Here is a 134,169-nt window from a genome sequence, read left to right as displayed (position 1 = left end):
GGGACACAGAGATATCGGCTGACAGCGCTAACGGTATCGGCGCGCTAAAGGTACTTCGATCATCGCATTTTGCAAGGCTTGCACATTGCGTAGTTGCCTCAGACAGCGAGCGTGCGAAGGTGCTGCTGCTGCTGTTGCTGCTGCAAAAAGCCGCCGTTGGTGGAGCTGCTTGAAGCGAACAGGGTCGGTCGCGGTCTGGCCAATGGACTTGGAACCAATGGGGGATGCGCTCAATTGGAACAAGACGACGTATCAATTCGTACCGCCAAATTGCAGGGTTATTTATTTTTTAGTTTGTCAAGAACTGTCAAGAACAAGAACTGTAAGAAAATCTTATGAAAATTTAAGTTTTTAATGAACTCGGGGATCTACATCTACCAACTATGTCGATTCTGAAAAGACTTAGTTTTCAACACTTTGTGGCCGGAATCATCACTTGTCGGAATGTTTTATTTTTCAAATGCTCCAAAGGTTCCGTGCTTTGTAGAGAAGCATCAGCATTCAGCGTAGCCGTCTTCAAGAAAAAACGTCCAACGGACGGTGTCGCATGATCTTTTGGTGTCCAATTTGGACGTCACGCGAAAACGCGAAATCAGACGCACATCATACCAGACGTTTCTTATGGTCCTCCTTGTGATTTGAAAACTCTCTGGTTTCTTCCTTCTTCAACTGTACGTACATAGACTAACAGCAAAGGAAGAGGTCAATATGCTGCCCAACAAGAAGCGGGGGGGGATCAGCGTGCGTTGCGGCACCACGTGTCCACGTGTCCTGCAAACCGGAACGTGTTAGGCAAATCACGCTCACGCTCGCGTGATTCACGCGGCCGACTAGCGAGCGCATCCTGGCGTTCGCGGTGGACTGTGTTGTGTGCGTTCCAATTGTGCCGCCGCCGCCCGTCAATCGATTCCCCAAGCCCCCACCCCACGGATGATGAGGGTGGTGTGTGCTGCGATGTCGACAGAGTGTTCGCCGCGTTTCGCGCGGAGAGAGGATGCCCCGGCGGCGGCGGCGCAGAGTTCGCGCAAAAGTCGCGCTCGATAGAATTATCTATTAAACGGCAACGGCGACAGCAGGAGCGACGAAGGAGCCGACGAACTCTTGCGCGCCGCTCGCGTATATCCGTTTGTCTCAGGCGGCGCCCAGACTCTCGGATAGGCCGGACCACAGGAGGGAGCGAGACCTCCGGAGTCGGAGTCGGTTTCCGCATCCGCGCAGCTCCGTGGGCGCGAATGAGAGCGAGCGCCGAGAGCGAGAGAGCCACAGTTTCGCCTCAGCCTCGTCGGGTCTCTCGGGTCTTGGGCTCGGGACTTTCTGTGCCTGTGTTTTTCTCCTTCGGTTTTCTCGCAAGCGCAAGACGGTGGTGCGGCGCGCGCATGGGCCGCCGCTCGCGCGCTCGGTTCCTGAAATTCGGCGGGGTGAGATGATGAGCCGCACGCCGCACGCCGCACGCCGGACCGGACCCAGCAGAGCTTTCTCTCACGCGCCGCCGCTTTCCAGTCATATCTGCGGAGACACCCGTCCGAGCAAGACGTTCTCTTCGCGGCGCTCGTGCTCCGTGTCTCCTGTGCGTGTGTGTGGAGCGTGGAGTGTGGTGTGGTGCACGCACTTTGCAGCAGCCAGCCCCAGGAATATCCTTCGCCACCCATCGAACGGGTTAGAGTCAGACGGGGGGGGGAGCGCCCTAGAGTCTAAGTGTCCAAGTGTGTGTAGTGGTCGTGGTGGATCGCAGATCGCGGTGAGGTGTGTGTCTGATAGGGTTAAGCCGGACCGGATACAATCCACCCCAAGGATCCCGAGATCATCGTGTGTGTGTTTGTGTGTATGTGGGGGTGTGTGAACTACTAACTACTAGTATGACTTCTAAACTACAATCTGGACCTCTGGACTCTCTGTCGCGGAGAGCGCGACAGCAGAAATCACGGCTCCGTCCGGCAATCAAAAGTGAGGCCGCGGCCACCCCACAGTGTGTGTTTGTGTGTGTAAGAAAATTGGAGTGATTAGCTCTGATGGTGATCACCATCCCGCCTCGATGACTGTCTCTCCCGGACGTACCATTGAGAGATCGGTGGCGAGTCCCAGTCCTCAGTGTGTACTACACCTAGGTGTGGGTGTAGTACTTTAAATCCCACGAGCAAAGACCCGAGCAAAACCCCCCAGAAGGACCTGCCCCAACATCACCTGGTGATCGTGATCAGCCCCGCCAGCAGCGCGCCATTCAACAAACGTCAACAACAACACACAATCAAACACACACGGCCCTGAACCAGGAACCTCAGGGAACGGTCGGTGACCACGAGTGTGACGAAATCTTGTCGGCTAGTTCGGTTTGGTGGGGTGGTGTGGGGGTGCCCCAAACCACGGGCCCTGCAATCAACACTAAGTCTGCTGTGTCCAGTCCGGTCCAGTTCGGTCCGCACACGTCACCTTCTTCTTCACCAAGTGCTACAAAGTTGCACAAATAGCAGTGATTCGATTCGCAGGAAAAAATCGCAAAACCACCGTGCGACGGCTACCCGGAACCCCGAATTCCAAGTATCCTGTCTCGAAGTCGGTACATTCGCGTGTGTGTGGGGGCGTCGACGCGAGACACTCTTGAGGAGGAATCCCCTGCCGCACAACTCTATAGTGGCGAATCTTGAATGAAAACACTTTTTTATGCTTCCTGGCTGTCTACCCTTCCTTCGAGACTTTGTCCGACCTGCACAGCCTTATTTTCTCCTCTTTTTTCTTCCCCATTTTCCAGTGTGCGCGCCAATATCTTCTTGTGTGTGTGTGTGTGTGTGTGTGTGTGCCCCGCGTTGTATACTTTCACTGCAGAGACCCTCCGCCCCCGGGGCTCCAAAAAAGATACTCGCTATCCTCCGGTCTCAGTGCTGCCATCTAGTGGCGGGTGTCGCCGACTCGGCAAAGGAGGAGACCGATCCACCTGCTGCTGTTGTTGCTGTTGCCGCTCGCCCTGGCCAGCGCCCAAGAGAAACCTTCGACACACGCACACACACACACCCACAGCGAGTGCGTAGAAGGGGTGTGTGTGTGTTGTTGATGTGTAGTGTAGTGAAGTGAGGGTTGCTACAGAGCGTGTGGATTCTCTTCGATTACTAGCAGCGCGCACGCGATCGATCAATCTCGGCCGCGTGCGTGCGTGCGTGCGTCCGCGAGCGAGAGTTTCGCAGCACGGTGTGTGTGTGTGTGTGTGTGTGCAATACCACCTGCTGGTGCGATCACCACCTTCCCCCCCATATGTCTATGGCGGCGGCAGCAGCCCGCTACCCCCAAAAGAAGGTACGTTCTATATTTTGTTTTCCTTTTTTTTTTATTCTTTTTCTTGGGTGCGCAACCCCCCCGCAACACACGATCATTGGTTTTGGTCTGCGGACATCATTCAAGGATAAACAAGGGGGTGTGTGTTGTTACTCTATAGACCGTAGCTCTATTTTCCACGTTGGACGCTCTGCAAATGGCTCTCTCCGGTTGCTAGACGGATGTTGGATGAGAACAACCTTGAAGAACTGCAAGTCCTTTAGCATGGGTTTGCTTACACGACCCACCCCGACAGGTCCGACAGGGTGGGGCAATAATTTTGGAACATTTCCTAGCGTCCCAGTTCTGCACCTCGGTCGGTAGTTTGCCGTTTCCAGAGCGAAGTTTGACGTTTTTAAAGCTCGCCAGTAATTAGTGTAGCTCACAGAATCTAAATACTTGATCGTAGACGTGGATCGTAACAGGAACTTCCGTTGAAATTCCGATATCCCGATGTGCCGGGCCATGCCCCGATCTCTTCCAGCGATCTTCGGCTTGATCCAACTTGGGGTCAGCAAGCTGGCTGGCTGGGGAGGCTGGGGACTTACCTATGTGCCACTGGCGGTGTTGTTGTTGGTGGTGGTTCTAGATTTTCCACTATCCTCGCAAACTTCTGACTGTTTTGGTCCCGCGAGCAGCAGTGTTAACCCATCTGACTGTAGGTGCTACAACAAAACAGCTCTTGCTGCTTGCACCCCGGGCGAAGAGTCGCGGGTTTTTGGTTTGCTTGGATCGCGGATAATGTGAGGGCGGTGTGAGTTGTTGTTGGGGGAAAACGGAAAAAGGGAAAACCATCGACTGTGGAGAAGGCGGCGAGCCGTTCTCTGTCTCTCGGCCACGCGGCGACGGACGTGAAAAGGTCAAGCGACACTCAAATGCCAGCAAAAAAACACACACACAGGAAAGAGACAAGGCTCCTGCTGCTTGCGCTCGTAAGCATCTTCTTCGTTATTGTTGTTGTTGTTGTTGTTGTTGGTCGTGAGCCATCATCAGGCGCGCCTCGTAAGTGTTGTTGGGCTCGGATCGTGGGGTCGTGTTTTTCTAAAATGAGATTGTACGTTGACAATTGTGTGGCAGTGTACGTGCCGTGCGGCTCCACACAAGGTGCGTCATCATTCGATTTGAGTGGGCTCTTCTCCGCTCTTGTGCACGATTACTGCACATTAGTGCGAGCCATCGGTAGCCTGAGGTAAGCCGGATGACGCGTGGACACACAGTACGGCAAGCAAGTCCCGAGCCCCAGCTCGTTGGGACCCGCGAGCGCGCGGGGTCATAGTGATCTGTGTCAATATCGCCAATGATTATTATTTATTCATGAACATCTATTTTGGTCCCCTACAAAGTAATCCTCATCAGAGATATTATACACTTGTGCCAATAAGTTTTCTTTCCCCAATCCGGGAAGTACTCAGCAAAACATCTGTTTTTTTGTGATCTTGTTCAGATTCCCTCCAACCCTCCCCTCCCCTTTATGGAGAGGTGGAGAACTGAAACTTCTGTTACTAGTAAACTTAATACTACTTAATACACGCCGTCCACGGGTGCCGAACACGTTACCCTACATATCCCAACGTGCTAATACCCAGATATTGAGCTCCTGGGATTTACTTGCCGCACTTTTGCCGGTCCTGCGGTGCGGTGTGTTCCATATGGTGTGCAGCAGCAGCAGGGGGACACGGGGCGCCCAGGCGAGAAAGCGCGCGTCTCTCTTCGTCTAATGCGCTTTAGTGAGCGCGCCTGTCTCTCTCTGTCCAGTGTGTGTCAGCGGCGAGTATCTTGACTTTTTAATGACATTTTCAGTTTGTTATCGTCATTAATGACGGATGACGGCGGACGATTAATGGGAGTCAACGAGAGAGGGAGAGAGATGAAAAGACAGAGAGTGTGTGAGAAAGAAACAAATATATAGCCAGGAAGGAATGTTCTAAATTTGCAAATTAGGTGTTTTGGTCGCGCCTTATGCTGCGTGTGTCGTGTTGGTGGTGCCTATCGTTGGGTGATGTAGTATCACCACTTCATGCTGGCTGGGGGCAATTCTAGCTCCTTTCTCTCACACACACACACACACACACACACACACGCACGACTTGGGGTGGGACACACGGAACTCCGGTGGGTCGCGCGCTGCGCACTTTGGACTCGGTTGATGCAGAAACAACAACTCGTACACCTGCCACAAACCCTTACGCGCGCCCGCGCTAGAGAGAGAGAGAGAGAGAGCTAGAAGCCGGTGTAGAGAATGCTCTCTGGTGGATGTGATGTTTCTGGTTGGAGCTCTTGAGCTCTCTGCTGGAAGCCAAGCGATTAATAATAATGAAGGAAATTCATTTTATATCCCTCCCATGTTTTTCTCTGTCGCGCCTGCTGCCTTTTCACTTGCCTGTGCCTCTCTCCATCTCCACATCTGCCAGCACAGGTCCTGCCGCGGCCCCCTCGGTCCGCCAGGTTCCAGCTCCAGCACACAACACCGATTTGATCTTTTTCCCAATTTCCAGTTCTTCGCGCGTTCTTCCATTGTTTTTTACCGCGCCGCACACACACACACACGATTCGGTTGGAATGTTTTCCTCCGTCTTCCTTTTGGTTGTATTCTTCACCTCTCTCATTCGCTGGGTGTCTTTCGTTCTCGAAAACCGAAGATCTGCCCCTTCTTTGTGTCCGGCCACTGGCCAAAACATGGAAATCTCTGGACTCATGGAAATCTCATGGACACTTGATTGCATGCAGAGACCCTTGGGAGACCTGAGAATGCGCGCACCCTTTTTTTTGGGATCTATGATTCATCTTTCGTTTTATTTCTCATGGTTCTAGTTGCGGATTTGCGGAGATCTAAGTCCCAACAGAAGAGGAGGGTGTGTTAATGGTTGTTCTGGTCCGAGAGGCGTCTCTCTTTCTTCGCTTACGACGATTGCCAAGTCAAGCTCTTCCGCGCGCCATTTCCTCAGGCACAGCCGCCGTGTTTGCGGAACTCGCTGTTGGCATTTGCCCAGAGTTTTCACCCCCGCTAATGAAAGCAATTCCTCTGGCTGTCCCTGTGTCCTGAGGTAGAGTAATGAACGGGGTAGCAGGCAGCATCAGAATTTGCGTACATCGTGTTGGTTGACATTTGACAACTCGGAAGGGTGTGTTTTAAGGTGTGCAATTCAACAAAGGAAGCGTTTCTTGTTGGAGCGCCTCGAGTGGTCTCGTCTTTATGTGGGGGTTCTAGCTGGGTAACCATCCATGGTACGTGCCTTCGTTTGTTTTTTGAGGAACTCGAGGCCACGATCTCTTTCGCCCAGCAGAGATTGGCCATAGGAAAGCCTCGACTAAGTTTTATCCTCCAAACTATTGGAGAACTCGTCAGACATCAGGCCTGTGGATGTCCATTAACTATCTGTCCCGAGGCAAACAAAACAAGAGTTATCTATAGATGTTTATGAAAATAAGTTAAACAACTAACTCTTCTATAGTTCCACACAGCACAAACCCTTCTGGACACCGACCGACGTAATCGTAATGTGTGGAGGAAAGTGATTGGGCCCAAAAATGCATGCTCTCTACCCCTATACCCCCTGGTGTCTGGGGCTCCGAGGTATCCGACCTGTAGCAAGGGGGGAAGCAAGTGTGTGTGTGTGTTGCTCACGGGTGAGTGAGCACACAAGACGACCTGGCGGCGGTAGGAGAGGTTCCTGTTTTTCGGATGCAACTGACAAAAGTCGGGGAGCGCGCCAACGCCTTTCTCGAGCACACACAGAAACCGACATGGACATATAGACGTTGCTGCGTACAGCTGCCCCCCACCGTCGTACGCGCAAGGACTACCGTGGGTCGATTTTCCTTTTTCTCTCACACTTGGATGGAGCGAGCGAGCGAGAGAATGAGAGGTATACCTTTCCGGTCCGGTGTATGTTGGTGGGGAGTGGGGAAAGGGTTGGAGGTTGACGAAGTTAGAGGGAGGGAGCGTATGTATTATTCAACCGGAAACGCGATGAAACGCAAGGAGTAACAACGCGGGAAGTGCGGCCGGGTCTCCCAAGAGTTGGTGTGGTGCTGGCGGTGTAGAATTAAAATTGACCAGCAGCAGCGAGTGAGCGTGCGCACGCAGAGGGGAAGAAACACCGGAAGGGGAACGCGGGGGGGCGATACGTATCTCGCCAACTTCATCTCCGACCACCACCATCGCCACCATCAGTAGTTCCGCTCAAGAAAAGATGGCTCTCAACTCTACTGCACAGTGCCGCGCCTCCCAAGAGAGCTGTGAGCCAGAGCCCAGCGCTCTTGGAGCTGGGGGGATATTAATCAGGCATATGTCATATGGAGAAGGGGTGGTTCGGTCGTGCGATCGGCATCTGGTGCTGGTGTGCCTGCGTATTCCGGTGGGAAAACATCAACCAATCAGCGTAGCGTCCCGACTAGAGGGCGACTCGGACGAGGGCGAATGTGTTTTGTGGCGGCTATATTACAGGGGCGTCCAACTAGAGGGTCCCTAAAGTCCTAGGTTGCTTACTCTACGAGTTCGAGGACTCGCACCTCGCATCTACATGATGAAGTCCGGACCACGGGGACCTCAAAGTTGTAGCTCATTAAGTAACAGTTAACAACATCAACAACAGTAGTCTGGCCTGGGGCCTTCGCCTATTACCAACATATCTGCTTGGTGATGGCTGCCAATAGCAACACAACCTCTACTCTACGGAGGAAAACTGAGGTTCCGCAAAATGACAGCGCCGTCGCTTGCGCACAACAACACACACCGAGTGAGGTCTGTCGTTGTTGTATTCGTTTTTAAACGAACGGCGTTGGTCCCGATTGCTACTAGTAGTAGGCGGCAACTGGACTCTCTTCGGTACGGCCCTGGCAACAGTTATATGACGTTCGGTGGTGTGTCTAGCTCTAGCAACATTTTTCGATCTCATGGTAACCATCACTAGGGGCCGCCAGACCAAACCAGACCAGACCGTTGGAGCCCCGGCCTCTAGGTGCAGAGAAGGTATAACCCCTTCCGCCCGTCCGAGGTCCGTTGAGTCGACGAAAGGCGAGTGGTGGTTGGGGGTGGTGCTGTTGTGCTAATCGATCATTTTCCGATCACCAGTAACAACACCACCACCGACCGTTCTCCTCTATACTCGCGCGCTGGTGTTGTGTTGTTGTGGCGGAGAGACCTCGTGGGGAATTAAACTGAAAGGAAAAGTGACTGGCAAAAACACGACGTGCACTCGGGTGTGAAGAAGCTCCCCAACCACCACCACCACCACCATCGAGCGAGAGCCGCGTCCTCGTGTCCGTGTCCAGTCTTCTCTTCTGCACTGCGCGCACCCCACCGAAAGCGAGAGCCTCTTCTAGCACATGGGTTGAAAAGTCCTGAGTCTCTAAAGGCGCGTTTGGTTTTTTTTGTTCAAAATTGGCATCAACATCTCATCTCATCCTCAAGAACCGCTCCGACAATTCAATATCAACGATTGTCGAACGATTTACCTCAAAGTAGACTTCAGTTTCAGCGATAGGCTCTTCATTCGTGTGATATTTTAGCATTGCTTGGAGTCTGTGAAAAGCTACTAGTAGTCGCTGGGAGCCAAATTTGGCGAACTATTTGACATTTCGGCCTGTTGATGGTATTTTCGTTCTCAAGATAGTCGATGAATATTACACTCCACGCACATCCCAATCCGAGGCCAAAAGACCTTTCCAGCTGCCGGACTTGGGTTTTAGACGTAAGCAAACACTGCTCAGAATCATCAACACGTTCTTTTTCTTGCTCAACAGCCAGCCCCATTGAACAGAGCTTTCCCAAGAGTCAAATATACTCATCCAATATGCCAGCTTACTGACGCAACGTCCTTTTTCGATCATTCCAAACGATTTTGTAGATATTTTAAAGTTTTCCTGGTGTTTCGGACCTAATTTGGAAAAAGGCGGTGAATGCGCGGCAAGACTAGCGCCATCGACTAGCGTTAGACTCGGGACTTTTCAACCCATGTGCCCATCTGTCGCGCGCTTTTTTGTGCGCTTTTGTAAGTCGCGCGTCATAAAGTGAGCCTCTCCGTAGGTGGAGTGCCTGGTATATTGATTGTACCCCCGAGCGGCAAAAAGTCATCAGAGGGATAGTTGTGAACCCCCATGATCTACTAAAAGTTGTGTTGAATTCGACAGCTGCTGCTGCTGCTGCTGCCTGGTGATGTCCGTATCTTCATCTCCCCAGCTCTCTGGTCAGCAGCAGCACCTCCGAAAACCGTTTGCGTCGTATCTCCAGTGTGTCTTCGCTCAAGTGCGCGCTGAGTTAAGCCTATCTCTCTCTCTCTCTCCCTTTCTCTCTCGGAGTATCCTGTGCCTTCCATTCTCCATTATCTGCTGCTCCCCCACGCTTGTTTTGCTGCTTTTCGCGCGATTCGCTTCACTGAGCAACCGCCAACTGCCGCGCGGCGACGGCGTACGTGTATCTCTTGTTCGAACTTGACGTCGTCCGAAGAGGAGCCCTACAAGAGATGCTTGTGCCGCCGTCAGCAAGAGAAAGAGAGAGAGAACCGCGTGATGTTTTAGCCGTTTTTTTTGTAACGTCTTGTTAAACCCTGTCACACACACGCACGGAATAAGCTTGTCCCTAGCAGCAGCAGCTACACGGGCGAAGGGGTCGCCCGGTGGTGGCGGCGGCGGCGGCGGCTGACTACCCCCGGGAGCCGTATTTTTGAGGGGTGCTTTGGTCGCGGATCACGGCGCAGGAACTTCATTATTGCGCGCTGTGCCGTGTCTGTCTGTTGGGCTGTGGTGCTTCTGCGCGCACACGCGTTCTGCTGCTGCTGCTGCTGCTGCCTGCTCTGTGTGCTCATCTGAGGCACATCTTGTATGAGCAGACAGCTTTTCAGCTTTGCCGCAGCACGCCCGGAGGGACGGCCCGTTGTTTTGGGGGGATATCCGGCGAGAGAGTACGACGACCTGTGCTGCTGGTGCTGCTGCTGCTTCTGGTGACCCCCCTGCCTGGCAGCACCGAAGGAGAGGACAACAAGAGGAAGAACACGTTGGAGAAGCGTCGCGATCCCCGGGTCTCGGTGTAATAGCTCTGAGCAGCAGCAGCAGCAGCAGCCGCTAAAACCACCGTCCGGAAAGTTCCGACTGGACGCACGGGCGTGGGGGATGGAGCCAGAGAAACCGACCGAGACACAGATCTCACGGCCGCCGCCAGATCGGTAGAAAAATATAATTCTTCGCGGTTGCGGGGACTTGGGATGACTGACTATGGACGGGAGCCATCGCTCTTGCGCTGTGTTGGCGAATTTGAAGAATTGGCACGCCAGGTGTCCAGTGCGCGCGCGGACAAGACGCGGGCGAAGTATTGGAGGTTCTTGGGAAGGTCTCCTAACTGTGCAGAACGGCAAAGAAGGAACGAGCATCGTCGTCTATATGGACGAATAATTGAAGCGGGCAGCGCTTGTTGCAATATCTTAATAATGTCGATTCCAATCCAAGTAGAAAGGAGCTGAATGACTCCTAGAGGAGTGTGTCGAAGACCTGGTTCGACTCTGAAAGGGTCTTGTGGAACACAGCCACCCAGCTATTTTGAGGAAAAAGTCCTTGTTTTGGGAAGAGTACAAAGACTAGCACCCAAAGCTCCCCTCTCTAGCGCTATGTGGGAAATCCTTTTGTTGCTGTCGTCGGTGCGTCTAGCCCCAGACCCCCTCAGCCAGAAGAGCCAGACTCAGTGGCGCGCTCGTTTCCGGTGCCGGAAACACGCACGAACGCTCACGGCCCGAGGCGCGGAACCACTCCCATATTATCTCGCATCCGTCTGAATGTGTAACGTTCGCAGGGAGGAGAGAGACTGTGTGCCTACTCTGGTGCTGCTGCTGCTGCTGTCGCCGTGACGTCCATTCTCCCTTTGGTGTGTCCTGCGTGAATCTCTGCCCATGGGCGCGCCGCCATTGCAAAATCAGATGGCGTGTGTGAGTGTGTGGCTAAAGGTGGCTATCACCCGGGGGGTGGGGGAGATAATGTACATGATGTGCGTGCGCGTGTGTGTGTGTAGGGCGTCGCCATCGTGTGAGATTAGAAAGACCCCAAAGCAGGAAGCAGCGCCACGCAGTAGCAGCAGCAGCACCGTGTTTTGGGTGGAGGTTATCGATTTTATATGCCTCCACCACTCTGACGACGACACACAAAGGAGATGGGAGAGAAAATAGAGAGCGTGTGTAACATCCCTCCATCCGACGACGCAAACCATCATCATCCCTCCCTAGAGAAGCGCGGGTTCGAAAATTTCCAGAACCTCACTCGCACGGATTTCTCGGGAGAAATCCAATCTTTGGAGGAGCGCGCCGAGAGAGAGAGAGAGAGCAGAGCGTGCGCGCGCGCGAATGAGAAAAGCACAAGATGTGTCCCCGGACCGAGATGCCGAGGCCCTGCAAGCCCACTGATTGGCCGATTTGACACCCCCGGAGAGAGAGGCCGTCCCATGTAAGGAACGCGTGGATCAAAGATGGTGGACTCTAGCAGCAGCAGAGTACGTGCTGCTGCTGCCAACTGGGGCCAGCATTTAAATCTACCTTTTGTGACTCCGGAGTTGCGGAAAGACTATATGGTCTATGGCCCCGCGCTACTGTGTTCTCACAGCTCATAATGAATGATTCGTTTCGAATCCCATCCGAAACACACGACATTAACTTTGTTTTTTACTCACACAATGAAGTTTATAATGAAATGTTTCTTTTATCGTAATATCAGGTTCAGGATGACCGCGAATTTTGTAGTGATTTTATTTTGCACATTTCGGTTGATATGAGGGCCTCCAAAGTGGGCAAGAAAAAGTCCAACGACTGCTGTCATGTCGCGCATGATGTTTCGAGATGGCCAGATAGTAGATCTTCTCTCCAAAACTCCAAGAAATCCAGAATCCTCCGGAGTTGACGGACGGGTGTGGTCCTCCCTGCATCGTTGCGTTCTGCAAAAAGTAGGCTCCTATGACACACCGCTAGCCCAGAATGTGCCATACAATCACCGTTTGCGCTCGTCAATCGATTGAGACACGGTTTTTAGTTGGTTAGTTGGTTTGCGCCCTGGGCTTGGTTTACGTAGTGGCCAAGTAAAAAATATGCGCCGCATCCACCTCTCAAATTTGTCATCACTTTAACACACGTTGTTCTGTTGTTACATGATTCATCTTCTTAACATTCAACTAAAAGTTTAACTTGGGGGCCAGACGAAGCGTAAACACTCGATTTGACATCAATCTGAAATGTCAAATCGTTTGCGCTTATGTCAAAACGACTATGAGTCGGCGCTGCAAACGCTGTGTTTACAAACAGAGGATAATGTAAGTTCTTATTTGCAAGATCTTACAGCAACAAAATCTAAAAAAAAAGGAAAAAATTAATCAGAATTCAATTTACCACTTCGAGTTCTATTTTCTCGGGCGAACGTAACACGAACGTAAACACGTTTGACATTTCGGTGACCACGTTTTTATATAAACAAATAAATAAATAAATAAATAAAAGTTTGACACGCAGGTTGACAATGATATATGGGAAAACTGTAAAATGCCCCCACAGCTGTGTGATTTGGAAAGTACAAAATAGCCCTGTTTATATAGATGTTAGTTTAGAGAATAATCAGTTGACGGATGACGCCGCGCCGAGAGCGCACGAGGAATGAATCAATCATTCATTGATCCATTGATTGCGCTTCCGTTAGCTACGTGGTGCCCTCGGTCGCCGGATTTTGGCAGAGGCAAAATCCTATTCCGATCCCCCCCGGCCACAGGTCGCCACTACAATCTCTCTATCCCTCTCTTTCTCTTACCTTTTTGTTAGCTACAGTGGCGCCCCCTCATCATCATCGTTACCTTCTCGAATCTCGCAATCATCAACTACATATTTATCTTCTCTCTCTCGCTGTCTCTCTCTCTCTCTCTCTCTCTCTCACACTCTGGTCGTGTATGTGGGGGGGACGTAAAAAAGAGCGGGGCTTCACCCTTGGGGGTGGGGGGGTTGAGAAGGCCGCACCATTTCCGCGCTGCTACGTGGTGTTGTGTTATCGATTTTCGAGGATGCGTCGTCTGGCGTTTGCGTTTGCGTTTGCTGGGGAGTCGAAGGCAGCCGAGGAACCCTCTGGCGCGCGCAGGGGTCGTCTCTCCGGCCGCCTGTCAGGCGAGATATGATAGATAACCGTCCTTCTCGGCTTGCGCTCTGTGCCCTTTTCTGCCAGGCTAGGGTGCCTTCTACTGTTTGTGTGTGTGTGTTGGGTCCTCTCCCATTACCCGGGAGCTTCTCCACGGGCGCGTCTCTCACTCTATTTTTCGCTCCCCCACCCCTTTCCCTCTCTTTGTCTCTCTCTCATCAACAATTCAGCAGCACCCCATAAGGATCTAAGGATCTAGCTTGCGGGGAGAGCTGGTGCCGGGGGCTGTCGGAGGCGGTGCTGGCCGTATCCTCCGCATCCTGGCGCCCACCATTTCCTGGTTCGGTTTTTCTAATCGCGTGCCTGAATCTCTGCGGTTTCTCATTTCATTTGGTGGCTGTCCCAGGGGGAGCCCACATCAGGCAGGACACAGGTGCTGAGGAGTAGTGTCCTTTCAGATATAACAACGCACACAAATAAACACTCACACAGACATCTGATGCCACATGTGACGCATCCCATCTGAGGCGCGAGAGTTTTCTGCAGGCGTCTCTGATTGGAGATAGCCAAAGTCTGGACGAATGTGCGCGCGCGCGCGCTTCAGCTTTCAGACAAGGAAGAAGGAGGAAGGGGGGATTCCTTGTATGTGTTACCGAGCCGTCTTCCTCTCGGCGAGCCCACCATCTTGTGCGTGGATTCGTCGCCATTTTGTCGAGTGAGATCGAATTCTTTCTAAGGACGGAAGGGGTGACTGGTTCATTACCGCGTGTGGTGAAATGGCGGCAACTAGCGTCTAGTGTCTTCTACGTGTTCTCTCTAAGACTCTAACCGCACAAAAAGGAAAGTAGAGCCCCCAACAAATGCACCAACTACTACCAAACGCCGCGAAGGACACAGGTCTGGTGTGTGTCTGTGTGTGTGTGTGTTGTGAGGCGAAAGCGGCGAAGGCCTCGCGAAGTTCTTCTCTTCTGAGGCCAAATGTCCGGGGCCAGGCAGTTTACATCACCAGAGCCCCAGCCAGCCACCCACCCACCCAACAACCTGCCTTGAGCGTGGTGGTGGTGTGAGTTGCGTTGTGCCATACGATGATGCGCGTCTGTGCAACGTCTCTGTGAACGATCAGCACCTATACCGCCGCCGCCGCCAATCGATAAGTACGCAGTGGCTGCGTCCGGGATAATATAAACACCGGCAGGGAATGTCGCATAGACAGGAGGCGCGGGGGACGCTTACCCAGTTGCGTAGCCTTATCTCACACCGGTGTATGTGTGTGGGTCAGTAAGTCCGGATCAGTGCCGGTGACATTCGTGCGCCTCAGCAGGCGTTTCTTTCTCGACTTGGAGAAGTATCAGGTCTTCATCTCTGCACTGATTACTACTAAACTTCTCAGGGACTAGCCCCACTCAGGGGTCATAGCACCATCACTCTAGGGCTTAGCGTAGAAGATTTCGCCTTTACGTAATTCTAGCCGATCCTAATTTATCATGACGCCCCCAACAGCGTGTCTATTCTTTTGCCGGACCATGCCTAAGCTGTGTGTCACGGCCATGGGGCTACGCAGCTACATAGCGTGTATAGTCCCCCGCCCACTACTCTTTGATAGTTAATTGGATTCGCCGGAACCTCCTAGGTTGGTGTGTTCCTGAGTGGACGAACGCACTGTTGTTGTCAAATTCTTTGTGCCTTTGCCCATGACGTGTACGCGATGCGATGAGATCTTCGTGAATGCGAAAATCGATGCGGAACACTGGGCTTGGGTGGTGGGCAGATAATAAACTATTTTCAGCTCTTATATCAGTTCATGCGTCGCCCCCTTCTCTTGATGGTGTCGTACGTTCGAAATTGTTGACGTTTCAGAATTTCATTTGGGTCGCTGGAGGCAGCTCTATGTAGGAGACTGTTGTTTGCATCTGTTTGAGGTCTGAGAACGGCCAAGAATTTCGGTCTAATGGGTGTGTCTCTCGGGGATCTGTCTCTGATTCCGAAGATTTCGCTAGTGGCCGACCTTAAATACGTGTGCTGTCTTCGTCGCCTATTGATCCATGTATTACGACTGCGGCTCTCTAGTGCTCCTCTCTATCCTCTAGCTTTCGCTCCTTCCGCTCGCTCGTTCCAACTGTCCAAAACCATATTATATAACCACGCGAAATACCGTACACACAGAGATATCAGAGGATCCACCGCCGCCTCGCCGCACTGTGGGTGTAGAGTCTAGCGAGTGTGTTACTCTCCTACATTAGTGACACCTAGCCGAAACAGAAACCAAATGCATGTAATAGAGGCTACGTTGGATTCCTCCCCAGCAGCAGCAGCAGCAGCAGCAGCAGCAGGACCCCTAGTGTCCGATTTCTATAACCCTTTCTCGCTCTCTCTCTCTCTGCCCGTCGCTGTGCCATGATGAGTCCTTTTTTCCCAAAAGCTCTAGTCAGTGCCGAGCTCCACAACTTCTTCGAGCTCCCCGCTCCCACACTCCGTTCTCTGTGTTTCTTGCGCGCGCTCCCACAACGTGTCCCGATTCGTTTGCCAAATGGGCCCCGGCGGGGGAGCAACGAGCGCTATGAAGTCCCAACACACAGGAGCAGTAGCAGGAGCCGGGCCTCCGTTAGCGGTGTGTAGAACCCCCCCCACGGGGGGGGAGGAGGACTCGCTTCCAATTTCATCACGCGCGCGGGCTTCTTCCGTTCTCGACTCTCAGACGTCGCCGACTCTGTGGCGCCCCTCTCTGTGTATGTGCTTGTGTGTATGTGTGTGTGAGTGTGAGACACGGATTTGGTGTGTGAGGTGCGGTGCGGCGCGCGGTGTGTTCTGTGGTGGTCTTGGGTCGTTACCATGGAGAACCAGAACCTCAGATCGATACGACCGAGAGCGCGGGGCTTTTCCACTGTCGAAGAACACCGGCAGTGAGAGAGAGAGAGAGAGGGCGCGTTTCCTGGCATACAAGAGCTAAGGGAGCGAGGGAGAGAGACGCCGCTGCCTTTCCCCCGCCGACCCCACAGACCTTGTAGTGTGCGCGCTCCTGGGATTTGGGAGGCAATGGGATTTTCGGTTTCTCCCCACCGTTTGTGTTCTCCGTTTCGCAATAGAGGTGTGTGGAGCCCCCCCCCCCACCCACCCTCGTTCCCGCCCTCGTCCACGTTGCGTTTTGCATGCACACGCGTCGTTTCTAAGCACGCGTGGGGGGGGGGGAAGGTGTTTCGGTTCAGGTCCGAGGAGATCCCATAGGAGGTCTCTCGGCCCCCGGGAGTCGAGTAAAAAAGGACTCTCGCTCTTTCTCTCTCCCTCACTCTCCCTATTTACGATATTGCTTCTTCCTTCCTTGTTGGTTGGTGTGTCCCCTCTCGCGCGCGCGTTCCGCTTCGTTAATTTGCTTGCGCGCGGCGGAGGAGAGACCAAACACAACGTGAGTGTGTGTTGGGGTTTATTGATTACTGGTTTGTGGGACGGTGGCGGCGGGGGTGGGGTCAGAAGGAAGCAAGCCACACAGGAGAGAGACATATACACCGCCCCTCCACCCTCCCCCCCCGCACTGCGTTGTTGACGCAGGACACCCCGTTGGGGCGCGGGCGGATTGCGGACGACCAGATAATTGGTTGCTAAGGAAGCCTTCAAAACGCGGTGCGCGGGGGATGACTGAGGCGGTGAGTGGTCTGTGGTGTTAGAGGCCACAACAAAACAAAAAAAAGGAAGAAAAAAGAGCGAGAAAGAGATGGGTGGTGCGCGTCTTCATCGTCGTCGCCGTTGTTATTTATTATTTATTTGTTCGTCGTATCATTCTTCTCGTCTCCAATTTTAACCCAGCGCTTTATTTATCTAAGGCTCCTACTGTATCCGTTCGCTGCTCTCGGTGAAGAGGATGAACCTCGCCGCTTATCATCTCTGCTTTTTTTTGTGAATACCTCACATGGCCGAGGACATCGCAATCTCGGTTTCAGAAGGTGAGCGGTGGAAGAAAAAACCTTGAGCTATTACTACTACTACTGCTACTACTACTGCTGAGGGGGCCACAAATATTCCTTCAAGAGATATGGAGTCTTCGGTGGGGTGTCCCCCAAAAGAGTTGATGATCTTCTTTGTTCTCCGTTCCGTTTTCCCTGTAGTCTACGTCTGCTGGGCAAAGGTTGTGTTGTGTGTGTGTGTGTGGGTGGATTTGAGGAAGGATGCCACCGCCGTTGTGTGTGTGTGTGTTTGTTGTTGATTGGTTTCGGTCTGACTGGAGGTTGTTTTCTCCGTGGTGCGGGGTGACGTGCTGTGTTGTGTGACGATGGCATGGCGACAGGCATTTTCTTTGCTCTGCCTACATAGGGCTGCTAGAGAGGCACCCTATATATTGATTCTCCCTGAAGGAGGGACCAAAGAGACGAATGTTAGGCTATACAGCTCAAAGTCTCTATAATCGAATAGACACACACACTGAAGGAGGGACCAGTGCTGCTCCTGCCTGCTGCGGGGTTCTATGAGACAACGGGGCTGCGCTATATTATAGTCAGTCTCCTGAAGAGAGAGCAGCCATTCTTCTGAGGACGACCAACCCCCATCCGTATATTACCACGAGAGTCACCCTCATCGCTTGGTCCGGGTCAGGGTGCGTACTTCTTTCGGTATAGGCGGTTCACCCTTCTGCTGCTGCTGCTGCTGCTGCTGTGTCGCCATTGCAATGATGGGGTGCGCTCTCTGGTGGGATCTGGAGACCTCGGAGACCTGCGCGCAGCAGTGCTGCCAGAGGGAGACGAACCGAGTGACACTGCGTCACTGATTGGATGGGTTCTGCTGCTGCTGCTGCTGCGCGCGTATGTTCTTTCCGAGAGCGAGAGAGAGAATGGAATCTTAGAAAGAGCGAGCGTGGAGCGAGATAAATGGAGGTCTTGTAGACGTGCGTGTGCGAGAAGAGATCGCAAAACGCGGACGGGAGAGCGAGAACACACCACCACACACCTGGCAGGCTGGATGCGAGATGCGCGCGTGTGGTAGTGCCCCGTTGGGGGTGTTAGGTATAAGGACACACGAGAGGACACCCCGAGAGGAGCGTCTTCCGTCTGTGAGCAGAGCACAGAGGTCTTCGCCAGTTCCAGATCTCATAGTCCGAGGGCGCACTCTCTCTCTCTCTCGCTCGAAGGCTCCTCTCCCCAGTGTTTTTTGCTTTTTGGTCTGTTGGTGGCTGCGCAGCCCTGAACCGAGTTGGCGGCGTGTAACGTTGGTCAGTCGAGGGGACGCGCTACACTCGAGATAACGCGCGCGCGCCCTCTCTAGGTGCTCTCGCTGCTGCGTCACTTTCTCGTGTGTGTGTGTGCGTGTCCTACCCAGTAGACCCTGTGGAGTTCTGTGGGGAGGATAGATAGTTCTATAATCTCCTGCCCACCAGCCAGGTCCAAGACAGTCGAAGAAGTCGAAAGTCGCGCCAGTCCTGTGGAGCTACTAGACTCTATATCTAGAGAGAGGACTATCTCGCGGAGGCTCCATTCCATCGTCGGCAGGTGGCGGTCTTGGGTCAACCTTGTTCTTCGGCCGTACAGTGTGGTGCGTCAACAATTTGAGCGACAGAGAGCGAGATAGAAACATTCACTCTGGATAAGGCCAGGTGTCCATGGACTTCAATCAAAATCGATCAGAGAATGCTGGCGGCGGTGGCTGTGGTGGGTGGTGGTGCTGGGTGCGCGCTGTCGTATTATGAGTCACGATGGCGGCGGCGGCGCGGCGGTGGCCGGCAGCAGCAGCAGAATTGGTGATATGCAGCGCCAGCTGTGTGGATCTTGAGAGGTAAGCGGCTGGGGAGTAGTGAACTGATGAGAGTGAAGTGTTGTGTTGTGTGGTACACTTTGGTAGTGTGTTGATAGCTGTCATCGCAGGCAAGGGTTGCCACCTTCTACGCGTGTGTGGCTCTCCGCGGGTTGCCGCTCTCTGCAATCAATTACTTCACGTTCACTGCACCTCGGTCTCGGAGGAGGCGCGATGTCTTGCCAAGACGACGACGGAATCGGCATCAATCAACGGAGACGGCGCAAACAACCTAACAACTTCGCCGTGGGTCGCGTCGCTGGGTGTTGGTGGGCTGGTTTTTGTGTCCTTCGGAAATCCGCAAAACACTCACGGACGGCTATCCGTTTTGAAAGGTTTCCTTCTCGACGTCGAGGGACACACACTCTTGACCTGAGGGTCGGCGGACCTGGTGAACGACTTCTGCGCTCGCTGCTGCTGCTGCTGCAGGGGGAACGCGAAGCCCTAGAAGCTCGCCCCCGCCCCCGTCTGGGACTTCCGCCTGGGCTCTGGTGTCCCCAACCACTCCTGCTGGAGACGAGACCCCGGGGTTGTGGAGCGTGTTCTGGTTGACGGATGGGATTTGGTCGATACTGATCAGATCAGCGGAGCCTTCCTTCCGCGTCACCGTCCGGCTGGTGGCGACCTTACTCTTTTGGTCTTCCGTCGTTTTTGGTACAAGGAAAATGACAAACGGGAAATTGACGGCAGCCCGGCGGCGGGGTAGAGTAGAGTGTGCGTTGGTGTGGCTGCCGCGCGTTCCCGTTGTCGGCTCGCTCTCCGTGTACCTTCCGCCGTGTTGTTTGGGGAGTGGGGATGTGAGCGAAGCACTGCGCTGCAGCTGCCGGTGCATTGATCATGTATTTGACCAAGTAGATAATATCGATTTAAGTTTGGATGAAGAAGTAGACTAATAAGTATTCTATCAAACGTTTAAATAATAGTTCATGGGTTGCATACTTCGGATGGTAATAATTACTTGTTTCAAAAATCCCACAAACTCCTGTGAGTGTGTAAAGCTCCTTGAACAATTCATATCCTTTTTTACACTCTTAAGACATTCGATTCGTAACAGAAATTCGATATTTGCTTTTACGATTGTGCTTTAATGTTTTTGAAGTAATGCAGATTGCTTACTTAAGGCGTTTAAAAGCCGTAAAATAACGAAAACAGCTTATTTAATATACTTGAACGCGTGCATTACACATAAAAAGTTGAATTTAATCAAAACACATGCAAAGAAAACAAAAACGTTAAAAGAAGTCCATAGATTCCTCCTAAAAACACTTATGTCCGCCTTTCCCATACAAATTCCCTACTGTGCGGTGGTGGCAGCGCGACCGCGACCGGAAGAAGTTCGATACCAGTCCCCCCTTCCCACCGGCGTTTCTACCCCCACCAAAAAGAACGAGAGAAGCCATTGCGTGACGCTGATCCATTTCCATTTTGTGCACCTAGCAGCAGCAGCAGCAGCAGCAGCAGAAGCACCACCAACAGGACCCTTCGGACGTCGTGCAGGACCCGACCCACCGACAAACACACACACACACACACCCCTCCTCAACGGCGGCGACGGTATAACAGCCACCCCAAAATCAGGCATATGATGTGACACAAGCTCTCTCTAATGCTGCACGCCCCCACCACCCACACCTCCACTCTCTCTTTCTTTCTCCTGGTTCTCGATGTGTACGCATACACCACTACACACCACCACCATCAATTTGGGACACTAGGTCCCCGATTTTCCCATATCTTCTTCTAGTATAGAGGAAGAAGACCTGATGATCAAGAAGCAGACGATATACATATTTTTATATGTACACACTATATATATACGAGGTGTGTTCTGAGGGGCTACGTCTATCTGATTTTTGTGACGTTACGTTGCTACACATGTCAGTGACTTATGGTGAAAGTATTGGCAGATGACAGTATTGGTTATATGAAGTATTGGATTCACGGCAGGACTTTTCTCACTCATGTTGATGGCATAGTGCGAAACTATCGACGAGGTAAATTCCAGGGAAAAAAAGCTACCTCCCCCCTCAGATCTCAGATCTTCAACATGCAGCGCAGCCACTTGCCATGTCTTCATTGACATCTGAAGACCGCACGGTATGATAAACGCATAGAGAAAGTAAAATGTATGTGGACCATGGCTAGAGTTTTGGAATTGGCTTTGGAAGAGACCTCAGAGACCGCCATCTACTCTACAAGTCCAGTCCAGGATTCTGGCCTATACGTGCACAGGTGGATTGGTGGGCACAAACTGCGGGATAATATCGGTCTGCGGAGAACAAGAGCAAAATTTGTGATCAAAATCGTGTCGAGCTTCACCTGTCTCTAGACTCAAAGACTCTGGGATTGACAGTTCTTCAATCTAAAGAAGTGGCTTCACTTTCGTCTCGAACCCCTGTGGTGTTGCAGGAGTCTGCGATCTGTGTGTTTTCGTCTGATCTGACCTCTCTGACGCACAGTGGCAGGGGTCCATGAGAAACACCGAGGGGGGAGAAACACCGAGTTTCCGTAACACCGAGTCCCGTAGAGAGTTGGTGTATCCATTCTCAATGTTTGTTTCTTCGTCTTTTTCATGTTTCAGATTATCCGCTGACCCTAGTAGCAGCAACAACAACAAGAGGAACTAGTTAATGTCCGTCGTCCGTCCTACACTAAGTATTGGTCCCGACGTGTCTGTGGCAGAGAGAGCGAGAGAGAGAGCGAGCGCGGGCGACAAGTTCGCATGATTTGTGGTAAGAAGCTCCGACGACGATACAAGACGATACAAAATGGACGCTGTCGCGCCCGGCAGAGGAGCAGCGGCGGAAGTACTTGAAGCCGCCGCAGCACTACCAAAGGCTCAAAGAGATGATGGTATCGGCGGCGGCCCACCACCTTCATCATCGCTGCTCGGTCCAGTCAAGATGGAGGCAGCGGAAGCTACCACGGAGGAGGAGTTCCCGCCGCCACCCTTCGGCGAGCCAACGGTGGAAGAGAAGGCAAGCAAAAGCAGCGCCACGTCGGTGGTACCTGGTGCTACTACCACCACCGCCACCACCACCGCCACCGCCACAGAGCTAATACGCTTGGTGAAGGCAAAGGCCGAGTGCTGCGATATGGAGGAAGACGACGTAGCAGGTTGTGGTGGTGGTAGCGGCGGTGGAAGCAAAAGCCACCGAAGTAGCACCAGCAGCAGCAGCAGTAGCAGCAGTAGCAGCAGTAGCAGCAGTAGTAGTAGCGGTAGTAGCAGCAGAAGCACTAGCAACAGCAGCAGCATCGTCAGCAGTAACTGTTGCAATGGTGGAGGCAGCAACAACAACGATGGGGGAGGAAGTAAAGAGGGGACGACGTCGTCGTCGTCACCGTATCCGCCACAGCCCAGTAACCGGAACCGCAGCAGCAGCCACAGGCAGGCACTGGCGGGCAAGCAGCGCAGCGACAACCTACACCAACTGACGGACATGCTGCACCAGCGGAAGTATCTGAATAATGGCGGTGGCGGCGGTGGTGGTGGAGGTTCTCCGGCGGCGGCGGCAGCGGCAGCAGTTGCACTGCTGAACCCGAGCAACAACAACAACAACAACGTGAAGCAGCGAAACAACAACACCACCACCGCACCGGTGGAGGTAAACGAGCGCGAGGTGGTGAAGGAGGAGGAGGAGGAGGAGCGGGACGAGCAGATAACACCTCCTGCGGCCGAGGACGACGACGACGATCATCGGTTCCGGTGCCCGATCTGTGGCCAGGTATCGCGCACCAAGCACGATTTCACCGAGCACATCCGTTCGCACAACGCGGCGGCCGCCCGGGAGCCGACGACGGTCAGCTTCAGTTGCAAGGTATGCGCGAAGGTCCTGTCGTCTGCGTCCTCCCTCGACCGGCACGTGCTGGTACACACCGGGGAGCGCCCGTTCCACTGCAAGCACTGTGCGCTCACCTTCACCACCAACGGTAACATGCACCGGCACATGCGCACCCACAAGCAGCAGCAACAACAGCCCCACCCGGCATCACCCAGTCGGGACAGCGTCGAGAGCGGTGGTGGGGTGCTTCCCGGCGGTGGCGGTGGCGGTGGCGGCGCCGAGTCCGGTTCGTCGTCCGATGGTGGCGGCGGCAGCAGCAGCAGCGATGCTCCTCGTCGAACCCACCACGACGAGCAGCTGCTGGAGCACGAAGAGGAAGAGGAGGATGAGGAGGAAGCGCAGGAGGAGGAGCTGCCGATCCAAAACGGTCTGCAGCAGCAGCAGCAGCAGCAGAAGGTGGGCGGCAAACGACGGAAACCCAGCGATCCGAGCCGGAAGGTGATCCGGAAGGGTGTCGTGGTGCGTACGACGATCAACAACAACCACCTACTGGTGGAGCAGCACCAGCAGCAGCAGCAGCACCAGCAGCAACGCTACTGCTGCCCGGTGTGCGAGCGGATTGACTTCGTCAGCATGCCTCTGCTGGAGAGTCACCTCGATCGGGAGCACCCGTCGATACCGGCCAAGTGTCGGCACTGCGAAACCGTGTTCCGCAGCCACAAGGCCCTGAATGCGCACCGGTGCAGCAACAACAACTACCAGAACATCATGCCCGGCTTCAAGGACCTCACGTTCGTGGACTTCTCGAGCGAGAAGTTTCCGCTGATAGCGAAGAACCTGTGCGAGCAGAGCATCCGGACGCCGGTGACGAGCCAGAAGTACGAGTGTGGCCGCTGCTACCGGGCGTTCCCGTGCTCCAAGACCCTAACGATGCACGCGTCCGACTGTGGTGGTAGTGGCAGCGGAAAGAAGCGCAAGCGCACCCTCAGCAGCAGCGGTGGCGAGTCGTCGGCCACCGAGGAAGAATCGTCCAGGCGGCCGGCGGCAGCGAGGGCCATTTTGTTGGACGGGCTAGACGAAGACGTGCACCAGGAGCAGCAGCAGCAGCAGCAGCAGGGTCACCAGTACCATCAGCAGCAGCGTAAGCAGCAGCAGCAGCACCTGCTCCGTCGCGATGACTTCTTCGCTAACCTCGACCTACAGAATCGCTCGATCGGCGCACTGTCGGAGGCTCCGACGACGCCCTCGTCGCTCGACAAGTCATTCCCGTCGCCGGTCACGCCGCTCAACTTCAAGCAGGAACCGCTCGGCCTTGGGTCACCCTCATCCGGCGGCGGCACAGGGACCTCCGTGCCACTGTTCTACCATCATCATCCGGCTGGCGGCGATACAGCCGCCCTGTTTCAGCAGCAGCAGCAGCAGCAATATCACCACAGTCTGCAGGACGGCGGCAAAGATTTGGCCGACATTCAGTCCATCATCAACGTGGCGTCCTCCGGGGGTGGCATGTTTAGCCGGCAGCTAGATATGGGTGATGGCGGCGGCGTAGCTGGCGGAGGCGGCAGTCACACGCCGCTCTCTAGTCTACTCGATGGCGGCGGCTGTACGGCGGCTGACAGGGAAGCCGCCGCCTTGTATGCCAGCTCCGTGCGCGGTGGTAGCGGCGGCGCTGGCACTGGCGACGAGGAGGAGGCCCAGGATGCGTTTACGGCTGAGTTTCGGCGCATGAAGCTGCGCGGCCAGTTCCCGTGCCGGATCTGCACGGCCGTCTTTCCGAACCTGCGCGCCCTGAAGGGCCACAACCGGTCGCACGTGACGGAGGCGGGCCCGGGGCCGTACCACTGCAACATGTGCCCGTACGCGATCGGTGACAAGGCGACGCTGATCCGGCACATGCGCACGCACAACGGCGACCGGCCGTACGAGTGTGCGCTGTGTAACTACGCGTTCACGACGAAGGCGAACTGCGAGCGGCACCTGCGGAACCGGCACGGCCGGAGCACCCGGGACGAGGTGAAGCGCGCCATCATCTACCATCCGTCGGAGGACTCGTCGTGCGAGGACCCGATGAAGAAGCTGCAGCTGTTTAACACGCCGCCGATCGAGTACGAGCCGCCATCGCCGGCGGCTTCGTTGGTACGTCAACGGTTGGTCCACACGACGCTGCTGGCGGCTGGTGGCGGCGGCGCCTTGGACGAGCAGCTGAAGGACGAGCCCCAGCACCATCACCATCACCACCACCACCACCACCAGCAACGTAGCAGCACGCCCATCTCGGCGGCTCAGTTGCTGGAGAAGCCGTTGCCGCCGCCGCCTCCGCTTCGGTTTGGTACCAGTCTGCTCGAGGGAGGCGGCTTGTTGTTGCCAGCGGCCGCCGCATACACTGTCGGCGGCAGCCGAGCGGCGACGGCGGCGGCCGACGGTGACGATGGTTTGGGGTGTAGTACGCCCGTCGGTACGCCCGAGGCGTACGGGGCGGCGGCCATAGCCGCCAAGATACAGGTGAAGAGCTTGGAAAAGCTAAACCAACTGACGCCACCGCAGGACGACGAGCAGCAGGACTTTGACGAGATGCCGGAGGAGGAAGACGATCACCAGCAGCAGACTTCGTCATCGTACCGTTCGCGAAAGCAACACCAGCACAACCATCCACAGCCGCCCCCGAAGGTCGCAGACCACCACTCAGCCTCCGTGGCGGCGGCCGCGTCCAGTCAGCGGCCGATCGACCTGAGCATGGACGCACTCGACCTCAGCAAGAAGCCTGTCGTCCCACGAGCGGCGCCCACGTCGTTCGATGAGGAGGACGATGAGGAAGGCGAGGAGAGGCGGCTGACGGGAGGGGGGGTGTGCCATCCACAGTCAAGTCAAGCGACGACAGTCAAGAAGTGCAACGGCGGCGCCGAGCACGACGGAGAACTGGATGAAGAGCAGGTGGCTGCGGAGGAGGAAGAGGAGGAGGATGGCGAGGAAGGGGATGGGGATGGGGAGGACGACCGGGATGGGGAGACTGATGAAGGTAAACGGCGTCGGCGGCACCGGCAGCAGCAAGGACTCGAGGCGACAGATGACGATCTGCTGTATAGCAAGCTGTCCGGGTTGCAGGCGGCGGCTCACCATCAACAGCAGCAGCAGCAACAGCAGCAGACACAGCAGCAGCACCACCACCAGCAACAGCAGTTCCAGCTCCTTAACGAAGCGTTCTCGAAGCTGGACCAGGTGAACTTTCTGCAGCTGTACCAGCTCTGCACCCAGCTGAGCTCGCTGCAGCTTCCGGCGGCGTTTTCGGCGCCACTGCACGCCGCAGCCGCCGCCTCGCCGTTCCTACAGAACCCGCTGCTGGTGGCGGCCGCGGCCGGACCAGCGGCCACCGTTGCCGCGCTTGGCGAGCTGTTCGGCAGCGGCAGCAGCACTGAGTACGGCGGCGGCTTAAACCCGATCCCGAACCTGGCGGCTGTGGCTGCGGCAGCAGCAGCCGCCGCCGCCGCTGCTACTGCTGGCGGTGGCGGCGTTACTACCGGCGGTGGTGGTGCTGGTCATCCTCTGCTATCACTGAACCCCTTCCAATCGCCGTCCGAATCTCCATCGCGGGTCGGCGGCGCCATTGCCAAAACACCACCGTTGCACTCGCCGTCCGTTGTTGCTTCGCTGGGTTCGATTGGTGGTGGTGACATCAAGGGCAGTAGCCTTCACCAGCAGCAGCACCATCACCATCACCACCACCACGGTCACCTGACGGCTGCTCAGCACCACCGACACCACGCTGGCAGTGGTTTTGTCGGTGTCACGTCGGCGGCTAGCGGCAACCCGGCGGCTGCCGGTGGCGGCCCAGTCAAGATGGTCATCAAGAACGGGGTGCTCATGCCGAAGCAGAAGCAGCGACGCTACCGGACCGAGCGCCCCTTTGCCTGCGAGCACTGTTCCGCCCGCTTCACGCTCCGGTCCAACATGGAGCGTCACATCAAGCAGCAGCACCCTCAGTTCTGGTCCCAGCGGCAGCGCGGCGGCGGTGGTGGCCACTACCTGATGCGCCGCGGTAGCAGCGCCGGGGCTTCGCCTGCCTCGTCGGGCGGTCAGGTGCCGGCGGCGGCTCCTACAACAGTCGCAGCCGCCGTCGGTTCACTAGCCGCCGCCCTGCAAGGGGCAGTCTTTGGAAAGGCGGCCGTTGATCATCACGACGGTGACTCGACCAGTCCGCAGGCCAAGTACGCGGCCATGTTGGCGCAGCACTCCACCGCCAAGACGGCGGCTGATGGCGGCGGCCATCATCCACTGCTCAAGACCATGATCGCCCAGGGCAGCAACGACAATGGCGGAAGTGATCCAGCAGCAGCTGAAATCCATTGGATGTCCCTGGGCAAGGGCCACAGGAGCCACCGAACGCCAACACCGACTCCGGTGGCGTACCAACACCACCAACATCGCTCCCCAAATCGACGTCCGTTGCAGGCGACGAAAGCCGAGGAAGACCGGGCAGATCAGGGCGGCGAGCAGCTCTACGGCGATCGAACGCCACAGCAGCACCACAACCAGCGTGCGCAGCGATACCGCCGCCGGCGTCTACAGCCAGAGCTCGACCAGCTCGATCAAGATCCAGCCCGGAAGCTGCAACTTCCGGAAGAGGACCAGCTGGACCACCACCAGCAGCAACAGCAGCAGCAGCGCCTTCAGAAGGAGCCTCCGGAGACCGATCAAGACGAGGAAGACGAAGAAGACGACGTGCAGCTCGTGATCGACGAGGAGTTCGCTAGTAGTGGTGCGGACTTGAACTCGTCGGTCCCGTCGACAGCAGCGGCTGCTCCTGACGTCGCCTCAGCCGACTCTGATTCCGAGGAGCACGATCCTGGCACCATCAGCACGATCCTCAAGCAAAAGCTAGATACGCCACTGACAGTAGCCGCTTCCAACAGCGCACCGGTGGACGGCAGCGCAATCGGTGGTGGTGGTGGTGGTGTGGCCGACGAAAGCGGAAACGATCTGGTGCCGGTGGCTAAGCTGCTGGACGACATGAACCATCCATCGTTGGAGAACTACTTCAGGTAGGAAGAGAGACACAGAGAGAGAGAGAGAGAGAGAGAAGATGGTAGAGAGATGGTTCAATTGTTTCTCCCCTTTTTCTCTGCAGCAGACCGGAGGTGGTTCCGTTGGCGCAGGACCACAGCGACGAAGAGGGCCTGGTGGCATCCGGTTCGGCCTCGGAGAGCAACAACTCCGGCACGGACGACCCGAACCCGTCGGCAGTGGCCCTTTTGGAGCAGCAGAAGAAGAAGTCGGCCTACAGCCTGGCCCCTAACCGGGTCAGCTGCCCCTACTGCCAGCGGATGTTCCCGTGGTCGAGCTCGCTCCGGCGCCACATCCTCACCCACACCGGCCAGAAGCCGTTCAAGTGCTCCCAGTGCACGCTCCTGTTCACCACCAAGTCGAACTGCGACCGGCACCTGCTGCGCAAGCACGGTGACGTCGCCTCGGCCGTCTCGATTCCGGTGCCGATCGACGATCTGCTCGACCCGAAACCGGAACCGATACCGGTGGCCGTCGCCGAGGCCATGTGCAAGAAGACCAGTAGCGGGGGTAAAAGTGCCAGCAGCAGCCAGCCTTCTGCTTCGGAACCGGCCGAAGAGAAGAGCTCCCCGCCGTCACTGCGGAAGCGTGACCATACTGCTGTCACCAGCACGACGCCTACGACACCAACGACGCAGCAAAAGGCGGCACCAGTTGTGACCGAAAGTGAACCTAACAGCGAGACCTGGTCACAGCAACAACCGCTACCGGAAACCAGACGTCGTAGCAGCCTGCTCAAGCAAGTCGATGAGGAGGAACGAGCCTGGAATCATCAGCAGCAGAACGCCGCCACTGAGTTAGTCATGGGACGGCCAGAAAAGAAACGCTCGGCTGCCACCCTGGTGGGGGGCTCTGAAGTGGAGGCGAAAAGATGGCGCCTTCAGGATAAGGAGGGCGGCGATCGTGATCACCACCTACCGTCCGACGCACCCCTTACTGCTGGGGAACAACAGCAACCGCAGCAGCACGCCCCCCGGGGCATCATCAAGCAGGAACCGTCCGATCCGGAGGAAATGGATGACGATGATGACGACGACGATGACGATGACGAGGGCGGCGAGGAAAGTGATGAGGATGGTAGGCGGCGCAGGCTGCGGCACGAGCAGCAAGGGGTTGTGGATGACGACGGCGGTGGGGGGCCAATGGATCAGCTCGCGTTCAAGTGTCACCTGTGTGACAGTTCGGCCACCGATCGGGACGCGTGTCTCGAGCACATCAAACAGAGCCACCCGCACGACTTTACCGCGCTGATGATGAAGGCTTCGCCCGAGGTAGCATCGGCAGACAGTGAGGCAGCGGACGATGAAGAGAACGGTGGCGGTGGCGGTGGCGGCGGCGGCGGAGCCGGTGGACCCGTGTCCCGGCTCAACGACAATAACAACAGTAGCAGTAGCGGCAGCAACGGTGGTGGCAAGTATCCAGACTATGCCAACAGGAAGGTAGGTCTAAGGTCAGTTGGTCCCGCTGGTCCCCGATCCGCGGGTGTGTGTGTGTGTCGCGCTACGCAGCCACACCACATCCCCCCAACCGTACGTAGACGGAGCGCGCCCCGGGCTAACTCTTTGGTTATTCTGACACACACAGGTTGTCTGCGCATTCTGTTTGCGTCGCTTCTGGTCGACGGAAGACCTGAGACGGCACATGCGAACGCACACCGGCGAGCGGCCCTTCCGATGCGACGTCTGCAGCCGGCGGTTCACGCTCAAGCACAGCATGCTGCGACACCAGAAGAAGCACTACAACGCCCACGATGATGCTGATGGTGCTGATCGTTACAGCCCCAGCACCACTCCAGCGACCGCGACCATTTGCCATAGCTTGCTGGTGCGTCCACACAGCGCACTGCGACGGGTCGCGACCGCTGAATCCCGACGCCCATCGCCAACGGCGGCCAACAACGGAGGAGCTGGGTCGGAACTCAGCGATGAAGAGTACGCCTCGTCTAGGTCGCGGTCACCACCACCGACCACCACCACCACCACCACCAACAGTAGCATCAACGGTGGGGAGAAGCAGCAGCACGGCACCTCCGAGCTGATCGGCAACCTGCTGGGCATCAGCGACCAGGGCATCCTGAGCCGGGTGTTACAATCGTCAGCGTCCGAGGCAGCCAAGCTACTCGGTGTCAACAAGTGAGTAAGCGTGCGCGCCCTGTGCTCGGGACGACGTCTCTACAAGGAAGACACAGTAGTGAAGATGTGTGTGGCGTGGTGTACTCTACGCCTTCAGCTCGGACGAGAACTCTCTTAGCCAAAACGGCAAGAAAAACGGTAGTAGATTAGAAGTGTGTGTTCGTGTACGGGTGTGTGTGTGTATCGGCATATAGTTTACGGTGTTGTTTTTCTACCGCACACACACACACACACACACACACGCTCACTCACACAGAGTGCGTTCTGTGCGTTTTGTGCGTTCCGTTTTAGTATTAAGCATCCTTAGGACATCTCTCGTTTCACTTCTCCATCAGGGCGCGCGCGCCAGTTTCGCGCACTACTTGATCGCACTGGCTGAAGCATAATCAAAACTAATTTATAGATCTTTCCTTCTGATATTTACGTGTTAGTTAATGTACTCTCCCTGTACTCTGGTTAGGCCATTCATTTCCATTGAGAGTTATGTAGCGTGCGTCTGTGCTGCGTCCAGTTACTTTACCCACAAAGGCGCGCCTGGCGCACGTAAGTCTTAAGCGTCCACTGGTTTTACTGCGGCCACACGGTGTGCCAACAGGAGGGAGCTAATGATGGAGATGTAACGGTTGTACGTAGGTCGCTTATCTTCTCGCGACCGCTGACCGTGCCTGTTCCGTAGGGTCCGTTGCCTTGTGAAGCGCTCCAATGAGTCTCAGCTCCTCAAGGAACCTCCAACACCAATGCTTTTCATAGTGTACAGATAAACAAACACGGTGCTTGCATCATCTGATGGCGCGCAGATAACCAAACCTTTTTAAGGCACGCAAAGGATGATTACAGTACAGGAACTAGAGCGGAAATGCTGAACACACGTAGCTGTACACCTAAAAACTTAATTCCGTGCGTGCGTGCGCGGTGTGAAATAGGTAAAGGATCCTGTTTTCCGCCTTCTCTCTCCACGACGCATAAAGAGCGCACTATTTCGGTTCGGCTTAGAAACAAAGCAGTAGAGTTGTGAGGCGGCAGTAAGGCAACATAAGGCCCTGCCGCCCCTACGAGCATAATTAGAGATGAGCCGGGCCGGGCCCCGGACCGGAAGAAATCGAACTATATTATTATTGTATATAAATGGGTGCCACGCCATGATTGTGCGCCTTCTCCCGATATATGTAACAATGGGATCCGTACTTACTTAATAGGTTAATGTTAATGCTTGTATGTGTGCGTGTTTGTGTGTGTGTGTGTTTATGCGCGCGCGCGCCTGTGTAAAAGGACAGCGTGCACATTTAATTTTAATTGCGTTTGTTGATTTCAATTTTACCATATTATTTACTAGACATAATTTTTTTAACCTGGCCACGACGGGAACTGACCGAGAGAGAGGATATATTGTGTGTTGGTTGGTTTCTTTCATTTTTAACGCGCATACATATACCATATTGGCGGGCCTAAGACTGGTACCTAACATATTTAAATCGGTAGCAACAATGTGTTTGGAACGAGTCTTGGTTTTTTTTATTTTTGTTTTGAGCGAATGGCATCTGGAATGCGCAGCACGGCGAACCCTTAGTGAAAGAGGGCGGGAAGAGATGTAGGGGAGCGCATAATGATGCATGGTAGAATGGAACGTTTTCACAACATTGTCTCATACCTGACAGGCTTTTGATCCATAGTAGTAATAGCAAAACCACAGCGCCAGTACACGCCGCACGGTGCTTAGTGTTTAGTGAAGCGCTTTGGTTTGCGATCATATTTCGCTTTTACCTCGTACTAAATTTAGGATTTCATATGCGGTTTGTTTTCCTCGCGAGAAGAGCATCGAAGATGGAGCAACAAGTCTTGCTATACACACACACACCACACACACACACAACACAACGAGCTACCAAAGTTATATGAAGCAACAAAAAAACACAATAATTATAGAAACATCCTTCTCCAACCCCCCTACCTCCTCCTACATACCTGCCCGACATACATTACTCCTGTGTCATAATACTACATCTTGATTTAATTCAAACACTTGTGAACGCGTGAGACTTAAGAAACTATTACTTAGTTGGCCCGCGGCAGTAAAAACAAAAAATCATTCACAACAAACGGTGTGAAATTGAAGGCGAGGAGGGCGCGGCGTCGTGTAGCTTTAGTGCATAATAATATTAGCATATAACATAAGTGCAATTCGTGACCGATTTTTCGCTCATTTAACAAACCACCCTTTTCTGACACATTTAAATTTATCCTCGTGTTGCCTGTGTGTTTGTGTGTTTGTGTGTGTGTGTGTGTGTGTGGTGATCCGTAAGTCGCCCTTGCCCACCCCAAAAACCTTTCGGCAGCCTTAAACGCAGCAACGTGATCCTCTGGGGAACGCTCACTAGAGAAGTGCCATTAAACGCTGCTACCTTAGCGTTCAATCGGAGAAACGTCGGCTGGCGGAGAGGCCGGGCCAACAAAAAAGGCACCAAAGAGAGAGAGAAAGAGAGAGAGAGAGAGTGCGAGAGCAAAGTGTATGCTGTAAAAGGATCAACCTTCTAGAAAACGCTGGCTCAGAATGTAATATGTACGCGCGTAATACGTAGCAGCAGCAACACCGACTCTTTTCTGTGCTCATGGTGAGATCAGGATATGGAAAGGATATGTTAAAAAGTATAAGTTATTTACACTCTAATGTGGGTTTCATCGCCGGGCGGCAGGGCAATATTTCATGATTCGATTCGGTTTAACGATAAATACACACCTCCACACACAGACACATGTACCTATCCACCTACCTACCTATCTACCTACCTACATACATACGAACATACGAACATACATACATACATACATTCATACACAAAAACACACATACATACAATCTGCTCATAAACATAAATAGTGAAAAGACAAAGAAAGAGCGAGTGAGAGAGAGAAAATGAGAGAGGTTTGGGGAAAGATAGACCAGACCGCACACATACACATTATATAAGACTGGGGAAAAAGAAATCGACGTTTTTCACGATAGATGCCTTTAGTAATCGATATCTCGTGAAGTATCGAGGATCGGACAGTCTCAAGTTTAGGCTCGTTTTAACGCTGATACTTAACACTTCAAAAAATGCTTTAATTGTTTTTAATCGATAAAATCACAGAAATAATCAAAGTTGATCAGTATTTTAGTAATCTGAGCATCGACCAGGACCTGGACCTCGATGTGAAAAATTAAGATCAAGAAACGATTGTGCAAAAAAGAATTGCTCGATTTTTTCGACCAAGACTTCTACGAGGGAGGCATCATGAACCTACCCTTTGAAAAGACATTAAATTTTCCAACAAAACGATGCGTATTTGACGGGCAAATCGGACAATTGAAAGCATCTTAAATGAAGTTTTGAAATTAACGCAAAAAACGTCGATTACTTTCTACCCAGCCTGATATTATTATTGAGGCAGAGAGATAAAACGTAACGATGGTAGTAATGTTAACAAAAAGCACCCAATGCCTTATAAATAAACTGTGTTCAGAGCAATTAAATGCATACAGCAAAACAACAAAGCAAAACCAAAAATCCTAAAATAGTAGAAAAGAGAGCGCGAGATGTGCCCGGCGAGAGAAGACAGGCTTCTTCGAATTGGATGGCGTGGAAGTACGTACACACGGCAAAACGAAAGGCGTATTAGGCTTTTTGACTTAGTTTTACGGCGGCCAACCACAGCTACGAGAGAGAAATACAGTTAGTAACCCCCCCAACCGTACATCGTATTCGTAATAATATTTATGACCAAAACAAATCAACCGAATAAACCAATTGTAAAAAGTATCAAAGCGCCTTTACTTTCACCTCATGACGGAAGCAGAAGCATCTTGGAAGCATTTACATTAAGAAGACGGAAGACACGCGTTGCAGTTGGTTCCGGATATGGCAGGATAATTGCTACGTAACATTACCTACACGATGCTAACAACGATCTGTTTGGTCCAACTTTGAAGACCAGGGGTCGGGACAAAACAGTAGTGGCTGATGGGTGGATGCGCTGAAGGAAGCGGTTAAGATTCCGGAAGATCACATTTTGATCGTATTTTGATTGAATAAGGCAGATTGCATCAAAACTAGTGGGCAAAGAGCATACTTTATTTTACGTGCATTCGCATTCTATGTATTCTCGGTGACAGCGCCCCAAATGGCATACAGTACAAAGTACACTGCAGGCAGTTCACGATTCCCCTGGTACCTGGTCCGGCCACCGTGTTTCAGGCATCGTTGGTCGGTTCTTTGTCGGGTGTCGTAGTCAGTGGCACATCGTCTATGAACGTGACGGACCGAGCCCGTTGCAGATTGACAGCCGCCACGTTGGCTGCGGCGACGGCTGGTGCTTCCGGCGCGGACCGCGGTTCAGCATCGCCGACGACCCTCCCAGGTTCGCCCGCCGTTTCGCTGCCGCCGCCCTCACTGTCGGCGCCTTTGGCCGATGCTCCGTAGGGCAGGTCCTGACGGCGCTGGGCGCGCTTCTGGAGGAACGCCTGCAGATGCTCCCGGTTGTCGCGCATCTCCGTAAGCACCAGCTCGTGGCGGGCCCGGCCCTTCGACACGATGTTCGCGAAGCAGTGCAGCTCGAGCGGCAACTGGAAGTTGCCCAGCACCTCCTTCGCTTCGCCACTAACCCGCCGATAGTCCACCAGCTCCTCTCGAAACCGGTCCGCCATCGTATCGCCGGCCCCGGCCCCGTCATCGCCGCCCCCAGCTTCTTGGCCGCCACGGAATGATCCACCCTGGAGGGCCGTTTCCACCCGCCGGTAGCTGGCGGCGGCCGCCGCCAAGCTCTCGTCGATGGCGGCCCGCTTGTGCTGGTCGTAAAGGCGCCGTTCGCGCTCCGGTGCCATTTGATTGGCGAGCGCCGTCGGGCTGAGGTGGCGCCGGGCCATCACCGTGCGGATGAGGGCGAGGTAGTAGCGGGACCGCCACAAACCCTCCAACCGGCGGCTCAGGTCGATCCGTTTCGCCGCGTCCCGGACCGCCTTCTTCATCACCTCCTCGATGGCCTGGCGGCGCAGGAAGTCGTTGTGCTCCTGCTGTTCCACCTCCATCCGTTCGGCCAGCTCGCGGGCCTCCCGTTCCGCCCGCAGCTTCGTCTCGATCTGGGCCCGGTTCTGCTCGTAGTACCGCTGGACCCAGGCCGCTTGCTCGTGCTTGCGCGTCAGCTCCGTGCGGATTAGCTGCCGGAAGCGGCGCCGCTCGGCCGGCCGCTGTTCCGCGAACACGGTCGGCAGGCTCAGCAGCCGGATGATGCAGTTGCCGTCCGCCACCGCCAGATGGCGCTGCGATGTGCCACTTCCGTGAGGGTGCTGCGTGATGATCGAAAGCACGTTCGCACCCACCGTGAGGTTCACGCACGCCGACGAGATACGAACTAGAGCGAAAAGGGTGAGAGTGAGAGAGTGAGAGAGTGAGAGCGTGAGAGTGAGAGTGGTCGACAGAAAGCTCCACATACTTTGCAGATCCCAGATCTCCAGGTCACCGCTGGCCAGCCCGACGAAGAACACGGACGGGCGGTCCAGGCTCCAGGCGCAAGCCGTCACGGAACTTTGCTTCCGCCGACAGAAGATCGGTGACTGGCGGTGGCAAGTCGACCAGAGCGCCAGCACGGTGCCACCGGCCGTCAGCAGGACGCTCGCGATGAACGGATTGCGCGCGATCGCCACCACCGGCCCATCGTGGACGGGCGGAAACGGTTCCCGCCCGCGCAACGGTTCCTCGTTCACCGCCGTGCCCTGGTCGTACTCGTAGCCGTCCCACCGGCCCCAAAGAAGGCCACCGAGCGCGGTGCCCGCTATGAAGGACATTCGGCAGTCGGTCGTACCCGGTGCTCCCTGCTCTTCAGCAGCAGCAGCAGCAGCAGCATCGCCACCCGGCGTAGGAGTCCGGCTGTCGTTGAACGCGAGCTCTACTATCGGCTGCTCGCACCGTACCCGGAACAGCGGGTTAAGCGCGACGGCTCCATGCGCTGCGACCCCGGGTGCGGGGGCCATCTCGTCCAGGTTCCAGAAGCACACCGTTCCGTCCAGGGCCGCGGTCAGCAGAAAGCGGCCCGGCTTCTCGTCCGGCCCGTTCGGGCGCACCTGACCCGTGCTGGCGCACCGGTAGCCCGGCGGGAGCCACCGGATCACGGTGATCGGTCGACGCGCCGAACGCTCCAGCGTGCTAAGGGCCACCGGTTGCACGTGCCACGGTTGCGGCGGTGGTGCTCCGGCGTTGCCCGCCGCCGGCCCGACCCTAGCTCGACTGCTCGGTGGTGGCGGTGCTGTCGGTGGTGCGTTGGCGAGAATCGTTTTGATTTCGTTCCGGTACGAATGTGACCCGATGCTCGCCTGGTGATGGTGATGGTGGTGATGGTGGGGGTGGTGGTGGTGCGTTGGTTGCTGCTGACCCATTCGGGGCGGCACACTTCGGGAGCCGACAGCCGGACCGGTATGCTCCAGCTCGGCGTCCGTCAGTTCCCATACAATGAGCTGCCCGTTTGACAGGCCCCCCACCAGCACGCGCCCGTTGTACGGGCAGAAGGACAGCGCCGTTACCTCGCGCGGGGACTCCAGTCGCAGCCGCGGCACGAGCGACTCCTCGAAGTTCCACGCCAGCACGAGACACTTCTCGAACACCAACCGGGTACTGTGGTCATCCTGCGAATGGGCGGCGGCGGCGGCGGCGGGAGGCATCTTCGTCGCGACCGTGCTCGCCGTTTGGTGCTGTACGTAGGCCGCCACGAACGTTCCCGGTACGGTCGGGTGCCACTCGGTGGCCGACACGACACGGCGCCGGTTGGCGGTGGTCGCCTGGCTCATGAAACACATCACCTCCTCCACCAGCGGCACCTCGTACTTGGCGATGGACCTGCGGCGCCCGGCTATGACCGGGTAATCGTTCCGGTACATGTCGATCTGGCTGAACTCGAGCGTCTCGAACAGTTGCTCGACGTGCACGCTGGCGGTGCCGCTCCGGAGGTCGTCCGTTCCTGGCACATCGCTTCGGTCCGGTTCCGCTCGGGCATTCCTCGTCGTGCCCGATGCTTGATCCACCCGGCCGTCATCCCGGTTGTTGCCTATCTCGTATAGGTACTGCGACCAGGCGTTCGTCGGAAACGTTGGGTCGGTTTGTTGATGCTGGTGCAGCTTCTTTGGACGCAACTGCACCCCAAAGTCAACCGTCTTGCGCACGATGTTGTGGAACTTCGCTTTCGGTACCAGCTCGACGTAACCGTCCCGGGCGTCGGCTACCAGCCGCAGCTGGAACCGGCGGCGGGTGGCCGGACGTTGCGCCACGAAGATGCTCTCCGATTCGACGTTCACCACGTTCGTGCGGCGGTGCGTGAGGAAGCTCTCGACCTCTCGCTCGCTGCCCCCGGTAGCCCACCGACGGTGCTGCTTCCGCATGTCCGCCACCATCCGCAGCCGGTCGGTGAGCTCCAGGTGCCGGATCAGCTCCCGAGCGTCGCGCGTCTCGAGCGTGTCCGTGAAAACCAGAAACAGATCGTCATCCTCGTTGCCCTGGTCGGCCAGGTAGCCGACCAGGATGAGCTTTCCCGGTTCGACGTCCTTCAGGCGGTCCTTCAGTTGCCGCTGCACCGTCGTTTTGCCCGGCAGGTGGTCCTCCAGCACTTCCTTCTTGATTTCCTTCCACGGGTGCTCATGGCTGATGGTCGATCCAACCTCCAAACCGAGCTCCGCCTGTAAGTCGGGACTAAATGCACCGAATGAGCACCAGCCCCTCAGACAGACGATTCGCCCCCACCGTACCTGATCACTAATCGTAGCGACTTCGGAAAGCTGGCCAGCTTCTGTCGTGCTTCATTTTCGGCGAAATTTAAAATCATCGATATCTCTTCATCCTCCCCCCGGTGGTCGAAGCTCTTGGCGAGCGTCGGCGCATCGTTCCGGTCGGCTTTGGCATCGGTCGAAACGGTAGGCTTCATTTATGCCGTGTTTTAATTTGGCCACTCCAATCACAACGCATGTGAGCTGTGGTTTGCAAAATAATCAAACTCCACACAACCGTTACCATGGTGGTACATTTCGTTATTATAGCACCGTGCACCGGTACCGGTGTGTTGGGCGGTGTTCTAAGGTTTAGAACACGGTACGTTTCCGCAGGGCTCTGCTGTCACTTTCGGCGCTCTCGGAGGTTTTGTTTTGCTTTGCTTTTGTGCGAACGAACGATCGTAACTTTAAAAGGGAACGAAGCAAAACATGTATATTTTCGGAAGTAATCAATATTCTACACAACACCGTCTCGTATTCTGCCGTGGGGCTGCAACACAAATTTGCAACCATTTAACGCCTTAAAAGGTTCATTTTTTTTTCGAGACAAACCAATTGTGCGAACGTTCTGCATGATGGTGCTGCTCGAGTGTCTGTTGCAGTTAAGCTGGTTAAAGGTTATTCTAATTTCAAACGATAGCAGCATACGGAGTATGCTGAACAGCACCTTTTGGCTAAGCTGCTTTTTGGGTGTGGTGTTTATATATTTCAAGCACCTTTTCAAAGTGAGTATGTAGCCCTAGCCTGCCTGACTAAGGTTGCTTTTACTGAAGAGTTTAACTTGTACTTTATACAGCTACTGCTACGCGTGGGCCACGTACAAGGAAGACAATTTTCGCAAATTGTGCACTACCTATGGAACATCTGCTTCTACGCGGCAGCCGTCGTGTTTCTAACGCTGTACCACATGTTGCTAATCTGGCCCGAGCTGAGCAAAGGGAGCGGCAAGTACTTCCTCAAGACCGGCAGTGCACTATTCGCAACCGTTTGCGACGCCGGCACGTTTGAGCTCATCACCCTCGTACTGGTAGCGTTCGAGGTGTTTTGTGTGATTTCGAACTTCACCAAGTGTGACTATTCGGAAACCCTCGCCAACGCCTTGTACGGAGCGTTGCTGGTTTGCTGTTTTTCAATGCGCCTGGAAAACTACAGTTTACTGCTCAACTTCTACACCAGCGTATACCGCACGGTTCGCGAATCACTGCTACTGTGCGCTTCGCTAACGAATGCAACGCACCGCGCACGACTTACGATTTTGGCTCTGCTGATGTTCTGCACATGGCAAGTACACACCTATGACGACCGACAAAGTCCCCACGAGCAAGGCAGTGCGACCTATAACCGTGCTTTCTGGTATGGTCTGATACCTTTAGGTTCTACTTGTTTCTTAACCTGCTGCCTTTCGAATTTCTCATACCAACGTTGCACGCGCGCAAAGAAAACTTCGCGCTGAAACTGTGCTTCGGACTTTGGTACTGTGCGTGCATTTGGAACTCTCCGTTGTTGAAGTTGTTGTACCACAAAATCTATCACACGTACCCGAATGACTGTGTCGGCGAGGGATCGACCGTACGGTGCATTATGTCTGACGATTGGCAAAACGTTCGTCACTTTCGCACTCTCGAGCATGCCTTCTATGATTTAAAGCTGCATCAATCGTAAGCAACACCCTGTTTTCTTTCATCTGCCCATGTGTACTGAACCATTGTTAGTCACGATTGGTTTAGAACATGCTTCAAATAACCAAATATTTGTGTTATTTTGCAGTCACGAAAGCATTCAGTCGGATCAGCCAAGCGAAACTAGTACGGCTGCAGCGTTTCAAACCATAAAATGTGCGTGCGTCGGGCGATACAGTTGGTACAAGCACACGCTTGCAAACGTGCTCAACTATAAAAGTTTATACATATTTTTAGGTGTCATGGCGTTAAAACGTAAATTGAAACTACTGCGGGAACGTCGAGCGCAAGCAAGAATAGGCAGCCACACATAGCTACCGGCTACCAATTCAATGTATTCTTGAAAATCGATAAGATCGTCATGATAGGCAAGTACATTATGAATTTTACACTACTAAGGAGGATGGCAATCTTATCCATAGCAAACCACTTTAACGCGAAGCGAAATGATTTACATTAGTAATAAACCAAACGAAACTGACCGAAATGTGTTTTACTAACATTATATAACATAATATTATACGAACTGATGGCAACCACACAATAATGTAAATGATTTAATGAATGCGAACGAACGAATATAGAATACGTACATGCTGCATGTCAGCTGCAAAGAAAGCGTCAGCTTCTATTATAGTAGTACATTTTTTTTATTAATATTAGTTCTCAATAACACGACAAGTAGAGCGCATAAATTATGCTCAAGTAGTTGCTAGTAGCCGTTTGATTTTTTCACATTGGCAAATCACATATTCCTTTGCTGGGAAGAAGCACGATAAATAAATATGTTTTAAGCTGCACAGCATATTGCTAGTGTTTTTGTCACGAAGGTGCTCAAAAATATTTTTGATAAATCCTGTCTGACATTAATAGATAAGGGATGTTAATAAGCGTTTAGGTTATTATTTCTACCATCCCATAGATCGTTGATCGTTGAGTATCGTTGATGCAAAAATCCACCGCTCTCGGGCTGCCAAGGGAATTCATGACTGAGCGCTTCCCCGAGCACTGCTGACTGTTCAATAGTGCCGCACTGCGTTTCATATGAGTGGCGCGCTAGCGGCTAGCGACGTAAGAGACGTGTTTTGCGGCACCGGTGACTTTTTGTCCATCTCATCAAAATCATCCGTCTGGTTGATTTTCAGATCATACAGTACCGCGTTCAGCTTATTCCATTCATCCATGCGCGGATTCGCCAGATTGTCGGCCACATCGTACACGTAAATGCGACCATTTTCATCACCAACCGTCACGTGCAACCCAGACGGCGTCCACGATACCCTGTTCAGGGCCGGTTGGCCGTCAACAATCACCGACGCCGTCGGTACTTCTGTATCCTGGTTAAGGTTCCACAGATCGAGCCTCCCACTTCCATCCACGCCGGCGAACAAAGCAGGGTGGGTTGGTGACCAAGCCACATCCATCACGTAGTCCGCGTTGTCTTCGAAGGAGTACAATGGTCGGTTTTCCTTCATGCTCCACAGTTTGATCGTCCAGTCAATAGAGGAAGTTAGGAAGAGATGACCGAAATCGGGAGATGACTGGTTGTGGTGTGTCGAGATGCCAGTCACCGGACCGAGATGCTTTTCATAAGTTTCCCCAATGCCGGATCGATTACCATGGCGAATTGCTGAATAGACGTAGCCATCTTCGCTGCCCAGTACGAAGTTATTTACCTCGTTGTGTGGGAACGCCATACAAGTCACCGAAATTGCCTTGGACTGACGATGTTGCAATTCGAGCACGTCCTGTGGCTGAGAAAGCATGTCTAGACTCCACGAACAAAGCTTGCCGTCGGAGCTTATGGAGATGACGTTATGGGCGTTCTGCGTACCAACCATCGATAGACAATAAACCGGTTGCTGAGGAATGGAAAAATATAAAATTTTCAGTTTAAAACTTTGACCAACGATTATTTTGCAAGTGAAAAGCTTTTCATTTGTTACTGCTTATTACTGATATAATAAGTGCAATAGAAGCTTAACTTGAATTCCCAAACACAATACTAACATCAATCACATTGATCGCAAAATGAGCCACCGAGCACATTATAACCTACCGTATGAGCGTTGGCGCTAAGCGGCGTTCTTTGGATAGGCGTACGTTTCTGCACCCGGTTGTCCCACAGCACTATCTGTCCAGAGTAGGTGCCTCCAAGAATTAGATTAGGATGAAACTTCGCAAAGCAAGTCGATATCACGGCGCTCTGACAGTGGAACACTTCCTCGGGTGATTGTTTCTTGAACTTAGTGTTCCACACAGTCACCACGCCGTCTGGTTCGTTCGGACACTCCTCATTGCTGTGATATGAAGCGACCAGTAGCTCTGGATAGTGCGTTGACCAGTCGAATGAGGTGACGCACCGATTTTTTGACCAGCGATCACAGAAGAACGTACGGTTAAGAGACAGACGCGCTTGGGACTTTTCGTCGCTAGAAAGACAGTAAGCAAAAGAGGCAACGTTTTGTTTCCGATTTAAAAAAGTTAAAAGTTAATATTTTCTTTTGAAAAACGTAGCTTGAAGCGAACCAAACTTACTTAATATCGTCCGCATCACTTCCTCCGATATAGTCCGTATAGATGTCAGTCGTCTCGGACAGAGCTCGTTCCATAACTTTTCCTGCGCGCAGGATAAATCGTTGGAAATCCTCCGACAAGATAATCATTTGTTTTTGTTCGGTAGAAAGTTCTTTCACTATATGGACATGAAACAAACATATAGATATTATAAAAAGCGTTTTAAGCTTTTGCGCACGAGAATCGTCTGTGAAGCATTAGTGACTACATGGTGAAATTAATTCCTTACCTTCCTTTAGGTCTTCCTTCTTTTGCTCTTGGGGTGTTATGGCTGGGGCCACCTCCTTCACCGTTGGTAAACCGTGCGGCAGAATGCCAGGGGGCAGCTTCGAATGAAACCCATGGTCGATGTGAGTCAAGGAGTTTTCCTCATCATCACCTTGACCATCGCCAAAAGTAAGCACTGTATGAGTAAAACTATTTCTGGTCTAGTATGATCTTTGTTACGATAAGCTTAAAAAATCCCAAAAGCAACGGAATTTCGTTATCACAATTACACGCATTCTAGATTCGCTTCTGTACACATCTACTCTTGACTTTCACTCTTAGTCCTTCTTCTTTAATTTTTATCTATCACTCTTTTACTATTATATCTGCGGTTTCTGCTCTATGCAGCATTTTACAAACGTTCAAGCCAATAATTAGAATACTTAAATTGATAGTAATAGGATAATGTGTTGATTGTGTACATTGTACATACAAATAAAATATCAATGATGAGTTCTCAAGCAGCGTTCAGTAAACGATTACATTAAATAGTGATTGCAAGGAGCGCAGAGAGTATGGCGAGAGAGGAGAAATCATTAAAACATGGAAAGGTACAAAAGAAAATAGATCAACGTAGTAGTATAAGGACGAGGAAAACAGGAGGTGGTTATAGTTTTGTTAAAATACATTTTATCGCTTTCAGCAAACAATTTTTGTGGTCATATTGATTTTCTGTTTGTATTTCTCCACCCATTTTTGCTCATCAAAAGATTCGCAGTATTAGTTAACGAAAGCAAGCGCGTATATAAGTATTCGTAACATTTTTAACCATAGTGTTCCTGTTGTAAATCTGTTAATTACATGTAATATTTTCAATTTGTATAGCAAGACAGCTAAATAGTATTTATAGGGAAAAAGGCCTCATATACGAGTATGAAAGCACAGTGGAGCATGGTTTAATGCAGGGGAGGTTTCCCGATACAAAGTACTTAGGCTATGTTATTTGCACATTGTCAGCGATCATAACTTAATGTTGGTTTTTGTGTAATAAATATTTGTCAGGTATTTGCATCGTGTTGTAGCAACCACTACCGATATTGTATAAGTTATAGACGATAGATGAAAGTATAAATGTGCGCAACATAGAGCGTTGCGGTGAAACATAGAGAAAGAAAAAGCAAATGTTCAGACGAAAATAGGGAAGTCTTAGGTTTACGAAAGAAAGTTTATTTTTGCAACTGTAAACACAACACTCTAATTCAAATGCATGTCGTTAAACACAACCAAAACAATCAGTACGACTTATGCGACTTGTACGACGACGAGTACGACTTGTGCGACTAAAGAGAAACTGTTTTCCCGACACACTCTACACGAATAAAGCGAGTAATGCTTAATAAACATTTATGCGTGTAGTATTGCATGAATAGAGTACCAAACAGGATAAATCAGGAAAAATCTATTAACAATATGATTTTCTGTGTGGCGTATAAAAATCTAGTTAAAATTACGTAAAAAGCTATCTTGCAGTAAAACAATATTTGTTATAGCAAAAACCTACCTGTAAACTCATCCTCCCATTCTAAACCGGGGTTAAGATTGTATTCATCTTGAAACGGAAAAAAAATCTATCTTTATCTTTTTATATCTTTCAGGGAACCATTCAGCTTACAAAATTTATTTGTACCATATTTTGCCCTTCAAAAAGAAGGATAACCCGAAGCTTTTATATATGTATATATATTTATATATATATATTTTATATATATATAAATTTATATTTTCAATTAAATTAAAAGAATTAAAAGAAAAAAAACCGTCGACAATGAAATCATTAAAAATTAAAATTAATTCTTTTGTAATTTTTTTTAAATTATCACATTTTTCATTAAGCTCACTACTTGTTACTACTTTTTTACGTTTGGAACGTTTAAGTACAAGAACTTTTTTCCGAGAATATGAATCTTGAAAATAAGGTCATAATTTTCGGAAGGTAATTTCTGACACTATACAATGTTTGCTGTCGTGAGCTTAAAAATGGCATTCGTTAATAGATTTATTATTGCATAGGGATTATACGTATGAAGTTTGTGTAGCTAAGAGATATAGTCACCAGGTTTTACTAAAAATCTTCCACCATCTAACCTAAACTTGGGAAGCACTCTATAGGTTGTCACATCATATGATCTATTTACTTAACCAACAGTGTCGTCCTTACTCCTCGTTCACACCCATTTACCATTTTCTCTAATACAGACGACGAATTACTTTTGTCGTTGAGAAATTTAACAGGACATTTCAGAAACGCGCACACACATTGTCAATCGTCGAAAGCTTAGGCATTTTGAAAAAAGAACCAAGCTATGTGGCAATGCAATGTAATGAAAGCATCTACACACGAAACTGTCGGAATGTGATCCAACTTAGTGTTTATTAAACGATTTTTTGTTACTGCAAACGAGGAGTGTCAGTTCAATAACATTGATGTGTGACAAACACCATGGATACTTAAAATTTATCAAATTATGAATGTATCGCACTTGACAGTAGGTTTTTTATAAAATAAATCGTTTGCGAATACTATTATAACAAACTAAATGTAAATGTTTTTTATAAAACAAAAAAAAATAAGAAACTCACTAAATGGGTGGAGAAACTATAAGTATGTTTGTATTTCTACTTAAATACGTTCTCCTAAAACTCATCACTTTATGACGTGAAAAAGAGACTAACAAAAAGCGTCGCGAGAATGTAAATTAAGAAAAATATAGAAGAAAATAATAAATTAGATAAACCATTGGCATGTATTCGCATGTAGTACAAAAGAGTGAGAGGAAACAAAGAGGGAGAGAGTTTGAAAAAGAAGACAAAAATCAAACTTCGTACGAATGAAATACAATTATTGATACGGAAACATAAAAGAAAATTATCAACTATAATTTCATCATAGTAGGACGCATCAAACAAACAGCAATTCCGTTTCCAAATTTTGTTGCTTTGTTTAATCAGATATCAAATCACTTATCAAATAGAAAGATTCTTGAGTGGAAAAAACACGACATTCTTAAGCTGATTGAATGCAAACATATCGCTTGCGTAACTATGCGTCTTTGTCGAAAAGAAATTTTCCTTTCTACGCAAAACATAGGATAGAACCGAATAATGACAATCTTTTCATTATGAGACTCAAACAAACGCAAAGGTCGTGCTCAATTTGCTGAGATCTCAAATGTGCCCTAACGTAAGCACAAATCAAATATAAAAAAAATATTTGCTATAAGAACCTAATGAAATTTAGATTCGAAAACTCCGTTTGTATTTGTTACGCCAGCATACAATTTGAAGCATTGCTAAATTATTAGCTAAATATTGTGGAAGAATCTAATGATGTACACAATTTACAATTCTTAATTCAAACGGGTTACTCACCGTAGTAGTCTGTTGCATGAGCTGAAATAGCACGGAATAGGAAAGGATGATCAGCAAAGAGATATCCAACGAATAAAGGCATGAAAACACAGAAATAGGTCATATTAACGTACTTCGGCAGTAGCTGCAATAATCTTTTGGTTTTAATGAAATGTTTAAAACAGTAATCTATGAAAGTTAAAACAAATTACACAAGCTATAACAACCAGCACTATAAAGTGTTTTCGTAAGCTTGAGCAATAACGTAAACGCATTTGAAAAACCATGTACATTTTCTTCTGCCGATTTTTAGTGAATCTTCGGAAAATTTTAATTGTCAAAAGAAGTGAATGGAATGTATAGGTATTTGGTATTTTGGAAGCCTTTGACTAGCAAACACCTGGTAAACGGCACACATTGTTGTTGTTACTGTTTTTACTATAATACTTTTTGTTTTATTTGTGGGAGATTTTTGTTATGGGCCAACTTTTTACGAATAAAGGTACTAGTAACTTTACGATTGCCTACTGGGCATAGAAATAATGCTTTACCTTTGCGAGGTCTCCACCAATCCTCCATATATCCTGATAAAGGCGAGGAATGGCAAGAAAACACTATTATTGTTATATTATTTCAATAGATGTTCTTTAAAAAATAGAAGAAATTAGAAATAGGAGCATCTAAAATACTTTCAACACAGATACTTGTTTTTTCTTTCAAATAATGAAAAGAATACTTCAAGTATTTGTACGTAGAGCAATAGTTACTAAACAATAGAGAACTGAAGATTTCGATATATTCGCATCTGATGAGAGACTGTAATAACGGGTTTGCATGAAAACAAAAGAAAAAGGTTTGTACTCGTTGGTAGCACCATGAGACTTTTACCACGAAAAGATTTACTTTCAGTGCACTCCATGCACCATTAACTGAAATTAGCTTTGATTAATCTGCCGTAAAAGCAATATAACTTACCGTCGCGCTCATGGCCGCCCGAGCTGTTGGTTTGCGTTTGTTTGGAGTAAACAACTGTCTCTTTTGGTGGAATGTTAGTAGCTTGTACCGACACCAGACACAGGCTAACCGGCTTCTTTCTGTAACTGAAAGACAATGCAAATCGATGAAAAGCTCTAACAGCTATCCTTAAATATCCTTGCCTATAACCATTGACACTGGGTTGCAGGCTCGTGTCGGGAGTGTGTGTTGTAGAATGGTCAGAAGTGGCAGAATTCACTGAAGATAAAGATGAAAGGACTTCCGATACCGGTGCAACACCAAGTGATGAAAGCATTTCATCCAAATCTCTGTAAACGAGTGAGGTATACGTTCAAATGCAAAATTTCAGATATCTGCTGTTTGGCTCTTAATCGAGACAAACGTACTTTCTTGCGTTGGTTTCTGTAAAACCCAATTTTCCAGACGTTTCCTCGAGGTCTTTTTGCTCTTTCTCCCTTCGTCTTCGATCTTTTTCCTCTCGAAGAGCCTGAAGTTTGGCCTTTTTCCGTTCTAGCTCCGCTTTTCGATCCATCTTTGAAAGTTTCGCAAACTGCTCTAGTTTCTCCAGCTTTCAAAACTGTTAAGCCAAAAAAGAGTACTGGTTAGCCACAAGAATCATGCCTGACATAGGTGATCACGATCTCAACTAGAATCTATAGCTATAAGAAAATTATAAACAGTGTTACTATGCCGGATGACGTCATTGAGCACCAGGGCTACCTCTATCAAAGAAACACGCTAAGCAACTGTGAAATTAAACAAGGCGAAAGCGAAAATGTTAGCATGTTTGTAAAACTCACGTTTTTATTACCACAAATGGAAGATAAAGATATTTCACGGTTTAGTACGGGGCAAGGCGTTAATTGTCTATATTTTGGATATCTTTATCAAACGAATTCTTCAATTACTCTGTGAAATATAAGATCGTCGTTTTCCGCCAATCAATAAAACCAATGGACACGGGAGAGGTCATAAAATTACTTGAAGTTACAACTTGAGGGTTACCTTTAAACAAACAAACAGAGACTATAAAAGCCCAGGCGGTAGATGTATGAAAATATCGACAAGAGAAAGCCACGGTACTAAATTGTAGATGCGATTTTAAGCGAATCAATGACACGTTATGGTTTTGGTTTCGATGGTTTGTTAGTTGCCAAAGACTTAAGTTATGTCCCGTTCGTTGGGACAAGAGAGCTTGGTTAACTGCAGTATTGGAATCTTTTTACGAAGGTTTTGTGAAAATAACTCGCCTCTCTACGCACAATACACCCACGCAACAAAGCAACCAACTGATTTCTACTGCTTGAAAATAGATGAATCAATACTGTGACGATCCATATCCTCACATTTTCAAAGCAATCAAACTACACTTGCATTTGACAGCATCATCTGTCTGTGTACAGTTTTATTTACTTTTACTGGGATCTCTTTATAACACCATGTCGGTTGCTTAAACGGTCTTGTTTAAATATTGTTAATGGTTGTTCCAATGTAAAAAGTTTTCAACCATCGTTAAAATTTAGATAGGATGTTCCATTTGAAAGGTAACAATGTAACAAATGTAAATTAAAACCGTCCAAATGTATCAAAAACGCTGCCCCTTGATTGTTATAACCATCGAGCTATTATAGCATGTACGTTGCTATAAACGGATGACAATCGGAAACTGACACACTATAAATTAATACTGTATAGCACGCGAGATAGCAAAAGATCGTGCGCAGGAAACCACAGCAAAAAACACGAATATCGGAACGTGCTGCTCATATTTTGGCTCTTTCTACATAGGGGGCTTTTACGGGCCAGCACTATTTGCTTATTTTAATTTTGCTTTAATGCTTTGCAGAAGTGCAGCAGTAAAATATTTAAGTGGCGGTTTCACAACAAGTAAGTTGCAATATCTTGCATCGCGTACGATGGCGAAAGTTACGCTGGATGGTGTGATTGCAAAGCTCAATGAATTTGCACCTGAAAGTCTTTGCGAAAAGTGGGATAATGTTGGATTGTTGGTGGAACCATATACAAGAAGGTAATATTAGTGAACTAATAATGTACAATGTACGTGTTAAGTTTTAACAGTAATCCTACATTTTTTGTACTGTTCTTTTTTCTACGGCAGATACATTTCTAGTATTCTTCTCACCAATGATCTGACGGAGTTGGTTATGGCCGAGGCAGTTAGTTTGAAAATGGATTTAATAATTTCTTATCATCCACCCATATTTACTCCCCTGAAACGAATCACACAAAAGTCGTGGAAAGAGAGAATCCTTACATTGTGCCTACAAGAGGGAATAGCCATCTACTCGCCGCATACTTGCTGGGACAATGTGACAAATGGAGTAAATGATTGGCTCGCCGCTGCCTTGCCACTGGCGAGTTCTCAGCCTATTCAAGAAAACCTATCAAATCCTTCTTACGGCTCGGGACGAATATGTGTGGTGCAAGGGCAATTGACTTTATATACTGCCATTGAACGAATTAAAAACTATACCAAGCTAGACACCATACAGGTTGCACGTGCCCAAACTATGCACTCTCAGAGCGATTCGCAAATAATAAGAACGTTTGCGGTATGTGCCGGATCAGGGGCCAGTGTGCTCAAAGGGGTAAAAGCAGACTTATACATAACTGGCGAAATGTCCCACCACGAGGTGCTTGATTTTACTCATCAAAACATCCATGTCGTGCTGCTAGGTCATAGCAATTCGGAGCGAGGCTACTTGCCGATTTTTCAAAAAATATTAACTAGTCTACTGAAGGATTATGAGGACGTAAATGTTCAGGTTTCCAAATTCGATGTGGATGTTCTTGTGAGCAAGTAAATTGTTTCTTAAGCTTCTGGTACTATCTATAAATATCGGCGAAATAGAATGAGTGAAGGAAACCACGGCTTTTTCTACAATAAAAACTTATGCAAGTATTTAATTTTATGTCTTCGTTTATCCGAAAACTTATATTGTGAGCGCATTGTGTCAGTATTGAAATGCAATGAAATTGAATTTAGGCTTAAAATGTATAAACTTTATTTCTCTGTTGATTATTGTTGTACAAGTTAAATGCATGAAAAAAGGAGTGTAGGAGGATTCGCGCAAGCTCGGCGATTCCTACCACCACAACATCATGCGTCCCACTCCCTCCTCCAGCATGTCTAAAAACTTTTGACAAACAGTGTCAGTACGGTTTGGCAATACTAGAGTGACAAGCACCACTCGGGATCCACTGTGGCATTAGAGCTGGGAGCGCCTCGAACGTCTAAATTAAATGATTGGAAGCAGTTTTTGTCAATTAGTCACGCGTAGACCAGCGCCTCATAAAATAAAGATATTCTGTTAAGGAAGTAGTGTACGTTCCGATCTCCGTTGTGTATTTTTCCAGTCTTTAAAAGCATTTACTTGCATCGAACATTTCGTTGCAATCCTTGTTAGCCAAAAATAGCATTTAATAAGCTTCAGGGTAAAAGGGAGAGTTTATGATGGACAGCAAAGGCAGACATGTAATCGTTTGTGACAACGGTACCGGGGTGAGTAATTCCCTGTCCGGAAAACAGTTGCAGTCTACAGAAACAGATAACGAATAACTCGAAGCAAAGATAAAACACCGATGCCCGATTCGCCTTTTACTTCTCTTTACAGTTCGTCAAGTGTGGCTATGCCGGTAGCAATTTTCCAGCGCACATATTTCCATCGATGGTGGGAAGGCCCATCATTCGGGCTGTCAACAAAATAGGCGAGATCGAAGTGAAGGTGAATATGGAAAACATGCAATCCATTATTAGGGTTTCTTGACTGAAAAGTTGTAAATCATGCGGTGATAGTTCAACTAACGAAAATATTACGGTGTCTGGAAGAAAGTTTATGTGGGAATTTCCGAAAGGATTTATTAATTTTATTCATTCTGGTTTTTTGCAGGATTTACACGTTGATGTAAGTCATGTAATGTATATTAGTTAATCATACTGAGCCGCGAAAGCGGGTTTGTGTGATGCGGTTGTCTTTGTTTTGGTTGTTTTGTTATTTGTTGCGTTTTATATCGATTGTTTCGCCCCTAATCAACGACAGATACTTGCAACGATTTGCTTTTTGTTCCACTGATCGCACCTTGTAGTTTCATTGATTGTTTGCTAACTTGAAAAGGCATACATTCCCTACGCCAGGGTGTTCTGGAGATCAGTTCCGTGGACAGCGTTAAAAATAAAGGTACTGGTGGTAATTGAGTTAGCTTATCACTAACATTCTGTATTTCAGTTTCCACTTCGTTTTCACAAATGCACCACCACCATTTCCGATTAAATTCATTTTTGTTATAATAATGGTCCAAATAACCACTTTGTCTCCTGCGCTGGACAGCAGGATGCACATCTTCACTTTCTTCATTATCATGGATCTTTCTTTCTCTCTCTCTCTTTCTCTGCCTTTCTTGTCTCATTTCATCATATTATGCAAAACATTGTTTCAATATCGCATAAATCGTGTCGTATCTTAAAAACCATATTTACGTAAACATAAGGAATTTGAAGCTACTAGCACATTGTCAGTAAGTATAATGCTCTCGAAGCATAATGAAAACAAACATTTGTTTGCCTAGTAGTTCTTCATATGCACTACTGGCTACAATTGTAGAGAAAAGTAGACAACGTAGTACTTTTTACCTAGTTCAAACATAGTTTTCGTTAAAATAATAATTTGGTTTCATTTTAAAAACCATACTTATCTTCAATGCAACTGTCTACTGGCCTTTATCAGCGCATTCACGCCGTTTTCATCACACCGCAAACGTTTTTTATATGTTACGCTTATGTGTATTTCTCTATCTCGTTTTGAGTGTTGTGCGAAGTGGAATTCGTTAACAATCTTAACAGATAGTTGAGAAGCTTAATCTTGAGTGTTGTTGCTGTGTTGTTCCATGTATATTTTGTTTTTGTTTCAAGTGCGCCTGTATGTAGTTTTTTTTTATTACAACAAATTTTTTATATGTTTGTGTTGTCCGCTGATTGTAGTAACATTACTAACAAGTCAGCCGCTTCATCATACGATGTATCTACTTACACAGTTGTCTTCTTTTCACTGCCATATAGGATCTCATGGTGGGCGATGAAGCGTCCCAACTCCGATCGCTGCTGGAAGTGTCTTATCCAATGGAAAACGGTGTGGTGCGCAATTGGGAGGATATGTGCCACGTGTGGGACTACACGTTCGGAGCGAAAAAGATGAACATCGAGCCGCCAAATACGAAAATATTGCTAACGGAACCGCCGATGAATCCAACCAAAAACCGAGAGAAAATGATCGAGGTGATGTTCGAGAAATACGGATTCGATTCGGCATACATCGCTATCCAGGCGGTGCTTACTCTTTACGCGCAGGGCCTGATCAGTGGTGTGGTGATTGATTCCGGTGACGGTGTTACACACATCTGTCCGGTGTATGAAGAATTTGCGTTGCCTCATTTGACGCGGCGACTCGACATTGCTGGGCGTGATATTACGCGGTACTTGATTAAGCTGTTGTTACTACGAGGCTATGCTTTTAATCATTCAGCAGACTTTGAAACAGTGCGGATGATGAAAGAGAAGCTGTGTTACATAGGATACGACATCGAAATGGAACAGCGGCTCGCCCTTGAAACGACGGTGTTGGTAGAGTCGTACACGGTAGGTGTGCTCTTAAGAAGCTGCGACGGTTTGATGGGCTCTGACTTTTCGGTTCCTTTGTTTTCCCCTTAGTTGCCTGACGGACGAATGATAAAGGTTGGCGGAGAAAGGTTCGAAGCGCCGGAAGCCCTCTTTCAGCCACACCTGATCAATGTCGAAGGGCAAGGCATTGCTGAATTGGTTTTCTCAACGATCCAGGCTGCCGACATCGATATGCGATCAGAGCTCTATAAACACATTGTCTTATCGGGAGGTTCCACCATGTATCCCGGACTACCAAGCAGGCTTGAACGCGAAATCAAGCAGCTATATCTCGAGCGGGTTCTTAGGAACGACATCGACAAATTATCAAAGTTCAAGATTCGCATCGAAGATCCGCCCAGGCGAAAAGATATGGTTTTCATTGGTATGCTAGCATCAAAAGGCGTGGTTGCTTTCGTTTTATCCTCTTATTGATTGTGCATAATTTTTACCTTCACCAATGGCAGGTGGTGCTGTGCTGGCTGAAGTAACCAAGGACCGGGATGCCTTCTGGATGTCAAATGCCGAGTACCAAGAGCAAGGTCTAAATGTGCTCAAAAAGCTGAGTGCTCGGACCAGCAATTGAAGTGATGCAGATTAAGCTCGAAAGAGTTTAAACGAGAGAAAGCGAACCGAGAAAAAGAAAAGTTGCAACTAGAGAATAACGCGGAGCGAGGTAGAACTAAAAGTAATACTAATCGCGCATATAACAATTGTTCTATCCAAAATTTTGGGCATCCTTAGTGACATTAAGTAGACCTTTTTTAATCTGTTTCATGATTATCCCATCTGTTTCAATGATGCGCCTCCTTATGCTGTGGAAATTAGGTATTATCCTGGGTGGGCTTATAAGATGTTTCAAGTACTGTTTATTTTTTGTTTTTCCGATTATGCTTTTCTTTCTTATGCTTTTTATGATTACGGTCGTCAATGCGTAAAACGGTCGGAGGCTTTTGTTCTGCATTATTTTACTTTATGTTACTAAGTTCGAGGCACAGTTCGTTTAATAAGAGTTTGTATTTTTTGTATTTTTTTGTATCGATCAAAACGTTTTATGACTGAAATGTCACTTTTACTAAGTATTGTTCCAACAGCTTTGTGGAATTTAACCATGTGTTTAATGTAGAGTTATACAAAACTCAAGACAAATAGCAACATAATAGAAGGTCAAAGAAAACGATGCAAATGAATTATGTACGATCATGTATTTAGTTAGAACTTCCAAATAGCGAAACAAATGCAAAATGTTACAATGAAAATTAATTTAGATTAAACAACTTAGTGTATACGTAACATTTTGGAAGAAAAGTACATTGTGTGTCGTGATGATGCCACGAAAAATTGAAATCAGTAAGTACATAGATTGGAATTTATCGACCAACAACAAATGGGTAGGTAAAGGACGAAGAGTATCATTGCAGGGTTAACATGCTGATTTGTAAAGTGCAAGGAACATTGTTCGTTAGTGGCGGCAAGCATACGGTACGTCTTCCGGATCTTCGCAGGTCATTGATTTTTCGTCCAACACCTTCCCTTCGCCGCAGGTTATCAGGCGCGGGTGGCCGTCAACGCACGTAATCAACCGGTGGCAATCGTTCGGTACCGGGTATCGCGGGAACGGCCAGAAGCGAGCGGCTGCTGTTCCAGGCTGTGCGGATTGCGGGCATGTGAAGCCCACTACTGCCTCCGGATTGCATACTTCAAGCAGCAGGTCGGGCCAGTTGCATCCGTGGATGCGATGGTCATACACTAGGCCTGGCTCGCACCCCTCCTGGTGCACTTCGCCGAAAGCACACTTGTGGTAGCTGGTGGAGCATTCGCTCGAGTCGGGATAGATACCGAACAGGTACTCGCAGCCAGGTGTGGACAGCGGTGTCTGGTCACTGGCGAACTTACGGCTACCGCACTCGACTGCCCAGTTGTAGTTGCAATGGTTGTGAACGGCACCCTTACCATCGAACAGCAACCCGTTCTCGCACGTTTCGAGCGTCAGCGTGCCGTTAGTGCAGAGGAAAAACTGGTCACAATGATCCGGATGAAGATAGGCCTGCTCCCCGAGCGGTTCCGGACAACTTGGAGCAGCTGCTTTCGACCCTGCATGGGGATGAAACAAGGATGCAATGAAGACGACGAAAATATAAGCATTGTATCACGAGCTCCACTGTGGTTCACTGGGTTTCATGCTTATGGGTGGTACCCATAAGAACGAAACATTGGTACACATTCGCAGTGCGGTGTGGTAATATTGTAGAAAGTCACCTACTCCTAGAGAAAGTTACACAACTTGCCCAATTCCTCGTAGCAACTGGTCGAAGGTAAACTGCTGTCGGTAGCGGTAGCGTCTGGTGCGCTATTCCCACGAAACTGCTATCCCGTCTTATCGCGAAACAGGAGCCATAAGAATATGACAATAAGTGAAAGTGAAAGGCTGCCGACCTGCACTTACACCCCAGACCCCAGCCTAGTGTGCCACAGAGTGCCTCCATCTAGACTCGAAACACCGGCTTCTGAAGTGACGGCTGTTTCGTGCTGAGCTGTATTGTTTCTCAGCCAAGCCCCGTTCTCTGCTATTATACCGTTCAAGGCGAAAGCTTCAAAAGGGCGTAGATATGCAACATTGATTTATCGTAGAACGTACAACCAAAAAACAGCCATTACGCAGGCGGTTTCCAAGTCGAGGTGGAAGATTACGGAATCTTTAATTAAAGAGCTTGTAAGCGCCCTTTTTTCAAGCTTACCAATCATCGTTCACGTGCTTAACGTTTATGCCCAGTTCTGTGCGCATGTTCTTGTGGATCAGGGGAACAAAACCACTCCGTAGCGATCGTTCACTAATCATTAAATGACAAACCACTGTGACCTTGAGGTGGTTATTCGAAAGGGTACCCACTCAAAGGCCAGCACCTAAAGGTCTCTGCGTTGCAGGTTTTGGCTGACTACTTCGGCCCCATCTAACTAAACCCTTCCAACACCCTTGCAGCGGGTGGGCAAGCTGCCTTTCGATGCATACACTTAGATACGCACGCTTTTCTTTGTGCGGCGGCCACCGTCTGGGACCAACCGTCTCATTCAACGCGCAGTTGCATAGACATTGTGTAATCATAGATCGGTGTAGAGGCAGCTTTCTGTTGCGTCCCAGGCGTTGGCACTGACCGATTGGTAGGTAATGGAAGTGCGAATCCGATCTCTGGCTGGTAGGCTGATCAGTGCCGCAAGATGCAAAACAACACGACAATAAAAGCATACTCCAAATGAAACGGAGCTTAGAGAGTCAGACAGAGAGTGATCAAGAAAGCAGCTCGAGCATCGAAAACGAGAGTGGGAATGGCACCGGGCAAGGCCGAGCGAGACGGATGGTGGTGCGAGTGAGCGCGCGCTGGACGCTTCAGGTCGACTTAGGGAGGACTTAGAGGATAACAACGTGCTTCGTAGATTTCCCTTCATAGCACCAAGAACCTAGCACCGTACAGTGGGACCGTTGCAAAAGCCGTACCGTAGTTTTGTACACTAAATAGGATTCGGACTTGGGCCTGTGAAACCAGTGAAAGTGACTGCGGGATGAGTTGCGAGAGACTTACCGTGCGCCAGCAGCGCCAGACAGACGATCGTTCCGAATACGCCCAAATGCTTCATGTTGGCTGCCCAAAAGAGAATCGCTCAGGCGGCTGTGACTTTACCCCTTTCCACCGATTGATTGTTGAACGAACTGAGCGCGTTGACGAACACACACACACCCACACACACACACACGAATACTAGTAGTCTTCGACTACTTTCGAACGGCTTGCCCGGTTGATCACCGCCAATCAGCTGTGGGACGGATTTGGGCGGAATGGGCCGCGGAGACCGCTACCGAGTCCGGGTTTCGTGAAAGTGTGGCACGGAAACCGAGGTTCCGAGGTGGAGGTTCACCTAAGCGCCGCTGTCGAAAACACTGCAGGAGGCGAGACTCGGCCCGAAAGCGTGGTACCAGCGTGGCTCGACTCCGGTCAACGAATGGCGGACGATGGTCGCACTCGGCACGAGCAGAGCGTTGAGTGTGTGGCGTTGCGCGAATCGCGCGAACCTTTCGTAGCTCGTAAACGAAACAATCGCCGCATTGGATCACCGACCGGCGACGGCGGCGGCGAAACACCTTCACCCTGGGTGGTGGTGGTCCCCCCGGCCCCGGGTGTTCGGCATCCTTTTGCGCTGAACCAGATCCGACCGAACCGAGCCTCCCCACCGACCCCGAGTTGAGCTATTACCGACGACGACGACGACGGTGAGGAGGCGGCGGCCAGGCAGATTTCGCTACGGAAGGTGGTGGGAGCAGCACCAAATGACCTGTGCCATGGGTCTGGCCGGTCCGCGATGCAAAGGGGGGGCTGGCACCCAGAGTGGGGGGCGCTCGCCCCCGCCGCGACCCCGTTCAATGTAGACACTGCGCCCCCGAACGGGTTCGCTAATTGGTAGCTTTTTAGTGGAACTTTGCCTGCCTGCAACCTCCGAAAGGAGTGGTGATGGAAAAAGGGTGGGGGGGGGGGCGGGTTAGGTGTATGTGTTGCACGGTTCGATGTTGCACTCCCGTGGCAACGCATGGCTCGCCAATCTATCGTTCTACAATATTGGACATACTCTAGCCCATTGTTTGTGTCGGGTTTTCAGCCTTTGTTTTTTGTTCTGTTCGTTCACTCCCTCCCACTGCCAGCTGGCGATAGAGGAGCAGCAGATCCCAAAGATCCCAATCGCTATAGCACCCGTCTCCCCCCCACTGCAACACAGAGCGGGGGCAAGCAGTGCGTTGCTGGGGCTTCTTGTCTTTTTCCAAAATCTCTGCCATAACCCCCCCAATACGATCAGGTGGAGGAAGAGGCTGAGGCGGACCTCTTGGTCGGTCGGTCGGTCGGTCGGTTCCATTTCTTTGCTAAACGGGCCCCAAAGTCGAGAAAGATCAAACTACACGCGCGTGTGTGGTGGTGGATTTGTACTAGTGACATTTTACTTGACATTTCACGTTAGCCGCTGGCCAGCGTCTGGCCTGGCTCATTTGTGGTCCGCATGGTTGCTTGTACGCCAGAAAGAAGCTCCCAGCCATTTGGTGGTTAGACTGCATCTCCTGCTGCTGCTGCTGCTGCTGCGGGATCGCTGCTATACCAGTCCTCGCTGTGGAAAGTCACAAGTATGTGGAGGCTCTCATATATGTGGAGGCCGGTGGCCGGCTGTCCGGGCAGTATGCTCACCATCCGGGCACGTTTTCCGGCTCGTCACAACGCTGCAGGTCCTCGTTGTACACCGTGCCCTCTTCGCACGTGCCCTTGCGTGGCTCGATCCCGTTCAGACAGATGTAGAACTGCTGGCAGTCGTCCGGATGCGGGTAGTTCGGGTGCGTCACTGTTTGCCCGTTCTTGTCCGCCTTCGGCCCATCCTTCGGACACTGGAAGCCGTCGCTCAGTTTTTCTGACTCAGAGAAATAGGGAGAGGTTAGTAGCGGGCTTAGACGGTCGCAACCTCCGTTCTCGGAAGGCTCACTGTTGGCGTTACTGCCGCATCCTTGCCGGTTGGCCATGTCCGGCCAAACGCAGGTTCCGGTCGGCTGGTAGAAGTGTAGCCCGGCCACACACGTCATCTCCAGTTCGCGCCCATGGATGCAGTTGTAGAAGATGTTGCAGATTGACGGATCCGGATGCGGGAAGAATCCGTTCTGCCGCGGACACACTCCCACGGGCTTCGGAGGTTCTGGGTGGGGTGGGTGGTAGGAACACACAGGTAGGTAACACACGGGGACGGACCACGGATCCGGGCGGGGGGGCGCAGGACTTACGCAACTCTTTCCGCTCGTGGCAGGGCACGTTGAACACCTGGTCGCACTTGTTGACCAGCTTGCTGTCCGGGTTGAAGACGAGCCCGTCCGGGCAGAGGCGCTCGGTGACGCGCCCCTCGTCACACTCGTAGTACCGGTCGCACTGGTACGGATCCGGAAACTGGCCGTCCGGCTTCGGGCAGGTGAACTCAAAGTAATCGTCAGACTCGTCGTCGGCACCGGCGGGCACCGCTGTCGAAGAAAACGGCACAGGTGTGAACGGGCGGAAGCGGTCGTGAAGGAGATGGCGGGGGCACATTACCAGCGACGAAGGCTAGAACGCAAGGCAACAACAGCGCCAACCGTAGGCGACCCATTGCTTTTAGCACCTTTTGGGATGCTGGGAACCTGAAAGCCCTTCTTGCTAGCTGCCTCACGCCTCTGTTCCTGGTGTCTCCCGATGATCCGAACGTGAGCAGCGCAAACCGTCAACTAGGCTGCGGCGGTGATGAGACTCACACCTTTAACCACTTCGGTTGCCGCGCCCAGATGCCCAGATGCCGTCCGTCCGTCCGTCCGTCCGTGTCTGGTGTCCAGCGCTGTGTCCAGCCTGTCTTCCACCGCTACGCAACTCTCCATTCTCCTCTCAGCTCCGTATCCGGACCTCCGCGAAGTGAATGGTGGTAGTATTGCGGGGACTACTATATGCATTTCATCGTCCAGCCATCGTCCGCCGTGTCAGAGCCCGCTGCGGGGCCCTCACATAACACGCACCTCGGGCTCACCGGGGGGTCACTGGAACAGAGAGAGCGCCGTCTTACTTAATCGGTCGCGCGGAGCCCCTAGACGGGGGGAGCCCACGACCACTTACCCACCACCGATCGGCGCTAATGGCACCGTCGATGTGGCCCCGTCAAATGTGGGAAAAGCTCCGACAGTCCGTTTGGGCGCACAATTATGCAAACACAGCCGGGCGGCGGCTTGAGTGATTTGGCGACCGCTACGTTGCGCCGGAATCGAACACTCGGCCGGCCATTATCGCCTGCTCGCCGCCGTTGCTCGCCTTTCTCGATCCGCGATTTCGCGTGTTCGCCCATTCGCCATTCATGCGCAGAGAGATTTATGCAATCTCAGTGTGTGCTCAGTGGCTTCAGTGTGATGTCATCCACAAGTAGGCTCCACTCCTCTTGTGTGTGTGTGTGGATCGCATGATGTCCGCCTCTGGTGAGTCATGAAAGGGTTACGACATCCGGCTCACGACACACGACATTACGAAAGCTCCCCACCTCCCCCATGAATCGGAGCGGAGATTCTGGTCCGGATCGCTCCCGCGTCTGGCACTCGGGGGGCCCGGGCGTATACGTCCTGTAAAAAGGCGCCTAACCGGTTCGCAGGCGAATCAACCCGCCGTCAGATCGTGACCCGTTACTTCGCCCCTTACGGGCGAGTTACTATATCTGCCTGTATTGCCCATGTATGGATTGAATAAGTGAAACTTCATGGCCATGGTTACGCGTTTTGTTTTTATTTGCGCCCCGTGTGCCCCGCCGTGACTGTGGTGCGCCTCTCCACGCACATTCCGACTTTAGTGGTCTTTTTTCTTGGTCTTTCGAAAATATATAATTTGGCCCCAAATACCTGGAACGGAACGGTGGCTGGACACGCCCGAAGAGTTTGATGCGGTACCAATCCGGTTTCCAAGTGTTGTCAGTGAGCTGACGGGTTTGATGGCGGGTCTGCAGGGCAGGCATATAGCCAAGCCGGGTTGATGGGTGGTGATGGTGGAAACAATAGAGCCATGGCATCCGGCCAGCCATAATAGTCGCCACTGGCGGCTTACGGAATCATAATTTACGGCCAGCCGACGACTCCTAGACGTGCCGCCGTGGATGGCCGATGAGTAATGGCCCAGCATGCACCGGTCACGTACTGCTACTACTGTTGTTGCTGTTTTCGTGGAGGGTCTCGCAAGATCGGGGATGCGGAGCTACGGGCAACGCCGGCCGCCGGCCGCCGGCTAGTGGTTGTTCGCGCTGTCCTCCTCCTTGTACCAGTCTTTGCTGTAGTTGGCCGGAAAAAAGGCCGGAGCGGGAGAGAAAGAGTGCCTGTTAGCAAGAGCGAAAGAGCGTCCGTCGGTCAGCGGCAACAACGTACCATTCTGGAACATTGTCCGGCTGATCGCACCGCTGCAGGTCCTCGTTGTAGACGAGCTTTGCGTCACACTGGCCGAGGCGAGGCTCGACACCGCTCAGGCAGTAGTAGAACCGGCTGCAGTCGGTCGGGTGCGGGTAGTTGGGGTGCGTGATGACCTGACCGTTCTTGTCGTAGCGCGTTTCCTTCGGACACTGGAACCCGTCGTTCAGTTTCTCTGCGAAACGAAATAAGAAAAATTAGAAGAGCCGTTGACGAACCAGGTGGAGATGTGGGCTGAACACTTACTGTTGGCGTTGCTACCGCAACCCTCCCGCCCGGCCACGTCCGGCCAGACGCAGGTGCCCGATTTCTCGTCGAAGTGCAACCCAGCGGTGCAGCTCATCTCCAGCTCTTCACCGTTGATGCAGCTGTAGAACACGTTGCAGATCGCCGGGTCCGGATGGGCGAAGAACCCGTTCTTGCGCGGACAGGTCTCACTCGTACTCTGGGCCGGCTCTGGGTCGGTGGAAAAGGAAACGAAAGGGAAAGGGTCGCCATTACGCCCAGATACACACTGTGGCCGCGCACCTGCAACACTTACGCAACTCGAAACGCTCGCCACAGTCCACGTTGAATGGTTGGTCGCACTTGTTGATCAGCTTGGTCGTCGGATCGAACACTAGCCCGTCCGGGCAGAGCTTCTCCGTGGCCTCGCCTTCATCGCACACGTAGTACTTGTCGCACTGGACCGCATCCTCGAACTGTCCCCGGCTCTTCGGACACTGGAACTGTGCGTCTGTCAGTGGCAGCAGCGCGACCAGCAACCATGGCAGGCTGCTCACTAGTGGCCGGAGCAGCTCACAACTGACCATCTCGCCCGGTACGGTACTATCCGATCCCCTTTCTCTAGTCCAGCGGGTCTGCTACTGTGCTCTTGTTGGCCCGGCTCCGGTGGCTGCGTACTGGCTGCGGTCCAGGTATGTCCAAACGTGGCCGGAGTTACCAATAAAATACGCGACAGCTTTGATGAGACTCTCACTTTTGTGTGTTGCCCGGCGTCGTGTGTCGTGTCGTAAAAGGCCACGCGGCAGCGACGATGTCCCCACTTTGCGCGCGCCCGCCCGCCTGCTACGAAGGCATATGGGGTGTGTGTGGTCGTCGACCGACATGGGGGTGTGTGTTGAGTGCCCGGTGACGGAAGACATGGAGGCGGAAAAGTTGGCGTCGGGCTACCATCTTGATTGAGCTTGCTCGTTCTCCCGCACGCTATTCCACTCTATCCCCCCCGGGCGTTTCTTGCAGGTGGACCGCGGCGACCTGCTTGGTAGGCACCAGGGGTGGAGAAGGCATTTTGCGGAAGGGGGGGGGGGGGGGCAAGCCGAAGGTGTTCCGCCTGTTAGCAGAACGCCGGAATGCGCGGTGACTTTCTCTTTCTGTTGGTTGTTGTCTCCAACAAGGAACCGAATCGCTCCACAGGCCGTTGCTGTACCGATTGCCGTTCGATCGCCACCTCTCCCTACCCCACCTCGGCCACCTTTTTTCTCTCTTTCGTTCATTATCCTTCTTCTCGTTCGGTGAGGTCGGTTCGGTTATCCCGCCATTCGGCTCGGATCGGAGCCGCCGCTTTCTGGAGGGCCCCCTCCTATTCCACCCAACGAAATGTCTCGTTCAGCCAGGCCAACAATGCAGGTGGACCATGGCCACGATGGCGACGAACTGGTCCCTATATAGCGGAGTGTGTAAGGTAAAACAGAAAGCTCGTGACGTAGCGAGGCAATATTCGCTACGACGAAGTTCACGTTGCGTCACTCACAAATCTTTGAATATACCGGACACTATACTACCCGACCCCGCCTGCTGACCGTGGTGGTGGAACATTTTGAGCTCCACTGGTTCGAGGAAGTTATTGGCCCACTTCTGTTTCCAACGTTACCCTGTGTGGCCTCCTATCATCTGCGGCCTTGGATGGGCGTTCGTTCGAAAAGTTCACATCTGATGTACCGCAGAGCACTTGCCGGACGTCGTGTCAGATCTGAGTAACCGAACGACACGTCACAATGAACTGAACTGAACAGCCCAGCAAGCCTCTAGTTGGCGTAGTAATGGCGTGTTTCCGCCTTTCTTTCCGCGTTTCTGAATTAGAAGGCCAAATCACGCCGCTCCGCGCCGCGGGAGATCACCGCGAGGCCAGCCGGCCCCCGATTACTTCCTTCTTTCAGATCATAACGCGCGGTTCAGAGCGTAAGTGATCGCCACTAGCGCCACTGGGTGCTTTTTTTGTGCCCCAGAAAATTGTCCTCCGGATTGCTGAGGCTGCTCCAGGAGTGAGACTTCCAGTTAGTCATTGCGTAGCTCATGAGATGAGATGAGATTTCCAAACCTGCGCTTGCTCTTCTTGGCTGCCACCCTGATTGGTAGCCCTGGTTGATCTTCCTGATCTTTTGGCATACTACTTCACCCCCCAGCCGGTAATTACATGGAAGATAGACCACCTTTCTTAGCAGCATACGCGCCTGGAACTGGTTATAAAATACCGGCCGTGGCACAGATTATCACAGAGGCGACGTGTGTTCCAGTTTCGAAACCTCTGGCTCTTTTCGACATACGCACATCGATCGTACAAAATCGAGCAAAGCAGAACCTTTTGGCACGAGCAACCCCCACCCACCGAGCGACGAGCAGTCGCGACGCGCAAGGACACCGCCTAATGGGCGGGTTACGCCCCCCGATGCCCGACCGATAACCACCTTCATGCGGACCCGTTCTCCTTTGGAAAGCGAATGGAAAGGCGTACGGTGTCAGGCGTGCGACCGTAGCGTACCTTTCCCTTCCCCGATTCTGATCTAGGGTCGGTTTGAGCCCGCTCGAGTTTCATGGCCGGCATGGCGTGTCGCGTGGTGGTGTTGCATGTCTGCTGCTGCTGGCGTGGCACCAGCGGCACCCAGCATCACAATGGGCACCGCTACACGGTTGGGCCAATAATTTGTGGCCCGACCCGACTTACCTCGCCTCGAAGATGGGCTCGAATATGCCTTGTGGCAGCAGCAGCAGCAGCAGTGGCGGAACTTACCTATGCTATTGTGAGCCACAAGCTCCTAAGATCAAGACAAACGGCGCTTTGTTTGAGTACTTTATTCGCGAAGTTCGCTTCGGCTGATACACAGCAGATATTAAAATATATGCGTGCAATTTCACGCATACAGCGAAATGAGTCTTTATAGTGTGGCCCTAAGCCAAAGCCTGCGGCTGGGGCGCACGTCGACCAAACACGTCGGCGGGGCAGCGGCAGGCGCTTCAGTTCTTCTTTTCCTCGCTCTCCTTGTACCAGTCTTCGCTGTTGGGAAGATACGAAAAGGGGTGGGGAGTTCAGTAGCCGGTAGAGACGAGTAGAGGTTGCAGCAGCATAGTACCATCCGGGAACGTTCTCCGGGGCGTCACACCGTTCCGTTTCTTCGTTGTACACCTCGCCGACCTGGCATCCAAGGTCGCGCGGCTCGACACCGTTCAGGCAGACGTAGAACCGCTGGCAGTCGGTCGGATGGGCGAACTTCGGGTGCGCCACGGCCTGCCCGGCCTCGTCCGTCTTCTGGTCCTTCGGGCAGGTGAAGCCATCCTTTAGCTTCTCTGTAACACACACACACACGCACACGCAGACGCAAGAGTTATGTAAGAGTAGTCGAGAGTAATTGGAGAGGAGCTTTTTTAGCAGAGACTCACTGTTAGCTCCCGGGTTGCACCCCTGACGGCCGGCATCGTTCGGCCACACGCAGGTACCGGTGTACTCGTCAAAGTGCAGCCCCGCGGTGCAGGTGATCTCGGTCGCGTCGCCCTCGATGCAGTTGTAGAACACATTGCAGACGGCCTGGTCCGGATGGGCGAAGAACCCGTTTCGCCGCGGGCACAGATTATTCCCGCGCGGTGGTTCTAGAACAAGATGCGCACGGGGGCGGGGTCGGGTCAAAAGGTGGGTTCGGAATCACGCCGAGAGGGGGGTTTTTCCCTAAGGTAAAACTTACGCAGCTCCAGACGGTCGCCACAGTCGGCGTTGAACGGTTGGTCGCACTTGTTGATCTTCCGAATGGTCGGATCGAAGACAAGCCCGTCCGGGCAGAGCTTCTCCGTGGCCCGGCCATCCACGCACTCGTAATACTTGTCGCACTGTAACGAGTCCTCGTACTGGCCGTCCTTCACCGGACACTTGAAGCTCTGTGCGTCTGCGCACACCGGGCCGCGGACAAGAGAGAAAGCGTGTAATTAGCATCTACAAAAAATGGCACACGCCGGTGTGGAGTGTGTGGATTTTCGTCTTCTTCTTCGTCGAGCGCCCGATACAGAGTGGGAGCAATGCACTCTGGGCACATCCGCCCGGTAAATGGCCCCCACCCCCCAAAAATGGCACTCAACCAATTATGGCAGCAGCTATTATGGACGCGGAGTGTATGCGGAAGCAGCACGCGAAAGTAGCACGTGGAGCTACTGTGTCCAATCGCAGCAACCTGCGCGGTGTTTCACCACAGAGGTCGGGTAGGATGCCCCCCAGCTATTGTTCGGCACCGAGAGCAATTGCATAGCGCAGCACGAGAGTAGCCACGTAGAACCCACGTTCTTCTCCAGTAGGCAGGCAGTGCCGAATGCAAATCCAAAGAAAAGAAGAATCAAGAATTGTAGGCCTGGTGAAGACTGCTACCGTCAGTAACGCCCACAGCCACCTTCGGGTGTCGGCCATTTCGGATGTCGATTACTTTGTCGAAAGTCACACCGAAATGCCGGTTACTACCTTGCCTTGGTGCCTTGCATCGTCGTAGTTCAAGTCTACCCAGGTATCTGGACCGTTCCGTTCCCAAACACTATATAGACCGTGACGCGCTATAGCGCTGTAGATGGAAGCCACAGCAACGTAGCCCCAACAGTTCCCGATTTCCAGTTTTTGATCCAGCTGGGTGGGTGAGGTAAGCCAGAAAAAGCAAAGTCCACTCCAGCAACCCAACGCCCAAACAGGTTTGCCTTGAACGGCCGAACGTTATTGGGGCCGTGCCTGTCCTTTCACGATCGGGTGGCTGTTTTGGGTATGCCTGTTGACAATATATCACACAAGCGACGAAAACAAACATCCAAACTATTTTTCTGTTGGGGAAGATCAAACGTTCACCAGCCGTCTTGCATCCTGCAGCAGACACGGTGTTCGATAACAAACGCGCCGCGCCGGACACGCGATTGACAACCGGTCAGGCCCAAAACCGGTTCCCCGGTCGACGGTGCCCGCTATCTTTCGCTCTTCTTCTCTTCTTCGACACCAACCTGGGAACCAAGCATCCTGTAGAACGTTTTCGGTCGAGCACCCAGGTTTTTCCCAAGGTAAACTGCAATTTGGAGCATGGAAAGTGAAAAGGAACTGCAGAGACCGCGCAGCACTGTTATGCAACTCGCCTCGCCTCGCCTCGCCTCGCCTCAGACGGTTATCGGTGTTCGCTTACGGAACCCGCTTACATAGCCGGTTCGCCCGTTCGCAGGGTGGGTGTCGGTGATGTTGATGTAACGCGGTGGGTCTGTCTCCCTTATTTAATCATTCTCATCCGGTGTTACGTCCGATCGCACTTCGATCGCCCAACAGCTGAAGCTCTCTAGTGATGCGTGGTGCACATAAATGAAGGAGACACCGAAAGTCCCAAAAAGACGAGACAAGACATTCTCCAGATCCACGTTCGTGGGAACCATCAAAACCAAAGGTGCCCTGCCTGTTGTCCTGTAGACTCAAGCAGCCACATCGGCTGGATTGGATCTGGACATGCAGACCGCATTGGATTTGGATTTGGGGGGGGAGCAAAGCTTAGAAGAGGTGACGTAGCCATGAATATACGGACCCATTGACATTCACGTGGCAGTTTTGTGGCGGGTGGATCAGACCCGGCTCTACTTACAGATGCTGGCGGTGACGGCCGTTAGTATGACAACGGTGCAGCGCATCCTGTTCATGGTGAGATCAACGATTGAGTGACGATCGGATTGATGGACGCCGCCGGTGGCGATGTGGAGACCCAGCTAATCAGTGTTGGTAATCCCAAACACACACACACCCACATACACACACACACACGAGCACTCTCTCTCAAATGCGTATAGGACACCTACACACACCACTAGTTTGGGGGGCTAGTTTCAGAGGTCAATCAATCAACCTCAATACGGACGGACGGTTGCAAAAGCTCTGACGGCTGCTGCTGCTGCTGCTGCTGACTTGCTAGGCACTTCCGAGCACTTCAGTAGATTTGGATGAACTACCGAGCGGCGGGTGATAATACCGTTTATTATTTATCCTTTCCCCGTTCGTGGCCCGTGGCGTGTGGTTCGTGGGGCCGCCGCCGCCGCAGCACCTCAATGAGAGCTAGTTCCGACGCCGATCATGCGGCAGGCAGGCAGGCAGGGTGGTGGAACAAGTTTCTGCCCTCTTCTCGCTGCCTATTTTCCCCAATTTCCCCCCTCTGAGCCTATCTCGCTTTTGTTTTGTCTCTTTACTTCTCTCTTTGAGTCTCTCGCTTCTTGTCTCTTTCACACCATCACCACACACGCATGCACAACACACACACACACACATACACACACACACACACACCCATACGCAGTTATTTTCTTGACAGCGTGCGCGGACTGTATTCGGAGAACCTCTTCCACTTCCAATTTCGAAGCGCAAAAGTGCGCACAGCACAGCGCAGACGGAACGTGCTTTAAGCTGTCGGTTTCGTGGCGACTAATGAGTGAGCGAGTGATAGCTTACTTTCCTAACAACAGTAGTTGTATGTGGAGCTTTTGGGCAGTCGTGAGTTTAATCCTAGAATTAAACAATAGGACGCGGAGATAGGGGACGACGAGACCTTTGTGAGATTAGCGCCATCCCCCCTTTAACCCAATTATAAATGCGTTGCGAATCCAACAAAATAATATAGGGTAAAACTCGCGCAAACCTTCTCCGAGAGCGGGCCGATAAATTATCACATCGCGAAATGTATTTCACAAACAAAAACTTACACAACCAAAACAGGTACACAACAAAGCTTGGAACAAAAAAAAAACCGGAACGGGTTATTTCTCATAACCGAGAGAGAGAGAGAGAGTAACCTATACATTGTGGTGAAAGGTTGTTGCGCATTCTTGTGTTGCACTAGTTGCCACAGGGTCCCGGATCCCGCGGACTACCCGCCGTAGCGGGATGGGAGGGAACTGACACCTCGTGGCAAGGACGTGTGATGACTAGCAAAGAGAGTTTCATGGAGAATTATACTGCTCCATGGTGCACCCAAGCGAAGAAAGGAAACGGCATCAATAAAATTAGCTGGGCAGAGAGAGTATTCTTTAGAAAACTTGAGACCTTCTACCTGGAAAGCAATCCATCAACTGTTTATTCAAATATACCAATCTAACAAGAGGCCATCAGTACCAGCAGGAGAATCGCCAGAGATTTCATGTTGTATGTTGCTGGGAGGAGTTAGGATTTCCTCGATGCTTTGCTCGATGTCGGTCGGTCGATGTGTGCTTGCGCTCTGGTGTGCCAGATGATTTCTACAATGTGCACGCCAAATACGCAGACGCATTTGTGTTTTTTTATCTCATATATCGTTGAGTTGAGCAAGAAACCGAAAAAAGTATTACGAATCGTCCAAGTCCAAGTAAACTACTGCGACCGGAGCTAACCGCTTTGCCGCGTACGCGTCTCGATTTGGCGATGACCGCTCTGGAACCGCTGGTCCGATCGGATCTGATATACATATGTACCCGTGTGCTAGAGGAAACTTCTAAAATGATCTACTTTTGTCGTGGTGGTCTGCTAAAACCGGGTGAGCCGTAAACTACCCCCGAAAACTATGGCACCGTGTTACATGTTTACTGTTTTCCCACCTGCCACTCTCTCTCTCTCTGCTTCGTCCTCTCAACCCTTTTCCTGTTCATCCGCTAATTATGTGTTCATCATTTGCACCTTGGTTTCTGCTTGTATTTTGTCAATATCTGAATATCTGTTTGCCTTTTGTTGCGGAGAAGGAGAAGTTAAAAAGTTCTTCGATAGTTAAAAACTGCTGGAGATGATAAATGCGCCGCCGGGCGTTGGGCGTATCGCGATTTCCTGGCTCCGGTTGTGTTCCGGCGGGTCTGCTAATTCTGCGAGGAAGTGAAGACTTCGAACCGAAACGCAATTGGAGTACGTATTTTGAGCAAAAATCGGAGCGAGCGCCTTTGTTGGTTACCATAAATCGCTATCGTTTTAGAATACAATATGTTAATGCATGCGGGCCCACCAACAACTAAGCGTTGCGTTATCCGTCGGCTATCCGTGCATGGATTTATGATATTTGTTTATCAGTATGTATCTGTGTTCTGTTCGCTTAACTAGTTAGTTGCCTATTATTTGTTTTATTTTTCTGCTAATTGACAAACGCGAGGTCGGGGACGGGGACGGGGGGTTGTAGGGGGACGTAAAACAGCACCCTGGTCGACCGTCCGTCCGTCCCGAAAAAACCCGTGCGTGATAATTTAAGATCAAACGAATTTAAATGCGGCGTAATGCGACGTCAGGCACTGTGCCACGTGTGCGCGTCCACAACAGCGTACAGCCTACGGCAATTACAGGAGTTTTCGTTTTTGTTTCATACTGTTGTCAAAAAAATGCAGACAGTGGTCGAAAACCAGTGGTCCGAAATTTAGTGAAACCTGTCTGGAGTTTCTGGACAAGCGTGTGAATCAAACAGCAGCAACAGTCCCTGTTCCTGGCTGTGGTCTCGTCTGAGCCAAGTGTTGCTGACAACCCTTCCCTGGTAGAGACTTTCCGTATCGATTCGTGATCGTATCCACTGTGCAGGTTTAGGGAAACCAATGGAACGGTAAATGTTGTGCTGTGCTACTCGTCGCCAATGCGTGAACGCATGGTTTCGATTCCCGATGGGGGGTTGACGTGGGACCAACAACCCCGCCCGTAAAAAACGCACCGTTACAGAGAGCATCCGAGATTAACATTGTCTCTGGTGCTAAGACCGCTCAGCGGTTGCGGTTGTCCAACAAGAAGAAGAAGAAGAAGATGAAGTTAAAACTTAGGTACTGGAGGAAATATCAATTTGGCAACGATTTTTATAACAATGCAGAAGTGAAGTATAGTATTTAACCGTAGTTTCTAGCCACCACTCGTACCGTAGGAGCCGTGTGTGTCGTAGTGTATGACTATATGGCGCAATACTGACGTAGGAACGTAGGAATGACGTTGAGCAATACATGGTGTTACATCGCGTACAAGTATCTCATTCGTGCGCTACTGGCCTTCAATTGTTATTGTGCATCTCGCGTCTTGCACCTATTGTTAAAAGTATCTCTCTTTCTTCGGTGTGTGCTCCTCTTTTCTGTAACTTCTTGTTAGGGCTCCAAACCGCACACCTTTCTTTGGCGGTGCATGTTTCGTTTTGCGTCGTTGCGTCGTTGTTTGTAAATTTGTAGAAAATAATCCTAAAGTTTCATGCCCTAATGCTCCTGCTCCTGGGATCCACCAGAAGAACACGTGTGAACACAAAATTGTGTGTGTGTGTGTGTGTGTGTGGCACCACCGCGACCTTTACAGCACCGGTTTGGCGATGTACGGCTTCGCTGTCGTTGTGGCAATTTCCGACATTTTGATGTCGATCGGTACGCGCGTATCGTACAGGGTTGGCGCTTGCAGTATGATACCGGCTGTCCCGAACACCACCGCGATGGTGAAGATCCACAGGAACAGCCGATCGAGAACCATCGCCACGAACTTCCAGTCCTCTTTAACCTGCGCGAAATGGAGTAAAAACCACGTTACAATAAGCAGGCTAAAAACACAACGTTACAGCAAGCAGCAGCGATTAACTTTTCTCGCCGTTGCAGGCCAAGACCGCTCGGAGGACAGGACATTCTGTGTCGCGTCCATCCATACTTACCCTCGAGCTTTCCTCCTCTTTGCGCGTGTGGTCCGCAATGTACGTCACCCCGTCCATAGCCTTGGTCAGCTCCGGACACTCGAGCCACCGGTTGCGGTTCGCTTTGTCCGCCTTCGCGGTGGCCGCGTTCCCATCGCCACCATCGCTGGTGGTGGTGGTGTTGATGATCAGCCCGCTCGGAATGGTCACCCCCGGTAGATTGTTGTTGAGCGGCAAGCTGACCCCCGCGTTGCTCATCAGCAGATCAACGGTCGCACCGCCCACGATGACGGAGCCGGTGGTTGCTTGGCGCAGGTCGTTCAGGAAGAGACTGTTGCAGCAGGGCAACTGCGAGTGCGAGTTGGCCGAACCAGCTGCCGTGACGCTGTTGACGATCAGGCTCGGCGCACTCTTGGTGTCCGCATTCGCCGCCGTCAGGCTCTTGTGGAAGTTGCTGTTCGGATCGAGCAGACTGGCCGCGCTGGCCCCGACCAGCTGCGTGCGGTTCGGTACGGCCGTGCTCGCTGCGCCCAGCAGGTTCAGGTTGATCGGTGACATCGGCGAGTTGTGGTGGTTGTGATCGTGGTAGTCTAGCGGCATGTCATCAATCAGGTCCATGTCCCGCATCAGCCCGTGATCCCGCATCAGGTGATGCCCGAGCCGTCCGTCTCCGGCCCGGTGCGGATGGTTGTACAGATGATGGGTCGGGCTGCCGTGCAACCGGCAGGTGTTGAGACTGGATCGCGAGAGAGAAAAGGCCCGCAGGCGGTCAGGTTTGTCGGGTGTCACGAGCGAGCCGCAAGTGAGCTCTGCGAGTCAACTTCGTTCGGTTCGAACGTCATTCACGAAAAAACGGTTCAATCCAAAACCACACAAAAGTTAACACACATTTATTACTAGCAACGCATCACCGTGACCGCCGAACAATCGTGTGTGAGTGTGTGTGTTTGTGGCTAGCTGTTTACAACACAAAAAAGGACGAAAAAGGCACACCACAGAAAACGAAGTGACGAAACGAAACTATAAAAGCAACACATATGCACATATATGGCAATGGGTCAACAATTCGCAGCTAATCATGCACGTTCAAAAAAACGGATCGTGAGACGCGGTCGGTCTTAGTCACACACTCCAGGGAAGTTGATTTACATGAGTCACGGTCAAGGTATTCAAAAAATCATTATTATACGCTTATAAACTCATTGCATGCGTCGAATGTGGCAGCTCAGCTCTACCGCGTAGACCAGAAACCTTCCGAACCTCCGACAGACAGGCGCACGGGCGCTAGTGTCATCAAACACTATGGAGCGCCCTGGAGCGTGTCCCTGTTATCGAATAGTTTTCTCCATTCAACCCGCTGGGAACTGTTACTTGGCTCTACTACTTGGAACTATGGTTCTACACGGAGCTACCCGGCGTTTGTAGCCGGATAAGAAGAAGAAGCTGAAGCAAAACATATGATGGAAGCCTTCAGGGCAGGCGACACTACCAATCCTAGGTCCTAAGGTTGCGCACTAAACCCTCCCCTGGCTGACTGTTGACTACACAAAGGGTTGTGAAGGGGAAGGGCGCGATGAACGCAAACACGACACATACACCCACACACACACCCACACACACACACACACGCATACATACACACACAAACACACGTAAAACGAGCAGTGTACGCGGTTTGTCGGGTGCTGTTAGAACGAAGCGCCAGACCTACCTGTCGTTGGAATCAAGCAAATGGTGATCTAGCAGTTCCGTTGGATCGAATGCAATTGTTGGCGGCAGGGGTGGAATGATATCGCCCAGACCATTGCACGACCGTAACATAAATCGCTGCGAAGCAGCACTGGCATGCGTTCGAACCCATCGTTCACGCAGGCGCATAGTGTATATTTGCGAAATGGCCAAGAATTTTGGAATAGCGTTTACCCAGAACGAAACAGAATGGATTGCTACAGTAATGGATCTGATGGTGACAACGACAGGCTTTAATGAAGACGGTGCTGGTACCAGGTCTGTCGTGGCAATGAAAGCCAGGCAAAAAAACTGCCGTCCAGCTGGTTCCAAGGATCTCTCAAAATTATTAACTAACTTCTCCGAACATTGACTCATTAATGAACCAGTACGTATAATTCTAATTTCGATTATCTCCATGGGGATCTGTTATCCTCGTGGGCTTCTACTCACACGAACTGTAAGTGGGAACTCAATCAGCAATTGTAGGAATTCCGACACGTTTCCAAAGGTCTGATCTTGGTGACCTTTTATAGAACACTCCATTGTACCCAGCGGACGCTACTTAGAAAGTCCACTTACCTGAAATGATGCAGCGGTTGGTAGATTGGGCGGCGCATAACTAGCAACTTTGGCAGATGGTTGATGAAGATGGTTCGGACCCATGGTGCCATCGTGTGCGTTTGAGGTGATCGGAAATGTATATTCAGCACTATCACTGTCACACATATACTGCAAAGAAACGTATAAACACCGTAGTAAAGCTTCAACCCGTAGGTGGTCTGGATTCGGTGCAGGATAACGTTTAGGTCTAGAATACCATGGACCAACGCAGTAACATTCTGTTAGCCCAGTTTACGAGAACTACATCTGACAACACCGACCTGAAGGTATCCAATATCATCGTGAAGAGAACAAACTTTCCTAGCAGCGGCACCACGAGCGAGGTCGGAGGAATAATTTCCGCCAGTAGCAGGAAGAACACGGTTAGGGACAGCAATATAGATATGCTCAACGATACCTGGTTGTAGGAGAACAATTAGAACCGGGGCGTCATAGCGGCAGGTCATGTTTCAGGTCAGTAGGCCAAAAACACGATTACCATTTAGCAATAAATACCTTTTCTCCACTGTCCGATGGCAAGTAGAATACGAGTATTGTAAGAAAGCTAATGCCCATGCAGGGAATGATCAGATTCACGGTATAAAACAATGTTTTCCGACGCATGGTGATGTTGAACGTGATGTCTAGGTATGGTTCGTCGCAACAGGTGTAAAATTTTTCATTTCTAAAACAGATAATGGAATAGGGGAGAAGGTTGATTTACATTATACTAACCAATACTTGTTTGACAACGGGTAGGGCACACCACGTCATTGATATACGCACCTAACTGCTGGCACCTCGAGGATATCCCATTCGACGGAAGTATAGAACTCCGATAAATCGACACCCACCTCTACAACATTCGTTTCGTTCACTTCGTCAATGTGGCGAAGATCCACCTGGAGATAGAAACAGGTTTAATAGAACCATTCTCGTCCAGGTAAGCGTCCAAGAACAAACCTGGAATCCGTCGTACGTCCAACTGCCAAACTTCATCACGCACGTCTGTTCGTCGAACGGAAAGTACTCCACGTCTATTTCACAGGAACTTTTGTAAATGGCTGGAGGACGCCACTCCACCCGCCCAGTATAGTTTAGAGTTGCTTTCGTGGCCAGTGTTACCTCGAAGTTGCCGTCGGCATTGTTGTACAGTACGATGTCCGGCCGCCAAATGTGATCTGACGGCACGTGTAACATTTCCACACCGCCATACTCTTTCGGTTCCCATTTCAGCTTGTAGTCGTACCATGTCTGCTCGACCCACAGGTTTGTGGTCATGATTTGATTTTTAAGGTTCTTCAAATAAATTAAACGTGATAGAGTATAACCACTGGCCACGTTCACTACCAGATATAAGATAAAATTTGTCTACGTACCACGTCAATCAGTTGCGACAACTTCAGTTTGATTTTTACCGTGAGCGCATCGGTAACGTTCACCACAGGTCGTACCAGCTTATTGTAGTTACTGAGCAAGTCATCGTAGAGGCGTTTGGCATCGGGATTGCCACCACAAACTATAGATGGATAACAACACTATTAGTTCTATCTATGGGTAGTTTCCAGCACAGAATACGGAACTGCTTTGTAGCTTACCGGATACGACGGCGAAAATGACGAAGTATACACCGTGTAGCAGCCTCATTGCATTTCTTGTTGCCCTGAACCCTAAGTGACCTTAATTCGCTTAATCGCTTTGTAGTTAACTAGTTTTAAAATACTAAGAAAAAATATCCTTCGTTTACAACTTCATCTCAACATCCTTGCCGATTTTTATATTATCAGGGTAAATTTGTTTTTAGGATAAAGATTCTACCTAAAATACTACTTATGAATCCACTCGGCAAAGCTTCTGTCCGCCCATTTTTTTTTTCATTTTCTGACAAGTAGATTCATTTTTGCAAACCGTTCTTCTCTCCAATTCGTTCGAATTTCTAACTGTGTTTCAATATCTCACACCCAATATGACGAAAGGGCTAGTAACGTTTATTTGTTGTTTCGTATTGTTTCTCAGTCCGTGGTCAGAAAATGAACATACTATCTGTAAAAAAATGCAGAAATAGCGACATTGGGATATTAGCATTTCATTGAATATCTACTGAGAGGATAAAATGGAGCAAAAAAGGAACTAAAAAAATTAACAATCAGTAAGAAAGGGAGCAGGGAAGTAGTTTCTCACGTAGTTACATGTCTAACTAACATGTTACATGCTTAACTTGTTCATTTTTGTGGGTAAACTATGGTCATTTCAAATATTTACTTTGGCCCTAGCCAATTCTACATTCTACCACAGAGATAATGATGTTTTAATATTTTTTGGCAATACACAACGTCAGCGTGAATATATTAAATTAAGGGCAATATACACATTATATACACAGTGCTATGTATTTTAAACTATGCACCATGCCTACCATGACATTACATGGTATTGATACTTTCCGATATAGTATTTGGAACGTTCGCCAGCAGTCGCACGTATTTCGAACACGATACATGATATACATTCTACTAATAAGATATTTTGATTAATGTTGCGAAACGATAACAGTATTGACTTTTGGTTTAATCTATTATAAGTTCTTTTAATCGTTAATACTGTATGCAGATAGCGTACTTAGTGAAGTTGATTAAAATATCTTTGACTGAAATTAGAATCTGATAACGCTAGTAGGAAGACTACTTAGCAATACAAGGTGTTTTTAATATGTACTATCTATACTAGGTTCATATCGTTTTACATCAAACCTTGCTCGCACAATCAGTAGCTAGCTGAAATCGTTTGTTCGTCCAACTTACAATATTAATAAAGAATAGAATGAGGTAATAGGAAATCACTTTTCTTTACAATTATAAGCGACTCACAATGATTGAACTTCGCGTTTAGAAGCATAACGATAGAAAAACATAAAAATGCTCATGAAATCGCCCCTCCATGAATTGCGCATGTGCATCATCCACGGTGTCAAAAAGCATAGTGAAAAAATATAAAATTCAGTGTAAATACTGATAACATATAAGGAGAGAAATCTCCATTGAGGGACATAACCGGTTGATTCTGGCATGTAAATGCGCTTTTCTGTGATAGTGCATCGCATTCTTATAGAGATAAGTTGAATTCTTCAACATTACCTTATGACTACAGGGTGAACATGGAACACGACCCATACTATTGAAATGTTAAATAACTCTACCATTTTTCCGTCGATTTTCTTCGATTCAGTCGGAACTTTTTTGTCAGCCCTTGTATAAGACGAATTTTTTACTGGATTAATTCATCACAGACGATTTTCTTTTTGTTTCGTCCATAACGATTGCATATTTATTCACCAAAATTCGTGCTGAAAACGTAGAATTCAGAAATAAAATGCAGTAAAGTTTGACAAGAGTTCAAAAATGGTGACAGTACTCCGAAAATTTTGACAAGAGTCCTCGACAGGACCCCAAAACACAAAGGTAAAGCCTGTACGTTTGTACCATTACCAGTGCCCCATCAACATGATGGTGAAGTGAAGCATGGTGAAGGTTTTAAATCCAATAGAACTTTTGTCTATGCATGCTTCGGTGTCTATCCGTTTGTTACATTAGATGGTGTCATTTATTGTTTCTGTGATGGAGTGACGGGTTTTCTAACTTAATTTCATCGAAGCAAAATTGTACATCATAACTCAATGAATAGAGCCGAAACGAACGATCAAGAACATCAAGAACGACACAAATGAAAGATAGAGAAGTGAACTAAACGCACCATCACGTCGATTGTGTTGCAGGTTAAATCATTTTTTCAATCAATTTTATAACAATAGCTTGTCTGTTCGTGAAATCTATCAACATTGATCCCGACTTTCAACCAACAACGGATAAAAAAAAACCCTGTCCTTTATACATACCGTACCTCATATTCTGGCGTACTGCGTACTTTGCGCACTTCCGTGATTTGTCTTTCAGACTGGCTGCATGTTTTTCAATTCAGCTGCATACTTTCGAAATGCGTACTACATAATCTGGTTGCATATTTTTAAGTGTCGGTTGAATGGCTACGAAGTGGCTCATTAGTAGTCAAATTAAACCATCTGCATAACATTCTTTCATAATGGTTAACTATCGGTGCAGATCTTCATCGATTTTTTGTCGAGCACTCTTCCTCATATCGTCATAAACTGAGCACAAAGTTTGGCAACAATGTCCAACCATGCAAACAAGTGGTGCGCCAAGCTCCGATTCGGATGTGTTCAACTAATTGCTCTCGTATATCTATGTTATCACGTAGTCTACTCTATATCGCAGAAAGGCATACATGACTTTGATTTTAATAAATTTGATCAATTATATTTTATTGACATACTGATGAGTGTAATAAGCATATAAGGGGGAACCAAATCAATGGAAAACGGTGTTAATAAAAAATTAGCTGACACTGCTTTTACTAATCCCATGAGCCACCCTTTCGAAAAAGTTGAAAATCGGCACTTATTCCTACGTGTATACATTTAAGTGTATTCTTACACTTATTTTCATTATTTCCAATATTTGTTTCTTTGTGTCACCAGTCAGATAGTACCTACCATATGCACTATCTTATGCGAACTTAGAACTTCATTCTAATAAATTTGTTAATTTTAAAATATGCTTCTGTTCTCCTTTGAACATAAATACACAAGTTTTTAGGTATTTGGCTCACATTGTTTTGGTTCACACTTTCAACACAGCAATTTTACTGGGGTTTACTTGTAGATAACACATCTATTCCGTGGTATTTTGGTATTTTATGCTGGTTTGTAATGAAGATTATCTTTTCAATTAAAAATGCAGTGTAGGGTTACACAAAATAAAAACTTTATACGTCAACCTTATACGTTGTCTGGTGGATCCATTGCGCATATGATCGTTTTCATGACAGCAGCTGCGGCGAGTGAGGCATGGTTTTGCCACTTCTTCGAAGTCGTCCCGTCCTTGTAGTCTGAGATACCTTTCACAAGAATGAAACTATCACGGCAGTTGCCAACAATGCTATCTAACACCGAGTTCATCTCAATATCAGTCGCCAACAAGTTATATGCTTGAGCGTAATGCGAGCGAGCACTGTCCGATCGAATGAGGTCGTATCCGCATCCGATCGGACCAGTGTGAAGCCGGGTCTGCGGTGGGCTGCTCACGCTTGTATCAGTTTCGTCCTGAGGTGTTGGCATTGGATGTGCAACCTCGATTACGTCCTTGTTACCTATGTTCATGTACAATTTGTCCGTGTTTGAAGCGGGTCTTGAAAAATCTGATTCATTTCGTTCGCTCAGTTGCTGCTGACCCTGCCTAATGTACTCTACCCAAGGCTTCTTCTTGTCGTTGCTACTCACAAGCGTCCGAGCGATAGTTTGCAGCGTATCGATCTGCGGGTTGTACTTTTTGACTTCATCCAATGTGCTGTAAACGTAGCAGTATGGTTTGTGATACTGCTGGGCGTTGTGTTTGCCCTCTAATGCAGAACAGGCGATTACTACATCACCCAGGCGAACATGCTTTCGGTAGTCCGTATAGTGAGGTATTCCACCCGCCACACCAACAATGAACACATAGTCAACCTTTTGGAAAGTACCCAAAAGTCGGGTTGTTGTGTTACCTGCAGCAGTCATCGCTTCCCTGGTGCTACCAACAGAGGGAAGTTTAGTACTAACGATGCGATGCGCACCAATATTACCAAGAGTATAAACGTTTGATTCGCCTGGAAAATAAATGAAACAGTTAAAAAATATAAACAAACAAAACAAAATAAATGCGCACCAAACATAAAAATGATCGCACGAAAACGAAAAGTTCTATATTGCGTGTACTCATGTAATTCAACCCTTCACCAGAAAAAATTTGCAAAGCTTCTCAAAGTATGTGTACGAATAACCTGAGCAGTGCGTCAGTAAGCATACGTGTACAGCAACGTAGTTATTTGTTGACTATATTTGAACATTGTTGTAGTATTTAAGTTTATATTAGCTATAATTTGATAACACACATACAACCTTTTCAATAACAAAAATAATGAAAAGAAGCAGGTGAAAAACACAGAAAACCAACACAGAAGCCAGTGAACAACTCAACGGTTCAAAAGACAATTAGAGCCAATCGAACAACTATCATAACGTTGAATGATTTGATTTCATTATCGAACTTCTTTAGCTTACCAAACCGATTCTTCTTTCGCCTTTGTTGATCTGGAACGTCAACGTTTTTTTCGCGACTATTGCCTAATTTACGTTAGATAAAGGAAGTCATTAGATAAAAGACAATAAATCATAAATTAAATTATCATAAGAATGTACAAATTAAGAAGTATGTGAATCGTCGGTAGCTTGTCGTTAGTTTGAACCCTGGCTGTTTTATTATATGCAACAATTTAGGTTGGTGAAAACACGAGTGGTCTTTAAAACGACAAAAATGAAAAGCTGAAGAAATAGACCAGAAAATATATATGTATATGTATGTTATTAGAATGCTATAACGACCGATTTAGTTTTTGTTGGTTTGATGTTTTCTCTAACTCTTTACTTACCAACAGTAGTGTAACGAACGAATGTCTCCTTGTTTTCTAGCATCACATCGACGGCCACCTTTTCACAATATTGTGCCGTGACGATTGCAATCGTCGGCTGCTTACTCGAGGAAATCGTCGGCATTTGTTTTACGATTTTAATTTCCTGGTCGCCATGGTGAATGCGAGTAAACGAATTATACTCCATCGATTTAATCAGCCCTCGTTCCTTGAGAACGAGCATGACCGCGAGCACATCCGCCTCCATCCATCCGTAGTCCCTGGCGACGTAAAAGAAAAGTAACAACAGTTTGATTGAAGTTTTGTGACGTCAACAGAGCTTCGTAAGACACTGTCGCTATCTGTTATTTGGCCTACTACGTGAAACAAATGAACAGTATTTAATTAGTGTAGAAAGAGATATATAAAACTTACTTCGCTAAATCTTCGGGTGTGATAGGGTTCGGAAAGGCTTGCTCGATAAGCTCCAGAATCTTCTCCGGTGTTAGTGGTACAAATTCAAATTGCGTATCTTCGAAAGACACTAAAATTAGATAAAGAATATAAGTTAATTGAAAACGACGAAAAGAAGAAAAATAATTTATCATCATTTTACGACTAACTGCACTGCGGGAAATATAAGTATCGATCGTTATTTTAAACCATCAAGTATAATAAAACACAAACTTAATTAAGCAAACTTCTTCGAAATTTGCTATACACATACACGTTACCCAAAATTCTGCATCCAGGTAAACTTTATTAACAACTATTTCTATCGAATCCAATGATTGATTTTACTGTTTATAGTATAAGCTTTGAGAGCATCTGAGAGAAATCTCAACATATTTGCTACAGAAATTATTACAGGGGTAACAGCCCAGCATATGTGATTCAAATATACAATTTGTAACATGTTTTTTGTTAATACTCTTTGTTGAATCAATGAAACTAAACAAAGAAAATCAACACGCGAAATGTGGCAAAAAGATTTTGTGAGTCGTTTTTATATAAAGAAAAATTGAAAAATTATGTCAAGTAATAACACCTTAGCGACCGGCCAAAAATGTGCTATGTTTGTGGGAAACACCTATCTCCATTGCGACGCGTCATTAGGTCGCGATTGTAATTGTCGATCCAAAATCGTTTCATCAACGTTTCTCCGCTAACAAAAGCATTACTTCTTTCGGTTTCAACATTTCCATTTCCTTGTTGCTGTTGCTGTTGACCAAATGTTGTTGAAAGATGTGGATTGTTGGCGAGTTGACCATTATTTCCAACGACGACATCTTTATTCCGATCCTGTTTTTCAGTGTTTCTATCGTCTTTGACATATTTCCCAAAGCAAATAGTTACAAAGCCGGGACGAGCTTCATTCCAAGTAATATTAATAAATTATGTTATAAAAACCACGCGATAAACTGAGACACACAAGAAAGTTGGAAAGGAGCATGGTGGGTGGTGAAATAAACTGAAGGGTAAAGTTAAACTTACGCGGTCTCGATGGCGGAGTAGACATTTCTTCGAGGATTCGCAACTCTATTTGAAGAGCCTGAACCTCATTGTAGCCTTTTTGCAGTAGCTTCATGATTTTTTTAATAAATCCAACATAGTCTGAAAAGCATTCAAGGTCATATCATGGAGGAAAGGGATTATTCATTTCTTGAATGGAAGTGGCTTTAACATTTAAAAATTAGTTAAAAAAAGATTGACACATCTTTAGGGCTTACCTCGTGGAAATTCTTTCGGACTGACAAGGTCACGGAAAAATTCCTGGGCCACTTTTGCCTGGACATCGTCAGAGGTGAGCCACGGGCGGAACCAAAACTTGATGTGTCGCGATTCTTGCGAATGTTGACCTGTGTTGGCGCTGACAAGAAAGACGCGAAACTCCAAATTCAACTGCGGGGGGTCACGCTGCTCACCAGCTTGTCCTTTGGGAAACGTTAAGGTTATCGAGAAGCCAAAGATATCCAAAAAATATATATCTCTCAAAAGATCTTTTACAAAATCAACGTAACGCACCTCCAGCCATCTTGTCCTTGTTGACAATGATTCCAAGATGATCGCCGCCGGCTACATGCGTTCTTTTGTCGACGGATTGTACTAACTTGCGCTCGATAATCAACACCGTAGAGGTATTCGTTTTTCCTAGCGGTGTCATCACTACCTGCTCTTCGTCCAATGTCTGCGGCAGTACTGTGGCCGTACTGTTGTCCATTGCAATGTTTTGCTTAGATTCCTGTATGTCATTTGGGCCCTTCGTTTCTGAATTGTTTGATATCCAGGTTGTCGCTGACGGTTGACCTAACATTGTCTCAGGCGGTTGATTGTGTAGAGGTAGGTCACCGTTGTTTTATCTATAATATCTACACAATGAAAACCAGGCTATAAGAACTATTAGGCAAAAGGAGGGAATGGGATAAACGTCACTGATTGGTTGCTTTGCTACGGTGTGGTGACCGTGGTATACGTGGCTATACCAATGGCCCATAATCTTGAACCTATCAAAAAGTAGTATTGTGAACAGTTCAGTCAGAGGCTATGAGTTTTCCACATCATACTGAAGAAATTCTTCGAGTAGTTTACACCTCTCACGTATTTTACACAAATCGATCACAGTCCTATGTCGCAGTTTACCAGTATATCCGTTGTTTCTATGATCACGCACAAAGTACAATTAATATAACGCACTCAATTGAGTATCAAATAAGTTAAAAGTGACTAAAGGTTTTACATTGTAAGTTGCAAATACTGAACTAAAATAACCGGAGATATGGGACCTTCAATTGTTTGTTATTATAGTTTATAATCGTTGTATTATTAAGTATAAAAATAACTTTCAATGGCAACTGTTTCTATGTTTTTTTTTGCTTAGAGAAAAGGATTGGCCGTATTTATTGAATTTACTTTATAGCTAAGTTTTTATGCTTGTTTAGGAAAAAACATTGGGGAATTTATCCCTTCCAGTGTTTTATATTATTTTTCACTAAAACACAAATTTGAAATCTTGCACAACCTGCGTAACTGGAATAATCTTCGAATGTCTCGATCAAGTTAATGCACTACTTCTGTTGCGCAGATTAGTCGCAGAATCCAACCTACTAAAATGTTGCTAATGGTTACCGTTAGTCTAATGATGATTATGTGATAGACAGAGCACACGAAAGAAGCAGAAATGGACGCTTCCAGTCGTATGATATCAGAACTATTGTGTGGTTCTGGTGACATGACTCATCTTGCAAAACGTACAGCGCACGAAAACAAGATAAGAGCTTTGAATTGCTCATGTATTCCACTGTTCGCATGACTCACTCACTCGATCATCTTTCACTTCAATATGGGTTTTATCGAAAGGCACTATTAGATTGTAATGGAATAGCTTGTTTCTCCAGTACTTAATGGAAATAAAAACTAGGGCATTATTTTCTGCTGGTGTATGAAATACTTTTACCTATTTGTGTAAAGATGAGCGTTATTGTTTTCTGTTGATAAAATCACTTTGACGTTTCATTTGCTGTCATTCGATCTATTAATACTTCTACAACATTGTACTTGGAAAAATCTCTATAATGTAAGATGCTTTATAACGTATAAATTATTCAACATATTAGAACTCAATATTTTTCACCAATTCGGATGCTCATGTAAACAAAATGCCCCAGTTAACCAAGTAGCACGTTCCTTCATTCTTTATCAATCTATCATATTACAGTTTTTCTGAACTGAAACGATAAAACTGTCGTTCTTCGTGTCGTTAATTTATTTTTAACGAATCTGGTATCCCTCGGTCAGAAATTATTGTACTTATAAACGGGAATCATGGTGTTGCGGAGATCATTGTAGTATAACGTAACGTATCAATGTAACATCTGCTCAAGCCGGTTTTGACGTATAATTTGGCATTCGTTTCACCTCTAACGGCGTTACGGCGGTACGGATAGCCACAGTTCATTCACGCTCTCGGCACACCGCCGACGTAAATTTCGGAACGTAGCGTACAACGCGTAAAAACACATAGCCTAACATTCGTTTCTAAGTAAAAGTAACTAATGTAATTTTGAATACAAAAACAGTGTATAATTTGGAAAAAATTCTAGTTTATATTACATGTACAAAGGTTTTTTAGAAATACAAGATGTGAATGTGAATAAAAATATTTTAAGGTTCTTATGATAATTATCGGTTTGTTCCGTCGAAAAAACAATGTAAATTGAACTTATGCGCCTCGTCATCTTGGCCGAACTATCGCGCCGTACATCCGTAGCCGAAGCTAAAATCTCTAGTCCCCTGTTGTGTCGGAAAGGCGGTAAAACCTTTTGTTCTGCGTTGCCACATAAACATTATAAGGTGTTCTATACCTTAGTCCTTGATGGTTTTCTTATCCTTTTTCTTGCGCTTGCGCTGCCGCTCGTCTACCTGTGGGTCCTGCTTCTTGCCTATACAAACGCGACAATACCAATCCTCGTTATCTTCAGGCGGCACCAGAATCCCTACACATACCCAGTGATACCAGGCATCGCAACCGTCGCATCCAATCATTGGTGTACCATCATCTACGCGGCCACACGCCGGGCAGATCCACACAGTGTTACCATCAACGTCAGTCATTTGAGCGGGTGCACTGCTTACTGAGCTCGTCGCCACCGTTTGCTGCTGGTGATGTGTGGTGGTGGCGATCACCTTGCTGACCTTTGATTCTTTATGCACCTTTTTAGATCCTTCAGTAACCAGGCTAGCGCCTTTACTATGCGCTAGCTCACCAACGCCTAACGGATGAAGGCGTTGAGTAGATTTGCTACGATTCGGCGGATTTGTAGCACAGCCCATCGATACACCAATGCTACTGCTACGAGAAGGAACGTTACCATCACCATAATTGCTGGCTACGGGAGAAGTTCTTCCACTAGTGGAGGAGTTGGTGGTTCCGGACAAATGCTTAGTGGTGCCGAGAGTTGGCAAAGAATCATCGCTCTCGTCCATGTTCTGCAGCAATTTTGCGCCATCGCCCCCCGGTGTTAGTGTCACTCCCGACGCGGCTTTTGTTGGTGAATCCTCTTTTCGATTCTTTCCACTGCTAATTCCTACGCTAGCACCGGATATCTTTAGCTTCGGTGGACGGGTAACAAGTGCCGAAATACGAGCGAGTTCAGGAGAACCATCGCGATTCGCCTCATCACCCAGCATCGCTGCCAACGTTGCTGTAGCCGAATGTCCGTGCTCTGCGAGTAGGTGCCCTTTTTCATGCGTATCAGGTTGCGGCGAAGCTGTGGCTATTGAGCCGCCAATTTTTAGCATCAGCTTAGGGACGGATACGCTAGCTGCGCCACTTGAAGTCAATACGTTGGCACTTTGCGATGTCAATGGACCGCTGCCTCCTCCAACATCGGTCGTAACCAGCAAACGTTCCCGCTCCTTGCGTTTCTCTTTCTTGGCCTTGTCTTTGCGCTTTTCTTTTTTCTCTTTGCGTTCCTTACGCAGCTGCACGTGCAGCGCTTCTTCTGCACCAATCATACCCATAGTCATCATACCAGATGATGTTGCTGTTCCAACAGTCTGCTCTTCCAGCTGCTCCCGTTCGCGTTCCTTTCCCTTGCTCTTGTCTTTTTTATCCTTTTTCTTTTTTAGCTTACCCTCTTTTAATTTGCGATCTTTTTTATGTTCCTTAAACTTCCGTTTGCCATCCTTGCTGGTGGTCGCTGTAGACTGACTGCCGTCTGAATCTTCGATGTCAATCACAAGCATCTTTGAACGCTGAGGAGGGCTTGCACCTGGAAGCACACTGGCCGCGGGCAAAATTACCACTTGATCCTCCTTGTGGGCTCGGCTATTCTGAGGAGTAGCAATTACATCCGGCTTAGATTGCATCTCGTACTCGCCTCCCCTCGGGGTGTCCCTCATTAAAGGTTCCCGCTGAGAAGCAGATTGCTCTGATTTGCTAGTCATCGAAGCGGTAATGAGTTTCTGGTTAGTGGACAAATTGAGCGATTCGTCGTCGACTCCGCTACAAGCATCAGTATTTGTTGAAGGAAAGAGCTGGAGCGATGGCGGCACTAACGGCGCCACGTTGCACGTGGACTTTTGCAGATCCAGTGGTGTTTGAGCAAGTTTTGTTTCTGGGTCGAGTGGTTCATCGTACAGGTCAGGTTGTAGATGGCCCGCGCCACCCATCGCAGGTCCCCGTCCAATAATCGGCCGCGTCAGGCGCAGAAGGTTCATCTCGTTGAAACGATTCATGGCAGAGAGACCGAAATGGTTGGGCGGCATCGGAAATCCAGGAGCTCCCGGATGCGTTCCAAAGGCGGTGGAGAACAGCGGAGTGTCCGGTATCAGACCAGGCCCAGAAGGAAGTGGAAAGATGCCAAACGGCATGGGAGCACGCAGGCCGGTGACGGCCTGTAGTGATTGGTTCAGATACTTGCCGTAGCTGGTCGGATCCGGATAAGGTCGACTGCTTCCCTGAACATTTGGACCTGGGAACATGGCGAATGGATTTCTCGGCTGTTGTGCGTTAGACATTGGAAGCGCCTGTTGCATCGGAGCCGACTGCTGCTGCTCCTTCAACCGCTTAGCCTCGCCGTGCTTCGCTGGTTTGTGTCTGGGGCGCTTTTGTTTCTTGCCAGTGGCACTCGGTATCGGGACGCTTCCTTCGGGGACAACGCCCACTAATGGAACAGACGTTAATGGTGTAGACAATTCGGCAAATAAGTTTCCCTTACTTTTGCCCGGTGCGATGTGTCCCGCGTCGCTGATCCACGATGACGTCGATGGAGATGGCGAAGAGTGAAGCTTTATTTCTGGTGTTTTTGGTACTGCTGATGGTGTCTTCGGAGGTGAGTAATCGATATATTTTAGTTGTGACGTCGTCGTCATTTCTCCCGGCACACTGTACTCGGTACCATCGCCATAAGCAACCGACAAATCGCTACTACTGATCGGCGGTTTGCGTTGCTTTTTATCGCCACCATAATCACCTGTGGAAGAATGCGAAGTTAACAGAGCAGGCGAATGGGAAAGCGATCGGTCGTCGTCGATCACGATGACTTCACGATCCTTCGAGGAAGAAATTGGCACTTTCGAATGCATACTCTTTGTCTTGCTGCTCTTCCGAGAAGAACCAGGTGTCCTTGGTATTGTCGGTGTTGCTGTAATCTCTAAGCTAGGATGCATCATTTGCAACAGGTTTAGCTGTCCGACCTGGTCAAGAGTTTGTGTTTGCTGGTAAGGCTGCTCCGGTTCGGCTGATGATGTTTGTGGTTTGATGGCAGTTGATGATCCACTTTTCTGTGCTGCAACAGAAAACGAAGACGGCGCAGATCCTCTCAAAGGTGCTGCAAGAGTGACATTTGCAGACGGAGAACTGAACGTTGGGGGAGGTGCGACAAGCAACGGTCCCGGAGCCGAAGCGCCACTTAACCCTAAAGGTCCAATCAACGGAGGAGGCACTGCTGGCGTGGCTGCCGCTGCCTCCAGAAAACTTTCGTCCTTAACCCGCTGAGCCAAATTTTTTTTCGACATTTTAGATCGACGTTTGGCCGCTTTCTCTTTCGGTTGGACGTTTCCCAACCCTATTGTCAAAGGCGCAGTCACCTGAGCGCTTGTTCTTTTAGTTGGCGACTGCATCTGCTTGGTCGTTTTTCGTTTTTTCGATGTTTTCTCTTTAGTTGCCTTCGGTAAAGTAGAAGGCGTAAGCTGCGCTTCAGAAATAGACGATTCTGGCACTGTCGTTTTCAAATAGGTAAGCGCTTTGGTTTCAGTCGCTGTGTTTAACGCACCACATCCGTGTGCCAGTTCTCCATAGTCTGCAAATTCTGAAGGCGCTGCTGTGGGTTTCAATGCTGTGACAGTGTCATTCTTCTTTCCAGTAAAATGTGGCTGTGACGATCCTGTTGGTTGGGATGCAACAGTCGTCGCCTTTTTTAAAGATTTCTTCCGCTGCTTATCGATTGGTTTTTTTCGAGCTTTTCTGCCTGCGGCATAATGCTGTGTGACGCTAGACACTCCATCCGCCGTTGCTGAATTGTTCGTGTCGCCGTAAATAGCAGTCCCAACAGGCGGAACGGGAAGCATGGCTGTCACAGCAGTGCTAGTAGAACTAGAGACAGATAAGGCTGCGCCCGACGATGGTTTTGGAGGCCTCTCTTCTCGTATGAATGGTATACACGACTCCGGCAGCTTACCTGCGCGGGCCGGCGATATGAAACCAGACGTTGTCATTATGACGCTGCTTATCTCGCGTGTTGGCCGTCCTTCTGCAGCAAACGGCGCGTTGATGGTGTTTTTAACAACCGACTCCTTCTCCTGACCAGGGGCTACGGTGTTACTCACTGTTGCTGGCACCGTCTCGGTTTCCAAGACGTTGAAGCTTGATGCCATGTCCGGCGGGTTGCCAGTAGGGTTGTCATAAGAGGAGTGAGCTACACTATCCGTCCGAGCTGTCAATGCAGTCGGATCTTTAGTTTCAATAGTTTGCATAGGGATTTCGATTTCTGCATTGACCTGCGAGTCCACCAGCATTGTGGCCTCTTCAGTCAACATCGGAGCATTACCGCACTGCTGCCTGTCGTCCAGCTTCACCATGTTGGGAGCGCCTATAGCAAGGGCAGCCCCAACGGCAGCCGCTTCACTCGACTGGAAAGTCCCGTAAGTCTCCGCATCACCGATCAGTTTCTCTCCGTTTATGAGTGCTCCGGGCCCAGGATCGTCATTCTCAACCTCTAGAAAAATCGGAGGCATATGCTCGGGAATATGAACCGGACGCGTTAGCACCTCTTTGCTGCCCGGTTTCATAAAACTCAATTGCGAATCTTTCGGAATTGGGAATCGCCGCACTGCAAGGGCCAGCGGGATTGGGTCCACAAATTGAATATACTCCATCACCTCCTGCAGGTTGATACCCATGTCCTTGTAAGCCATTGCCAGATCGTCAAGGTTGGGTTCCGTGCGGTTGTACAGCTCAGTGTACCGGTGCATGATGCGCGATATTTCACGCAGAAAGTGTTGCGTTACATCGACAAGCAGCTCCATCGTAGTTGAATGTGCGGAGTGCCAGCCGATGGTCTGGCAAATTTGCGCCACGGCCACCTTAAGCACATGCAGTGCATGGGCGTTCGACATGTTTCTATAAAGTAATAAAGAGATACATTGTAGCAGCAATTATCCAAATAAAGAATGTTACAGAACAAACAACACATACTAAATAACATATTTTGCATTATTATCAATATCTTTTTCCCACTGTTGAGAGATTGCATTCGGTTTTCGAGTAATATCTACCAATTGTGCGAAACAGGAATCAATCTATTTTTCAATTTTTTCAAGTGAATGCGAGTCATTTCTGCAAAGAACTGCAGGGACAAGGTTGAAAATCTGATCAGTAACCAGCCCGATGTCCTCTTGCGATGGACTCAGCATATTGGTGAACCAATCAATCAACATTGCTCGGTAGCGAACGCTATCGACGGTTAGGGCAGCTCCTTCTTCATTCATTCATACAACCAGACCAACATCTGCACCAAACAGTCAGTCGTTTAGGGTGTGTTGGCTTCCTTTGCACGACTTGTGCAAGAGATTAATAACTATATAACGCTATCGAATACTACTTACAAAATGCTCTCCCTCGTAATGCAGGAACGAAAAGTCCACTAAATCAGCACTAATAACATAACGGATGCCAGGACTGCTCAGTGCTTGTATCTATCGGATAAGAAGGTTTATAATGTACATTCACATCCATGTTGTTATTATAAAAAGCTAGATTTTTTATCCTAAACAAAAAGCGTCTGCAACTGTTGTATAATTTTAGAAAATAAAGAATAGATCCAGAAAAAGAAACTACATTTAATTATGCTGTGTTTGTACCTTTTAGTTGTTATTTATATTATGCACAATACGATTAAAATTTTGCTTCACCGTCACTCTGTCGACCTCTTGCAACGTACTGACAGCTGCCGTGCTGCCGGGTTAACTACCAACCGCTTCGTCGCATGGTTTCCAGCAAATTTTTTCATGCTTAACTGTTTACGTCATATTTTTTTACTTTAAGTTAAGAAACTAAAACGAAACTAAGAATCAATTTAAGCAGCATGAGAAAGGTTCTCAAATTGTAAATGCAAAAGAGCATGTTCATATGGAAGCTCTACAGTAAGTGAGCATGAAGCAGGGCGGATGTAGCGTCATCCAATCTGCGGTGCCAGACGGCACATAACTGTTACGCGCAACACGTAACTTGGTGTCAAATCTGTTTCGTGCCGTGTGGCAGGTCTGAAATATGACAGCAACAGAAACAACTAGTAAGAGAAATGTCAAACTTGTTTACATTCGTGTTTTTGGCCCGAGAAAATAGAAATCGGAGAGGTAAGTTGATTTCTTAATAATCTTTTCGCTTTTTTTAGATATTGTTGCTGTACCAGCAAGATGGGATTGAACAAAGTGACAAAAGGCCAATCGTCCGGCACCAGGACCGCACATCCAGGATCATTGCTAGCAAAACAGAGCTGATGAAAGAGATGACCATTACGGCGAACAGGATTATGAAGGCGATAGATGTAGAGTTTACGAAAAAGCCACACTAATTCACGTTATTTCCCGAACATCCGGATTCATATAATACTGGGAGTGATCACGAAGAAATAAATGCTTGGTGCCATGCTTGGAATTATGCTGGTTTATTCTCTGCTAAGATTGTTTTGTACAGGAATCTGTAAGCTTGTGTTTCCAGCTATGCCTCGGGAAAATCCCGGACGGCGTCTGGCGTGCAGCTTGTTACTCGTCGCGAAGGGATGGGCGACGCCGAGTCCGTCGGTGAATGGTTTGTAGGTAAAAACCGCAGGTAGGAGCGAGAGATGGTTCCATGGATAACATACGCGTCATTATTCATGCTGAAGTCGAAAGAAGCACTTGCTGTTGGTTTCAGTTTAGAGTTTCAGTTACTACGATTGTGGAACTTCATTCTCTTCGTCTCGCTACGTTAAAGGTTGGTGCTGTTGTTCTATAGTTAGGTAGTTCGGCAACAGTGTTTTAAAGTGAATTTGATTTAAAAATTTTTGTTAGTAGAAATGGCACTGATTGTTAACGATCCGGAGTGGATTCATAATTTACGGATCATCATCAACAATGTGCAGAGGCGTCGAGATGAGCGGAGACGCGGTCGACGAACATGGTGGGTGCGACTAATCTTCTTTCATCGGAAAGAAGACGGCAACGTTCTGCTCCACCGCATACAACAAGAGCAGATCAACGACACAATAACCATCTTTTTTGCTCCGGTTTGCTATCCATTTTATTGCTGAAATGGAGATAAACTTATAGTTAAAATTCAAAATAACATCACAAATAAAAATCTTTGCTTGTTAACAAACCTCTGTTTTCGTCTGTTGACGTCGTGTTATGCGCCCTGTTATAGGGTCTGCTGACCCACAACGCTTTTGACACCTACTGATCGCTTTACTGTCAAAATTGTCGCGGTAGGAGGCTGTTATATCCGTTGTTATGTGTCGTGTGGCACCGCAGTAAGAAGCAAGGAAAAATGAGTTTGATTTAACAATGACGAACGAAGTTCTGTTGTAAGTTGCTGTTGAAGTACTGTTGCTGTTTATTTACTTACAGGTTTTTTCACATCACAAAAAGACAAGCACTTAATAAACAACTTAATTTCTATTCACAAATAGAAACTAAATATTTCTACACAGGTCGTTTGTGTGCAATCCGTATGGAGATTGTTCCGAACAGTTCAATTTAGCACAAATCCTTCGTTGATCTGTTAATCGTTTTCTCCGGGCAAAACATCCGCGCTGGGGTTTCGGTTTTACATCGTTCGTACTTTCATGATCAGCGGGTGAGCTAGGCTGAAAAAGTTGAATAGGTAATAGTTTTTTCTTGTGCATATTTTCACGAACATCAGGTATATGGTTGTATGTACGTTGAAAATATTATGAATGCATTGCTGCTTCATTCTTCCGGTGTTGGAGTGTTTGTGGTGCTATATGAAGCGTTCCAGAAGTAGCAAATCGATTTCGATGTGCAATGTGCGATGCTGATTGTTGACCGATGTATGTAGATCGTTCCAGTCCCGTTGACGGAGTTGTCATGCCAGGATTGCAAGAATCGGCTTCTTTCGAATGATGAAAAGAAGATGTGATTTCAGACATTCACGTCCAAAATTCATGGCACCTTGCTAAACACTATAACACCATAAAATACCGAAAAAGCACTTTTTTAATGCGGCACAGTAGCAGAGTACGTTTTATTTCTAATGGGATATGTCTTCAATAGACCCAATTATGAAAAAACACCGTGTACACCATTAAAGTCAGTTGCCTACTGTTACCGACGAACGTTGTCTGCATAAAGTCTGGGTAGTAGATGTTCGCGGTAGCTAAAGTAACTATACACCAAATAAATATTCAAAAAAACTGCTGCCGGATGCGGTGGGCCCGCCGTTACCAGGAAGACGAAGAGGAGTCACACCACCGCGCCCGGCACCACGGCACCAGCTTCGCCGGTGGAGGATGCACCTGTTCGACCCGGAGGTGTTCGCGGTCTCGCTGCGGGCACACAACTTCGGTGAAGTCGAACCATCGGTGGCTGCCGTCACGAGGCTGCTGGAGAGAGCCTGCGATGAGACCATGCCGCGCAGCGGTCGAGGACCAGGACGGAACCGGCGTGCCGTTTACTGGTGGACGTCGGAGATCGCGGAGAAGCGCACCATCTGTGGGCTAGCCCGACGACGCCTGCGAAAAACGGGGGACGCCAGCGACCGTGCTTACCGAGCCGTCGAGTACATGCAGACGAAGCGCATGCTCGACAGCGCCATCCGGGAAAGCAAGCGGCGTTGCTCCCGAGAACTCGCAGATTCGGTGGAGGACGACCCCTGGGGTAACGGCTACCGAACAGCAGTGGGCTGGCTCACAGGCGGACGCCTGCGGCAGGAGGATGACCACGAAGTGCTGGGACGCATCGTGGACGAGCTGTTCCCACAACAGCCACCGATGGACTGGCCCGACACAGCGCGACCAGAGACGGCTACTGGGGCGATCCGCGGGGTAACGGAGGAAGAGCTGATGGCCATTGCCAGCAGCCTCAGCCCCCGCAAGGCCCCTGGACCCGACGGCATCCCGAACGCTGCCGCTACCGTTGCCCTGCGATCATACCCTGCTGTGTTCTGCAGCCTATTCGGACGGCTCCTCGAAACAGGCTCCTTCCCAGAGGAGTGGAAGCAGCAAAAACTAGTGCTGATCCCGAAGCCGGGGAAGCCAGCGGGGCTGGCGACGTCGCAGAGGCCGCTGTGCATGCTCAACGTCCTGGGGAAGATCTACGAGCGCATCCTGCTCACCAGGCTCAATGACCAGCTGGAGGGCAGCGAGGAACCGCACCTCTCCTCGAACCAGCACGGCTTCCGCCGGCAGCGATGTACCCTGGACGCTGCCCGGATGATCGTCGAGGAAGGAGCGGATGCGATGCGCCATGGTCGCACGAAACCAAACACACCACGCATCTGCATGGTGGTGTCACTCGACGTGCGCAACGCGTTCAACTGCGCCAACTGGACGTCGATAGGTGCTGCGCTTCGTCGGATGCAGGTACACCCGGAGCTACTGCGTATCCTCGGCAACTACTTCACCGGGCGCAGGCTGTTATACGAAACCAACCGAGGACTGAAGGTCCGCGACATCACGGCGGGCGTTCCACAGGGCTCAATCCTCGGACCGACCTTGTGGAACGTCATGTATGACGGTATCCTGAAGCTTCCACTAGGAACGGGCGTGAAGAGCGTCGCGTTCGCCGACGACTTGGCGCTGATCATACGGGCCGACGACGTGGACGCAGCTAGAGAAGCCGCGGAGACGTCCGTGCAACTGGTACAGCGGTGGCTGGAAAAACACTCCCTCTCTCTGGCTCGCGAGAAGACGGAGGTGCTCGTCATCAGCAGCCACAGAGGAGGGCGGCAGCACACGAGCGTCGATGTTGGCGGCGGAATTATCTGCCAGTCGAAGCAGACAATCCGCTATCTGGGAATTCAACTGCACGACCACCTGCGTTGGCGACCGCACATAGAATACTTGGTGGAACGAGCCAACCGGGTAACGCGAGTACTGCGGTCCCTGATGCCCAACCGCCGTGGAGCAACGAGCGACCGACGCAGACTGATCGCGAACGCGGTGATCTCGATCGCCCGGTATGGAGCCCGCTATGGGTGCAGCGACCCTCCGGCTCGAAATACTGAGCAACCAGCGGCGCCTGAACGGGATGCAGCGTACACTGGCGCAGGGTGTAGCGAGCACGTTTCGCAGTGTTTCCTACAGTGTGGCCACGGTCCTCGCCAGCATGCCGCCCATCGTACTGCTGCTGCAGGAGGACGAACGCTGCATAGGGCGACGATGGCCAGCGATTGGGCAGCCAACGGAGGACACCCATCCCCCTCCGCACGCGACGGCCCTGCGCAAGAGAGAGCGTCTGCGCACCATCAGCCAGTGGCAAGAGCAGTGGACGGCCGAGGGACTTACACCAGACGCTAGCCGGTACCAGCGCTGGACTCGCCGAGTCATCCCGGACGTTACGCGCTGGGTCAGCAGGAAACATGGAAGTGTGGACTTCCATCTGTCCCAGGTGCTCTCGGGACACGGCTTCTTCCGAGAGTATCTGCACATGAAGACGTTCGCACGATCCCCTGACTGCACCTGGTGCCCTGGTGCCGCGGAGTCAGCGGAGCATGCTATGTTCCACTGCCCGCGGTTCCAGCGGGAGAGAGCGGAGCTGCTGGCGGATGACGGCCACACCCCCCTCACGCCGGACAACCTGGCGAGCGAGATGCTGCGGAGCCCGGAGTGCTGGCAGCGCTTTGCCCGGGCTTGCCGAGCCGTAACGCAGCAACTTCAACAGGCGTGGCGCGTAGAGCAACGCTGGAAGCTGAAGCCGAAGCTGCAGCCGCAGCTGCTGCTGCTGCTGCAACTGCGACAGGATAAGTTGGCCACGTTGCACAACTCACGGCGAACACTCGTTAACCGTTTGTGTTAACCTTGTGATACCACGGTTTGTTCCTTATTAACCGGCTGTGCAGAGCAAGAGCGGAATAGTGACAGCTCCTTGTAGCGGAGCTGAGGCTGTTTACACGCCTATATCCGCGGCTTGCGAACGTACCTTGTATTAGTGTAGAACTATATGTAAATATGTACTATGTAAATATGTAATAAAGGGCGATGATACATCGCGCTCCTGCCCCTCCACATTGCCAGATAGGCCCCTGGTGGGGGGGAGAAACAGGATGTTTCCCACATCGGGAAAATAATAAAAAAAAAAAAAAAAAAAAAAGAGGAGTCACACTTAACAATAAAAAACAATTGTTTCCCCAATCAGGAATATAAAAAAGTGTTCGATGAAATTAAACCAAAATGGAAGCTCACTCCTGTTTGTGACCCCTCGACAGGGGCCTATCTGGCCGGGCAGACGGGCCTTTATTTAGTATTTTTTTACATATAGCACATATTTACATATAGATTCGTGTGGCCTTCCAGTAAAATAAATTTTTAATGTCAAATCGTTTACGCTTATGTTAAAAAATGTATGTGTCCACGGAGACGTAAAAACAAGCGTAAAACCTAGCGTAAACACTGTTTGCATTCACTTTGTTTACAAACAGAGGATAATGTAAGTTCTTATTTGCTGGTACAGCAACAAAATCTAAGAAATACAGAACAAATTATTCAGAAATCAACTTACCTCTTCGATTTCTATTTTCTCGGGCCATTAATACGAATGTAAACATGTTTCACATTTCGGTGACCAACGCAAACGATTTGACATAATAAATTAACTTTACGCTGTTATTTACGGTTCGTCTGGCCCCCTAATAACAGTAAGCCGGGAAATAAGTAGTTGTTGTTCTTTTACTATGTGTCTCAATATATATTTTTAAAGCAAGAAGTGGCGAAGATGAAGCCTGGCAGCCAGTCAATATGTCCAAGTAAATGCAGTGAAAGTGTTTTGCGGAAGCTTGCGTCTCTTTTACCAATAGTGCATGAAAAAATTAAACGCATCAAAGAGATACACGCTAAAAGTTTTCTACAGTACGAAGACCTTAGCAAGTAAGCAATAACATTTATTTGATGATCAAACTGATAGCCTTCGGTTTTATTGTCCTTATCGTACAATATTGTTTTACAAATAACCCCCATGGGTAATGCATATCTTTTTACTTTCATCACTCCAGCTCCGATGCAACCAAGTGTTCATCAGATATCAAAAGTGTTTTGGCGACAGCATTATACTGTGAAGAATCGCTTAAAATGTTTGAATGTACCGAAGCCGTGTAAGCCATTTTATCAAAAAAAAATTTTGAATGGTTAAAGTATTGTTTATTTTTCTTTCTACGTTACAGTAGAGACATCAATTGCCATATCAACCCTTTGTTGGACGATTATAAATACATTCAAGCTAGATGCTCATTCCCGTTGGATGAGGCCTCGAAGGAAGGCACATGTGTTGTAGATCTATCAGCTCAACTAGCTGACCTGGAGCAAGGCATTAGTCTGTTGTTTTCGGTGCAGCAAGAACTGAGCGAGCTAATGTTGACATTTAACGCTTTGTACATATACAATCGCTATTCGGGACATCAAGCTAAAACGAAAGATTTAGAGGAAGCAATCGCGCATTTCAGTAGCACTGTATCCAGCACCAGATAATCTTTGAAAGAAAAAATCTTTGGTTAAGAACTTTTACCAAAGCACATGGCGACTTGAAGGTCGATGTTGAACAGAAATCAGCAAAGGACATGTCTCAGCTGCGGGCAACGACTACTAGGCGTTTGAAGCTGCCGGATAATAATAATCGTAAAACACTTAATTTTATTCATCTTCGCATTCTATCGCATCTCTATCTTCGCATTCGCATGAATCACACCGAACGATAACTGTCAAAATTGCCTATATTTCGCGTTACGTTCGTACGTTCGCTTTACGAGTTATCCTTGTTCAGTGCTGGTCTTTGCACCGAAACACGAAGGGATCCTCCATCATTTTTAACGAACTTAAATTTGTTTTCTGAAACAAAAATTTACAAATCTGCATTTAAACGAAGCATCCGTGCGGACAATATAACCGATACGGTTCCCAACTCGTCCGTCATCAGCCAAAAGGAAACAATAGCATCAACAGCGCAATGGACCATAGAGAATTAGTAACAAATCTACAATAGAATACGACCAGTTTTCTAAATCCGATAAACACAGCGTTAGCGTATTTATTTTTAAAATGATTATATATCCTATGTACGCGCGACATCGCGCCATACGAAAACAAACGACCAGAGCTGTCAAAGAAAATTCCCGGTCAGGAAACTGTCAATATTCCCGCTTCGAAGCATCAGCATATTTGTTTTATGTTATGGTTGCAAGTTTTGTTTTAGGAGTTCGAAAGATCGTTCTCGACCTCAGAAAACGCTGTGCTCGGTTCCGGTGCGGCAATTCCGTTTATATCCACAGAAAGAGTATCCCTATGGAACAGAGCAATAAAACGATAAAGCCAATTGTAGTCATCCTCGGTATAACTTACGACAACAGGAGCTTCACCCAGTTCACGCATAGCTGGATCCAGGCTAATTTTTGGCACTGAAGCATCCAGTCCGATCAGCCACTGCGTAGCAGTAAGTTCACTTTTAAATCCGTTAGTGTCGGGATACAAATCGTTGTGAAAATCACGGTAGCTCTGTCAAATAATGAAACAAAATGTAATTAACCTTGCATTAACTAACCTACCATAGTGCACGTCTACCACGTACCTTTCTTGGGACTTGGTACATTATTGGAATGACCGAGTTTGATGTCAGTTGAATGATGCGGTTTACCTCCCCTTCCATTACTTTGAGCGCTCGTTTAGGAACTAAACAAGCTCCTTTGGTTTGCTCGCCGGAATGGCGAATACCTTCAATTAGAAATGGATCTTTGTCGATGATCTCTAGATAATTGATGGTAGTGTCGCCTTTTCCAGCTAAAAAGAGCATGTTGGTGTCGGGATCGAACAATGGCATAAGAACGCCTGTTGAGCAGTCGAGTTCAAGCAGTTTTTCGGGTGTGGAAAAATTGCGCAGATCACGTATAAAAACCTGACGCACACGTGATGCATCGAAACCAGTTGTAAGAATACGATCTTGGTCGCCCAACCAGACGATTCGCGAATCCTTTATGCTTTGATGGCTTTCCGTCGCCATTACGATAGGCGAGGGAGCACGGGGGTCCAAGACACGCACCATTTTGTCCTTGCAGCTGGTAGCACACGTCTTCCCATCAAGTTTCCAGCTAAGCGATTGTATCACGTCAGGATGGTCGTTGTTAGCTGTGAAGTAAGGAAACATTGAACGAAAACGAGAGCCGCATTAGCTACTTCAGACTTAGTGACATGGGTAAGTGTGTTAGGATATTGTTTCTTACTGAAAGCTTCCTTTTGACATGTTAAGTCCCACAGGCTAACGCAGCCTATTGCGGTAGCGAAGAGCAAGCAGTCTGCAGTTGGGTGAAAACCGACGGTTTCCACTCGTCTTTGTTTGGTGGAGAATGAACACTCGGGATTCGAAATCGACTGTTCCAGTCCTTTCTCGGGAACGTGCCACACTTTCACCAGACAATCTTGCGATCCGGTCGCTAAGAGACCATCATGGAACGGCGAGAAATCGAGGTAGGTTACCGTATCCGAATGTGCGTGCAAAAGAGGCATAGCCTTGCCTTTGCGGCCACAATCGTCGATTGGCAACACTGCCAGACTTGAGCCTACATGCTCCCAGTTGAACGCGATGAACGCAGCAGACGCGGCAACGTTATTGCCATAGGTTTGATACGAACCTACGCATATGTCCCTTATGCACGCCTCTGGCTTTGGAACGATTGGTGTCGCATTCTTGTACTTTGATGCCTTAAATCTCCATGCCATGTTGAATCCGATTCCTGCACGTCCCACAATTTTCCTTTCTCACTCGATGTATCAGATCACTGATGGTGCTCCTTACTACGAACTCCTCTTTCTTCGATTTCTGCTACTTGCTTAAGCTACGTATGCGGTTTGAATTCTGCGCGGTGTAAATGAGTACAGTTTTCGAGGTAGATTTGAATGGTCCGTCCTGAAATTGAAATGACAAAATTACGGTTCAACTGCCGCACAAATGGCTACATTCTTGGCGTTTGGCACTGAGACAACAGCTATTAAGAGCACATTATTTGTGTTTATAAATTTTTCTGTGTAAAATAGAAACAACACTTGCTACAAGCACTTCTGTTTCAGGTATTTTCATGTACTTCTCCATCGACCGACAGAGCTTACTGTGATCAGTTGCAATAGGCGTGAAATTCGCTGCAGAAGTTTCCTCTTCATCTCGATTGAAGGGGAAAATTCACTGTTCCTTGCCATGCACGTACAGGTACACATCATAGCAAACATGCGCGCTGCATGCATCTGTGGGCCGGGTGGCAAAGTATAGCCGCCGCTATGCTTCTCCGCTTACCCTTTAAGAACGTCGTTAACACACTGTAGGAAGATGGAAAACACACACACGGTCCATAGAACAAAGCCGTCTGTGATAGATGGTAGTGGAAACCGAACAAATCAGCGAATTACGAAAAGTTCAGTGCATTGAACGAAAACATTAATTTCGTTTTGCAGGAAATAATGCCGTCTCGAGATCGTTGAAGCCATTTAAATGTTACAAATATTCGAATATTCAATCGTCGAGGACGGCCCGGTCTAGTCTGATTCACTTCTGCCGCAACACAGTTTCTTATTTAAACTAAATGCAAAGACAAAAAGCCGGTGAAGCACCCGCCTACTGGCATCCATTAATGGGTATCAGGTAGCAGGATAAACCATACTCAATACTTACTCGACTATGAGCGTTGAAGCAATAGCTGTTTCAACTGGAATGCAAGCTACGGCTTTTCACTATGGTACCGTACCTAATGCAACCATTCAATTGCTGCGGCTACAATGGATCCCACTAAAGATATTCTCTTGATTGTTGCAGGCAATAGACCGTTTCATTGAGAGTTTATTCGCTACTTAGAATCACTACTGCTTCACTTCGCATGCGAACGAAAAGACGGTCCCAGCAACCGCCTGATCCTGACGAAGACTGTTTTGGTTATGCGCCTTTCGGAACCATTCATTCGGCAAGCTTCGCGTGCATGTGGTGGTGTGCTGAGAAAAGCCGACTCGCTCACGGAATACGCACCCACCGACTCACTTCTCCAACCCTTCCAGTGGTCCAGTGGTGCGTACCATTACCAACACAATGATATTTGCGATACGTTCATGACCAAGCATTGAATAAGCCTGGTGCCTGATGTGGGTATTATAGAGACTTTGAGCGTCGTTCTTCTCTTTGATTGAATGAGCTAAAAAAATAAACGCACAATAATCTTCTCTCTCTGGTATCGTATCTTTTGTACGTCGCCCTTTTACACCCATACTAGAAAAAAATAAAATAGAATATGTTTTCTTTGTTAGCTGCTAAGATTGAACATTATGGTGCAAAATATATTTCTCAAACAACATTGAAACAATCCACATGACTTAATGCCCACAACTAGGGATTTTAAAACATGAGACTATAATGCATAAATGCATTTTAATATACAATATTGATATTTTTCTAGTTGCACTGATAAATTTATCATTTGTAGTAAATTCCATAACTGTACTGTACTCTAGTATGTTGACAATAACTTGGGCGGTTACTATTTCGGATACAGATGTGTTAGATGTGAAATTGCAACCATTGTTACCAGTATAGTGCGTAATTTTTATTCATGCTTAACATCGATATGAACATCATTATTCGTTTTTGGATGCTTTGGCGTTAATCGTTTCGCTTTTTTCATATGCATTATCCTGCCTCTCAACAGCGTTTAGTTTTCGTTTAGCAAAACTGCAGATTCCGTCTTTGCAATCAAGCTGAATCGAAGACGAATCGGATTCTGGTCCATCCTTCTTCGCCCATGGATTCCAATATTTCAGAAGAATCGGTTGTATAAATTTATGCCAAATATACAGCAAAACAGGAACAATGAAACACGGCACACAAACCATTGCTCACTGTGACGGTAGTGCGGTTATATTTTGCGGTGCGGTTGCAGCAAAAGGAACCGTTTCGCACTGAATATGGAGATCAAATTTAGCTTATTTCACAAAATACAAGCTTCGAGGGTATGCTAATCAAATAACCAGGGAATTTTTCAAGGGCTGCAGCCGCGTGTACAACGCTGTACCCGTTAGAATTGTTCTGTTCTATTGGTTTTCATTTATTGCTTTGGTGCTGCTGTCACTTTTTTTTAGCTCTTTGTCAATTTGACAGTACAATGTTGTTGACGGAGATGTGCATATAAAATAGCTGTATTATCAGGTAATGGTAATGCCGGTAGTTTTTATTTCGTGGATCAGGTTCTTCAATGGAATTCTAAGAACTGTTTCCATTCTCAACAACATAGCTGCGTGGTGGGCTGTACACGCAGTCATTTTGTGGAGCGTACAAAAATCAATCGGCGTTACCTGATAATACAGTTACCTTAATAATGCAGGTTGAACCAAGAGCTCACTTAACCTAAGGGAGCTTAGGCCAGGCTTGTTAAAATACCATTAACCAATCTCACGAACTGCCTCGAGATGTAAGCAAATGTTTCCGTCATTATTTTGGTCCGCGTTGTTTCGAGTAGATTGAAAGCGTTTTTATAAATATCTGGGCTGGTAAAGGCAATAAATAACTAAAATACGTTATTAATTAAATGACATCCGAAAATAATGGTTATGTTTCATCAGAGCAATGAATAAGCCACATCATGAGGAGATAGAACTAAACCTACACACAGAACCGCCTTTTTGCAACTAAAGCCCCATTGGCTCTACTAAATGACAGCACGTGTATTACTGACACCAGCCAGTTACGTTGGTGAAGAGAGAAACATATTTTTGGAATTTCGCTAACAAACCTGGCCCAAGCCAGAAATCTCTTGCTTCATCCTGCATTAGAGTAATCTTGCATACAGCGAGCGGTCATAGATTTCAATCGCAGCACACTGAACGCTGAACGCAATCGTTATGAAATTCTGAAAAGCATCAATTTGGTTCTGGAGTACTCAAAGCAAAAGTGGTGACTGCAGCAAATAACATTCCGCCAGTAAGTGCGTCAGTGTTGGCTGTCGTATCGGTCATCGTTTGCCAGGAGCACTTCCCAAAATTGCACTTCTTTCCGTCGCATCGCAGCGTTGCCGATATTTCTAATAGTATTTGTTTATTGTAAGATCACTGAAGCCAGTGTCTGAAAAAATGGGAGGTTCCGTTAGCGCTATGCCTTTCTTGGCCACTGCATCAGAAGTTGAAGAACCTAGACCAACTCCAATCAAAGAGAAACCAAAATGTAAAGCATGTTGCGCTTGCCCGGAGACGAAAAAGGCGCGTGATGCATGGTAAATGTCTTATTTAATATTACGTAACCAAACATTATTTTTACTATTTATTTTCTTGTTTGTAGCATCATGGAGAACGGCGAGGAAAATTGCAGTGAATTCATAGAACGACACAAGCAGTGTATGCGAGACATGGGCTTTAACATTTAACTTAAAAACATGGAACTGAGCGTGTTGCCTGGAGGTTCTATTGCGAGAAAGCATGCTGTTGTAATTAGATTATTTCTGTAATTTATACTTTGAACAACAATGGGTAACAACATGCTCCTGTAGTTCTACTGCAGTTTGTGTTATACTGTTGAACGTGAAGGATCTTCGGTTTTCGATTCGGGATTCATAGAGATAAATATGTGTGCTATAGGGTACCTAAAGAATGACAGAAATATACCTGGCGGAGATCAAGTTCGGGTTTACATAAGTGCGAACCAACAAAAATGTACGTTACTTAGATTTACAAAGCGATTTATTCATATTTAAATATGCAACCAACATGGTGTTACTAATTTACAACGATTGCAGTCGATCGTTTTGAAACTGCCTGTTTCGGTTAACTACATCCTCTGATGGAGCACGAGAATGAGCTCTGATCGATGGTAGCAGAGAATTTATTGAATTTCTATTTGCATCGCTTCAAGTATACTTGGGAGCTACCGAGCTATCAGGTGCTAGCCGCATTAAGGCCGAAAGAAACGAACGATAAGCGAAAAAGTTAACAGCTTTAGTTAATTGCCTGTTTCTTTGCGGCCGTCACACATTTAGCCATCGTAGGTGATGCTCGCGTTATCGGATCGGTCATAAAGAAGTCCTCCAATTTTTTCTGCAGTACTTCAACTTGGGCGCTCTCGAAATGAACCGATCCGTGCTTGAGCAGTGCATCGACGATGTTGAAAAAGTTGGATGCCTCGAGACGTCCGTAACGCACAATGTGAGGCGCTACGTCCTCCATACGCGCCCGCAGTTCATCTAGAGTGTCGTATGGTAGCGGAGTACTTGCGACTTCCGATAGAGCGCGTAGAATTTTCCAATCTTCCCGAGCCAGACCGGGCGGTGTGACGGCAACCAACGTCTGCTGGGCACGTCCCTCTGTATTCACATATGTAGCCTGCTTCTCGGTGTAGGCTGCACCAGGAAGAATGGCGTGTGCGAGTTGCGCGCCAGCATCGCCGTGATGCCCTTGATAGACAATGAAGCAATCTTTCGGCAGCGCTTCACGATCAATAACTCCAGCATCCGCTCCAAGCAGGAAGAGTACTTTCGGTTGAACTTCCAGTGCCGATTCGATGCCAGCACGATAGCCTACGTCTAGGGCCGCCGTTTGAGCTGCATTTGTTTGCAAAACGTTCCACACTTTCCAGTTTTTCTATAAAAGGTATGAAAGCAGAATTATTAACCAAAACTGAGCCAGAGTCGAAAAATTGATAAATTAATAAGAATAACGAAGATACTTACATCCGCCGTCGACAGCGCATTGGCAAAGACATGCAACGAAGTAAGGAAAGAATGCCCATCCTTGCGCGCCAGCTGATTAGCACCAACGATGATCAGTGGTTTCTTTGCCTCTTGCAGCTTCTTCGCAAAAGGATGGTGCCCATTAGCAATGTCGCGAATAACTGATGTATCGCTGCCCAAATACTGCAGATAAAAGCGAGATTTAACTTGATTTTGAATGTGCTTAAATTGCATCGTTCATCGAACGTTCGTTAAGAACATCGTTGATAGCATAAATTAAAATAGCACTCGTGAGTCTGCCAACGCGAATAAAATTTTATAGTAGCACATACCTCGTAGTCGTAGGAAAGGTTAACCTTCGGTCCAATCAGGGCAATGTTCTGCTCGTTGTGGATGAAACCTTTCCGTAAACGGGTGTTAAGGAGCGGTGCCTCATAGCGAGGATTGGTGCCCACGAGCAGTACCAAGTCCGCTTCTTCGCACGATGCGATTGACGAGTTTAGCAGATAGCTAGAGCGAAAGTCCGTTCCTGTGCCATCCGTTGGAAACTTTTGTTCGGTGCACAAGGTTTCTGATCCTAGTCGATTGAGAAGGTCCTTAAGCGCAACTAGCGCTTCAGCGTCTGCCAGTCCTCCAGCGACTGCGGCAACTTTTCCCTTTGGTGCCCCACGCAACGCCTGCGCAACCGTAATTAATGCAGATTCCCACTCGACAGCTTCGAGTTCGCCGTTCGGTTTGCGAAGCATTGGAGCAATGAGCCTTTGACGCTTCAGGCCATCGCAAGCAAAACGCGACTTGTCGGACAACCACTCCTCGTTGATGGCATCATTATCACGCGGCAAAATTCGCAATACTTCGCCAGTGCGCGTACTAATCACGATGTTGCTGCCGAGCGCGTCCAGCACATCAATGGATTCAACTTTCCGTATTTCCCAGGGGCGTGCCACGAAACTGTACGGTTTATTGGTGAGCGCACCGACCGGACACAGGTCGATCACATTGCCGGACAGTTCGGAAAGGAAAAACTTTTCCACATACGTACCGATCTGCATATCGTTGCCACGCCCGGTAGTTCCAAGATCATCAACGCCCGCCACCTCCGACGCAAAGCGGATGCAACGCGTGCAGTGAATGCACCGCGTCATGATGGTTTTGATCAACGGCCCGATGTCCTTATCCTCGACGGCCCGCTTACCGGTGTGATGGATGTCGGTGAAGCGGGATCGATCTGAACCGAACGCCATCGCCTGATCCTGTAGATCGCACTCTCCTCCCTGGTCACAGATCGGACAGTCTAATGGGTGATTCATCAGCAGGAATTCCATGACGCCTTCGCGCGCTTTGCGGGTCATTTCAGAATTGGTCTTGATGCGCCACCCTTTCATTACCGGCATCGCACAGGCCGCTACCGGTTTAGGGGATTTTTCTACCTCAACCAGACACATGCGGCAGTTACCTGCTACCGCTAGCCGTTCGTGATAGCAGAAACGAGGTATCTCTACCCCAATCTGCGCAGCAGCCTATAAGATTTCAATAGAAGCCACACAGATGTAACTAATTAAAAGGGAAAGCAACTTCACGTAACCTTCACTGTAGATTTAATTTATATATATGTATAAATATACATACCTGCAAAACTGTTGTGCCCGGTTCTACCATCACCGATTGATCGTCGACGAATACTTCAATCTTTTCTGGCACCTTCGCCGGAACGCTAGCGGAGGTTCGAATGATTGCTTGTGGGTGGCATCTGGAACCCAGGGCGATAACCCGGGTGAGCGGAATTCGCAGCATTGTTCTACAAAGTGGTGAACTAAACAGTTTTACATTTAGGTGAACAATTAGTTTTGAATCGATTCACTATCATACACTAGAACGGTAGAAAAATACGGCTGTCAAAAGGAATTGATGCTTGGAAAAATTACATAATTTCATCCACAGTTTCACACCAAAGGGCCGTGATTTGGTTTCAGACAGCGCGTTCATACCATTCGTAACGCAGTAATATCACAAACTTACTTCAATTTGATCCGTCCAAAGATATCTTGGAAAATTTAAGATTTTCGATTTAACTATATTGTATTTCTCTTCTTCACTTCTTCACCGCTACTCGTGCTTGTCGAACAGTGTTTTTGACAACTGTTTGATGAGTGAAGTGACAGCTGTCATTGAAATTTTTTGTGTACACGTCAGAATAGTTTGTTATGAGTGCCGTGCCACACGGCACGAAACAACGGATAAAACAGCCTCCTACCGCGACAATTTTGACAGTAAAGCGATCAGTAGGTGTCAAAAGCGTTGTGGGTCAGCAGACTCTGCAACAGGGCGCATAACAGACGAAAACAGAGGTTTGTTTACAAACAGACGAAAACAGAGGTTTGTTAACAAGCAAAGATTCTTATTTGTGATGTTATTTTGAATTTCAACTATAAGTTTATCTCCATTTCAGCAATAAAATGGATAGCAAACCTGAGCAAAAAAGATGGTTATTGTGTCGTTGATCTGCTCTTGTTGTATGCGGTGGAGCAGAACGTTGCCGTCCTCTTTCCGATGAAAGAAGATTGGTCGCACCCACCATGTTCGTCGACCGCGTCTCCGCTCATCTCGACGCCTCTGCACATTGTTGATGATGATCCGTAAATTATGAGTCCACTCCGGATCGTTAACAATCAGTGCCATTTCTACTAACAATAATTTTTAAATCAAATTCACTTTAAAACACTGTTGCCGAACTACCTAACTATAGAACAACAGCACCAACCTTTAACGTAGCGAGACGAAGAGAATGAAGTTCCACAATCGTAGTAACTGAAACTCTAAACTGAAACCAACAGCAAGTGCTTCTTTCGACTTCAGCATGAATAATGACGCGTATGTTATCCATGGAACCATCTCTCGCTCCTACCTGCGGTTTTTACCTACAAACCATTCACCGACGGACTCGGCGTCGCCCATCCCTTTGCGACGAGTAACAAGCTGCACGCCAGACGCCGTCCGGGACTTCCCCGAGGCATAGCTGGAAACACAAGCTTACAGATTCCTGTACAAAACAATCTTAGCAGAGAATAAACCAGCATAATTCCAAGCATGGCACCAACCATTTATTTCTTCGTGATCACTCCCAGTATAATATGAATCCGGATGTTCGGGAAATAACGTTAATTAGTGTGGCTTTTTCGTAAACTCTACATCTATCGCCTTCATAATCCTGTTCGCCGTAATGGTCATCTCTTCATCTCTTGGCTAGCAATGATCCTGGATGTGCGGTCCTGGTGCCGGACGATTGGCCTTTTGTCACTTTGTTCAATCCCATCTTGCTGGTACAGCAACAATATCTAAAAAAAGCGAAAAGATTATTCAGAAATCAACTTACCTCTCCGATTTCTATTTTCTCGGGCCAAAAACACGAATGTAAACAAGTTTGACATTTCTCTTACTAGTTGTTTCTGTTGCTGTTATATTTCAGACCTGCCACACGGCACGAAACAGATTTGACACCAAGTTACATGTTGCGCGTAACAGTTTCGTGCCGTGTGGCACCACAGTTAGAAATTCTCTAATGACATTCGCTCCTCTATAATGTCGCTATTCTTTCAACCAATCAGCGACAATTGCAATCATTGTACTCGACGTTCGTATAAGGTTCTACATCGAAACTTCATTCTGGCGTTGTGTTGGAAACATGGTGAACGTACAGGTGATTTTTTCACGGCTGTGCTGATAATAAAAATGTGTTGAACTTTTAAAAAATATAGGAGCGCTTTGTTTGTATACTTTTATAATACGTGATTTCTTCATAGTTCATAATTATTTTTATAATCTTCCTTTCTCGTACGATTCAACTTTTCATATGCAACCGTGGGAAAATAAGTGATGTTATAGGAAGGGCTTGGTATGTAGAAAATCAGCTAATGAGAATATGGGGCGTATGGGTAGTGTGGTAAACGAACACAAAAAAGTGCTTTGTATGCATTTAGGCCAGAAATGTAAAAACAACGCTTGTCACAATGTATTACTCTAAGCGACATTCTAATTGTTGAGCAGTGTGTCTACCAACATTGAGCATTGAGCCAATGAGGAGAAAACAATTCTTACTGACCGAAGGTGGTGGTGAGCGGTCGAAAAATATGGTGGCAACAGTTCGACGATTATATACCAGTATTTGAGCCCTTTTAGAAAGTAGGAGATCGTGGGCGGCCGTCGTGTCACACAGGGGGCGGCTAGAGGACCAACTGTCCGCCGCTGAATCAGCCAGTTACGACGTGTAGACATCAACCTGTTATTATTTCACCTATAACGACCGAGGAGGCGTAAAGGAGTATGGTTACAGGCACACATTTTTGCACTCGTACCAACATCTTCCGGATTTCTACCTATTGATTTGTCCTGCGGTCACCAAGGATCCATCGTGAGCCAACATGGAGAAAGTGGAGGAAATCAAATACAAGGTGATGGAGTTAATCAACAAGAAGGTAACATTTTCCAAAATACGGGTCGTTTTAAGTTTTAGTGCTAACGAAGACGAATGTCTACTGTTCCGCCTCAGAAGGAGTTGAAAATTCCTAAGATGGGCTTCACCAATTACTACGCGTATCAACAGCGGGAACAACAGGCTGCGATGCGGTCGACGCTGACAACCGGGCCAATGTCTACGGATGCTTCTAAAGTGTATGGTTGGGCACACGACCTGGCTGGAGACAAACAAGACTCTGGATTGCCAGAGAAGCTGTCAGATCAAGAGCTTCTGGAATCTACAGAGGCAATCTACTTTGAGCCGGGTAGAAACAGTGGACTGCACGAACTTCGGAGGCTATCGGAGGACGGACAGTTACTCGATCAGCAAAGCGTTGAGCAGCGAATGAGTGTATTGAAGCGCCAGCACCGGGTAATTTCGAAAAGGGTGCTGCAGCTAATTTTGGAGCAGCGAGCTGCGTGCGACGAGGAGTTCCGACAGATACGCGACACGGAGCGGATGCTCCAGAGTACGACGGTGACTTGTCGAGCGGTACGCCTGAAGCTCGACACATCGAAAATGTTGCTTACAACGACGAATCTCGAAATATTGGCAGCGTACCGGAAACGCCAGACTTTAGTGAACCTGTTGCGTACGTTAAACGCCCTTCGCAGCATGCGCTCGATCGACCAGCGATTGCAACGGCGCCTGGTAGATGCAGACTACGGCGGAGCCATTGCGATTCTACTCGAAAATAAGAACCTGTCGCAACGATTTCACCAGTACCGGTGCGTCGAATCGCTGGCCCATAAACTACAGGACACGTTAATGTTGACCGAGCTGCAACTCGAGAGCGTGTTGAGCGAGCTGCCCTCGGAGTTTGAGCCAAAGCGCTATCAAAAGCTGCAAGAAGCCTACACATTGCTCGGAAAGCAGCTGATCGCGATGGACCAGCTGCACATGAACTTCGTATCCTCAGTGCACACGGCCGCCTTTACCGTGTTGCGTCAGCACATGGACGTGAATGTGGAGGAGAGCAAGAAGCTAACATACGAGCAGCTTTGTGAATGCGTGCCCGTCGACAAGCAGGTGCACTGTCTGACGGCACTGTGTCGAGCATTCTGGAAAATACTGGTGTCTTACTATCAGATTCGCTGCTGGCACCAGAATAGTGGTATGTGCGAGAAAGAGCTACCAGCTGTAACGGCAGTTAGCGAACCGGAGCTCGCCTTCCAACAAGAATACATCCGGCAAAAGCTGGAAAGTGGGCAGTTTCGTTTGTGGAACGACGTTCAAGGGAAGGTGTGCACCTATATCGGAACGGGCCGATTGCACGCGCTAAAGTATGATCAGTTTGTGCAAATTCTGGCTATAGTGCAACGGTTGAAAAAGGTTGGTCTTGAGTTCTGTGATAGTGGTTCGGAAAGACTGCTCGCCGCGATACATGCACAGAGCAGCGAGTTCTTCAAGCGCTACCACACCGCATGCCTCGAGGAGATTTGTCTATTTTTCGACCACGAGGTGTGGGTGCCGATCGGCAGCTTCCATGATGTGACGCAGCTGCAGGAGTATCGAAACTTTCGGCATGCCCTTCTATGTCATGCGACCCGTATGGGGGCGGATCAGCGACCAGTTATGCGGGGTAGCCCGGGAGCGGTAACCGCGAAGTCCGGACGGTTGGAAGTGGACACGATTCCAGACAGTGCTTCGTCGCTACACTCGCAGGACGAAAGCTCCCTGTACGGCTCGTGTGGTTACTTTTTACGCTTCACTGAGAAAAGTTCTCCATTCGACGGTGGGTTCGACTGTACCATGCTTGAAGAAGACATTCTGGCGGGCATTGCGGACGAGTCATCGTACTACTTTTCGGAGGATAGCAGCGACACCAACGAGCTACCAACGCCCCATTCGCCTACGACCACGGTTGGCACTGCTCATGTAGTGGGTTCCGCGCCGCCCACGGTGGTGGTTAACACATCGCTCACGGTGCTTCGCTGCATAGGCCGATATCTGTACTTCTGCAAGCTACTGCACGCAATCGCCCCACACATAGTACGGTCAATGACTGAACTGATCGATTATTATATCTATGCTGTTCATGAGCTCTTTTCGGCCGACCTACCAGTACCACGGGACAATCTCTACACTGATCGGTTGCGCCAGTCGTTGCAGCGTATTGAGCTCGAGCTGTTATCCAAACTGCGGCGTCACAATCGCAGTGCTCCGCTGGCGGATGAAATGGTTCGGTCGGATTTCCTCAACCCGGAATCACTTTACGGCTTATACAAGCGGACCGTTGCAACCGAGAGTTGCATCACGCTCATTGGACAATTCCGTCAGATGGAGACTTATCTTTGTGGTCTGTTGGGGTTATCGGTTGGTGACGGTAGCGCGCAACCGACGGATGGTTGGAGCGCCAGTTGTGTACGTGACTACATTTCCCGGACCAGCGATTACATGCATGACCTGCGCAAACCGATTTTCATGTGTTCGACAGCTCGTGTAATTGATTTGCAGGGTGTCCTGCAGGCTATAGCGAAAGTCAAGTGGGATGTGAATCACGTGAACGTTCAACACTCTGCCTACATCGACATCATCAATCGGGTTTGTTTTGCTTTGCTTTTTCTAGCCTGCGCTTTTAAGGGTCTTATACATTTCATTCTTCATATTCAATTCGCACAGGGTGTACAGTACTTTGCCATGAAATTGGAGGACGAAGCGACGCCAGTGCTGTTACCTCGCGATTCACTCTGGGACAGTTTTGTACACGTCCTGTCGCATTTGCTCGTCGAAGGGTAAGCTGACGTTCTCTGTCGAACCCCACAGATTAGGACTCTGTGCTACATAACCCGATTGCATTCAATTTTATACTCTCTTCCACTATCTTTTTCATCAGATTCTCGAATGTAAAAAAGTGCTCCGCAGGTGGACGGGCTCTGATGCAACTAGATTTTACGCACTTTTGGTCGTTGCTAGAGATCGTGTCCGGCGGTAAGCACCCAGACCACAGAGCCTACGTAGAACAGTACGTGAAAGCCTACTATCTGCCAAAGGATTTGCTGGAGCAGTGGCTACTACAATCGCGCGGTTACTCGGCAAAGCATCTGACAGGATTGGTGCAGTGTGCATGCAGTAGCGACAAGAAAACACGCCAGCGTCTGATCTCCTTGGTTGAATCTATGGACGGCCAAGGGCAAGCCGGAAATACAACCGGAAGCACTAACTCGCCGACACCGGCATAGAGAATTTTCTCCTTCAAGAAAGCGGAAAGTGAAATACTGAAGGAGGTTTTGTTTTATTTCTTAGAAGAAGCGGCTGGGCCGTATTTATTGAAGGAGGGCTTTGTTACCCTTAATTTTAGTTCTCAAGCAATGTATGATGCTCGTACATTGCTCCAAAATCCAAATCTCAAATCTCGACCATCAAGAAGGTCGTCCAGACAGGTTATCGTTGATTTGTGATTTATTTCGTACTCATGTTTTTCGCTCTGATAAAAGTTGCTTTAAGAGTAATTCTCCGTTATGTTTCTATACAACGTGACACATTATTATATAATTTTATATGGTTTAAATCTCTATTTGAAGACCGTTGTACCAATAATTTATCATTTATTTGTAATCTGTTTTGTTTTTGTTTTCTCCACTCCCATACATGGGCTTAGAAAATTCTCTTCGTAACGTTTCTATGCAACGTAACTAAATTAGATTCATTGATTAGTACTAGTTATGGAAAGTTTTCAAATGTGTAATACACATAGGCACTATCCGTGTTTAGAGACGAAAAAAATGTTATATTCCATTCCCATCATAAAGATATGTCGCAAATATTTTTAAATGCCCCATCCCTGAACACTTTTCAGTTAGTTTGTTTATTATCTGTCTTTAATTGTTATAGCTTTAGTATTCCAAATCCAATAAATAGATCAAATGTAATGTTAGCAAAACATACTAGAAACAGATGATGCTCTCTTCTTGTGTAGTTCGCTGTACCCAGTTGTGGGACATTATCTTCTTCTTCCTCGGGAATTTCACCAATTTATTTATCCGAATGTGTAGGTTCAGTAAAATTCTAAGTTATATAAGTGAAAAAAAAACAATTGTTTTTCCACAGGAATTCATAAATTTGTAAATGAAACTCACTTACTTTTCATTAGACCATGGACCGTGGATAATGCAACATGGTTCTCAATCAAGTTAATGAGCACACCATTCGGTATAAGCGCTACCTGAAACTATTCGGTATAAGGCAACATAACACTACTCTCGATGGTGCACTGGCGGGTCTGCCCGTTTGACTTGTGTCCGTTTAACAAATGATAATAATAGCTTATGCCTTGTAAACGACACCGGAGTATCCTCACACCTATAGCTACCAACTCATCATGGTAGTTTATTTCCTGTAACGGTCATCGAACTTACGCAGCATCGAACGTTGCAGCTGCACCCTCTCAATCCTGCCGCACCTTTCCAATATCGAGTGCGTGTGATGCGTCGTCTGGAAGCATCGTAGAGGAAACTCGAATAAATATCCTCATTTCTGATCTATCTCCCTTCGCCGTAGGGTCTGATCATGAACTTGGCAACAGGCGCGGAAGTGCGCGACTTAAGCGCGCCCCAACCCGTTCCTCGAAGAGGTAGATAAACAGAGAGAGCGAGAGAAAGGGAAATAAATTGGAGGATGAGAGACGGAGACACAGAGGAAGAGGGATCGAGTAAGCTAGATTGAGAGGGAAAGAAAGAATGAGAGATATCGCGAAAAAAGGAGTTTAGTAGAACTAAGAGAAGCTCTCCGAGAAGCTTCGTCGTACAGAGGGTCCTGCGCTGAGGGTTGCTGGACACTGGTCCTCGTTAGATCGGCTTCTTTGACCTACGGTTCGGTTTCTTCGTTTTTCTCCCTCTCACTACCAATCCTGCGCTTTATGCTAACCTAATTGAGAACCTAGGTGGTGGTTATGCTGGTCCGTGGTCTACGTACGTTCAGAATGCGCGAAATGGATGGCAAGTGTAAGTATCCCTCTCTGAATGAAGGTGATGTTCCATATCGTAGCAACTACTGATGCTGCGGCCCGTGGACTCCCGGCACTGTGACCAGCTCTTTACTTTTCCTATGAAGATGCAACTGATCAAGCGGTGCCGGTGTACGATGTATCGCATTGATAGCACATTCCACCTCGCAGCGGTTCCAGGGTGTCCTTGAAGGCTTTTGTTACATGCGGCCGAACCGTTGCTATGCTAAAAATGAAATGAAATGAACGAAACGTCACGTCACGTATTCTGGTTTTGACGTTCGTTTCAATCGCATTAACTGCACTATAGGCGACGTTCCCCAGGGATACGTTTCGTTTGCCGGATAGTCGGTGCCACCCCACACGGTGCTCCTGCTAAATGCATAGCATCAACTTTCGGGTCGCCGTATGTTCGGCTTTGCATTGTTGCTCATCTTGTCGCCTTTCACATAGGATCTAAATTAATCGGTCGGCCGCGCAGAAGCAGAGTTACTAAATCTGTCGGGCGGTGTGAAAAGTGATGATCCGCACTGTGACTACCGCCATTGGCCGACGACAAAAGCTTCGATGCGCTAAGCTTCGTTGAAACTAGCCAAAGAATAGACCAGCCCAAGAGTGTAGCGCAGCAGCGCTTTGTCCGAGAACCAGTCCACCCAGAGCAAGGTGGAGAGGAGCCCGACCCCCGGGGGTGGTGGTGGAGAGAATGTAAGCCGTATGACGTTGCCGATCGGGTGAGAGGCATTGCTGGTTTGGTGGTGGTGGTGGTGGTGGTGCTGGTGGGGAGCCAAGGTGGAAGTGGAAGGGCCAGGAAGTAGTGCAGGTGGAGGTGGTGGGTAGTAGTAGAACCAGCCGCGTATGCAGCACACCACGCCACGCCGTTGCGGTGCGAGAATGAAAAAAATAAAAACGAAGCCAAAGAGTCTCCTAAAGAAAGACCGAAAGGTTCGATCGGAAAGACAGAGAGAGACGGAAAGAGAGGGTGGGTAGTGGAAGAGCGAAGGGGAAAGAGCGACAGAGCGAACGGCTAGAGGGAAACAATCTCCCAACCAACGGCCCCCCCGGAGTGCGCCCAGTTTAATTTCTGTTTTACTTAACATTTGGTCAGTGCACAACCGTCCGCGCTGTAGAATAGATGCTGAAGCGTTCTGGCCCGATCGCGGGCGCTCCTCTTATCGGCAAGTGAGCGGGCTGTGGTGTGTCCCTGGTGTGCACCGCAGGCGAGTTTCGTGTCGAGGGAAGTGTAGATCGAGGCACGTCGCTTTACGCGTGTTGCAGGTCCGTCGGTCAGTCGGCCAGTACATCACATCACGTCCCGTCCACGTCCATACCCAACTCTGCAAGCAGCGGCAGCGGAGTAGTGGCGAGCGGCAACGGCAAGGACCCTCTGTGTGCGATCGAGTTTCGGCAGTGTTACACCCGCCAGTCGGCCGGAAATCATCAAGATAATCGTACCCACTGCCCGGCATCCAGGCATCGCGGGTGAGGAAAGCGTGCATACCATCCCCCGTCCTAGGTGAGTTTCCCTCACTTGCGTGGCTCGCTGAAAATACCAACTTTTAAAAAGGTTCATTGTTGCTGAACGATACAGAGCTCTGGCCCCGAAAGCCGTCTACTGGCCGTCCTCCGTATTCTGTAATGCGCAGTGCGTGATCCTGGCAGTGATCCCGGCGTAGTTCTTCGTCGCATCATCGTTCGCACCACAATCAAACCGCGACGAGATCAACCGCGCGGAAGAACTTTCGTCCTTAAAGAGCCGGCGAGCTAAGCCGGCCGGCGCGCGCGCGTGTGTGTGTATGCTTATTGTTTCCCCCGATGCGCCAATATGGCCGATGACGGTTGCCCCGTCGTGGGCGTACGTCCCGATAATGGCGCGATGCGCAGCGCAATGATCTGCACCAGTGGAATGCAGCAGCAGCAGCAGCAGCAGCAGCAGCAGCCGGGGGCACCCTAAACTATCGAGTCGACTCGAGATAACCCGCCAGCCGGTCAGCTGCCAGAGGACAATGCTTGGTCGGGGACGGCTTTAATTGTGGACTTTCAAACGATTGTTGTACGTGGCGTACGGGTCCGGAAGATGAAGCAGCGTGTGGGTCAGCCGGAGTAGTAGGCCAGCCGATTGCCGTTTCCCGTTTTTCTCTGGCCACCAGATCCGACAGAAGTAATAGGTGGTTGCAACCGGAACAGGAAACACTAGACGAGCGGCTGACAGCTTTGAACGGGCTGATTCCGTCACTGCAGTGTGCTAGTGTACCCCATACCGATCGAAGGAGGTACCACCTCCACCACCTGGATCCACCTGGAAGGGAGGGGGAGCGACCGAACCAAACATCTTGCTCCTCCCAACACATGACCCCAAGTTCTTGCACGGCACCAAGCAGACCGACGACGCAAACGACTTGGTTCGCTTTCCGAAACAGCTGAAAGCGAAAGCGTCGGGATGATGGAAAGACTCATCGCTTCAATTGTCTGCCTTTTCATGGTAAGTAAACACCGGTTTGGCTGGCGCGAACCAGCCAGTCTTCGGCAGAGAACGCACTCCCTGGGACGTTGCTGGAACGATCCCTCGATCCCTCGAACCCGAAAGGCCTACCGTTAGCTTCCGAAAGCCCAGAGACAGGTTCGTCGTTTGCCGGCGAAAGAAAACACTATCGTTCGGCAGTGATCGTGAACCGCGCTAGCCTAGCTCGGCTAGGCGCCTGCGGCAATGTTCAATGAACAAGATATTCGATGTGATCCTTCCGAGACGAGCACATCCATGTCGGTGTTCCGTTCTCGCTGTCCGCGGGACGGGTTTAGTTGGGCCAGCATTTCTCGGCACGGTTCCGAGTGTACGCGCTCACCGGGCCCGGGTGGTCACTAGTGATAGGTTCGACCTTGTCGGGCCTCTGCCCGCCCGCCTGCTGTTCGATTTTCGCACGACCACGAAGGTCGCATTGCAACGGCTGCATAGTTGCACGCGACGGACACACTGCAATAGTGAAACCTGCGCCCAAGAGGTTTGTGGACCTACCGGGGGATGGGGGGGTTGTCTTTCGTTATTAGTTAAATTGGGCCAAATGAGGGCCTCCGCATGAGTGGCTTGACCATGGCCTTCGAATGGCATGCAGTATAGGACACCGCCCACCGACACCGGACCGACTTGACTGACCGCACTCCCATTTCTCGCTGTCAGTAACTCACTGTTGCTAGACCGTTTGCTAGTATTTACCTGAGCTACAATCTACAGCAGGCAGACAAGACAAAGTTACAGCTCACAGCAATAATTTGATGTCCGGGAATCTTCCCAGCAGTTCGTAGGCGTCTTGAACAAGGTACCAGGTAACAAGGTAGCGTTCGAACCGAGTTCCTTTTTGTACTTGCCCACTGGACCACGTCACCGCTTCGTTTCTATGAACAATTCCGGATTCAGATCGCGCTGCTCCGTTCGTGGGAGTGAAACTAGTCAGTCCTGTAGAGCCGGTGCTGGACGCCGTGTAGCGATAATGCCGTGTTCTGTAGGTCGCGGGCGCGGACCTCTCACAGCGTGTCGCCGTCGTCTCGATAAGCAGGTTGGGTGTCACTTCGCGATCACGTGATGGAATGGCACCGCATTTCCATTTGCTCGGCCGGGCCAGCTAAGAAGGAGTTAGAACTGGAGCTACAAACTGAACCAGGTTAGATTGTCTCCGCCCAGTGATTATGGTTGTTGCACACGGATGGAGGAGCGGGAGTTGGTTGGGAAGTAGTGCTTAACAATCACCCACCACACCGTGTGTGGGTTGCGTGTCCCGTTGTGTGATGGATGTATTTAGTCCTCCATGTACACAGATTACACCAGTACATAGAAGCAAGCAACAGACTGGCCAAAGAAATCCGGCACCGGTTCCGGCAAGACCGGTCAGCCTGGAGTCACTGTCACTGGTCTGGTGAGAAATTGTGCAGGATTGGTGTACGGAATGAAAAAAACAAAAAAAACTAGAGAATGACCTATTTCACTGAGGATGCAAGGGCAAGGACTCAGCTCAGAAGCATATTCTACCAAGAACCAAGTAGCCTAAGCAGAACACTCCTAAGCACTCGGAAACTCGATTCGGACGTTCCTGGAACAATCATTCTGGAACCGTCCATTTCCGTGCAATGCAAAGCTTCTCAATCACCGATCGTCAAGGAGTAGATTTGCCAAACTGAATCGCCCACCTTCGAGGACCTACACCTGCTACATTGGCGAGGGATCTTTCAAAAAACGCCGCCGACAAGGTCTTCGATGGCGCCGCCACACCGACCGGCGGCCTAATGGGTATGGATTTGCGTCATGCAACCTTTTTGGTTGGACTTGGATGTAGCCTTGGATGGTAGTTGATTACTCTTCCTGCTAGGGCGTAAAGTTGAAGCGTAAACGATCGCTCGGTTTTCGCGTGCCGGTTCGGCACGAAAGGGACCGACGGATTTGGCAGACCGACTACCGACAGTTTTGACGCTCCGAACACACTGCCCCTCGAATGGCGCAGTTTGAGTTGGAGGTAGGCGCACTGGGAGGGATCGTGCGCTCCGGCAAATGAGCAGTGGCAAGCCGATCAGCCTTCTCAGTTGAGACCTGTTTGGCACACGGACGGGCGCACAGTTCAGCGTACTTGTGCTGCACGCCACGGGGAATGCGCGTGCTATTCAAGGCCGCCGACAGTGTCACGGACTAACCACGGACAATCCAGGCCGGACCGGATGTGGTCCGCCAGAGGGCCCTAGCCATCACCGGTCGCCAGCTATTGGTTGCCCCTGGAAACCCCTAGAGTCGAGGGAACTTCACCCCTGATTCACGGTTTCTCCACAACATTTCGCCCGAGAGCACATAACGTCGACTCCGTCGTCACCAATAGCAACCAACAAAAAAAAAAAAAGTTGTTCGAATGCCGTGTCGGTGCCGCCGGTCGGTGCGTGGCGTCGAGAATGAGCGGTGAACCTGCACGACATTGAACGGCCTTGGGTGGCCATGAAATTAATGCCCTTGCGGTCCTCCCGCAGTTTCACGCTCTTCGCACGTTCAGCGCACATTCTCGCGAGCAGACGCGACGCGTCGCGTACCTTGTCGCGCCTCCTCTTGGGGTCGGCGGCAGCTTCGCCGGAGAGCTTCGACTTCCACGGCATGTGGCAAGGCAACGGCAACAACACTCTTCTTCTTTACCTCCTGGCCGGGCGAGATAACTCTTCCGGGTGGTGCTCGGAGGTGCGGTTCTTGTCGCCAGTTCTTTGTGCGAGTTCGTGCGGTCCCCTGCCCCCTCCCGTATGAGCGATGCCTATCTCTCGCAGGGCGGAGTAGCGATCTGCGTGGAGCCGCGCCGCGACGCGGGGCAACGCGATCTCGACCACCGTCCGAGAGTGAGTCCGAAGTGACCATTCTCCTGTCGCCATTATTATTACTTTTTTTTTGCTTTTTAAAAGCTGTTTTTTCTTCTTTGTATGTCTGTTTTTCTATGCAGTTACGTACTTTTAGTGGTGGCTGCTGCTGGAAGTAGCTTGCTTTACGTTCTACGGCTTAATATCTGTCTCTGTGCGGGTTACCATCAACTGGTTGCCAAGCTAGGGGCGGGTGACTACTGGCTACTTTACGATCAGGTTAAGCACAGCCACGAAATTGAAATCTGTTGCGAAGTGCCGCGAACAGGAGCTGCTACGCGTAACCCATTGCGTTGCGCTCCAACTCTTGCTCTCTTGCTCTTCCCATTCCTTCTCTTTTACCATCTATTGCTATTTGCCTTGTTGTTGTTGTTGTATTATTATAGAGACTCTTGGCGCAGGGCTACATTCGTCTCCTAGCCAAACAGCAACGGCAGCCTTTACGGAATGCGTTGGTCACAGCAAACAGTACGTTTCTTCCAACTGTCGAATCAGCTAGAAAAGCCTGTTTTCTTGGCTCTTCGGAGACGGAAACTGCTTTTACAATTTTACTCGTATTTCGTCTGTATAATGTGGGAGGGTTATCTGCGTGACGGTTGCTTCGAAGCTTAGCGGAATACTCTGAAGTCATATGCGGTGCTCGGTGTCGGGCGGTTATGAATAAATTTATCGGGCGAAACTAATTGACGGAAAGGAAATTGCGGACCAAACGGGACATTTGTGAGTCACAAACGACCTGTAAAATCGCTATTCGCGATAGCTACCACGCCTACTCCAGCCCCGCCAGTAGAGCAGTATGGTCTTTTGCATTCTAAGCATTCTAACATCAACTTAGGGTACCTCGGTCCATTTTGGAAATTACGAACCCTTCGAATATTCATGTTGACGCCAAAACCCGCTTCTCTCTGAAGGCTTTCTACAACCAGGCTAGAATGTAGGATATTGTCGCATCAGGTGTACCAATTCTATCCTCATTCCTTTCTTTCGCCTCTGCTTGTAGATCGCTCGTGTCGGTAGTGTACCAGTGCCAAGGGACATCATATCCGGAAAAGAGTTCCTGTCCATTCTGATGAAGCCAGCCGGTGACGCCGGTGCACGCAGTACCTTTCCGCTTCCGGCGACGGCTGATCAAACGCACCCCAACCGTGGGTCCCGCAAGTTTCACTACGGCCTTCTGTACGACCATTCGGACGACGACGAAACGATACTGCCGATCGAGGCCCTGTTCAGCTCGCAGGAAACTAGCGGCCATACGAGGCCATTAAACGCAGCCCAGAACGATCGACGCAGGCTGCCCGTCGCATCGCGCAATTCGAAGGCACTGACGGGTGCGACGGGCGAGACCAAGCTAACGCCCGAACCGATGGGCGCCACCGGATGGCAGCTATTGGCGGAGGTGACGACGTTGGAGAGTGCGGAGGGAGCAGAGAAGGAAGAACCGTCGGAAAGTAGCGTGTTGGTGGATCACCCTACGACAGTGATCCCGACCGAACAGGCAAACGAAACGGAAAAAGCAAACGAACCTAGCAGCAGCCTGCTCGCCGATCGGAGGCGAGTGGAGCTTTCGGTGGAGGACACATCGCCTAGGATTGCGACCGCCGAGGGCCGTGAAACCACCACCGTGAAAGACAATTTCTCAAGCCGATCGGTGGTCCCGCAAAGTTCCAATTCGCACCGCAGCGAGCTGTCCGTGGAAGAGGTTGAACCTACCGACGGCAACGGGAGCCAGCCGGCGACCGAAGTAGGGACCGAGGGACCGAGCCTGGCGGATGAGCTAGTCGCGGGGTCGCAGGCGCACACACCGTCGGCCGCCGGCTCCCAGCGGTATCGGTTGCAGCGTCAGCAGCAAAACAAGGAACCGCTGCAGACCGTGATCTACCACGACAAGCGGCCGGATGGCCGTGCGGCACCGGCGAAATCGGTGTCGTACAGCTTCCTCGGCGAAACCGCATCGACGCTGAAGACCTGGCGTGACATCAATGCCGAATATTTGCCCGCCGTCAGCTCCAAGGGACGGAAGGGACCGGACAAGCAGATGGGCACACTCGAGACGACGACCCCGAAGGAGGGTGTCTCGCCGCCCGGGGCCGAAGCACGGGCGGAGCCGGAGTCCTACTCGCAGCCGGCAAAGTTTTACTCCACCCCGGCGCAGTTTTACTCGGAACCGGCCAAGATATACTCGGAACCGGCGCAGGTGTACGGCGTCCCGGAGAGTGTCTACTCCGTGCCGGCCAAAGTGTACTCCGAGCCGGCGAAAGTGTACTCCGAGCCGGCCAAAGTGTACTCCGAGCCGGCTAAGGTGTACTCTGAGCCGGCCAAAGTTTACTCGCAACCATCGAGCTACTGGCAGATGGTGTACGCGGTCGAATCGACCACGGTAGCGCCATCTTCCGGCACGTCGACCGGTCCGGGGCTTGTGTTGTCCGGGGCGCGCGCCCAGAAAACGAAAGACGATTGCAAGGTGACGGCGTCCTGCGACGAGCAATCCCAACAGCAGCAGCGCCAGCGGTACGTGTTTAACGAACTGGACAAGATCCCGTACGATCAGCTGAATGCCCCGGTGAAGGGTGATGCGTACGTGATACAGGACGTCATCGGTCGGTTCGTACCGAAACAGATGCATCCGACCGGCGCCAGCGCAGAGCATCATGATGGTACCGCATCAAAGGTCGCAATGGTCAAGGAGCAGGAAGCCAAACAAGCGGAGCCGCCGCAACCGAAGCAAGACCCCGGACACGTTGGGAATGCGACCACCGGCGGCAGCACTGGTCAAGCGCTCGCCCCAGCCGGCGTGGCCGGCGAAGACTCCAAGATTGGCTACGTGGTCGAGGGTCGCAACTATCGGAAGTACCGCGTCGAGGAGAAGACACCGGACGGGTTCATCGTCGGCGAGTACGGGGTGCTGAGCCACAACGATGGGAATTTGCGCGGCGTCCGCTACACGGCCGACTCGGACATCAACCCGCGCCTCATCTACGATACGCTACTGAAGTTTCTCTCCCTCTAATGCACCGCGGGGGGGCGGGACTGCGGTGAGTCCTCGCTCGCCCAGCCCCTAGCCCCTAGCCGATGCACAGTTCGTCAAGTCACGTAACACGTAACCAAAAAAGAGCTAGAAACACTAATAGCGGTCGTCGTCCCACAAAGCACTAGGCTAGGCGCCTCGCATGGCGCAGGCGCAGTACACTGCACCGCTGCACCCGGCTCTGCATCCGGTCGCGGCTGCACGTTGACACGTTGATGCCATATCTTCCAAATCAAAGTTAGATTTGCTCTGCACTAAGCAAACTATCGAATAACGGTCAAAGTCATTACATAGAACATAGCCCGCGGTCTCTACGTAGCTGTATTGGAGACCCGCTTGCTGTTTGCATAGTCTTGCTACTTGGTGTCCATTTCAAAGACTGGCGAGACTACTACACAACGGCGCACGATATAGGCGCTGCACGCTCCGAACACTTCCCAACACCGCGGGTGTGCGCGGATCAGGCGCAGGGTATGCTACCCACGCACGCAGTCGCGCCACCCCACCCCCCTTACTCCCGTCCCGTCTACGTGCCACTCACGGGCAGCCCTTTTTCTTTACGTAAATTTTAAATGTGATAATAGAGTACACATATTTAAATTAAATTAAATTAGTTATAAGTGCCGGCTGCGCAGCCATGCAGCCATGCAGCCGCAGACCGCGCGCATCGTCAAATCGAATTTGGCACCCTTCGCACTCAACAAACTTCCTGGCAGCGGGCACCCCGGAACCGGGCCGTTGTTTTTGTGAATTGCGAAACCGCTGCTGATTTGCCGCCGGAAGTTGGACGAACGCCCTTAGTCAATTCGGTACTACAACAGGATGCTCCATTTTCGTGTCAGCCAGGCGTAACTATAGTGTGAGAAAGCTGAACAAATGGTGCAATGTAATAAAGGGCGGGGCACAGTGCACCCTGGTTCCCGAAGGGGGGTTTGCAATGAACTGGGTTTGTTGTTGTGTAAACCGCTGCGCTTTGCGCTCTAACGTCTGCGAGAAGAAAGAGAAAAGTTGAAGCATCAAAGGTGAAAAGAAATACATTAGCAGGAGCCATAATATTTGGTCCCCAGCTTTCACGGTCGCCACGGGTGTTTGGAGCCTTTTTATGGGTCTGAAAAGAATTGTAGAACGGAGCATTTGGAGCGCTGATCACGATCGAGCGAAACCCGTATCCTTGGTCTACTTAATCGCAATCGGCTTATCTGGTTTGTTGGAGCATCCCAAATCTGTAACATTCGATAATTTGCTTTCCCAATTTCAAACTAAGGCCGGTGGGGGTACAATCATCTTGCTGAAAGGTAGCAATGTGTTGAATTTGCAATGCCTTACCGTACCCTTCACGACGTTCATTGATCGCAGAGATTATCATTTGAAAGTAACGAAACCAAAGCGGTACGGCCAAAGATACCGGTTTGCAACGTATGCAACGAGAGAACGCGGCGCACGCGTCGACCCGCAACTACCGGGGCTGTTTCACGCTTCCTTGGCCCCTTGGTGTGTTTCGGGGGTGCGGTGTCAGAATCGCCACTACCGGTACCGAGAACTTGAAACCATTCTAGGGCGGTCTCGCCGGAGCGGAAGGCATGGTTGTTGGAGGTTGGAGCTTAAGAACGGCTTCGGTCGGTCCCGGAGCCGAAGCTGTCCGCCGGTCGGCCCAACCCGGAGGTTCGTGGAACTGGTTTCTGAGCCTCGCCTCTCGCCTTTTCGACCTTGCTCGGGGAAAATTATCCACTGCACTGCATCGCTTGATCGCCACCGATGGTGGTGGTGGTGGTGGTGGTGATGGTGTCGATTGTTGCTAGCCGTGGATCGGTAGAACCTGGGCAGGGTAATTGGAATTGGCCGATCGGCGACCGACGCCACTCGCGCGGAAGGAAAAGGAAGCAATTTGTGGCAGCACGTCATCGGCGTCGAACAAGCGTAAATTGTAGCCACGACGACGACGACGACAACACGCTACGGAATGCTGTCGACCGGTGGGGTGACGGTGGGGGAGGGGGAAGGGGAGGGTTCTTGCTGCTGGTGGTTATACCTCCTCCTCCTCCGACGACCGCAAGTTGCAGTGCGATTTCAGCACTTTTATGTTTTTTTTCTCTCGCGCATGTTCCGAAAGATATCCGACGAGCCCGGGGTGTTTGGATGTTGGATTGGTTAACTTGGATCTTCGGGTGCGGATCGATGACTTTTGTGGCTTGGTTCTTAAGGTCCCCGGTATCCCCCTGACAGGGGCAGAGAGACAGATCTCCAGAGGTGTCTTCGATTGTCAGCACCGGAGACCAGCCCCTGCAGACAATGGACTGGGTAGCGAAAGAAAGTGTCCACGCGGGTGGGGGGGTTGCGGAGGGCGACGCGGGCGGGGGGAGGTACGGTGTTCAAGGTCGGCTACATTCACATTCACGCGTGGTGGAGTACGACCCCGGATCAGATTCGGTCCGGGGCACCTGTTACACCGGTCCACGCGGCACGATACCAAAAGATTACGGTACTCTGTGTGTGTGTGTGGCCGTGAGGCGAAGCTTTACATGAATGACGTCCCTGCTCCGTTTCGAAGCACAAACCTTCGACCGAAAGTTTAACCGCTTTCGACGAAGACACATTCTCGGGGCCCCGATTGCGTGTGTGGATGCGTGAACCTCAGGCTGCGTGCTTGTGGCCAGTGGCCAATATATCGATGGTGGTGCCAATTAGGCCTTCGTTTGGTCCACACAGTCCGCACTGCTTTTCCCAACGAACGGCTCGTCCGCCTTGAAGGGAGTGAGCGAACCTATTAAGGAAGGGAGGTCCGTTCGTTCAATCGTGCCGCTTCACCGACCTGACGTTGGATCAGTTGCGACCGATCGGCGGCGGCGGCGGCGGCTTACGATCGGCCGGAGTCGATAGGCGAGCATGTGCGCTCAAAATGGGGCGACCCAGCTCTTTAGCTGGGCTGAGACACAAACCAAACCACACCACTTTCCGCATGGCTTGACTTTGCGTGTGGTTCCCTTACACGAATCGGCCTTGTAGTAGCGTAGCGCGCGACGGGGGAACGCTGTGGAACGCTCGACGAGTGAAACTTGTCCGAGTCCGAGTCCAGCCCAGCCGCGGGGCCCTAATCTGGAGCGTAGAACCCCCATCCAAAAGGGTGGCATCAGGTCCCAGTGTGTCCTTGGGAAGGCGTAATGTAGGTGTAAAGGTGTACATAGGTCTGACATAATCACTGACCGGGCGACCATTTCGCTTCCTTATGGCCCCTCTGCTACTAGGCCCCAGGTAACGAGAACCGTACCATGCCCGATCCATGGCGGTATCCACATGGCTGGTTGCATAAATAAGTGGAGCAGAGCGGTGTACCCCGAATGCGGTAGAATGGAATGCAGCGGGCATGGGCCGCTAGGTGCACTCCAAATCTGTTGTTTGGAGTCACGGTTCTTTTGCGGACCCGCGTCCTAAAAGTACGTCCCACAACTGGGGAGTCTCGATAGCTGTGGTAACCCTGCTGCTGACCGGCCTGCACGGCATACGCCGCTCGTTAGTGGCAAGAATCGGCGTAGAAATTACGAATTACGTCGCCATTAAACGGGTAGCCAATTTATAGGGTCGCTTTACGCGCGGGGCCACGATTCTGTTCGGAACCGCGGAACACACCGGCTCCGGCTCTGCAGCGAAAGTTGGCCGTTGGGATTGTGGTGGTGGTGGGGTGGGTGGGGAAATTCCACCCAACACACAGATGTCGTTGAATAAAAACCTAAAAATAAAAAATAGACGAAAAACATGAGCTCCCGTGGCAGTGTTGCCAGCCAGTCAGCCAGTGCACCTTACGTAACGCACCAAACGGAATTCGAATTGGTTCGAATGGTAATCGGTCGGCCAGCTTAATTTCCGTACTGTTTTCGCCGTGGACGTGGACGCCCGCGTCACGGTGATGGTGATCGACGGGGGGGCGGGGAATTGGTCCGTCGTACGCAAAACTTTCGCCCGGCCGCCCGGCCGTGAGCCGAATGAATGGGCAGCGTGAGAGCGTCGAGTGCATTCATGATCGGGCTCTGGATGTCGCATTGGCATTCGCATCGCATCGCGTGTCGTCGTCGTCGTCGTCATGCCGGCGCAACTTTCTTCGAACCGGCCAACGATGTCATGTCGGTGAATTACTGGGTTACGACTACGGCTACGACTTGGAGGGTACAACTCGGTCTTCTGGTCTGGTCTGGGAACCCACATCGCGGAACTGGGGTCCAGCCTAAGCGCCCAACCTACAGAGACCAGCAGCACCAGCAACACCCAGAGTCGCCAATTCTAAAGTCTGCCGCGGCCTACTTCCCGCGGGGAACCTGCGTCCGCCCGGAACTGTGGAGCTGTCTCAAGACCGCCCATACTCAAGACTGTTCTAGAATGCGCGCCTTTCTAAATCCCAGGTACATGCCAAGCCCCACGGAAGCGGAATTCCCCGCGGAGGTGACATTCTGGGGCAGGGCACACGGCGATTCTTGTGGGGACCACCACTCAGCAGATTCTTCAGGCCGTGGGCCGCGCAGCTCGCGCTAATTGGAGCATTTCCGGGCCTCGTGCTGCCCGGACAGGCCGTGCAGTTGGAAGTTCGGAAAGACCCCATTGACTTTACGCCCCATTGGGCCCCGTCTGTAGGAATGTGGTTGCCCTGTGGTTGGTGGCCAGCCGGTCGCCGAAAGACCTGCGCGCGGGCAGCGGAGAATGCACACACGCGTCAAGCCCGTTGCTGCTGCTGCTGCCGGGTGATGCAGTAACTCGGTCGGTTCGGAAGGGGTATTGCGTATTGAACGGACCACGGCCCCAGCTACGGAGCAGGCGAAAAGAAGAGCGGAACAGGGTGAGGTAGCGTGAACCAGAGCAGGATGGAGCACGGCACGGCACGGCAGGATCGGCGTCGAAGCCCCAGTACCCCAGAGTGGATCGGCGGTGGTGGGGCGGCGACCAGCAGTAGCCGCCAGAGTGGAGCGCTGTGGAGCGAAAACGAGTGTGTAGTCCGAGTGAGAGAGCGGGACGGGCTGTGGTTTCGCGCGAGAGAGCTGCCCCGGTATATAAGAAAGGTGTTCGTATTTGCGTACGGTCTGTTTATAAACAAACGGTTCAGGGTAGAGAGTGTGTCCGGCACACCAGGAATCAGCAGCAGCAGCAGCAGCAGCAGGGAAGCACACCAGTTCGGAGCTTTGGAGCTTGAGTTTGCGCGCCCAGTGAAGACCGCGAGACGCGTGACAGTGTGTGTGGTGCGTTTGGCAGCGCAGCGAGATTAACGCCGGTCGGGATCGTGTACTGATGTACTTCCTCTCGTTCGTTCCCTTTTTTTCGGGACGCGCAGATCCACTCCCGGCGACACACGTCCGCAGACGCAGACTCAACGGCCACCTGGACAGGGAAGAGCACCCAGCAGCAGCACGAGGATCAACACGCAACCTCACGCAGGCGCGCACTCCGTAAAACAATCAACCAAAAATGAAGTCTCTGGTAAGTGGTCCCTCGACCGAGTGCGCGAACGAGTTATGCTGTCGTATGTGTTATCTGATCGGTGGTCCTTCGGTTACCACAGTCCAATAGCTGTCAGTTGTGCTCTATCGGCTTTGTAGACACACCAGAGAACTCTGAGGCGTCTACTTCGTGAGTGCGTGTAACAACCATCCCCAGATCCTTTGCCAGCTGTGGTTTGTGGTGTCGAGAGTAGTCTGGATCTAGGTTAGGCCAGGGTCTGAATCTGGGATCTCTAGATCTAGGTTAGTCCCTAAGCTTGAAGTATTTCTCTCCTGTGGTTTCTGGGGTTCGCCCACAAAACTGTGGTGGGTAATCCATGTAAACCATCTCGCTCGCTTAACCACTTCGTGGTAGCAATCCGCGGCCCCAGGTGACCCATATTTTTCTTTTCTAATCACTCGTCAAGCGAATGGACCACCGCCAGCGAAGGCAAGGTGTAGCATAACCGGTGAGGTGTGGTGCTGAACGTTGATCGGGCGTAACATGTTACATGTGGACACGCTGCCTGCGAAGGTGTCCCGACCCATCGCGCCCCACTCGCGTCTCGTGACCGAGCAAAGTGCAGAAATGGCGAAATGGCTCCCCCCGATCTTCAGGAGCTCAGAATCTCGCTGCAGGAGTTCCAGCTCCACTTTCGTTTTTCGGTTTCGAGCTACTTTTTGCGGTGCACCTGTGTGTGGGTGTGTGTGTGTGAGAGAAAGGTGGGCGAGTGGGTAAACAAGCTCCCGTGTTCTGCAAAAGATTGGAACTTTGGTCTCTCTCGATCTTTGGTTGGGTTATTGTCACTCGCGTCTCGCGTCCAGGAACACCTGAGCCTGAGTAGGTGGCCAGCCAGTCTGACATGGGGTGGCCATTAATATGTACTACAAAACTGTCCTCTTAACAACCTTTACGCGCCCTTTTCCTAGTCGAGTGCGCCTTAAGTAGGAAGTTTTCTCTACATTTGTCGAGGGCAGCCCTTATACTAGAGTGGTGTGGATAGACACACCATTAGCTGGCACACAAAGTTGGCGAAGGGGTGACCTGTGTCTGGGTGCCCCCGAGAGCTGAGTCTCAAGGTTGTAGGAACAGAGTCAAGGCAAGGCGACTGGCTGCCCTGGGCCCAGTGTGTTGCTAGTCTGTTGTTCAGGATTGCGCGGAACGGATCATCGGAGGCCCATTTATCATTGCTTTTGCCATTTCTGCAAACTTCCCCCACCCCCTAGCTACTACTGTCGATGGTAGTGACGATCTCCGTTGCCCAGAGAGACTACACGACGCCGGTGCCGATCCTGAAGCAGATCAACCGACACAACGAGGACGGTAGCTACAGCTACGGCTACGAGGCGGCGGATGGCACGTTCAAGATCGAAACCAAATACCCGAACGGCGAGGTGCAGGGCAAGTACGGCTACGTCGACGATGGTGGCAAGCTGCGCGAAATCGAGTACGGTGCGAGCAACCGTGGGTTCGAGCCGCAGGGTAAGTGCGCCGGGCGCCGGCTATCTCGGATATCTCGGGCACCATCTTGACCGTGTTCCACTCTCTTCCACGGACAGGTACGGACATTAATGTACCACCGCCGACGCTCGGCAACAGCCACTACCCACCGCTCGGTCCGAACGAGGAGGACGACGGCCAGTACCGGGAGGACCCGAGCGTCTACTACAAGGACTCGCGCTACAACTCGAAGCCGGCCCCGTACAACCCGCGCCCGGCGCCGGTCGCCTACAATTCCGCCCCGCAGCAGTACTTCCGCAACAACGCCCAGCCAGCCCCGCAGCAGCCCGCGGAGCAGCAGCCCGCCTACCAGCAGCCCGCCCACCAGCACCGCTTCCAGGCGCCTCAGCCCAACTACAACTACAACCAGCCGACGCAGCAACGGGCAGACTATTGGCACCCGAATGCCAAGGTCGACATCAACACCGGTTCGTACTCGCTCAGCTACACCGGAAGATAGATGGCGGCCGGAAGATCCTGTGGCCGCACGCCCATGTCCTAAGTCAATTCTATGTAGCGTAACCTAAGTACACGCCAGGACAGGAACCCAAACCCTTCAACCCGCCCGCCTACTCCCTGAGAGCCTGTTCCAGCATGCCCCGTACTGATGGCCATATACTTGGTGCGGATATCTCATCTTTAGGTATCTCTGTCTCTGTAATGCTCCCTACGCCACGCCAAAGCCGATTCAATAAAGTACCGTATGGAGAGAGCCTCTAATCTTCCCGGTGTCGATCGGACGAATGTCCGGAGTGCGCGTCCCTGCGGAGTAGGTTGACACACCTGCTGCTGTCGATGAGATGATGACATAACGCTTCACCTCTCACGTACGTGCTTAATGAGCGGACCATTCCACTGCCACCCGGCACCGTCCCGGTGACTACCATGCGGTCTTCAGTGGCGACGGCGAAGAAGCTTCCGGTTAGCGTCGGAAGCATTGACTTTGAGAACGCCGCACCTAATTAATTAAACCCTCTGGCGATTCCCTTAGTGCTGTCGGGTTGTCACAGGACGGGTCTGGTCTGGGAGACAGGAAACAATTCGTTCAACTGGAAGTGGCAATTGCCAAGTTCTGCGATGAAACAAATGCATCCGACAAGGAGTGTCGAACGGGGCTCTAGTGCTTGTCTCAGTTGTCACACCAACAAACTGAGTACACAATAACGTTGTTGCAACGTTGTTTCTTCGAAGTGTTATATTTTCCATATGGTGGCGTCGTTGATGTTGCTCATAGCGCCAACCTTCGGTTGCCAATATTCGGGAGAAAAGTGTTACCGATGGGCGCCTCTAAGAAATGAGTTATTACACGTCGTAAATTAGAACGACCGTAAGATAATGTCACTCGAATTGGACTAACTTAAACAGGAGAAATATAGCTAAGAGTTATAGGTTAGTTCACAGCTTGTTTCAGCTTGCAACTTTGTGTGCAGCATCCATCTGAAGATTGGAGCTATGGATAAAGCTTATCGAACTTAGACTAGCTAGCTGTGTCAATCCTTTCTGGCTGACTATCAACTGGCTATCACAGCGCTCGGCAGGGCAGGGAACCCCGGGGTCTGGGCACCAAACCCTGGGACTTCCAGAGAAGCCAGCACTCCAGGCATGATATTTCCGCCAAAAGTCAAGGTCTCGAGTCGTTTTATTGACCGGACATAAAAGTGTCTCGGTCCCGAGGCCGTTTGCCGTTCCGGTTTTCGTGATTGACATTTGACTCAGTTTTGCCATTTACGTGTTTACCACGGGCACGGCCTAATTCAGACCACCCACCCACCCACCGCTGGGTGGCATTTGCCGGCCAGTATATCAGGGCAGTCTGGTGATGGGCGGTGATTGTCAGGCGAAAGCGTATCGCTTTCAAACTCCCACCGCCCACCGCGCTTCCGATGCGGTGAGTTTACCTTTTTACCCGTTCACGGTGTTGCTCCAGCTCCAGGAATCCGCAAACCTGTGCGATACAACAATTAGCTGATATAATAGGGGTACCAGTAGTGAAAATCGATTCTCCGAAAGTAGCCGCGGCTATAGTAGCCAAAGAAGTGGACCCATCGGAAATGCTGGAGCAACGATGCGCCATGTGTCGATCAATCTCAATAAAAGGGGTTCACTTTTCCATTTCGTTTTGAAAAAAAGGGCTGAATATAATTTCGTTGCTTCAACATTTATTTCAAAGGTTGAATCTTAAAGTTTTTAATGAAAAACAACTTTGGTAAATGCGATTTTCAAATATCGTACTGTTTGAGTTGACGACCTACAACTTCGGAAGTAAATTTATCATATTACCCCAATTTTCTGCAACCAAAGTTGTATTTTATACATAAATCGTATGAATAAAAGTTCAAGCATCGAAAAATATTAATCCGTTTTTGTTTAATAGGCAAGCTTGTTTGATCACCCTTGTCATATAAGTATACTTGTCATCAGTACACACACGGCATCGGCAGTGCTGAATGGCATGTAATCACAGACGAAGCATTGCCAACCGTAATTGAGCTCTCTTGAGTCGCGTGGATCCGAAATTGGTTTTAATGTCCTATCCTGCCGTGGAGCTGATACATTTTTCCTTCCGAAATGAATGTAGTTTCGATGGCCTTGAATACATACCGGGTCCCTCTCTCTCTCTCTCTCTCTCTCTCTCTCTCTCGCTTGCTCTTTCTTCGTAATGCTGTGACAGAGAGTGCTCCGTATTACTGCATCGTGCGCCGACGGTCGGCGATTCAAATGTCTTAACCCACTGCCCCGAGGGCGGAAGCTGGCCGGGAAGTAGTGAAAGGGACCGGGGCCAAACCCGACCCGGTCCGACGAAGGCCCCCCCCCCACTGCCCACGGGAAGGTCGACAATTCCCGTTTTCGATGTGTTTGTTTTTTTCCTCTTTCACACCGTGACACCGTGCCTCCAGTAGAGGAAACGCCTCCAGAGAGCGCGTGAGGCTTGACGAGGTGCCAGCGCCGCTTAAGAAATTCGGCCACCCGTTCAAGGTCGCGGCAGCGCCCATACTTTAACGGCATTCACTTTTCGCCCGTCGACGTCGAGGCGGCTAAGACGACGACCCAAGGCCAGATCACGGATCATGGAGGTGCGCTTTCGCCGCAAACCACCCATCAGCCAGCGCCTGTGGTCGAAGCGGGCTTCGCCGGTGATGAGTAGGCCTTTAAATCAACGAACGGTTCGATGGCCACCGATAGGATGTCTATTTGGTTCAATAAGAAAAACAGGCCGTTCGTTTAATTTTATTCGCACTTTGCACTGTTCTTTTTTCTGACTGGACTCCGTACTTGAATTAGTGGACCGTAAATTGCATTGATACAGTATCTAGCGCAGAAAGGCAAGCCACAAACCACTAGATTCGTTCCAAGCTGGTCAATAAATAAAGCATTAGATGGCAGTTCGGAAATATCGACCGCCCCGACTGAAAAATAGGATCCTTATTCGAAATTAAAACAATCTGCAACATTCACCGTGTTCCATTACTGTTACCGTGGAATACGGCTGCCAGAACATCGGATCTGTAAATCGGACCAGAGGACCTACCAGCTGATAGCGAGAAGCAGGAGTGGAGTGAGAATAGGTGAGAAATCAGCTTTTCCATAGAGGCAACCTTAATCGATTTGAATCTGTCATCGCCCCTTCACAGGGATGATGATACAGCGGTGGCACCGTGAAACACTACACCACACACCTACCCCAATAATCCCCCGCCCCCCCACCGTCGGTCCTTGAGGTAACTTCAACCCCGTTTGCTTGTTAATCCTTGAGCACCTTTAACGCTACGTAATGGGGGGCGGCGATGGATATCCATGTTGATACTCGAGCTGCTGGTTTGCTGGCCGCTCTTCTACCCCTTACAGTCGACCTACCTGACGACGACGCGATTTCCCCCGGGGAGGGGAAACCACACTGCCACTGCACCGCTGCGAAATCCAATCTGCTTTGTGCAAGTATTGACTGAGCTGGCTGGCTGGGCTTATTGCAGCATCGAACGCACAGCGCGCACAGGAGAAGAAGCAGAGCAGAAGTCCCACAAGGTGCCGCCCAGATGGCATTCGCTGCGCTATCATCGCCTGTTTTCGCAACCAGACGCAGCCCAACCTCATGCTGCTTGCTTGAGCAACCCAGCTCCTTCCGATCGGTTGTGGCGAATCCCTTCAATCTGGGCTACTAATTTTCTACCACAATTTGTCATTCCCACTGGACACCGAGACCCAGGTATTGTGGCGCTGCTCTCGGTACGCCGATAGGTCTTTGGGCGACAGAGACATTATGTCGTGGACCTTTGAGTCCTCCCAATTTGCCGCAAGTAGAACTATCGCCAGCATACGATTTTCTCAATTACTGCACCTAGGGATTTGTTTCCTGGTGCCCCTGGGTCTTGTGTTCGGCCGCACCCAGCCGACACGAAGTAAATGGATCCTGCGAGGTGAGATGATGCGATTCGGCTATCTGAATGTTACCGATAACGAGCTGAAACTCCACCCCACCCCAGACGCTACAACGCTGAAACTAGTAGACGTTGGAACGCTGACCTAGCTGGCGAGAGAGAGTGAGAGAGAAAAAGAGAGAGAGTGACAGCAGAGAGGGATGAATTGATGGAGACTAATAAAAAGACAATAATTTAACGTCGTCAGCATAGCTGGTGGCCGTTGTCGGGATAAAGAAGCCATTCGGCCAGCCATTCGGAAAGATTCATTTAGAAGACCTCCTCGTAAAGATTGTTTGTCGTAAAGAAAGACGTAAAGATTTGTTTATATTAGAGTAAGCACGCATCAGCGCAAGGATGGGTTGAGAATACAAGTGCACTTGCTGCAGCAGGATGGTTGGGCTAACCGGGCTAATTAAGATAAAACCGTGCCATGGAGATAGATGCTAGATGGTTGTACGAGTGAAACAGTTTACAATGGGCCACATAGTTCGCACATGGGAATGACCCGGCAGTTGGCTGACAAGGCTGACATTTCGTCACGTTCTTATGGACGTACAAGAAACCTTCGTCGGGCAGAAAAGGACAGGCGAGAGAGAGAGAAAGATAATAAGGAACAAACGAGCGTTGGTATTTCTAGTTTCTAGATTCTCTAGTGCCATCTCATTTTGTGGTCCTCGTCCTCGTCGTTAGTCCGGTCGCCGTCGGTCGAGCCATTCCAAAGGCGCGCTTCATTATCTACGCTCTGCGCTCGCTTCGTTAGTAGGTCGCTTCCACGTCCCTGCACCGGGGCACCGGGGTTTGGTGATTCATTGAAATGCTAAACATGTTCCTACACCGTCGTCGTCGTCGTCGTCGTCAACACCTAGTTCGCCCTTAGCGTTGCTAGGAAAATTGGCGAAAAAAATAAACCGGATGCCACTCTAATGGCCACCAAGATAAGAGTGGTAAACGGTCTGCAGCACCCGCAGCAGTGTGTGAGATCAAAACCGAAGCCAGTCGGTGACTCCTGCCAGCAACGCGTTCTTGAAGCGCTTTTGATTCTTTCCACCACCACGCTGCCGTAATTATATCGCCTTCCGGGTGCCCCCGATGCCGCGTTGCGTTGCGCCCAGGACCAAGGTGGGGGTCGTCGTGGCGAAATTCGTGCGGGTCTTGGATTCGCCACTTGCCGTAGGTCCAACTCGACCGGTAGTAGTTGTTGAAAGTCGTGGGCTCTTTCGGTGGAAGCTACCAGAAGCTGGCAGAAACTTGCTAAGCATAACTTGTTCCAATTATTCCATCACTAAAAGCACTTACGATTTACGGTCGAAGGTCTGAAGATACCATGGCATGAGCATGAGACACGGAAGAGCTCCACGTTTAATGGTTGTTAGCTTGACGCGTGGCCCAACATTCCAGTAGTCTACCAGCGAGAGGCCTAAGTATATACCAATTAGCAGCTTCGACGACGTCACGCTAGGTGTGTGACTTGAGTTTTCCGTTGCTGTCGTCGGGGGTCTGAAATCCCTGCGCGCTGAGCCAAGGTCAAGCAAACACCACCCGGGTGCCAATACCGGCAAGTGCAATAGTCAGTACAGTTCAACAGCATTCCGGCGTACCTTGGCCAATAGCTGTATGAGTTTGTGTATATATGTGGATCTCCAAGTCGCAAATCGCCCGTTCTAGCGGCGGACCACTAGAAGACCATTCTTGGGCCTAGCTTAGCGTAGTGTACGTTGTACGTGCTACGTCATCGTCATCCGCGCTAGTTGCCAAAACCGTGCTGGTGCCACCGATTGGCACCGGCGCCCGGGAGCCTACGGGAGAATGGGGATTTTCTGGGCCGGAGCCAGAATTTGGCTCGATCGATCCCTGTTTGCTGCGTTGCCTTACTGCTGACTGCTTTCAGCTGCGCGCCGGTTAACGCTTTCAC

General features: G+C 49.8%; 20 protein-coding genes across 27 annotated transcripts in view; 8 read left to right on the top strand and 12 right to left on the bottom strand.

Annotated features, from left to right (window-relative positions):
• The first annotated feature begins 21,932 nt into the window (after window positions 1–21,932).
• On the top strand, window positions 21,933–30,140 carry LOC128270043 (uncharacterized). The gene is made up of 8 exons (XM_053007449.1): window positions 21,933–22,397; window positions 22,569–22,647; window positions 22,690–22,727; window positions 22,770–23,189; window positions 23,304–26,456; window positions 26,622–27,982; window positions 28,069–29,443; window positions 29,589–30,140. Exons 1-8 carry the CDS (start codon window positions 21,933–21,935, stop codon window positions 30,138–30,140), a joined length of 7,443 nt encoding a protein of 2,480 aa, XP_052863409.1.
• A 4,224-nt stretch (window positions 30,141–34,364) lies between these two features.
• On the bottom strand, window positions 34,365–38,077 carry LOC128270032 (dynein axonemal intermediate chain 3-like). The gene is made up of 4 exons (XM_053007438.1): window positions 37,902–38,077; window positions 35,603–37,845; window positions 34,565–35,521; window positions 34,365–34,480 (listed from the first exon to the last, which is right to left on the bottom strand). The coding sequence occupies exons 1-4, from the start codon at window positions 38,075–38,077 to the stop codon at window positions 34,365–34,367; spliced, it is 3,492 nt and encodes a 1,163-aa protein (XP_052863398.1).
• A 240-nt stretch (window positions 38,078–38,317) lies between these two features.
• On the top strand, window positions 38,318–40,151 carry LOC128268121 (uncharacterized). Its single transcript, XM_053005145.1, has 5 exons — window positions 38,318–38,647; window positions 38,719–39,203; window positions 39,296–39,580; window positions 39,690–39,757; window positions 39,839–40,151. Exons 1-5 carry the CDS (start codon window positions 38,495–38,497, stop codon window positions 39,913–39,915), a joined length of 1,068 nt encoding a protein of 355 aa, XP_052861105.1. The 5' UTR covers window positions 38,318–38,494; the 3' UTR covers window positions 39,916–40,151.
• Window positions 40,152–40,272: 121 nt separating this feature from the next.
• LOC128267319 (cytoplasmic dynein 1 intermediate chain-like) lies at window positions 40,273–47,636 on the bottom strand. 3 transcript variants are annotated; one of them, XM_053004131.1, is made up of 10 exons: window positions 47,590–47,636; window positions 47,176–47,366; window positions 46,769–47,097; window positions 46,345–46,377; window positions 45,815–45,835; window positions 43,947–43,994; window positions 42,408–42,557; window positions 42,140–42,296; window positions 41,661–42,033; window positions 40,273–41,463 (listed from the first exon to the last, which is right to left on the bottom strand). In XM_053004131.1, the coding sequence occupies exons 2-10, from the start codon at window positions 47,319–47,321 to the stop codon at window positions 40,642–40,644; spliced, it is 2,079 nt and encodes a 692-aa protein (XP_052860091.1). In that variant the 5' UTR covers window positions 47,322–47,366; window positions 47,590–47,636; the 3' UTR covers window positions 40,273–40,641. The 3 variants fall into 3 exon arrangements, with proteins under 3 accessions (XP_052860091.1, XP_052860098.1, XP_052860106.1); XM_053004138.1 differs by lacking the exon at window positions 46,345–46,377; XM_053004146.1 differs by lacking the exons at window positions 43,947–43,994; window positions 46,345–46,377 and having other exon boundaries at window positions 42,408–42,581.
• An 881-nt stretch (window positions 47,637–48,517) lies between these two features.
• Window positions 48,518–49,696, top strand: LOC128268636 (NIF3-like protein 1). The gene is made up of 2 exons (XM_053005786.1): window positions 48,518–48,818; window positions 48,909–49,696. The coding sequence occupies exons 1-2, from the start codon at window positions 48,625–48,627 to the stop codon at window positions 49,612–49,614; spliced, it is 900 nt and encodes a 299-aa protein (XP_052861746.1). The 5' UTR covers window positions 48,518–48,624; the 3' UTR covers window positions 49,615–49,696.
• A 405-nt stretch (window positions 49,697–50,101) lies between these two features.
• On the top strand, window positions 50,102–54,199 carry LOC128268878 (actin-related protein 2). 2 transcript variants are annotated; one of them, XM_053006170.1, is made up of 6 exons: window positions 50,102–50,312; window positions 50,425–50,535; window positions 50,701–50,715; window positions 51,867–52,442; window positions 52,515–52,848; window positions 52,931–54,199. In XM_053006170.1, exons 1-6 carry the CDS (start codon window positions 50,262–50,264, stop codon window positions 53,047–53,049), a joined length of 1,206 nt encoding a protein of 401 aa, XP_052862130.1. In that variant the 5' UTR covers window positions 50,102–50,261; the 3' UTR covers window positions 53,050–54,199. The 2 variants fall into 2 exon arrangements, with proteins under 2 accessions (XP_052862130.1, XP_052862138.1); XM_053006178.1 differs by lacking the exon at window positions 50,701–50,715.
• On the bottom strand, window positions 53,325–56,470 carry LOC128268893 (protein obstructor-E). The gene is made up of 2 exons (XM_053006191.1): window positions 56,042–56,470; window positions 53,325–54,557 (listed from the first exon to the last, which is right to left on the bottom strand). Exons 1-2 carry the CDS (start codon window positions 56,094–56,096, stop codon window positions 53,926–53,928), a joined length of 687 nt encoding a protein of 228 aa, XP_052862151.1. The 5' UTR covers window positions 56,097–56,470; the 3' UTR covers window positions 53,325–53,925.
• A 953-nt stretch (window positions 56,471–57,423) lies between these two features.
• LOC128273683 (protein obstructor-E-like) lies at window positions 57,424–58,725 on the bottom strand. Of its 2 annotated transcripts, none has more exons than XM_053011711.1 (5): window positions 58,568–58,725; window positions 58,267–58,497; window positions 57,975–58,181; window positions 57,686–57,902; window positions 57,424–57,608 (listed from the first exon to the last, which is right to left on the bottom strand). In XM_053011711.1, exons 1-5 carry the CDS (start codon window positions 58,620–58,622, stop codon window positions 57,548–57,550), a joined length of 771 nt encoding a protein of 256 aa, XP_052867671.1. In that variant the 5' UTR covers window positions 58,623–58,725; the 3' UTR covers window positions 57,424–57,547. The 2 variants fall into 2 exon arrangements, with proteins under 2 accessions (XP_052867671.1, XP_052867678.1); XM_053011718.1 differs by having other exon boundaries at window positions 57,464–57,608; window positions 57,686–57,906.
• Window positions 58,726–59,760: 1,035 nt separating this feature from the next.
• Window positions 59,761–61,418, bottom strand: LOC128272505 (protein obstructor-E-like). The gene is made up of 4 exons (XM_053010332.1): window positions 60,980–61,418; window positions 60,685–60,894; window positions 60,400–60,613; window positions 59,761–60,305 (listed from the first exon to the last, which is right to left on the bottom strand). The coding sequence occupies exons 1-4, from the start codon at window positions 61,248–61,250 to the stop codon at window positions 60,263–60,265; spliced, it is 738 nt and encodes a 245-aa protein (XP_052866292.1). The 5' UTR covers window positions 61,251–61,418; the 3' UTR covers window positions 59,761–60,262.
• Window positions 61,419–63,535: 2,117 nt separating this feature from the next.
• LOC128273174 (protein obstructor-E-like) lies at window positions 63,536–66,629 on the bottom strand. Its single transcript, XM_053011101.1, has 5 exons — window positions 66,297–66,629; window positions 64,395–64,592; window positions 64,096–64,302; window positions 63,789–64,002; window positions 63,536–63,712 (listed from the first exon to the last, which is right to left on the bottom strand). Exons 1-5 carry the CDS (start codon window positions 66,349–66,351, stop codon window positions 63,673–63,675), a joined length of 714 nt encoding a protein of 237 aa, XP_052867061.1. The 5' UTR covers window positions 66,352–66,629; the 3' UTR covers window positions 63,536–63,672.
• Window positions 66,630–67,805: 1,176 nt separating this feature from the next.
• LOC128274693 (acetylcholine receptor subunit alpha-like) lies at window positions 67,806–74,270 on the bottom strand. 2 transcript variants are annotated; one of them, XM_053012970.1, is made up of 10 exons: window positions 74,222–74,270; window positions 74,003–74,142; window positions 73,587–73,922; window positions 73,410–73,525; window positions 73,140–73,308; window positions 72,905–73,041; window positions 72,603–72,752; window positions 72,004–72,132; window positions 70,314–71,028; window positions 67,806–70,165 (listed from the first exon to the last, which is right to left on the bottom strand). In XM_053012970.1, exons 1-10 carry the CDS (start codon window positions 74,268–74,270, stop codon window positions 69,965–69,967), a joined length of 2,142 nt encoding a protein of 713 aa, XP_052868930.1. In that variant the 3' UTR covers window positions 67,806–69,964. The 2 variants fall into 2 exon arrangements, with proteins under 2 accessions (XP_052868930.1, XP_052868939.1); XM_053012979.1 differs by lacking the exon at window positions 72,004–72,132.
• A 2,682-nt stretch (window positions 74,271–76,952) lies between these two features.
• LOC128274675 (uncharacterized) lies at window positions 76,953–82,629 on the bottom strand. Its single transcript, XM_053012947.1, has 8 exons — window positions 82,597–82,629; window positions 81,168–81,511; window positions 80,873–81,076; window positions 80,637–80,756; window positions 79,578–79,686; window positions 79,164–79,423; window positions 78,796–78,858; window positions 76,953–78,341 (listed from the first exon to the last, which is right to left on the bottom strand). The coding sequence occupies exons 2-8, from the start codon at window positions 81,454–81,456 to the stop codon at window positions 77,476–77,478; spliced, it is 1,911 nt and encodes a 636-aa protein (XP_052868907.1). The 5' UTR covers window positions 81,457–81,511; window positions 82,597–82,629; the 3' UTR covers window positions 76,953–77,475.
• Window positions 82,630–83,265: 636 nt separating this feature from the next.
• On the bottom strand, window positions 83,266–86,353 carry LOC128267443 (uncharacterized). 2 transcript variants are annotated; one of them, XM_053004392.1, is made up of 3 exons: window positions 86,231–86,353; window positions 85,862–86,116; window positions 83,266–85,807 (listed from the first exon to the last, which is right to left on the bottom strand). In XM_053004392.1, the coding sequence occupies exons 1-3, from the start codon at window positions 86,313–86,315 to the stop codon at window positions 83,505–83,507; spliced, it is 2,643 nt and encodes an 880-aa protein (XP_052860352.1). In that variant the 5' UTR covers window positions 86,316–86,353; the 3' UTR covers window positions 83,266–83,504. The 2 variants fall into 2 exon arrangements, with proteins under 2 accessions (XP_052860352.1, XP_052860272.1); XM_053004312.1 differs by having other exon boundaries at window positions 83,266–86,116.
• On the bottom strand, window positions 86,344–88,259 carry LOC128270021 (transcription initiation factor TFIID subunit 3-like). The gene is made up of 2 exons (XM_053007427.1): window positions 86,509–88,259; window positions 86,344–86,431 (listed from the first exon to the last, which is right to left on the bottom strand). The coding sequence occupies exons 1-2, from the start codon at window positions 88,257–88,259 to the stop codon at window positions 86,344–86,346; spliced, it is 1,839 nt and encodes a 612-aa protein (XP_052863387.1).
• A 7,533-nt stretch (window positions 88,260–95,792) lies between these two features.
• On the bottom strand, window positions 95,793–98,059 carry LOC128270000 (coronin-7-like). Its single transcript, XM_053007406.1, has 4 exons — window positions 97,564–98,059; window positions 96,915–97,468; window positions 96,689–96,841; window positions 95,793–95,822 (listed from the first exon to the last, which is right to left on the bottom strand). Exons 1-4 carry the CDS (start codon window positions 98,057–98,059, stop codon window positions 95,793–95,795), a joined length of 1,233 nt encoding a protein of 410 aa, XP_052863366.1.
• A 4,110-nt stretch (window positions 98,060–102,169) lies between these two features.
• On the bottom strand, window positions 102,170–105,164 carry LOC128269394 (NADH-ubiquinone oxidoreductase 75 kDa subunit, mitochondrial-like). Of its 2 annotated transcripts, none has more exons than XM_053006856.1 (5): window positions 105,049–105,164; window positions 104,659–104,827; window positions 103,362–104,549; window positions 103,030–103,212; window positions 102,170–102,940 (listed from the first exon to the last, which is right to left on the bottom strand). In XM_053006856.1, the coding sequence occupies exons 2-5, from the start codon at window positions 104,821–104,823 to the stop codon at window positions 102,299–102,301; spliced, it is 2,178 nt and encodes a 725-aa protein (XP_052862816.1). In that variant the 5' UTR covers window positions 104,824–104,827; window positions 105,049–105,164; the 3' UTR covers window positions 102,170–102,298. The 2 variants fall into 2 exon arrangements, with proteins under 2 accessions (XP_052862816.1, XP_052862808.1); XM_053006848.1 differs by having other exon boundaries at window positions 104,659–104,842; window positions 105,049–105,154.
• Window positions 105,165–106,714: 1,550 nt separating this feature from the next.
• On the top strand, window positions 106,715–111,438 carry LOC128267104 (syndetin). Its single transcript, XM_053003929.1, has 5 exons — window positions 106,715–106,726; window positions 106,901–107,501; window positions 107,576–110,086; window positions 110,165–110,277; window positions 110,379–111,438. The coding sequence occupies exons 2-5, from the start codon at window positions 107,448–107,450 to the stop codon at window positions 110,722–110,724; spliced, it is 3,024 nt and encodes a 1,007-aa protein (XP_052859889.1). The 5' UTR covers window positions 106,715–106,726; window positions 106,901–107,447; the 3' UTR covers window positions 110,725–111,438.
• Window positions 111,439–114,863: 3,425 nt separating this feature from the next.
• LOC128267670 (uncharacterized) lies at window positions 114,864–121,960 on the top strand. The gene is made up of 4 exons (XM_053004561.1): window positions 114,864–114,966; window positions 118,858–120,474; window positions 120,516–120,594; window positions 120,632–121,960. The coding sequence occupies exons 1-4, from the start codon at window positions 114,925–114,927 to the stop codon at window positions 120,862–120,864; spliced, it is 1,971 nt and encodes a 656-aa protein (XP_052860521.1). The 5' UTR covers window positions 114,864–114,924; the 3' UTR covers window positions 120,865–121,960.
• Window positions 121,961–125,934: 3,974 nt separating this feature from the next.
• Window positions 125,935–128,553, top strand: LOC128272179 (pupal cuticle protein 27). Its single transcript, XM_053009973.1, has 4 exons — window positions 125,935–126,101; window positions 126,194–126,339; window positions 127,566–127,821; window positions 127,899–128,553. The coding sequence occupies exons 2-4, from the start codon at window positions 126,328–126,330 to the stop codon at window positions 128,297–128,299; spliced, it is 669 nt and encodes a 222-aa protein (XP_052865933.1). The 5' UTR covers window positions 125,935–126,101; window positions 126,194–126,327; the 3' UTR covers window positions 128,300–128,553.
• A 3,687-nt stretch (window positions 128,554–132,240) lies between these two features.
• Window positions 132,241–134,169, top strand: part of LOC128269989 (uncharacterized) — a 7,877-nt gene continuing 5,948 nt past the window's right edge. Inside the window, exon 1 of the mRNA XM_053007395.1 lies at window positions 132,241–132,254. Coding sequence (XP_052863355.1) covers window positions 132,241–132,254 — 14 coding nt within the window. The remainder of the gene's footprint in view (window positions 132,255–134,169) is intronic.

This window comes from Anopheles cruzii, chromosome X, assembly GCF_943734635.1.
Source record: "Anopheles cruzii chromosome X, idAnoCruzAS_RS32_06, whole genome shotgun sequence".
In the NCBI taxonomy this organism is placed as follows: Eukaryota; Metazoa; Arthropoda; class Insecta; order Diptera; family Culicidae; genus Anopheles; species Anopheles cruzii.
The sequence above is the reverse complement of the archived record's forward strand: the minus strand, read 5'-3'. Positions and strand labels throughout refer to the sequence as shown.

Excerpts from the sequence above, each read along its gene's own strand:
- LOC128268121 (XM_053005145.1), top strand. The coding sequence starts at position 38,495 with ATGATGGTGCTGCTCGAGTGTCTGTTGCAGTTAAGCTGGTTAAAGGTT. Across the intron at positions 39,581-39,689 it reads GATTTAAAGCTGCATCAATC|TCACGAAAGCATTCAGTCGG; the intron begins GTAAGCAACACC and ends GTTATTTTGCAG. Across the intron at positions 39,758-39,838 it reads AGCGTTTCAAACCATAAAAT|GTGTCATGGCGTTAAAACGT; the intron begins GTGCGTGCGTCG and ends ACATATTTTTAG.
- LOC128268878 (XM_053006170.1), top strand. The coding sequence starts at position 50,262 with ATGATGGACAGCAAAGGCAGACATGTAATCGTTTGTGACAACGGTACC. Across the intron at positions 52,443-52,514 it reads TGTTGGTAGAGTCGTACACG|TTGCCTGACGGACGAATGAT; the intron begins GTAGGTGTGCTC and ends TTTTCCCCTTAG. Across the intron at positions 52,849-52,930 it reads AAAAGATATGGTTTTCATTG|GTGGTGCTGTGCTGGCTGAA; the intron begins GTATGCTAGCAT and ends CACCAATGGCAG.
- LOC128272179 (XM_053009973.1), top strand. Across the intron at positions 127,822-127,898 it reads CCGTGGGTTCGAGCCGCAGG|GTACGGACATTAATGTACCA; the intron begins GTAAGTGCGCCG and ends TTCCACGGACAG.
- LOC128270032 (XM_053007438.1), bottom strand. The coding sequence starts at position 38,077 with ATGAAGCCTACCGTTTCGACCGATGCCAAAGCCGACCGGAACGATGCG. Across the intron at positions 37,846-37,901 it reads TCGCTACGATTAGTGATCAG|TCCCGACTTACAGGCGGAGC; the intron begins GTACGGTGGGGG and ends CGGTGCATTTAG. Across the intron at positions 34,481-34,564 it reads ATCGGCCAAAGGCGCCGACA|CCGTCGCCGCAGCCAACGTG; the intron begins GTGAGGGCGGCG and ends CGGAAGCACCAG.
- LOC128272505 (XM_053010332.1), bottom strand. The coding sequence starts at position 61,250 with ATGGTCAGTTGTGAGCTGCTCCGGCCACTAGTGAGCAGCCTGCCATGG. Across the intron at positions 60,895-60,979 it reads TGGCGAGCGTTTCGAGTTGC|AGCCGGCCCAGAGTACGAGT; the intron begins GTAAGTGTTGCA and ends CCACCGACCCAG. Across the intron at positions 60,306-60,399 it reads CCGGACAATGTTCCAGAATG|CAAAGACTGGTACAAGGAGG; the intron begins GTACGTTGTTGC and ends GGCCAACTACAG.
- LOC128267670 (XM_053004561.1), top strand. The coding sequence starts at position 114,925 with ATGATGGAAAGACTCATCGCTTCAATTGTCTGCCTTTTCATG. Across the intron at positions 120,475-120,515 it reads GTCGGTTCGTACCGAAACAG|CGCATCAAAGGTCGCAATGG; the intron begins ATGCATCCGACC and ends TCATGATGGTAC. Across the intron at positions 120,595-120,631 it reads CGAAGCAAGACCCCGGACAC|CGCTCGCCCCAGCCGGCGTG; the intron begins GTTGGGAATGCG and ends GCACTGGTCAAG.
- LOC128273174 (XM_053011101.1), bottom strand. The coding sequence starts at position 66,351 with ATGAACAGGATGCGCTGCACCGTTGTCATACTAACGGCCGTCACCGCC. Across the intron at positions 64,003-64,095 it reads GTGCAACCCGGGAGCTAACA|AGAAGCTAAAGGATGGCTTC; the intron begins GTGAGTCTCTGC and ends TGTGTGTTACAG. Across the intron at positions 63,713-63,788 it reads CCGGAGAACGTTCCCGGATG|CGAAGACTGGTACAAGGAGA; the intron begins GTACTATGCTGC and ends TCTTCCCAACAG.
- LOC128274675 (XM_053012947.1), bottom strand. The coding sequence starts at position 81,456 with ATGTTAGGTCAACCGTCAGCGACAACCTGGATATCAAACAATTCAGAA. Across the intron at positions 81,077-81,167 it reads CAAGGACAAGATGGCTGGAG|GACAAGCTGGTGAGCAGCGT; the intron begins GTGCGTTACGTT and ends CGTTTCCCAAAG. Across the intron at positions 78,342-78,795 it reads GCGAAAGAAGAATCGGTTTG|GCGAATCAAACGTTTATACT; the intron begins GTAAGCTAAAGA and ends TTTATTTTCCAG.
- LOC128270043 (XM_053007449.1), top strand. The coding sequence starts at position 21,933 with ATGGACGCTGTCGCGCCCGGCAGAGGAGCAGCGGCGGAAGTACTTGAA. Across the intron at positions 22,648-22,689 it reads GAATAATGGCGGTGGCGGCG|TTGCACTGCTGAACCCGAGC; the intron begins GTGGTGGTGGAG and ends CAGCGGCAGCAG. Across the intron at positions 22,728-22,769 it reads GCAACAACAACAACAACAAC|GTAAACGAGCGCGAGGTGGT; the intron begins GTGAAGCAGCGA and ends GCACCGGTGGAG.
- LOC128270000 (XM_053007406.1), bottom strand. The coding sequence starts at position 98,059 with ATGGCATGGAGATTTAAGGCATCAAAGTACAAGAATGCGACACCAATC. Across the intron at positions 96,842-96,914 it reads TGTACCAAGTCCCAAGAAAG|AGCTACCGTGATTTTCACAA; the intron begins GTACGTGGTAGA and ends ATTATTTGACAG. Across the intron at positions 95,823-96,688 it reads TGGGTGAAGCTCCTGTTGTC|ATTATCTGGTGCTGGATACA; the intron begins GTAAGTTATACC and ends TTTCTTTCAAAG.
- LOC128269394 (XM_053006856.1), bottom strand. The coding sequence starts at position 104,823 with ATGCTGCGAATTCCGCTCACCCGGGTTATCGCCCTGGGTTCCAGATGC. Across the intron at positions 103,213-103,361 it reads ACCTTTCCTACGACTACGAG|TATTTGGGCAGCGATACATC; the intron begins GTATGTGCTACT and ends TTTTATCTGCAG. Across the intron at positions 102,941-103,029 it reads ATGCGCTGTCGACGGCGGAT|AAAAACTGGAAAGTGTGGAA; the intron begins GTAAGTATCTTC and ends TACCTTTTATAG.
- LOC128268893 (XM_053006191.1), bottom strand. The coding sequence starts at position 56,096 with ATGAAGCATTTGGGCGTATTCGGAACGATCGTCTGTCTGGCGCTGCTG. Across the intron at positions 54,558-56,041 it reads TCTGGCGCTGCTGGCGCACG|GGTCGAAAGCAGCTGCTCCA; the intron begins GTAAGTCTCTCG and ends ATCCCCATGCAG.
- LOC128268636 (XM_053005786.1), top strand. The coding sequence starts at position 48,625 with ATGCTTTGCAGAAGTGCAGCAGTAAAATATTTAAGTGGCGGTTTCACA. Across the intron at positions 48,819-48,908 it reads GTGGAACCATATACAAGAAG|ATACATTTCTAGTATTCTTC; the intron begins GTAATATTAGTG and ends TTTCTACGGCAG.
- LOC128267443 (XM_053004312.1), bottom strand. The coding sequence starts at position 86,315 with ATGATGCATCCTAGCTTAGAGATTACAGCAACACCGACAATACCAAGG. Across the intron at positions 86,117-86,230 it reads GAAGAGCAGCAAGACAAAGA|GTGATTATGGTGGCGATAAA; the intron begins GTATGCATTCGA and ends ATTCTTCCACAG.
- LOC128273683 (XM_053011711.1), bottom strand. The coding sequence starts at position 58,622 with ATGGGTCGCCTACGGTTGGCGCTGTTGTTGCCTTGCGTTCTAGCCTTC. Across the intron at positions 58,498-58,567 it reads CGTTCTAGCCTTCGTCGCTG|CGGTGCCCGCCGGTGCCGAC; the intron begins GTAATGTGCCCC and ends TTTCTTCGACAG. Across the intron at positions 58,182-58,266 it reads CCACGAGCGGAAAGAGTTGC|AACCTCCGAAGCCCGTGGGA; the intron begins GTAAGTCCTGCG and ends CACCCCACCCAG.
- LOC128270021 (XM_053007427.1), bottom strand. The coding sequence starts at position 88,259 with ATGTCGAACGCCCATGCACTGCATGTGCTTAAGGTGGCCGTGGCGCAA. Across the intron at positions 86,432-86,508 it reads CTTGTCGCACCTCCCCCAAC|CACAGAAAAGTGGATCATCA; the intron begins GTTCAGTTCTCC and ends TTTCTGTTGCAG.
- LOC128274693 (XM_053012970.1), bottom strand. The coding sequence starts at position 74,270 with ATGAGGCTGCTACACGGTGTATACTTCGTCATTTTCGCCGTCGTATCC. Across the intron at positions 72,753-72,904 it reads ATGATATTGGATACCTTCAG|TATATGTGTGACAGTGATAG; the intron begins GTCGGTGTTGTC and ends GTTTCTTTGCAG. Across the intron at positions 72,133-72,602 it reads CAACCGCTGCATCATTTCAG|TGCTGCTTCGCAGCGATTTA; the intron begins GTAAGTGGACTT and ends AACGCATGCCAG.
- LOC128267319 (XM_053004131.1), bottom strand. The coding sequence starts at position 47,321 with ATGGATCGAAAAGCGGAGCTAGAACGGAAAAAGGCCAAACTTCAGGCT. Across the intron at positions 47,098-47,175 it reads ACAGAAACCAACGCAAGAAA|AGATTTGGATGAAATGCTTT; the intron begins GTACGTTTGTCT and ends ACTCGTTTACAG. Across the intron at positions 42,297-42,407 it reads GAAGGAAGACCTAAAGGAAG|TGAAAGAACTTTCTACCGAA; the intron begins GTAAGGAATTAA and ends ATGTCCATATAG.
- LOC128267104 (XM_053003929.1), top strand. The coding sequence starts at position 107,448 with ATGGAGAAAGTGGAGGAAATCAAATACAAGGTGATGGAGTTAATCAAC. Across the intron at positions 110,087-110,164 it reads ACATCGACATCATCAATCGG|GGTGTACAGTACTTTGCCAT; the intron begins GTTTGTTTTGCT and ends CAATTCGCACAG. Across the intron at positions 110,278-110,378 it reads TCGCATTTGCTCGTCGAAGG|ATTCTCGAATGTAAAAAAGT; the intron begins GTAAGCTGACGT and ends CTTTTTCATCAG.